Below are 128,558 nucleotides of genomic sequence, written 5' to 3'. Positions count from 1 at the left end.
TAACAAAAAGTGCATCAGGAAACGACTATACAGCACTATAAGGTACTGTAAACAGCTTAATAGGCGATTTTTGGGTGACAGGTTCCCTTTAAGCATTAAAGGGGTATTCCGGTTGTTACAAGTCCACAGGATAGGGGATAACTATTAGGTCGGTGGGGGGACATGAGAACAGGGGCCCCGGACCCCCTGCAGCCCTCCTGAAAAGAACTGAGCGGCCGGTTCCATTCATTTCTTGGGAGTTGGGGAGATAGCCGAGCAGTGTACTGTGGGTAGGGGATAACTTGTAACAACCGGAATACCCCTTTAATGTGAAGTGTAAAATAATGGTACAATCATGATAAGGGCTCATGCACACGAGTGTGTGTGCCACTTACCTGTATTGCGGACTGCAAACAGCGGGTCTGAAATACACGGGCACCAGCCATGTGCACTCCGTATCATTGATGCGGATCCATTCACTTAGGTTACATGCACACAAACGTATTTTGTTTCTGTGTCTGTTCCGTTTTTTTTGTGGATAGGATGTGGATCCATTTATTTCAATGGGTAAGCAAAAAACGCGGACAGCGTACCGTGTACTGTCCGCATCAGTATGTCCGTTCCGTTGCCCCGCAAAAAAAATTGTGCATGTCCTATTTTTTTCTAGTCTGCGGACAAGGATAGGCATTATTACAATGGATCCGCAAAAAAAAAAACATGCCATACGGAACGTCATCCGTGTTTTTTTGCAAATCACATACGGTCGTGTGCATGTAGCCTCACTTGGATACAGCCTGACAGTGAGGCTGGCTGAGCCTTGCCTACATATGGCAGCCAACGGCAACATGATTTAAACACAAAATAGTGTGGCCATAAACTGTTGTGGGTGGGCATGACTTGGTTTCATGTGGCAGGGCTCCAAAGGAACAGAGTGTAATCCCCACAGACTCCAATGCTAATGCACTGGAGTCTATGAGAAAAGCAATCTGATGATTGCTTGCTATAGTTCCCTAGGGGAACTATTAAGAAGTGAAAAAGAAAAAAAAAAGTAAAAAAATATATAAAAAAATAAAACACCCAGCTCTTTCCCCAAAATTAAAAATACATAAATAATTTAAAATATTAACATCATCAGTATTGCCGCATGCAAAAATGTCCATACCATAAAAATATTTATCCCATATGGCAAACAGCGAAATTGAAAAAAAAAAACTCAAAATGGCCGATTTTTTTTTGGTTGCTCCCCCCACACAAAAAAATGAATATAAAGTGATCAAAAAGTCATACACACCCCAGTATTGTATTAATAAAAAGTACAGATCGTCCCGCAAAAAATGCACCCTCACACAGTTCCGTACACATAAAAATAAAGAAGTTATGGGGGTCCGAGTATGACAATGCAAAGGAAACATTCGTTTTTTCCAATGTAAATTTTTTTTTAGTATTAAAACGCAAGAAAAACTATACATATGTGGTATCGTTGAAATCATACGGAGAATAAAAGTAACAGGCCAGTTTTACCGCATAGGAAACTGTAAAAAAAAAAAAAAACATAAAACTATTTTTTTTTTATAATTCCACCTCACTTGGAAAAAAAAATCCAACTTCCCCCTCATTGTATGCAACAGTAAATGGTGCCATTAGAAAGTGCATTTTTTCCCACAAAAAACAAGCCCTCATATGGCTATGTGAATAAAAAAGTTATGGCATTGGGAGAGCTGGGAGTAAAAAACAAAAATGAAAAAAAAATGGGAAATCATCCGGTCTTGAAAGGGTTAAGAAGCTCTTCTGTTACTTGATTGACAGGGCCAGACATCTTGCCCGGCCCTGATGAACTCAAGTGCAGAAACTCTGCTTCCACGTCCGGGTAGTGGTGCATGAGCATTTCCCTTACGTCCTAACCAGTGGCACAGATGGGGTATTCTGCCCCTGTGGACTGGTTAGGACAGGTGGAAGTTTAATGAACAAATAAAAAACACTGGCATGTACACGCCCTCCCTGCCCCCAATAAAGAGGGGTGTAGCCCTCATGCTGTTGTGTTTTTTTCTGTCCTGCGGACAGGACGGGACGGGTGGTGCACTCCCCCCCCCTCGGGTGGGGAGAGTGTATTATTTTCCCCTTTTTTGATATTTTGTTCCCTTTGGGAACTAAGCCGCTCCTTCTATGCGGCCGGAGGACGTGTCTCGGGCCTTGGCTAGTTTCCGCTCCTGCACTGAGCCCTATCACGCTTGGGCTTACTCTTTGCCAGGTGGTGTGGCCGGGGTAGGAGCGGGAGCAGCTGGAGCGGCGGTAGCGGCGTCCGCATGTTCTGCTGGGCGCCGCCATCTTGTGGAAGTGACGTCGGGTGACGTCACTTCCGGGTCTGTCTCCGGAGCGCTGCTGCGCTGCCGGGATTGTTCTTTTTTGATTATTTAGGGCCGTGGGGGGCCTTTTGAATGTTTAGGTTCCCTCTCTGGGGCACATAGTTATATTTTGGTCATTGTAGACCAAGTTATAAACCCTTAAGATTACCCCGCCCCCTTTGTGGGCAGGACTTTCTTTTTGGCACCAAAACTACCTATTTAAACTTGGTGAAGCTCCAAGTTCAGTCTCCTGGAGCGCAGCTTGCTGTTAACCTTGAGTGTGGTTTGGTGTTTGGTGCTAGAGAGTCTTGCTACCTCTGTGCTGAAAATCGTTGTTTCTATAAAAGAGCTTGTTAGGATCTTCTGGGTAAAGATCCTGAAACTTGCGATTAAGCTTTGTTTCCTTGAATTTTGCTAAATTCATGTTTCTTTAATTTTCAGCCATGTCGTCGACCGGTGACGGAGAGCGAGACCCCGGCAGGAAATCCGCGGGCAAGAGGCGCCATCTGCAGTGCCATGACTGCCAGATTGTCCTGGAGGACTCTTACGACTTCTCCCGCTGCCCACCCTGTAGGGCCAAGTCAATCCCCCAGTTGGAGCCATCTGTCCACGACGTGGTTGATTGGGTGAAGGGGTACATGGAGTCCAACATGACCCAGGTCAACGCCTCCATCCAGGAACTGAAGAATGCCCTGGTCGCCAAGCGTCATCGTCCCTCCTCCCCCCATCGGGCGATGGAGGTCTCGGGGGGTCAGGAGGCGAGGGAAGGTTCCGCCTCCTCCTCGGATGAGGAGGATGGATTTTCCTATTTTTTCCCGCTGGAGAAGGCCCAGCGGCTACTAAAGTCCGTCCGGTCGGGGGACCAGGACGTTGACCCGGGGGAAGCCTCATCCTCTGCCTCTAGGGGGCCTAGGGCCTTTAAAGCGGATGATTCTCTCCTATCTCTGATGAAAACAGAGTGGAGAAAGCCAGAGAAGGGTCCAGTGTTGACCAAAAGGTTCAAGGCCGTGTTCCCGGTCAGGGAGGATCAGGTATCTTCCTGGGGGCCTGTCCCGTGGACATGGCAATTGCAAAATTATCCAGGAGGACCCTGATCCCTTAAGACGACGGGTCAAGTTTGTTGGATCCGATGGACCGGAGGGCGGACTGCGCCCTTAGGCGCGCCTATTCCTCGGCCTCCGCCTCCGTCGCAATTGCGTCGTCCGAAGTGGCGAATTTTCTGAAAACAAGGTTCTCCCAAATTGAGTCTGACCTGGACCATGGGGTCTCTAGGGACGACATTCTGGCCTCATGCAAGACGGCCAGCCTTGCCATTGATTACTTGTGCGACGCAGCTCCACAACAACTGAAGCTGGCATCTAAGTCTATGGCCCTTTCAACCGCGGGCAGGCGTCCGCTGTGGTTGAAACCCCGGAAAGCCGATACGACCTCAAAGCACAATCTGTGTGCCATGGCGTACGAACCCGGCAAACTTTTTGGTGCAGAGCTGGACCAAATAATGGAGGGGCTGTCGGACAAGAAGGGCAAGTCCCTTCCCCAGCAGTCCTTTCGTGGTCGGGGCAGGGGGTATGGTTCCAGAGCGGAACCGCAACCCAGACCACAGAGGAATTGGGGTTCCCGTAGAGGAGGGAAATCCTCTCGGGGTTCTAGACCCCCCAAGAAGTCCTCGGCGCTCTGATTGCGGGCCTCCTCGAGGCTCTTGGTATTTAGCCGGTCTGACTGGAAATCTCGGGCTCCCTTCTCCCCACATTCCCGTAGGCGGTCGCCTACAACATTTTCTACCTTGTTGGCAGGATCATATCCAGGACAGTTGGGTCCTGCGTGTAATTTCTCAGGGCTACCTGGTAGACTTGAGCAGTCGGCCTCTGGACAAATTTGTCCAGACAAGGCTTCTTCCCAGCAACAAGCAGAAGATTCTAGAAAGTTACGTACTAGAATACTTCCAGAAGGGGGCCTTAGAGGAGGTTCCTCTCCAAGAGAGGGGAACAGGTATCTACTCCCCAGTTTTCCTGGTACCCAAGAGTACCGGAGGGTGGAGAATGATTATAGATCTGAGGTTCTTCAACCGTTTCATAAGACAAAAGAAGTTCCGTATGGAAACTATCCAGTCAGTGACCAATCTTCTTATGCCGGGAGATTTCCTGGCAAACTTGGACCTCAAGGATGCTTATCTCCATATTCCCATCCATCCTGGGTCCAGAAGATTCTTAAGGATCGCGGTAAACATCGGGGGGGTCCTAAAGCATTTTCAGTTTGTGGCCCTCCCGTTTGGGATTTCTTCAGCCCCACACACTTTCACCAAAGTGGTGGTCTCTGTGGTGGCCGCACTAAGACTTCAAGGCTTGAGCATAGTTCCATACCTGGACGACTGGCTCCTCAGAGCTCCTTCCCAAGCGATCCTGTCCCAACACATCCAACAGGCTGTTACATTCCTACATCAGTTAGGATGGATAATCAATTGGGACAAATCCCAACTCCAACCAGCCACCTCAGTAAGGTTCCTGGGGTTCATGGTGGATTCAGTCAGGATGACGATTCATCTCACTCCCGAAAGAAGGCAAACCGTACAACAGACAGCCCATTCCCTCTCTGTACCAAAACAGGTAACAATCCGAACGTGGATGAGGATGTTGGGACTAATGTCTTCAACCGCAGAGGCGGTACCTTGGGCATTATGGCATCTACGTCCGCTCCAGTCGGAAGTATTAGCCAAGTGGAATCACAGTCCGGTAGGACTCAATTCCGTGCTCTCCCTGCCTTACAAAGTCCGATCCTCTCTGAGGTGGTGGTCCCACCTCATGGACGGCAAGTCCCTGATCCAGCCCTCTTGGATCATACTTACTTCAGACGCATCCCTAGTAGGCTGGGGTGCGCATCTTCAGGACAAAACAGTCCAGGGAACTTGGACACCTCAGGAGAGGTTATTGTCATCGAATCTCCTGGAGATCAGAGCAATCAGACTAGCTCTTCTTCATTTTGCTCCCATCATTCGAGGGAAGGCAGTGAAGGTACAGTCAGACAGCATGACCGCTGTGTTGTATATCAACAAGCAGGGAGGCACGAGGTCACAAAGTCTCCTGAGAGAGATGGGGGTGATTTTGGATTGGGCAGAACTGAACCTCACCCACTTATCAGCCGTTCAGATTCGCGGAGTTCACAATGTGATTGCGGATCGCCTGAGCCGAGGTCTTCCAACCGGAGAATGGTCACTTCATCCAGAGGTCTTCAAGGAGATAACACTCAGGTGGGGCATGCTAGAGATCGATCTCATGGCAACGAGGTTCAACACCAAGGTGGAGAGGTATTGCTCCCTTTACAGGGAGGACAACCCGGTGGCAATAGATGCACTGTCAATCCCATGGAGGTTCAGGCTGGCCTACATCTTCCCTCCAATTTCCTTGATACCAAGGGTCTTGATGAAAATCAGGCAGGACCAAGCGTCAGTTATCGCCATTATCCCATACTGGCCGAAAAGAGCTTGGTTTACCCAACTCCTACAGATGAGTCGGGGTCAATTTCTGAGGCTTCCCCCAGAGAGAGTACTGGTGTCGGGGGGCACCCAGGTCTCCTCAAATCTTCAAATGTTCAACCTGACAGCCTGGATAAGGGATAGAAGGGCTATCGGGGCCTGTCTTGAGAACCCTGGAGCACTCCAGATCGGAAGCGACCAACAAGGCCTACTCCAGAATCTGGAAGATTTTTTCGTCCTGGTGTTCTAGGCATCAGCAAACATCCGCTGAAGCTTCCATCCCGATGATCCTACAGTTTCTACAGGACGGTCTGGACAGGGGGCTATCACCCGCTACCCTTAAAGTGCAGATCTCAGCAATCTCTGCTTGTCTCAACAGAGCTGTTTCTCAAGACCCCCTTATCAAGAGATTCCTGAAGGGAGCCTCAAGATTAAAGCCTACAGTAATCAGACTTATCCCGGTTTGGGATTTATCGGTCGTGCTCAGGGGGTTATCATCTCCCCCCTTTGAGCCCCTAGAGGAGGCGGGATTCAGGTTTCTAACCTGGAAGATCACCTTCTTGTTGGCTGTTACCTCTGCAAAGCGAGTTGGGGAACTCCAGGCTTTTTCTGCCTTTGAGCCTTATACAAAGTTCCTGCAGGATCGGGTACTCCTCAAATTTTTACCTACCTTCATCCCAAAGGTTCCCTCCTTTGACAATATTAACCAGGTGATCTCCCTACCAACATTGGCTCCATCCCCCTCCTCTGAGGAAAGAGGGCTCCATACCCTCGACATTGCGAGATGTCTTAGGATTTACCTGGAACGCTCCAAGGTATTTAGGAAGGATGAAAACCTCCTTATCCTTTTTTCCGGTACCCATAAGGGGAGGAAAGCCTCTAAGCCCTCCATCAGTCGCTGGATTAAAGAGGCAATTCGGGAGTCCTATATGTCTCAGGGCTCGGAGCCCCCTGAATTTGTAAGGGCCCACTCTACTCGAGCAGTGGCCACTTCTTTTGCAGAGAGAAGCTCGATCCCATTGGATGTGATCTGTAAGTCAGCTTCTTGGAGTTCTCACTCCACTTTTATCTCACACTATAGAGTGGATACTAGAATACATGGTTATTCCTCATTTGGCCGGACAGTGTTATCTTCCGCCAGGCATGAGGACCCTCCCATGGGGGTTTCTACTTGCTAAATCCCCATCTGTGCCACTGGTTAGGACGTAAGGGAATCGTTAATTTCTAACGATAATTTGTTTTCCCTTAGTCCTAACAGTGGCACACAAATTTCCCCCCCTTGTTTATTATTATTATTAGTATTTTTTGTCTACTTGTTATTACACAACAGCATGAGGGCTACACCCCTCTTTATTGGGGGCAGGGAGGGCGTGTACATGCCAGTGTTTTTTATTTGTTCATTAAACTTCCACCTGTCCTAACCAGTCCACAGGGGCAGAATACCCCATCTGTGCCACTGTTAGGACTAAGGGAAAACAAATTATCGTTAGAAATTAACGATTACTGCTGTGGAATTAGAGTCCAAGACCATCCAGCCCTTTTTAACCAAAGGCATTTGTAAACCTCAGCCTTCCATTAAAAACAATAGGAGCCAATTTTTTTGGAGCACAATTTGCGCCAAATTCCCCTCTCAAAAAATGCCTTGTGAATGGCTTCATACCAAAACCACACATATTTTTGGTAAAACCAAATCCATCCTTGTGAGGAGATGCAGGAGAAAGAATTTGAATCCTGATGCTGCTTCCCGCTACTGGGCACAGCAGGGAATTACCATTTAAAAATCCGAAAAACTATTTGAAGGTTGTAAGCACTATTCGTTCTAAGATGTATGCTTTAGAAATGAGATTTAAAGAGGTTGTCCAGCCTTTTTCTATTGATGACTTATGCTCAGGATAGGTCATCAATCTCGGATCAGCGGGGATCCGACATTCGGCACCCCCGCTGATCAGCTGTACGAGGAGATGGCGCGCGCAGTGTGCGCATGCCGTCTTCCGTCTCTCTTCCTGTCCGTTGCTGCATGTCTCTGGGACAGCTGCAGCGAACAGGCAGAGAGACGGGAGACGGCATGTGCACACTGTGCATACCGTCTCCTCGTACAGCTGATTGGCGGGGGTGCCTGGTGTCGGACCCCCCGCCGATCTGATATTGATGACCTATCCTGAGGATAGATCATTAATAGAAAAAGCCCGGACAACCCTTTTACACACTTCAAACTCTGTTAAAGGGGTGATCCCACAAATTTAAATCTGCATCTCCCATCATTGCAAAACAGTTCCTTATATCTAGCAAGGAAGCTAGGGAGGTTAGTCCATCACTGTGTGCAGGACAAGGTGGACAGAAGCATATATAGCGGGGCGCTACCAGAGTGGGAATGTACTGTACGTACAAAACGAAACAATATTTTTATTGCATGTATATTGCAATGATACTTCATTTGCAGTGCCCTATTCATTGAATACTAATACTTTTCGTGGGATAACGTTATAATTTTGTTTTAACCCCTTCCACTTTGCATTACATTTATCTCTCTGTTGACAAATCTGCCAGTGTCCTAAAAAGACACAGTTTATCCTTGGTAAATGACTCGCATTGATTGGAAAAAGTGGTGCAGGGACTGGCTTAGCTGCCCATAGCAACCAATCAGATTCCACCTTTCATTTTTCAGAGCTCCTGTTAAAAATGAAAGGTGGAATCTGATTGGTTGCTGTGGGCAACTAAGCCAGATATCCTATACACCAGAGTTAATAAATCTCCCCCATATTTTTTTCATTGTTCCAGAAACTGTTGTAAGTACATTGTTAATTTTTCCCCACTAATCCTGTACATCTATAATGTGATGGGCATGATATTCACACCGTAGGGCATACATACTAGGACTGGTGTTTCAAACACCACACTCTGTAAGGGCTCGTTCACATGACCATGTGGAGCCCGTTCTGTGGACCGCAAATTGAGGTCCGCAATGCACGGGCACCGTCCGTGGGGCAGCTGCATGGGGATAATATATGGAATCACTTGAATGGGTCCGCGATCCCTCCGTTTCGCAAAAAGATAGAGCATGTTCTATCTTTTTGCGGGGCGGAGGTACGGAACAGAACCCCAGGAAGCACTCCGTAGTGCTTCTGTAGTGTTCCGTTCCGCATCTCTGGATTTGTGGACCCATTGAAGTCCTCATCCGTGATGCGGAATGCACACTGAACGGTGGCCGTGTATTGCAAATGCGGTCCACAATACGGCAACGAGCAGCACACGTTCGTGTGAACGAGTCCTAACTCTGGTGGAGTAAAGCCTAATTTATTAAGATGCGCATGCCTCATAAATGTGTCGCACCTTAAACTGTCCATGCACCGCAAACTGAAGTCTAGGCCAACTTTCTGGGGTAAATGTGTCGATCTGAGGAGGCCCTGTTCGCTTCTGCTAAGTCCCACCATGAATAGTCTGAAATACTAAGAGTCACAGGGTTTTATGCAAAAAATAGTACTTGTAGTATAAAAACTAAAAAAAACTGTCAGTATGGAAAAATGCTCATTTTGCAAAACATCAAAATGTTGGGAGATTTCTGCAGTTTTCCTGTACAGAATGCAAGGATTAGATTTACTTGGTGTGTTCAACGGTTGCCTACAGATGTCTTATCAATCCCAGAAGTCAATACTAAAGTATCTCATTGTGCACAGGCAGCTTAATGGGAACACATTTCCCAGACATGTCATAGCCACTTGGGTTAGTATACAAACTTGTAAGCAGCTATTTCACACATCCGAAAAGTTTACCAGAACAAGATTTTATTAAACATGCTAAAAAAACATGTTACACAAAGTACGCTGCCAAGGCAGCCATTTTGTCCTTTGGTTTCTTGAGATTACCTCTTCGTCCTCTGCCCCTTCCTCTCCCTTGTTTTCTTCCTTGTCCACCCCTGTGCATTGGATGTCTCATAGTGGCATGTTTGAGCTCTACCAGATCTTGGAAGACATTGTCACAAAATACACATCCTGTATGCTGAGTTTGGTCTCCGGGAAGGGGGCTCTTTGCTTTATTAAAGTCGACAAGCATAAGGGCAGCATCGCACACTTCACAGGTCTCCGCTGAGACTCGCACCCTGTGAGCGTTTTCAAAGAAGTGCACAATGACGTTACACTTATTACAGGACATCTTCCATTTAGGACCAGAGGTGGAGTCCAAGACCATCACCCCATTCTCACATTCCACACACTGGGCAATTCCAAGCATACTCAGTGAATGCTGGCAAGTTGGGTGTGTACACTCATTGCACCCCATCCCTAAAAAAGATGAAATTAAGATAAGTATCAACAGGCAAAAGGATGCTCATATAAAACAAAACATGTTCAAGGTGGGTAAACCAGGACTGGACAAATCCCCACTTATCATGGTGACTACAAATCTGTAACTGAGGCACATAGCCTTTAAAATGATAACATTCAGTTAACCTTTTTGGGGGACTTTAACTACCGTATTTTTTATCCTATAAGACACATTTTTTTCCACCAAAAGTGTGTCTTGTGGGGCAAATACTCATAAGCTCTTTTGCAGGACTGGGAGGCAGTGAGTACAACACTCCCTGTGCTCGCTCAGTACACACTGCTCCCTGGTCTTCTGCCGCAGGCGCTGCACGTTGTGCCGTGACCTGCTCCCAGCGTGAGGACATAGGCTCGCTCTGTGACCTCACGCTGTGCAATGTCCGGTCACAGCACAGCATAGCAGGAAGAGCACTGAATCTCAGGAGCGGCAGCAGCATCCAGAACAGGAGAGGCGAATTGATATTTTTCTGTCTGATCTGAGGTCTGATTAACATTGGGAGTCTGATCTGAGGTCTTTTGGAGGGTCAAAGCTGTGGTCTATTTAACACTAGGGGTCTGATCTGAGATCTGTTTGGGTGTCTGATTAACACTGGGGTCTGAGCTGAGGTATGATTGAAGTCTAAGCCGAGGTCTAATTAACATTGGGTATCGGATATGAGGTCTGTGTGGGTGTCTGAGCTGAGGCCTGATTAACATTGGGGGCCTGAGCTGAGGTCTGATGAAAAACATTGCGTCTTATGGGCAGGTGCTTCTTATAATGCGAAAAAAGGAGATTTTTTGTGAAACTCACCTGTAAAATCTTTTTCAATTGGGGGACACAAACCATGGGTATAGCTTAGGCTACCACTAGGAGGAGACACTATGCAAATAAGAAAAAACAGCTCCTCCTCCACTGGCTATATCCCCATGCTCCAACAGGAGGACCTCAGTGCGTGCAAAAGCAGTAGGAGAAGGAGACCAAAACCAAATATTAATAAAGAAAACAGAACCAAGGAACACCGCCATCAGGCCGTTAACCATAAGGTCCCAATAGATAGAACCAACCCCTCCTGTAACAGACAAGAATGGGTGGGAACTGTGTCCCCTAATGGAAAAGATGAGAAAAAGATTTTACAGGTGAGTTTCACAAAAAATCTCCTTTTATCGCCCATTCCATTGGGGGACACAGACGATGGGACGTCCTAGAGCAGTCCATGGGGTGGGAGACCAACACCTCGAGAGGGAAACGTCCAACGGTTAAACAGGTACCACAGCCTGCAATACCTTGCGCCCTAGGGCAGCATCAGCCAACGCCAGAGAGTCCAGCTGGTAGAACTTGGTAAAGGTATGTAAGGACGACCAGGTGGCCGCCTTACAAAGTTATGATGTAGAGGCTCGATTGCGCTTAGCCCAGGAGGCCCCCCCCCCCCCCCCCACTGGGGGAACCCTACCCTGGGACCGATAGGCCATGGCAATAGTCGACCGAATCCACAGTGACCTTGGAGGCCGCCAGACCCTTACGAGGCCCCTCGGGAATCACAAAAAGGGAGTCAGAGTGGCGAAATGGGGCAGTAACCGACAGGTACACCCGCAAACCACGGACAACATCCAGAGAATGGAGAGCGCGCTCCTTGGGGTTCGCCGGAGCGGGGCAAAAAGAGGGCAGAATTATGTCCTCATTAAAATGGAAGGTGGAGACCACCTTGGGCAAAAAAGAAGGGACTGGGCGCAGTACCACTTTATCCTTGGAGGAAAGGGCGGCCAGCTCCGATACCCTCCTGATAGAGGTGATGGCCACCAAAAAGACCACCTTCCAGGTGAGAAGACTCAGGGAAATGTCCCTCAGGGTCTCAGAAGGAGCCGTCTGGAGAGAAAACAGAACCAGGTTCAGATCCCAGGGGGGCAGGGGAGGGACATACGGAGGGACCGAATGTGCCACCCCCTGTAGGAAGGTCCTCACCGGACCGAGCAGAGCTAGAGACCGCTGAAAGAAAATGGCCAGAGCAGAGACCTGACCCTTCAGAGAGCTCAGGGACATTCCCATCTCAAGAACCGACTGGAGAAAGGAGAGGACCACCGGAACGTAGAAGCGAAGGGGAAAAACACCTAACTTCTCGTCGCAAAAGGCAAGCAAGGCCTTCCAGGTACGATAGTATATCCGGGAGGAAGCTGGTTTCCTGGCTCTTATCATGGTCCTCACGACAGAGTCTGAGAAGCCCCTCTTCTTCAAGGTGGAGGTCTCAACAGCCACGCCGTTAAACAAAGCGGCTGTAAATTCTGGTGGAAGAGCGGTTCTTGAGACAGCAGGTCCTCGCTGAGAGGAAGAGGCCACGGAACGTCTGCCAGCATCCGAGTGACCTGCGAGAACCAGGCGCGGCGAGGCCAATCGGGGGCGATGAGTATGGTCGGGATTCCTTCAGCCGCGACCCTGCGAAGAACCTTTGGGAGTAGAGGCAGTGGTGGGAAGACTAAGCCCTAAAGAGCCGTGTCACAGTGTGAGCACAGGGGGAGAAGGAGTTTGCAGGAGAGCGCTGTACTTATCTGAGTCCTGCAGTCTTCACCCTCTGTTCTGGACCAGCAGGGCTTCACCTCTTCAGTCATCTGGCACAAGGAGTGGCAGAGCACTGGAAAGAGGGCAGGACTAGGTGACCCCGGATCTGGTAGGCCAACGGAGCTGCAGGTCGAGCCCGGTTTCACTTATCTTCTGGGGGGAAAGGGAGGTAGCCTGGGACGGTCATTCGACCCCGGCGCTTGCTCCGCTGAGAGACCAGAGACGCAACAAACAGGAGAAGAAAAAACTACAGGGACAACCCTGCAGGAGCAGGAGTGTCACCTCCTTATCCGACACCAAGCTAAAACTGAGGTCCTCCTGTTGGAGCATGGGGGTATAGCCAGTGGAGGAGGAGCTGTTTTTTCTTATTTGCATAGTGTCTCCTCCTAGTGGTAGCCTAAGCTATACCCCTGGTCTGTGTCCCCCAATGGAATGGGCGGGAAATACAGAAGTTATTCCTTTCATATTGACTTCAATGGGAACTGTAGAAACATCTAAGCAGTGGAATTCCCCTGCTGGCTGCTGCAGGTAGCCACAATTTTAGCACTTATTTCTATAACAGTGTGAAGAGACGTTTTAGAGATGGAGGTATATATTGTTAATATGTTCTATAGTTCTGACAATACCACAGGTTTGTATTTAAATGACTAGAAATGCAGGTAAAATCCTTTCTGCCCCATTTATTTCCAGGATACAATTATGTCAAGTTAACCCAGATATCTGAGTGGGAACTGTACAGTCCTAACATAAACTAAGCTTAAGGCCTCTTGCACACGGCCATTGTGCATTCAACTTGAATGGGTCCGTGATCCGTCCACACCATAAAATAATAGAACAAGTTCTATTTTTTTGCAGTGCGGAGGCACGACCAGAAACATCATGGAAGAACTCCGTAGTGCTTCCGTGGGGTTCTGTGAAGTGAATGGGTCGCAATACGGGCCACGGCAGGCAACAGCCATGTGCATGAGGCCTACGGTATATAATAATAAAATGAAAGTGGCACCAGATCTGTAAACATACCTTTTTTCATGTCCCTGAATGGTGCATTATTGTAACAATATGGGCACAGTGGATAGCTCTTCCCCCGTGAACCTGATGACCACAGCACAAGTTCAAAGTCATCCAGAGGACAGCGCAACTCCTTGTACAACTTTATGGTTCCATTCTGGGGTAAGCTATACGTCTCATCGCAGTGGGAGCAATGCAGACGGCTGGGCTTAGCCTGGTGACAAACATAAAACAGGGTGCTAAATTTAACAGATACAAGATTCAGAATTACCTGGATTTCGGCATTGATTCCTAATGAAATGTGGTCTGATTGTTATCCAAGTCATAACACAATGCAAGGAGAAAAAGTAAGTGAATGTGTTAATGACTTCACTAAGATAATTGGCAAATGGTGTTTAAACTCTTCCTGACCAAGCAATTTATTGTTTTTGCGCTTAAATTTTTTACATCCTGCTTTCCTGGAGCCATAACTGTTTTATTTTCCATCCACAAAGCCATATGAGGGTTTTTAGTTTTTTTCCCCCGGGAAAAAATGTACTGGAAATCCATTTAAATATATGATATCTTTTTTTTTTTTCAATTCTCTTTTTATTAGTTTTTATAATAAAATAAGAGACTGTTTACATTGTGTCGATGTAGAAGAAATCAAGAACAATTATGACAAGTTGATATGCAACAGCGCTCGTTCTATAACATAATGATGTTATGGAGTAATGAGTAGATGGGAAAGGGGAGGGAGGGAGGGAGAGGAGTGAGGGAGGGGGGAGAGTTGAGGGTTGGGTACGAGTGGTGTGTTGTATCCAGGATCAAGGACGAACAGATTTTGTGAAGATCAGTTCGGTGTTTCAGATATGTTAGAAAGCATCTTAAGTGCTGGTGTAGTATTTCGGAGGGATAACCAAATCTTCCCATATTTTTTTTTATGTTGTGTGGGATCTTTAAATATCTGATATCTGCCGTACATGTACAACAGATGTTGGGAAGAGGTTAAATGAAGAAGATGGAATTGGAAATGTGGGTTTCACAGATGATCTGTCCATTAAATAAAGGCACACAAAGCCAGGTTACTTACAAATCACTTAATGTTAACGAAAATTGGTTAGTGTGAACTAATCGTTTTGCTTCCTCGAGGAAACAAACTTTCAGAAGACGTGTTAAAAGCTACAAAGGCATTGCTAAATACCTAGGTGTGCATCCATCCACAGTTGGAGAATTTACCTACTAATGAAGAAAAGTCAGGACTGTTGCTATTCTCTCTAGGGGTTGAATATGTTTTCCAGCTAAACCAATACTGTATAGTTTGGTTCAGGGTTTAGAGTTTCTTAAAATCATAAAACACTGCACTGCTGCTATGTACTTCTGGCTCATGTCTCAACAGGCAAAAAATGTCTCGAAAAGCTCGCTCAGCCTATCACTCTCACTGTTTTTCACACATATTCTGCCGTAACTATACAGAATGCTAATTATAATTGCATAGATACCTGGATATACTTCATAAAGCGATGACATTTTCCACAGCGAGACAGCGGTTTGCCAGTTGCAGCCAGGGGGGAGAAGGACACTTCCATTAATTCATCCATACCTAATGAGAAATAGTAACAACCACATAGTTAAAATGATGTTCCAACCAAACAATTTTATGCCATTAATGTTAGCTGGCGGACCAATTTCTTTTTGCAGCTCCAGACTGCTATTGATGGAGCTTTGTTCACCAGATTTGGTGGGGGTCCAAGAGGTGTCACCCTAATCTTCCAAGCACAGATACAGGGAGTGCAGAATTATTAGGCAAATGAGTATTTTGACCACATCATCCTCTTTATGCATGTTGTCTTACTCCAAGCTGTATAGGCTCGAAAGCCTACTACCAATTAAGCATATTAGGTGATGTGCATCTCTGTAATGAGAAGGGGTGTGGTCTAATGACATCAACACCCTATATCAGGTGTGCATAATTATTAGGCAACTTCCTTTCCTTTGGCAAAATGGGTCAAAAGAAGGACTTGACAGGCTCAGAAAAGTCAAAAATAGTGAGATATCTTGCAGAGGGGTGAAGCACTCTTAAAATTGCAAAGCTTCTGAAGCGTGATCATCGAACAATCAAGCGTTTCATTTTAAAATAGTCAACAGGGTCGCAAGAAGCGTGTGGAAAAACCAAGGCGCAAAATAACTGCCCATGAACTGAGAAAAGTCAAGCGTGCAGCTGCCAAGATGCCACTTGCCACCAGTTTGGCCATATTTCAGAGCTGCAACATCACTGGAGTGCCCAAAAGCACAAGGTGTGCAATACTCAGAGACATGGCCAAGGTAAGAAAGGCTGAAAGACGACCACCACTGAACAAGACACACAAGCTGAAACGTCAAGACTGGGCCAAGAAATATCTCAAGACTGATTTTTCAAAGGTTTTATGGACTGATGAAATGAGAGTGAGTCTTGATGGGCCAGATGGATGGGCCCGTGGCTGGATTGGTAAAGGGCAGAGAGCTCCAGTCCGACTCAGACGCCAGCAAGGTGGAGGTGGAGTACTGGTTTGGGCTGGTATCATCAAAGATGAGCTTGTGGGGCCTTTTCGGGTTGAGGATGGAGTCAAGCTCAACTCCCAGTCCTACTGCCAGTTTCTGGAAGACACCTTCTTCAAGCAGTGGTACAGGAAGAAGTCTGCATCCTTCAAGAAAAACATGATTTTCATGCAGGACAATGCTCCATCACACGCGTCCAAGTACTCCACAGCGTGGCTGGCAAGAAAGGGTATAAAAGAAGAAAATTTAATGACATGGCCTCCTTGTTCACCTGATCTGAACCCCATTGAGAACCTGTGGTCCATCATCAAATGTGAGATTTACAAGGAGGGAAAATAGTACACCTCTCTGAACAGTGTCTGGGAGGCTCTGGTTGCTGCTGCACGCAATGTTGATGGTGAACAGATGAAAACACTGACAGAATCCATGGATGGCAGGCTTTTGAGTGTCCTTGCAAAGAAAGGTGGCTATATTGGTCACTGATTTGTTTTTGAATGTCAGAAATGTATATTTGTGAATGTTGAGATGTTATATTGGTTTCACTGGTAAAAATAAATTATTGAAATGGGTATATATTTGTTTTTTTTTAAGTTGCCTAATAATTATGCACAGTATTAGTCACCTGCACACACAGATATCCCCCTAAAATAGCTAAAACTAAAAACAAACTAAAAACTACTTCCAAAAATATTCAGCTTTGATATTAATGAGTTTTTTGGGTTCATTGAGAACATGGTTGTTGTTCAATAATAAAATTAATCCTCAAAAATACAACTTGCCTAATAATTCTGCACTCCCTGTATATCCCACTGATAAACACTATTGGTCACAATTTCCAATCAAAACGTAAAAAAGTGTTATACACTATTAAATCAGAAGTTGGCATGACCGTGGTTATTTAGCTGCTGCCATATTGGTTGTCACATTGAATTAACTTCTGAGAAACATTCAATTTTCATTCTGTCAGCATACTCAACTAAGGTAGTTGTGTCCGATTTTCAGTCCACAAAACAACGGATCCATTAAGAACAGATAGCTTCTGTGTGCACTCTGTTTTCAACCCCACTATCTATAGATATCTATAGAAAGGGCTTGGGTTTTGTGGATCACAAAAAAAACACAAATGCCCCATTGTATGGGTCAATGTGCCATCCATTTTAAAGGAAGGGTCTGGCCATTTTCTGGTTACTGTTGACTAATGTGTTTGTAAGATGACTATATGGCACTTATTAATATAGCCTTTCTTGCCATTCTGCACCATTTTCTATATTTCATAAGGTATGTCCCCTTGTTTGCTAAGTCTTTTGTGCTGTCCACAAAATGGCTTCTGAAGGAGGGTATGTGACCAGGCTAATCACATCCATGTGATGTCTCCTTCATTCAAATACATTGCACCTGCCATTATCCAATACATTTCAGACATCCAAGGGTTACATAGCATCATAAATCAATATAATGCTATGTGACCACGACAGTGCTGAAAGATCAGGTCTTTCAGCACTCGTCTCGTCTGAAAGGGGCCTAAGTATTATCAGGAATAAAAACTCATCTGAGGCATTGAAATCTCACCTGCAATAGAATCCACAAAATAGTGAAACTTCCTCTTGAAGATATCCAGAGTATGTTCCAGGACCTGATGGAAATTTACTTTCCCCAGAGCAATCAGATTAAGCTGTTTTTCAACTGCACTCCGTATAGTGGGTAAAACCAGCTCAGGATCTAACAGGAGGAAACAGTGAAGCATTTTCAGAATTAGATACTGAAAAAAAAAAAGCTGTAAAATACAGAAGCCAGTTTCATTAGCTACAGTTATATTTTCATGTATCCCAAATCGTTAAAGGCATGTTCACATGTGGCAAATTTGTTGTAGAAATGCTGGCAACTGTTCCATACATCTGAATGGAGTTTGTAAAAACAAGATTTTTGTAAAACTTACCAGTAAAATCTCTTGCTCGCTCTTCATTGGGGGACACAAAAACCGTGGGTATAGCTATGTCCTCTAGGAGGCGTTGACACTAGGTAGAAGCTGTTAGCTCCTCCCCTGGCAGGAAGATACAAAAATTCAGGGCAGCACACCTGATGAAACAACCAGTAGCAAGGGGTGCCAGCGGTATTGCACCTTACCATGGTGAAAATAGTGGGATCCTTTTAGTGGGATCCTTTTATTCACCCGTGCAACGTTTCGGTCCACTTGCTGGGACCCCCCCTTTGTGCACAAGCAGTAGGAGAAGCAAGCTAGTCAAGGAAAGAAACGTGGAAAACCAACAATGCCAAAGGACCCAACGGGATGCGTCTCTGCAGGCATCTAAGGAACTGCCGCCTGCAAGACCATGCGGCCCAAGGCAGCATCCGCTGATGCATAAGTATGCACCTGGGTAAAATGTTGTGAATGTGTATAAGGAGGACCAAGATGCGCCCACCGCTCTGGTGGAGTGAGCCGTGATACCTAAGGGCGGAACCCTGCCCCGAGCGTGTTATGCTTCAGCAATTGCCACCCAAATCCAACGTGCGATTGCCACCTTGGAGGCCCCCAATCCCTTGCAAGGACCCTCCAGGATGACAAAAAGGGAGTATGTACTCAGGAAGGAACTGGAGGCTGCTAAATAAATCTTCAGAGCCCTCACAACATCCAAATGGTGTAACTCCCTTTCCTTAGGGTGTGAAGGAGAGGGACACAGTGAGGGAAGGATAATTTCTTCGTTGATATGGAAGTCAGAGATCACCTTCGGGTGAAAGAAAAGAACGGGCCGGAGAACACTTTATCCTTATGAAGAACCAGGAAGGGTTCTCTACAAGAGAGCGCCGCCAACTCGGATGCCCATCTGATGGATGTGATAGCCACAAGAAAAACTACCTTCCAGGACAGGATTCGGAGTGAAATCTCCCGCAAGGGCTCAAAGGGAAAAGCCTGGAGCGCTGAAAAGACTAAATTCAGATCCCAAGGCAGTAAAGGAGGACGGTACGGAGGAACCGTATGTGCCACTCCCTGAAGGAAGGTTTTTATGGGCCCCAGGGGGGCCAGAGGGGGCTGGAAAAAGATACAAAGTGCCGACACCTGACCCTTTAAAGAACTAAGGGCTAGACCAAGGTCCAACCCTGATTGTAGAAAGGATAGGACCGTGGGGAGAGAAAAACGAAGTGGGGGGATGTTCCGGCTTTCACAGAAGCCCAGGAAGGACCTCCAGTCCTGTAATAGATCCTGGACGATGCAGGCTTCCTAGCCTGAATCATAGTGAGTCAGAATGGTGGTTTCAATAGCCACGCCGTCAAACGAAGGGACCTTAAATGCTGATGGAAGACCGGACCCTGCGAAAGAAGGTCGTCTCTGAGTGACAGTGACCAAGGGACGTCTCCTAGAAGGAGAACGAGGTCGGCGTACCACGAGCGAGGGGGCCAATCCGGGGCGACTAGGATTGTTGGAATGTCCTCCATCCTGATCTTCGGTAGAACCCTGGGTAGCAGGGGGAAGGGGGAGACACGTAAAGAAGGGAGAACCCCTGCCAAGGGGAGATCAGGGCGTCCACACCGCAAGCTTCCGGATCTCTTGCTCGGGAGAGAAAGGTGGGAAGCTTCCGATTGAGTCTCGAGGCCATCAAGTCCACGTCCGGGCGACCCCAACGCAGACAGATCGCCTAAAACACCTTCCTCAGCAGGACGATCAATTGTCGTCCTGCTGAGAAAGTCCGCAGTCCAGTTCTCCACACCCGGGATGTAGATTGCTGAAATTGCTGATACGTGGGCCTCCGCCCACCACAAGATCTTGGCAGATTCCTGCATCACCGCGAAGCTGTGCCTTCCCCTCTGGTGGTGGATGTACGCCACCGCCGTGGCGTTGTCCGACTGAACTCTGACCGGGCGACCTCTTAGGAGATGGGTCCAGTGCCGGACGGATAGAAGAATCGCCCTGAGCTCCAGAACATTGATCGGAAGCTTGGACTCCGACTGAGACCATGTGCCTTGGACTGTCCTGGGAGGGAAAACTCCTCCCCAACCTTGCAGACTGGCGTCTGTAGTAACAACCATCCAGGACATTGGAAGGAAGGACCTTCCCAGAACTGGAACCGACAGCCACCAACAGAGGGACGACCTCACCTGAGGAGAGAGGTGGATGGGACAGTCCAGACTCTCGGACGATTTGTCCCAGGAGGACAGGATTGCTCTCTGGAACATGCGAGAGTGGAACTGGGCAAAGGGAATCGCCGCGACCATCTTCCCTAACGTCTTTATGCAGAGGCGAATGGATGGGAGCCTGCAGTTGAGAAGAAATCTCACGGAGTGGTGTAAAGCCGCTTCCGTGTCCAGAAGCATGCCCAGAAACACATGTTGTCTGGAGGGAGTCAGAGATGATTTCTGAAGATGACCAGCCACCCGAAGCGTGCAAGGGCTTCCAGTGTGATCTTCACACTGCTCGATGCTTGGGCGAAGGGTTCACCAGAGTGAAGTGACCCAGGGGGGGTCACCGGAGCAGGGAGCTCTGGAGGGTGTATCCGAGGGAGGTGCAGTCTGCGCTGGTGGCGGATTTTCAACCGAGCGACCCACTATAGATAGGATGGATTGGGAGATTTTAGAGAAGTCTTCCACCGCCCGAGAGAGGGTTCTGGCCCAATCCGGGAACTCAGATACCAGAGAGGAAGGATTGCTCTCTGGAACATGCGAGAGTGGAACTGGGCAAAGGGAATCGCCGCGACCATCTTCCCTAACGTCTTTATGCAGAGGCGAATGGATGGGAGCCTGCAGTTGAGAAGAAATCTCACGGAGTGGTGTAAAGCCGCTTCCGTTTCCAGAAGCATGCCCAGAAACACATGTTGTCTGGAGGGAGTCAGAGATGATTTCTGAAGATGACCAGCCACCCGAAGCGTGCAAGGGCTTCCAGTGTGATCTTCACACTGCTCGATGCTTGGGCGAAGGGTTCACCAGAGTGAAGTGACCCAGGGGGGGTCACCGGAGCAGGGAGCTCTGGAGGGTGTATCCGAGGGAGGTGCAGTCTGCGCTGGTGGCGGATTTTCAACCGAGCGACCCACTATAGATAGGATGGATTGGGAGATTTTAGAGAAGTCTTCCACCGCCCGAGAGAGGGTTCTGGCCCAATCCGGGAACTCAGATACCAGAGAGGAAGGCAGAAGTACGGGCTGAAGGGAGGGCCCCTGCCTGGGTGCCTGACAAGCAGTGTAGACAGAATCTGGGTTGCCCGCAAGGGAATTTTGCCTGACACATGGAGCAGGCATAATGGACAGCTATTGACAGCTTTGGATGAGCACCCGTGGGATCAGACATGATGGTTAACCCAGGGAAAAAACACACCTCGAGGCTGGAGAGGGTACGGTGACCTGAGGAGAGAGGGGATAAGAGTTCCTACCAGAGCCAAGAAAACGAGAGCCGCCGGAGGAGGATGCCCGCCTAAGAAGAGCTTCCTGTAGCGCTGTGGCGGGAAGAAAAGGTCCCACCCCCTCAGGTCCCGCGATAATCCGCTCCACCTCAGGTCTACTCACTGCTGCCTGAGCGCGCGTGCCCGTCCTGTAGCCCCCGCAGCACCACCTGTCATCGTTCTCCACCGGAGACTGCAATGACACCCCGCCAGCTGGCTGCCCTCTGGAGGGCCAATGTGGTAAATGGGGGGACCGGAAGGACCGGGGCGCCCAGAGACCCGACCAGAATGCCTCTCATAAAAATCACCCCCAGCCGGCCCAGTCACGCAGGAGACCGGAGTATAGGTGGGAGGGGTTGGAAGGCTGGGAGCAGGCATTACTTATCTGTCCTGCCGCCATGTTCACCCTTCTTCTGCTCCAGCAGGGTCACCTCTTTAGTTACTAGCACCGTAGTGGCAGGACACTGGAAGAGGGACTTGGATAGGTGACCCTTCCGCTGGCGGGATGCAGGGGAGCGAAGTTGCCCTGGTCCACCTTGTTTTCTTGTGGGGGAGGAGGCAGCGTGGCGGACCAACACTGACATGCTCCCCCGGGAGAACAAGGAGGCTAGGCGACCACTGTTTCCCACCTGAAAAAGAAAAAAACAATAAAATAAAATAAAAAATCTTCAAGGAGCCACCCTGCGGAGCAGGGAGGTCTTGCCGCCTATTGACACTAGAAAAAACTGAAGCTGGAGGGGGTATAGTTTCAGTAGGAGGGGCTAACAGCTTCTGCCTAGTGTCAACGCCTCCTAGAGGACATATACCCATGGTTTCTGTGTCCCCCAATGAATATGGGCGAGAAATTCAAGATACATGCTGCACAGACAACCCCATTCAAATGTATGGAGCAAACTGTTGTAGAAATGTATGAAACAAATTCACCATATGTGAGCATATCCTTAGATGTCAGTCTAAGAGTTTTAGGTTCAGTTAAAAGGGTTGCGCCACAATATCAAGTTATAAGCATCTGATGGGTGGGAGTCCGACCGCTGGAAGGGCTGTACTACTATCTCTGGCAGTCCTATAGAGAATGAATGGGGCAACAGCGAACATGCCCGACCTGCTGTTCCATTCATATGGCTTTGCTGTCATTTTTGCCATTGGTGCGTGGGTCCAGCTGTCAGACTGCTAGCAGTGAGATGTGGGTACTGGTTAAGCTGATATTGCTGTTGAGAAAATTAGTTTTGGCCTTGGATTTTGTTTTCTGGAATATCAGCTTTATATTGTTTCCTGAATATGCATAGTAACAAAATGTGCCAGATTACCTACTTGTTTCATAATCTTGGATAGATAATGAATTAAAAAAGCTATTACCTTAAGGAGTGAGCATCCTCCCGCAATAACCGTAGTGTATTTATAGCAGCATTGTGGTCACTGCAGTAATGTTCTTTTGTACTTACCTATCTTGTAATAGCCGTGTACTAACACAATTCCCAGACTGGTAGGCTTCAGTCTGCGGCCACTCTCTACTGTAACATAATTACGCTGGCAGACATTATTGATGTGCACTGGGATACTTGCATCCGTACCTAATGGGTAAAACACAATATATGCTTACCATTATACTTCTTACATACTAATAAAGCTTCACAAATCACTTCTCGTTACATGCTTGATCAGGAGTTTTGCCCTTCATCCCTTACTAAGCTCAATCTTACCAGCAGGTGATGCCATCAGGTAACTTTAGGTGTCCCATTTGCAAAGGCCATAGCTATAATAACAAAGTATCTCCCAGTGTATGGACCGTTGCCAATCATGCACCATACATTAGACTTGATTACTAAAAATTACTAAATTGAGCTACTGAACCTGCACAGTTTAACCACGACGCTTGCCCAGTGAACTCTCCACTGAAATGCTTCCACTACACATGCACCGAAGCTGGTGCCACTGACGTTGTGTCATGGAGCATTATGGGATATGTAGTTTTCAACTTTCGCTGATGCTACTAACGTGCTTCTGTCCTTGAAGACTGCAAGCAACACAGCAGAGGGACCAGGGAAAACAGTAAAAAGTACAATCAGAAAAAACAATAGCATGTTCTCCACCTTCTGACTATACAGCAAGTGTTAAGTGACCTTTTAGCAAAAAAAACCCCATTATACAGAAAGCACTGTAAAACAATAACCATACCGCATAAACCGGCATATAGTCAAATGTAATTTGCTAGCATACCTTTGAAATTAGAAATAGAACGTGTCTGACCTATTTTACCGATATACCGGGTTTACATGGAGATTCTGTTACCTACTTTTCTTTTTGTTGTTCCCCAAGTGACAATCACAAATAGCTGCCATTATTGCTCCTATAGAGTTTGTCACCTAAGTACCGAATGAAAAATATGCTTCGGTATGCAGCAAAAGGAGTAGGAGCGATGTATTGCTGCAGATATGTTGATGAGGCGTATGTAGCTGTAGCCAGTAACCATGTGAGCAATTAAACAGGTGATCCAAGATTTTTTTTATGGTGATTTATGTATTTTGAGGGAAACACTCTATATCGTATGGTTTTTATTGATGTATCTGTGCATACCGGTATAAAGGATTACTAACCAATCCCATGTTTCTCCATCAGGGTGATGAGCTCGGCTTCTGTAAGATAATCTGGAGGGCACGTCTGCTTTTCCTGAAGCTTTATCTCATCCACAGTGAACTTGTCCCCTCTTTCACATGGCTGAAAACTTTCCTCTAGTGGGATACCCAGCCAAGGCATTATTTCCGTAAACCCTGAAATTCAATAGTGAAGAAATCAACCCATCTTTTAAGAAAAGCTTGTAAAATGAAAGTACACCAAGTCGCAACCTTTAGATGGAATAGCATCCAACAGCAATTCTCCATTTTATATACTGTATATACGCATAATCAGCGGAAATGGACACATAATAAGCTTTGCAGGGCTGGGGACCCAGTTTGCAAGTCAGTCAGAAGACTATCCTAAAACAGTGTGTGTCTGCTGAAGCCATTGCAATCTACACCATAAACCTCTTTGCAGAAATGAAAATGTTCAAACACAACCAATACATTTTGTAAATGATCTGTCAGATTTTTAATGGCTTGAAGAAATGGATTCCATCAAATATACATGGCAATAATCACCAGAAAAGGTCTGTCCGATTGGCTGAAAAATGCATATGTCTTGAGCTGCCGCGGTTATCCGATTGCCAAATACTGGTAAATCAGATGTTAGTGCGACAAACATTTAGTATTCAGTTGCAGCAGCCATTTTTACAAAAATGCCGCTTTCATTGAGGTCACCTTTAAATTAATTTCTCAGAAACTGACAACAAACCACACTATGCTCCGCAAAGCAAATGTGCTGTTGCTGTTGTCACTTTTGCAAAAATGGCCGCACTAACTAAATACCATAGTTTCATGTAAAAATGACCAGACTTTGAGTATCACTTATACGTTTGGTTACACTATATGGTGAATTTTACATTTTAAGTGGAAATCACATTTAAAGGGCAATAAAAGATCCAGGGCCCCTAGCCTGGGTTTGGTACTTCTTTTCTTGATGCAACCACACCTCTCTCCACCAAGGATTCTTTCAAAGTCCAGCTTTCTATTACCAGGTGGAGGGAACAGCCATAAGATGATTGCCCCAACACCCAATCTTGCGATTATTAAAATGACTGTATCTGAATCTAGATACATCAGGATGGTTTTACAGAAAAGCTAGATTGCGTTCATTTTGGCAAACATGGACACTAAACTGGCTGTCTATAAAGAAGAAGAAAAAAAGTAAAAAAGTACTACACTCTTCAATTCCCCATTAATCCAGCGCTCCGCTCTGTGACTGTTGCAGCCAGTTGCTGGGCTCAAAGTACTGTTCTTAATGAAGATTAAAGAGGTGAGTACTGCCTCCATCTTGGTCCTGCACTCTAGTCACCCATAATTTTTTAATGAGTGCCATATACAGTGCCTTGGAAAAGTATTCACCCCCTTAACCTTTTTTCGTATTTTGTTACATTACAGCCTTAAGTTCAATGTTTTGTTAATCTGAATTGTATGTGATGGATCAGAACACAATAGTCTAAGTTGGTGAAGTGAAATAAGAAAAATATATAAATAAAACTATTGTTTAGAAATAGAAAACAGAAAATTGGCATGTGCTTAGGTATTCACCCCCTTTGTTAGGAAGCCCATAACAAGCTCCGATGAAACCAATTACCTTCAGAAGTCACATAATTAGTGAAATGATGTCCACCTGTGTGCAATCTAAGTGTCACATGATCTGTCATTACATATACACACACCTTTTTTTTTTTAAAGGCCCCAGAGGCTGCAACACCTAAGACAAGAGGCATCACTAACCAAACACTGCCATGAAGACCAAGGAACTCTCCAAACAAGTAAGGGACAATATTGTTGAGAAGTACAAGTCAGGGTTAGGTTATAAAAATAAATATCCAAATCTTTGATGATCCCCAGGAGCACCATCAAATCTATCATAACCAAAGGGAAAGAACATGGCACAGCAGCAAACCTGCCAAGAGACGGCCGCCCACCAAAACTCACGGACCGGGCAAGAAGGGCATTAATCAGAGAGGCAGCACAGAGACCTAAGGTAACCCTGGAGGAGCTGCAGAGTTCTACAGCAGAGACTGGAGTTTCTGTACATGGGACGACAATAAGCTGTACACTCCAAAGAGTTGGAGTTGATGCAAATCCTCAAACAATCCATGTTAATTCCAGGTTGTGAGGCACCAAAATATGAAAAAAGTCAAAGGGGTGAATACATTTTGCAATGCACTGTAGAGCTGGTCCTATTTTCCCTGAACTTATTTAGGCTGCTTTCACACTAGCGTTCGGGTTTCCGTTCGTGAGCTCCGTTTGAAGGAGCTCACGAGCGGACCCGAACGCAGCCGTCCAGCCCTGATGCAGTCTGAATGGAGGCGGATCCGCTCAGACTGCATCAGTCTGGCGGCGTTCAGCCTCCGCTCCGCTCGCCTCCGCACGGACAGGCGGACAGCTGAACGCTGCTTGCAGCGTTCGGGTGTCCGCCTGGCCGTGCGGAGGCGTGCGGATCCGTCCAGACTTACAATGTAAGTCAATGGGGACGGATCCGTTTGAAGATGCCACAATGTGGCTCAATCTTCAAGCGGATCCGTCCCCCATTGACTTTACATTGAAAGTCTGGACGGATCCGTCCCAGGCTATTTTCACACTTAGCTTTTTTTAGCTAATATAATGCAGACGGATCCGTTCTGAACGGAGCCTCCGTCTGCATTATTATGGGCAAATCCGTTCAGAACGGATCCGCCCGAACGCTAGTGTGAAAGTAGCCTTATTTCCTACTGGCACAAAAAGAGGAGAGTCATTGTAGAGTAGTGTCCCATCTAAAAGAGGTCACCTTGTTTTGGTGGATGAGCACAAATCATTTAGATCAAAATATACTTGCAAAGTACTTCATTAATTTATATAGTGAAAATACCATCAGCAATATGTATAATCCATATATTTAGTTTACAGTGTTCAGTTGCATTGTGCCTTTGCTAAAGAAGTACTGTTTTTATTTTTTTAGGCAATTTGCTGCCTTTTCTTTTTTTTTTTTACAAAACCAGACAATTTAGGGTACCTGCACATGGGTGCGGATAAACATGCAGAAGATACACACAAATTTTCTTGCAGATTTCTCTGCGTTTCCACACAAAAAGCCACATGTATTACTTGTGGCTTGATGTGGCTTTGCCGCAGATCTCACCCTTCCATTGAAAAGGTTGAAATCCATACAAAAAATTGTAAACATAATTGACATGCACCGGATTTCCAAATCCGCACAGCAGGTCAATTTCCACAAGGAACGAGAAAGCAAAGTGTACATGAGATTTGTCTCAGACACTTTGCTAGTAGTGTATTACGCTGCGGTTTTTCTGCAAAGGAATTTGTATGGAAAAAACTATGCATAATCTGCAACAGGTGCAGGTAGCCTTATTCTGCATTTCAACTGGAAGGTTAAGTTGCAAAAACAGATACTAGTATGCTAGGTTTACCCACTTACTGTTGGCCCCTAAAAATAATTTCCAATTTAACCCAGGAGGACCAACTAGTTTACAAAAGTTGCACAATTTGAATTTGGTTCTAAAATCACTTGGAAGTAAAACTATATTTTTTTGGCTGGGCTTATATGTAGCAGTCACAATGTGGCCAAAAACCTGCCTGCCCAAGGTGACGAATGGCTGCATAATTTTGAAGATAATTTGGGTGCTCATTGGGTTTTAGGAATATTACAGCCACTGCACTGAGTCTTATGGAATCATTTATCAAACTGGTGTAAAGTAGAACTGGCTTAGTTGCCCATAGCAACCAATTAGATTCCTCCTTTCATTTTTTACAGCACATTTGGAAAATGAAAGGTGGAATCTGATTGGTTTCTATGGGCAACTAAGCCAGTACTTTACACCAGTTTGATAAATGACCCCATTAATCTCTAATACTGAAGTAATATTCCTCGACCATGAATAAGTTAATTGGTGCATGACTTATTAAAAGCAACAGCTTAGATAACTGTACTGTAACTAACAAACCAAGAATCTGTGTGTCCATTAAGTGACCTTTTACGTGAGCTTGTACCTAATGTATTTAAATAAGGTACGTTCCCTACTAAATGGCAGCAAGCAGAGATCTCAATTCCCATGAGGAATTGCTACAGAAAGCACCATATTTTTCGCACTATAAGACACTTTTTCCCACAAAAGTGAAGAAAAAGTGGCAGTGCATCTTATAGTCCGAATGCTAGTGACCGCTTCCACTATGCAGGAGGCGCAGGGAGCCGTGAGGGAAGCGCTGTGCTGGCCCTAATCGCCTAATAACCTCCCTGGTTTTCTTCCCTGGCCCCACTCTGCACTGTGTCCTGATGCACGTAGGCGTGCACTATGACCTGGCGCTGTGTAACGTCAGGTCACAGTGCAGTGGTGACTGAAAAAAGACCAGGGAGCGCCACCCAGTGCAAGCAAGGTAAGTTTATTTATTTAGTTTTTTAACTGATCTGAGGTTTGATGGGGGGCTGATCTTGGGCTACTTTCACACTGGTGTTTTGGCTTTCCGTTTGTGAGATCCGTTCAGGGCTCTCACAAGCGGTCCAAAACGGATCAGTTTGCATTCTAATGCATTCTGAATAAAAAAGGATCAACTCAAAAAGCATCAGTTTGCATCAGTTCAGTCTCCATTCCGCTCTGGAGATGGACACCAAAACGCTGCTTGCTGCTTTCGTATGATGAAACTGAGCCAAACAGATCCGTCCTGGCACACAATGTAAGTCAATGGGGACGGATCCGTTTTCACTGATACAATCTGGCACAACAGAAAACGGATCTGTCCTCCAGTGACTTTAAATGGTGTTCATGACGGATCCGTCTTGGCTATGTTAAAGATAATACAAACGGATCCATTCATGATGGATGCAGACAGTTGTATTATCTGAACAGGTCCGTCCATGACCGATCCGCACAAAACGCAAGTGTGAAAGTAGAGGCTGATTGAGGTTGGGGGGGGAGGGGGAGGGGGTCTAATTTGAGGCTGATGGAGCTTGGGGGGTCTGAGGATCTGATCTGAGAATGATGGAGCTTGGGTATCTGATTTTGGGGTCTGATCTGAAGTCTGATGAACAATGGGGATCTGATATGGGGGTCTAATGAAACCTTTTTTTTTCTTATTTTCTTCCTCCAAATCCTCCAGGTGTATAGTCGTACAAATACAGTATATTGGAAAAAATTTATAACTTTTGATTAGACAAAGAATACCAATTGTCTACTGAAACCTTGATAACCCTTTATAGACAGTTATTAGACTTTTCACACTTTGTGGGTCAAACTCCTCATGCGACGGGAATTACATCTTTTGGGGTTCTGATGCGAGAAGCTATGATGCTAGATTTTTGGAGGTTGAAACACCCGGCAGTGGGACAATTCTCTTGCTGCTCTAGCACATATAATTCTTTATCCAGAATTGATCTCATTCTTGGTAATGCCCATATAGGGCAATATGTGAGGGACGTACAGTATTTGCCACGTAGGATCTCTGATCACTCTCCGGTGATGGCGGTGTTGGACCTCCGTACAACAAAAAAATCGAAGGTGTGGGGGTTGGAAGTTTAATCCATACTGGCTACCTCTCCTACCAGACGCTGGCGGAATTGGTGAAAACTTTTTGAATTTTTTCAGATTAATTTACCGTCTGCAACCAAATCAATAGTGTGGGAGACTATGAAAGCGTTTTTGCGGGGATTGCTTATAGCGGAAATTAACAAGAAAAAAAATTAAACTAGGGCGCACACGAAAAAGTTGATTATGGAGGTGGAGGCAGCAGAGGCGGAGTATGTTTTGCATCCACAAGATGGTGCTAGAGATAAATGGAAGGAGTCCCAACAAAAGCTGAATGATCGGTTATTGGTTCAAGTGAAAAACAAACGATTATTTCAAAAACAAACCTTCTATGAGGATGGGGAGAGGGCGGGTAGACTTTTGGCATTAATATCTAAAGCCCAGTTACAACCTACATACATTGCAGCCCTGAGGGATCAGTATGGTGTGGTTCAAACTGAGCCAATGCATTTGCTTTAGGTCATGTATTCTTTCTTCTCCACACTATATCATCTAAACTGAAAGTTATGGATGGGGAAATTATTTGCTTTTTACAGCCGTTAAAATTGCGTACCCTATCAAGTGAGCACAGGGTGTTGTTAGATAGTCCGATTACTGTGCAGGAGCTAGAGGTAGCATTAGGCACGATGTCCAATAATAAAGCCCCAGGCAGAGATGGCTTGCCCGCTAAGGTATATAAACAGTATTCCAGCATTCTCCTGCCTCAATTAGTAGAGGTATGTAATGATGCCAAGCGGCAGGGTCGGCTCCCTGACTCCATGAATGAAGCGGTCATTGTGCTTCTACCTAAACCAGGTAAAGATGTACTTGAACCTGAATCATATCGCCCCATTTCTTTGCTTCCAGTTGATGTTAGCGAATCGTCTAAACTCAGTAATTACCACCATAATATGTCAGGATCAAGCAGGTTTTATGCCCAATATGTCGACTGCAGTGAATGTTAGACGTCTTTTTCTGAACATTCAAGCGACCCAGGTCCACGCCTCGACCGCGGCGGTCGCATCTCTTGATGCGGCCAAAGCGTTTGATAGCGTGGAATGGCGTTATCTATGGTTGGTGCTTAAGAAAATGGGTTTTGGAGCTGAATTTATTTAATGGGTTCAATTGCTATATGCATGTCCTAGAGCGGCGGTGAGGGTTAATGGCGATTTGTCTGACCCGTTCTTGCTGTTTAGGGGTACTAGACAGGGGTGTCCACTGTCACCGCTTATTTTCGCGGTGGCGGTGGAGCCCTTGGCGGAAGCTCTGAGAATGGCTGATACAGTTAAAGGTCTTAACTATGGACCTAGAATAGAAAAAGTGGCTCTGTATGCCGATTACTTGCTTTTATTCTTGGACGATTGGGAACATTCTCTTCCTGCTGCAATGGCGATCATAAACCAATTTGGGAATATGTCTGGGTTGGCAATTAACTGGTCAAAGTCTGCCCTATTGCCCTTAGGTAGTAGTTATATTAGGCCGCCTCTAGATACGGGAGGGTTACAGATGGTGGCGTCTCTAAAATATTTGGGGGTGTGGGTAACTGCAAATTTAGGTGAATATGAACGTCTGACTCTGGTTCCAATGCTCAATGAATTTAGGAGGAAAGTACAGGCCTGGAGCAAATTACCTTTATCTTTGATTGGTCGAGTTAATCTTGTGAAAATGATATTAATGCCAAAACTTCTATACCTCCTCCATAACGCACCAATCTGGATTCCGCTTAGATTTTTTAACACTGTCAACGCAATATTCAGGGATTTAATATGGAGGGGAGGTGTCCCTAGGATTAAACTTTCAACCCTTCAACGGCCCAAAACGCAAGGGGGATTGGCAGTGCCAGATCCTTGGTCTTATTATATTGCAGCCCAGTTACAGCATTTCAGAGGATGGGGAGACGAGCCACAATTGAATAGTGCGGGGCGCATTATCCAGCACTTATTGCACTGTTCGTGTTTATTGTCAGCCTTGGAGGATGGTTTGTTTCATTCTCATGGTACCCAATATCCATTGATAAGCATGATGCATAAAATATGGTGGAAAGCTAAAGAAAGGGCGAATATTACCGGGTATAATACCCATACACCTATATGGCCTAATCACTTATATTCTGAACTAGACAAAATTAGTGGAGTGCAACAATGGGAGCAATATGGGCTGGGTAAGATGGTACAATTATTCTCGGACAAGGCATTGAAGAGTTTCGAAGTATTAAGACAGGAATTTGACATTCCACATAGGTATTTTTATGTTTATCTGCAGTTGAGGCATGCTATTCAGACTCAAGAAAAGAAGGGGAAGATCCAGCAGGCATCCAGATGTCCTATCATTGATTACACAGCGAGGGCAGGGTCCACTAGCGGGGTGATATCCCTCTATTACAATACACTCAGGGAGGAAGTTGATAAGGCCAACCCTCTGAAACTGTATGAGAAATGGAAGGCAGATATCTAGGATCTAACGGAAGAGCAGTGGAGGGAAATCCTCAATGACTTGCCAACGTTGTCCTTAAGTGAGTCCTATAGACTATCCCAGATGTATCTCCTGCATAGGGTTTATAGAACACCTGTACTACTATTCAAAATGGGTTGAATTGTTGTACTTGTATAACAAATTTTCTTGAAAAAGCAATAAAAATTATCTGATTAAAAAAAAAGACTTTTCACACTTTCAGTTTCTGTGCTACATAACTATATTGTTGGTGACTACTCACCAGGAGAGATGACTTCCTTGCAGGTGGCTGTAAATCTCTCACAGCCTACGCTGAAATTAATACTTGTCTGGAGATATTTGCAGTCATAACTGATGGTAGCAATAAAATGTCGAGTTATATACTCGTATAGTCTCCAAGCATCACTACCTTAACAGAAGAGAAAAAAAAAAAGATGGTAAGTTACATTAAATATACTTTGTCACACAGGTTACCGACACAGAACAATTCTCAACCTTAGTTCCTTGACTGTATATAAAATATTAGTGTAGGTCAAGAAAACCTGCATGTTGGATAAGTGCATACGTATCACTAATTCGTAGTTCTTGGAGCAAAATCTGATAATAGATGATTTAGTGCCCTGAGACTCTGCTCTAGGTTCTGTTGGATGGTTTGGTAGTTCGGTTCTTTGCTGATTCCGCAAAAGTATGTAATAAAAGTTATTTTCATGGCGGTGTTTGTAATACAGAGAATGGTTTGGACTGGAAAATGGTCCTAACTGAAGAAATTATTTTTATATTTCCAAATATGTTTCTGGAGATAGAGCTGTAGGCACAGTGGCAAATAAATAAAATGGTTAACATATGAAAACTGGCTGGTGGGCGCAGTCAAAATGTGCAGGCCAACAAAAACCCAAATATCTATGGCCAGTTGAAGACTTTGGGGGGCTAATTTCAAACAAGTTTAAAATGAATAAAATAAACACAGGTTAAATAGGGTGCATGTGTTTCCATCCAATGACATAGAAACCTTTTTAAATTGTTGGCTTGGCTGAGACTCCACCACATCAACATGCATACTTTAAGGACAGAATATAAAGTCTTTTTCTGGAATGACTATTCTATTTTTCTAAATAGTGCTGTATATTAAGAGGGGATAAGTGGGATGCAAATGAGCTCTTAACAAGCTCTGCCTCTAATGCCATGAGCATCCTTCACTCACTGCGCCTGCGCAGAATATTGAACGGAACGGCGCAGGCGCGAAGTACATGGCAGACAGGGCCAGCAGGAGGAGACCAAGGCTGCCTCGCCCTGTCAATCAAGTGCAGCGGGGCGCGTCCAGAGGTGGGAGAACGGAGCTTCTAGGAGCAGGGGCAATGCCCCCCTGCTCCTAGAGTCTAATTAGCATATTATAAAAGTTAGATTTCTGGCGTAACGGGGGCATAGATACAAATAGGAATAGACTAGTTAGGTTCAGCTGACATTAGCACATCGCTAATGTCAGCTAGTTTAATAGGGTTAATTCTGATGACAGAAACCCTTTAAAGGGGTTATCCCATGACTAATGTAAAAAATGAAAATCAGACATCATATAGAACATGACAATCTCTTTCTAACAAAGCTAGAATCAGCCCTGTACCACACATGGGTCCAGAGATCTCCTCATTCATTGCTCTGCTAGATTTATATCAAGCTGACGGCTCAAGGGGAGTGTCTTTTCAGCTGCAGGTCAGGGGGCGTGTCCATGTTCTCCCTATCACAGCTCAGGAGGCAGTTGAAGGATAAAACTGAGCATGTGCGGCCATCTCAGTGAGCAAGACAAAGAAATAAGAAAAAAATAAACAGCAGGTGGCGCTATACAGATCCATTTTATTGAATAACTCAGTAGCTATGCAAAATTTTTATTGTATGAAATTCAAAAGTGTTCAGATCCAGGTGCTGGTTTAAAAACCGTAGAATATTTTTCATGGGACAACCCCTTAAACTTCCTTTACATAATAAATGCTATTTGCTGAAGTGAGACAACCCCTTTTAAGAATGCATCCATGTACTCCATGGTCTGGATGCATTCTTAAGGATGAGTGGAGCTATACGTAACACAAAAGTGTGCCATCTGCAGATCTCCCCCATAACAGTGCATCATCCTCAGATCCCCATAATAGTGGGTCATCTGCAGATCTCCCCATAACAGTGCCTAATCTGCAGATCCCCCCCCCCCCCCCCCCAATAATAGTGGGTCATCTGCAGATCCCTCCCCAATAATAGTGGGTCATCTGCAGATCCCCCCCAATAATAGTGGGTCATCTGCAGATCCCCCCCCCAATAATAGTGGGTCATCTGCAGATCCCCCCCCCAATAATAGTGGGTCATCTGCAGATCCCCCCCCCCCAATAATAGTGGGTCATCTGCAGATCCCCCCCCCCCAATAATAGTGGGTCATCTGCAGATCCTCCCCCCCCCCCCCCCAATAATAGTGGGTCATCTGCAGATCCCCCCCCCCCCCCCCCCAATAATAGTGGGTCATCTGCAGATCCCCCCCCCAATAATAGTGGGTCATCTGCAGATCCCCCTCAATAATAGTGGGTCATCTGCAGATCCCCCCCAATAATAGTGGGTCCCCCCATAAGGGTCCATTCACACGTCCGCAACTGTTTTGCGGTCCACAAATTGCGGATCTGCAAATCACAGACACCGGCCACGTGCGTTCCGCATTTTGCGGACCGCACTTTAATAGAAATGCCGTGTCTGTGGACATGAATAGGACATGTTCTATTTTTTTGCGGAACGGAAGTGCGGATGCGGACAGCTCACTGTGTGCTGTCCTCATCTTTTCCGGCCCCATTGAAAATGAATGGGTCCGTATCCGTTCCACAACGTTGCGGAACGGATCCGGATCCATTTTGCAGACGTGTGAATGGACCCTAATAGTGGGTCATCTGCAGATCCCCCCCATAACAGTATGAAATACTATTCTATTTTATGACACCTTTTGGTTTATTTTCTTTCTCTAAAACCAAGGTGCATCTTATAAAGTGCAAATATGGAATATAAATATATATATATATATATATATATATACACACACACACACACATACATACATGTCGCCATTTTCTTTTATTTTTCTGATGTTGATCTTGTGTGAGGTAAATTTTTTGCTGGATGAGGTGGCATTTTCATTGGTACCATTTTGGGGTACATAAGATTTTTTTAATCACTTGCTATAATGTTTTTTTGGGAGGCAATGTTTTGGCATATTTTATTTTTTTTTTTATATACTTTTGCTGGTGAAAAGGTTTAATGGGGTTGTCCCAAGTTTTAAAGTTAGGCTTGTTTTACACTGTAAAATAAAATGTCACAGCCTTCTCTATGCTGAGCCCTGCTGTCACTGACAGTGGCCCTCCGCTCCACAGCTGAACGATTAGCCTGAAGCTGCAACCTCTGATCAGCCATTTTGAAACGTCCGATCAGAGATAAGTCCCGACTTCCCAGTTATTTATAGTCTATGATCGGTTTGGAACTGGTTGATTATTGTGTTCCATGTATAAATCGTTTAGAGTTAGTAGCCCCCAGACAGATTTTTATCTGTGAAGAGGACTCAGAGCTCTGTAGAACAAAAAACTGAGCTCCAACACAAAGATATTAATCATCACAGAATTTTGGGCCAAATTTGATTTTAAAAAAGATAGAAAGAGAAAATTATATTTTTTCAAGGATGGAGATATTCCAAAACCACAAAGTAATGTTTATACAGGTCAGGAAAGAAAAACATGTTTATTAGGCCTCATGCACACAAACGTTGTTTTGGTCAGCATCAGAGCCGCAGTTTTTGCGGCTTGGATGCGGACACATTCACTTCAATGGGACAGCAAAAGATGCGGATGCGTTGCTCCGTTCCATGGTCCGCAAAAAATATATAATCTGCTCTGTTCTTGTCCGTTTTGCGGACAAGAATAGGCAGTTATATTAATGGCTGTCTGTGCCGTCCCACAAACTGCGGAACGCACACGGACGCCATCAGTGTTTTGCGGATCCGCAATTTGCAGACCGCAAAACACACAACTGTCGCATGCATGAGGCCTTAGTCTCAAGTATTTTACCAAGTTCTGCCTCTGTTGCTGAACGCATTGGTGTAATAGGAGGGTGATCTCCAGCATCTGTTCCTTTTCTGGGACGATTGATATTTTCAGCAAGTAAAACTTTCACCTGAAAAGTAAAAGCAATTAATAGTAAATACAAAATCTACCAAGTTGACATTAATTTGGACATGTGTGGCCATGAAGTGTAGGTTTCAGTTTGGTGAACCCACACATATATAGCAGGGACTTGATTAACTACTGAACATCATATACATACTGACATTTTCATCAGTGATTGTGAGGCAAAACCTGTTACAGCTCAAAAAAACAGAACAGGTGTAAATCTTTTCATTATGCCTTGTCTGTGTGTAGGCTCCACTTCTGGTTTTAACTCAGTCACTGATGGAAATCGCTGATCAAACGCTGACTGTGCAAAATTTGCCTAAAAGGTCGCTTTAGGGCTGTTTCACACGAGTGAGTCCATTGCGGGATTCACGCTCCATGTGTGAGCGTGATCCTCCGTTCTGGACTTGCAGGAGCGCACTGCATTATACTGATTTATAATGCTATATGCCTCTGCTTGACCCTATTTTTACAGAATCATAGTGATATAAAACTGTGAGTATGATTCTGAAGAAGTAAGGTCATGCAGAGACACATAGCATTAAATCACGATAATGCGGTGCACTCCTGCAAGTCCAGAGCGGAGGATCACGCTCACACACGGAGCGTAAATCCCACAATGGACTCGCTCGTGTGAACAAACCCTTACACTGGCCAATTCAGCAGGCGATTGTCGGGAAGGAAGTGCTCCTTCCCAGCAAATTGCCTGCTTGCCAGTGAAGAAGACTGCTGCATTTACATGTAGCAAAATCCTCCAGAGTATGGGGAGAAGCGATCGCTAATTCCATCGCTTGTCCCCATACAAACTGGTTGTTTGCACTCAGCAGAATGTGTTTAGACAACACTAACGGTATCAACCGTTGGCGACGTCCCTCTCCCCTGGTCAGCGTGGCGCTGTAGAGCTGCTCCCGAGACTTCCAAACCGAGTTGCGATTTCCAGTAGCTGTGCAGCTCTTACAAGAGCTAGTAGTGATATAGCTGTTCCCTACAACACGAGGGCCACCAGGGGGGAGGGAGCATGTTACAGAGGGAGAGCTGGAGGCGTCACAGAAGATTATGAGGCGGAGCTGGGCATGAACGGCAGCAGGTGAGGGCTGCAGCTTGGAGCTATTGACATCCTCTTGGGCACTTTATTTTTATGACTGACAGGTTAGTAATGGCGTATTTTTAGCAAAATGAGCCTACAGATTACATTTATAAGACCACATTAGGAATGGTTAAAGCTCCCTGAACATAACCATATTTTTATCTGGAGGGGGTGAAACCTGGTGACAGAATCCCTTTAAGGTGGATTTAGACGGGATGATGAGCAGTAGATTGTTGGGAAGGAAGTGCTCCTTCCTGATAGTAGGCTGCTTGTTAAGTGGAGGTGAAGCACTGCATTTACATGCTTGACAAAGGCTGAGTGCAGCCGAACCGTTTCACTGTTTGTTTGTACATATGCGTTAAAGTACCAGAAATAAAGAAGATTATTGGAGATGCTGCTGCAACCTTTGTTTTAATTATGCATTTACATGCAGTGATCACCTCCACAGTATGAGAACATGTGATTGCTATTGTGATCAGTGCTCATCCTCATACATCTGCATTGCTTCTGGGCAGCAGATCGCACAATCTGCTGTCCAGAAAAGATGATTTAGGTGTCTGCATGAACAACAGTTTCACCTGATGAATGAGCGTTTCGCTTGTTCATCGGGTGATTGGCTGCACTTTCAGACAGGCAGACTGTTAGGAACGAGTGTTCGCAGGAACGTTCATTCCCGAATATCTGCCTGATCATCTGCCCATCTTAATCCACCTTTACACAACTTCAGCTGACACCTAGTATTGTGCATGGTGATGACATGACTTCATGTAGTTCACTGGCAATAGAAACCTAATACAATTCTCCAGATTGTACAGATAATAACTGGCTTTAATCACAATAAAATACTAGGCAGGGCTCCAGATGGCGACCAAAATGGTCACCAATGCGACTTAAAATTGCTAAATGGCGACAAGACTTTGTAGTCTTGTCACCATTTGCGCCTAGACCCGCCGCTGCTCTGCCTCTCACACACAAATAACTGACATGGGACGCTCTGCTGTCAGCACGTGCCATGTTCTTCTCAACAGCACAGGGGAGAAGGAGGCAGTCCCTCCCCCCTTTACTGCTGCTGCCACCAATGGGATGATAGAAGCGAGGAGGTGGGGAGGGCCTGTGGCCACTGCGCCATCAATGAATATAGTTTATGCTTAATACAAACGCAGGCTGCGGGTGCCGGCCATATCCCATACCCGGCACCCAGCCTCTATGACTGCGTGCTGTGATCTGCCGCTATTAACCCCTCAAGTGCAGCATCTGAGGGGTTAAAGGGAGTCTGTCACCACATTTGACCATATTAGACAGATCCTATAGCGTTATATGTGCCACCCAGCAGTTAAAAACGGTACCTTTGTTGCATATACCGGAGTCTTCTTTCTGCCAAAAATGAACTTTGAAGATTATGTAAATGAGCCCTCTCAAGTGCCCAGGGCGGTGTCTCAATCTCCGAGCCCAAGACCGGACCTCCCCAACGGCTCATAACCCTGCCCTCCGTGTGCCTGTGCCCACCCGTTTACTCCCCTCCCCTCGCCTTTTCCATTGCGGCTGCGCGGACAAATTCGTAGCCGGCGCATGCGCAGTAGGTATTGCGATGCCCTGCCAGGACCGGGCATCGCATTGCGCATGCGCCAGCTACGAGCCAATGGCTCCTTGATATATTTTTTTGTCTGGAGCCCTGCTAGGTGAACAATTAAGAAAAGCCAATATATTTTGTTCTGCTCACCGAGTCACCCCAGAATGGATTGTTGGCCTGCTGCCTCAGGGTCCCTTTCAGATCAAAGTTCTCAGGATAGTGTGTGGTCTCTGTGCGAGGATAGCTGATGTAGCCTTGAGTGTATAATCGCTCTGCAATTTGCATTGTATGTTGAGGGCCCATTCCTGAAATGAAACGACAGACAATGATACATACCACATAGATTAGACAATTAACATACAAATGTTGAATGTGACAAAATCTCACATCTCTATTCTATCTTTTAAAGGGTTCACAGCTTTACCTGGACATACCCACATTTTCACCCAGGCACATTTTCCGATGCTCTCCTTTGCAGGGCAAAGGCATTTTATGGAGTTTTGGTGATGTATCAGGCTCTCCATAAGGACTGCTAGGCAGAAGCTTTCACCCAACAGTGAGCCAGCCCAGTGACGTCTCCGGCTCTGATGGGTGGGCTTTAGCGTTGCCCTAGCCGGTAAAACGGCTAGGCCGGCGCTAAAGCTCACCCATCACAGTTGGTAATGTCACCGAATACACTGTTGGGCGGAAGCCTCCACCCAGCAGTGTGTTATTATAAACAAAAAAAGCCCTGCGATCCAGCTCAGGGCAAGGGAGAGCATCGGAGCACGAAATGTTCTGATGCTCATATTATGGTGGCTGCCTGGGTGAAATTGTGAGCTGAACCCAGACAACCCCTTTAATTCATGTGCAAAGAATTGGTTCAGTCATCTAAGGGATGAATAACTTTACTTTGTACTAGGAAATGACTTTATGGGAATGTGTCATCAGAAAATGACCTTTTGTTTAAATCACGGTTTTAGGATAAAAAAAAAAAAATCTCGAATTACTGGTGATTTTTTTTTTTATTCAGTTTTTTAATTGTCATAATCTCGCATATCTCGAGTATGACTAGAAAACTATCCCATAAAAGTCAAAAAGGTCCCCTCCAGTCTATTGTGTCTATGGTCCATGTGGCTGCTGTAAAGTATCTCTTTAAATTGGAAGTCTTGATATATTATTAGGCCTAGAGGTTAATGTGAAAACTGCAAGATTTTTGTTTTTTAAATAAAATAAATAAATAAATACATTTAATATAAAAACTGCAGTATAGAAAAGCACAAGGCAGCACTCTGGACTTAGGCCTCTTGCACACGAAAGTGTACGCCCCGTGGCCGTGCTGCGGGCCGCAATGCACGAACGCCAACCGTGGGGCAGCCGCAGCGGATCGTGGACCCATTCACTTTAATGGGTCAGGGATCCGCCCGTTCCGCAAAAAGGACATGTTCTTTCTTTTTGCGGAACGGAAGTATGGGACGAAACCTCACGGAAGCACTCTGTACCATTCTGCATCTCCGGATTTGCGGACCCATTCAAGTGAATAAGTCCGCATCCGTAATGCGGAATGCCCATGTAATGGCGCCCGTGTATTACGGATACGCAAATGCGGTCCCCAATACGGCCACGGAGCGCACACATTCGTGTGAAAGAGGCCTTAGATGAAGAAAAGTGGATCCTTTATTACACCAAGAACAACGTTTCAGCTCACCTCAATGGAGCCTTTGTCAAGCAGTGATAACAGTGCTTCAACCAGATATATAAAATTTGATTTTTGTACTCACCGTAAAATCCTTTTCTCGTAGTATGCATTGGGGGACACAGCACCATGGGTATATGCCCAGCTGCCACTAGGAGGCTGCCACTAGAAGTAAAAAGTGTTGGCTCCTCCTATCTGGGCTATACCCACTGCAGATGCAGGAGCAAACCAGTAGGTAGAAAAGCAGAAGGAGCACAAGAAAAAACTGTAAGCCAACAAGTCCTAAACCAGAAAGGACCAACAGAAAACTTAGCCAAAAAGGGTCGGATCTGTTTCCCCCAATGCATCCTACGAGAAAAGGATTTTACGGTGAGTACAAAAATCAAATTTTCTCTTGAATCCACTGGGGGACACAGCACCTTGGGACGTCCCAAAGCAGTCCACAAGGGAGGGCAGCAATAAAACAGCCATGCAACGCAACTAACTCACGGCTGCTTGCAGAACCCTGCGACCCAAACTGGCATCAGCAGAGGCTAAGGAGTGGATGTGGTAAAATTTTGAAAACATATGGACAGAGGCCCAGGTGGCGGCCTTGCAGACCTGGGAAACTGAGGCCTGATGTCTACCGCCCAAGAAGCCCCAACCGCCCTAGTGGAATGAGAGGTCAATCGAAAGGGAGGACCACGACCCTTGGCAACATAGGCCTCCTTAACTGCCGACCTAATCCAACGGGAACTGGTGGCCTTGGAAGCCTGCAGGCCCTTGCGAGGACCCTCAAGGATCACAAAGAGGGAGTCCGACCGGCGAAAGGGCTCAGTCAACCGAAGATAGAGGTGAAGCGCCCTAACAACATCCAAACGGTGAAGAGAACGCTCCCTCGGATGAGAGGGGTTAGGACAGAAGGACGGAAGGACAATCTCCTCATTAATGTGGAATGAGGACACCACCTTAGGGAGGAAGGAAGGCACCAGGCGGAAAACGACCTTATCCTCATGAAACACCAAGAAAGGGGATCTGCAAGAGAGCGCAGCAAGTTCAGAAACTATGCGAATAGAGGTAATTGCCACAAGAAAGGCGACCTTAAACAAAACAAAGAGATATATCCTGTAACGGCTCAAAGGGGGAGGCCTGAAGAGCGTCCCACCGTTCCACAGGAGGACGAAAAGGCGGAACACTGTGAGCGACCCCCTGCAGAAAAGTTCTCACTTGACGGCGAGAAGCCAGGGGTTTCTGGAAAAGAACAGATAGAGACGAAATCTGACCCTTGAGAGAGGCCAAATGAAGACCCTTGTCAAAGCCCGACTGGAGGAAGGATAAGACCCTGGAAATGGACAGGTAGAGAGGGTGAAACTGAGCAGCCTCACACCAGGAAAAATAAGTCTTCCAAGTACGATTATAAATTCTGGAAGACTGTGGTTTGCGTGCGTGGAGTAAAGTCTGAATAACAGACTCCGAGAGACCGCGGAACCTCAGAACCGCGGCCTCAACAGCCACGCCGTTAAACGCAGCTGATGTAAATTCGGGTGGAGTAGCGGACCTTGGGAAAGGAAGTCAGGACGCAGAGGGATGCGCCACAGAGCATCTGTGAGTAGGAACAGAAGATCCGCGTACCATGCTCGGCGAGGCCAGTCCGGGGCCACCAGAATCGCCGGAACCCGAGCCAACTTCAGGCGCTTGAGAACCCTGGGAAGGAGCGGAATGGGAGTAAAGAGGTAAACAAGACCGAACTGGGACCAAGGAAGGACCAGCATCCGAGGCCAGCGCCAGGGGGTCCCGAGACCTCACGAAGTAACGCGGGACCTTGTGGTTGAGATGAGAGGTGAAAAGGTCTATGTCCGGCGTGCCCCTACGCTGACACAGACAAAGAAACACCTCTGGGTGAAGAGACCACTCGCCCGGGTCGGGGCTTTGGCGACAGAGAGTCCGCCGCCCAACTGTCGACCCCGGGAATGTGGACGGCGGAGAGAACCGGAAAGAAGGACTCCGCCCACTGAAGTATGCGGGATGCCTCTTCCATGAGCCTCCTGCCCCTGGTGCCCCCCTGACGATTCAGGTCCACCGCAGTGGAGTTGTCCGTCCGGACACGGACTGGAAGACCGGCGAGAAGATGTGTCCAATGAGATAGAGCCAGAAAGATCGCCCTGAGCTCCAGAATGTTGATGTGCAGGGAGGATTCCACTGCTGACCACAGGCCCTGAGCAGATAGGGACCCGAAGACAGCTCCCCAACCCGTCAGGCTGGCATCCGTGGAGATCACCTGCCAACCAGGGGGAAGAAAGGACTTGCCCAGAGATAGGGTGCGAGGTAGAAGCCACCAGCACAACTCCTTGTGGACAAGATGGGGAAGACTAACCAGGCGGTCGAAACCCGGCTGGGACTTGACATGAAGAACCGACTTGCAGGAAGAGTAGAAAACTCTATTCTGTAACCGGAGGAAATGATCTCCAGGACCCATGTGTCGTCCACGCTTGCGCACCATGACTCCTGGAAGTCGAGCAAGCGCCCCCCGCATGTGGTAAAGCGCACTCATGCAGAAGAGGTTTTCGCAGACTGAGGCTTTAAAGGCTTGGGGCGAGAATGCGAGGCAGGTCTGGCCTTGAAGGAAGCCCCCCCCCCCCCCCCCCGATTTCTTATCCGAGCGGGAGGAAGAGTCGCGAAAGGAGCGAACATTTTTGGACCTTGAAGTCGCCAATGGAGGGCGACAGCGGCGAGGGCGGTTCTGGGGGAGGAGGGAGCTTTTTTCCTCTCGTGGCCTCAGAAATAAGCTCCACCAGGCGCTTCCCAAACAGATTTTGAAAGGGGAGAGAGATAAGCGCCTTTTTGGAAGCTACATCTGCCGCCGATGAACGAAGCCAAACCGTACGGCGGATGGCCACAGAGTTAGCGGCTGCTCTGCTAGATCGGCGAGCCGATTCCAGGGAGACATCACACAGGTACCGGGAAGTCTGGAGAAGCTGAGAGGCAAGAATGGAAACCTCGCCTGAAGTAGAATCCGACAGCAAACGAATGAGCTGCTTGGCCCTGACCACGCAGGCTTTGGCAACCCAGGAGGCGGAAAAAGCAGGCTGAACAGCGGAGACTGCTGCTACAAAAACGGCCTTAGCGAAGGAATCAATCTTCTTGTCAGCGGGATCTGACAAGGAAGCCGCATCAGCCAAGGGAAGGATGGTAGCCTTGGCCAAACGGGCCAACCTGAGGATCAGCCAGAGGTGGGACTGACCAGAGGTTCACGGATTCTGCACTGAAAGGAAACAGAGCGTCCGAACCTTTAGACGTCTGCAGGCGCTTATCAGGCTGACTCCATTCCTTGACCAGGAGTGCGTCAAGGTCCAGGTGGTTAGGAAAAACCAACACGGAATGCCTGGAACGGCGGAAGGACACAGGGTCAGGCCCCCCAGAAGAGGAGGGAGTACCCTCCTGCACATTGAGGTTGTCTCTAACCGCCTTAATGAGGTCCTGTATGGCCGCAGATAAAGTAGAACTCTGCTCTGATACAGAATCCCAGGAGCGGCAGAAGACGAGACTTCACATGTCTCAATCAAATTATTTACAGTTAGTCAAAGATCAATTGTCTCTGGATTGACACGTGTTATTGAGTATTAAAATTTAGCATTTATTACTTGTCCTTAAAATTCCTAGAACTGACGGAATTAAAATTATCAGCTGTGCTTGCCATATAGTTTGAATGGGTCTAGATCAGTGATGGCGAACCTATGGCACGGGTGCCAGAGGAGGCGCTCAGAGCCCTCGCTGTGGGCACCCGCACCCTGGAAAAAGTCTATGGCATACCAATATGCCTTAGACTTTTACTACCATTAATTAGCGCAAGGGGTACTATGAACAGCACAGGCAGCGCACTGAATTAGGCGGCTATTATAGTGATGAAGTACATGGGAGATATAATTCATTCATATAGTTACATTGCCGTGTTGGCACTTTGCGATAAAAAAGTGGGTTTTGGGTTGCAGTTTGGGCACTCGGTCTCTAAAAGGTTCACCATCACTGGTCTAGATATTGAGTGAATCCACTAGAGGTCAGTCTTTGCTTCACTTTTAACTGCCTAGCTATCTATACTATTTCCACATGACATCATCTGTGCTCTGTTTGGTGCACACTGTTAATTTCACAATGCGCTACCTGCTGGCAGCAGATGCCCTCGTGGAGTTCACTTTTACTCCTTATAAATCTACCAGACCTCCTATCTTGGCGATGCACTTGCTGTCTAAAACACACTTCTATCACTCTCTCCCCCCCCCGACATGTTTCGCCAAACACTTGGCGTCTTCAGGGGTATTGGCCCGCTATATCATGTTACATATCAGCTACCCATGTTTGTTGTTATTTGGACGCTATGGCCACGGATCAGGTGAATTCCTTGCATGCGCAATGAATATTTGCGGCATGCAAACTCCAAATTTGTTTTGCGCATTTAAATGCGCAAGCATGAGTGCGCGAACACTATCGAATTCTCGAATGAACTTGAGTTAGCCAGTGCGTGCGCACTGGCAATCAATACACGCCACCGGGTAACCACATAAAGTTTCATTATGTAGGGTGAGCAACTCACGTATCTGTAATTATTGATTTATTATTTTGCACATGGGTACAATTATCAATTTGGAAGTTAACTCTACTATATTTATCACTTAATCATGTTTATACATGCATTCCACAAATTATCTATTTATGAATGTTGTACACTTCATTGTATCATGTATTCTCACCATAATATATCATGTATTTACACATTATTTTGATTATATATATTACTAATCATGATGATAATTTGATTGATGTTATTGATTAATGATCATGCACAACACTTGTAATTTGCTCTTTATATATCTGGTTGAAGCACTGTTATCACTGCTTGACAAAGGCTCCATTGAGTTGAGCTGAAACATTGTACTTGGTGTAATAAAGGATCCACTTTTCTTCATCTATGTCCGGAGTGCTGCCTTGTGCTTTTCTATACTACTATTGGCAGATTTGTTCATCCAGAATCTTACAAGGATTTATTGCACCTTAAAGTGCTGCTGAACTTTTTGTGTTTGCTTTTAATATAAAAACTGGATTTAAAGGGTTTATCCAGGATTAAAGAAACATGGCTGCTTTCTCCCAAAGACAGCTCCACAGCTGTCCATTGGTTTTGCCTGGTACCCCAGCTCCATCAAATGAATGGGGATGAGCTGTAATACCACACACAACCGGTGGACAGGTGTGGTGGGTTTTTTGGAAGAAAGCAGGCGACCTTTTCTGGTCCTGAAAAACCCCTTTAAACAGCAGGTAATTTTATGATGCCACACTCCCTTTAATATATTCAACATACCTAAAGCTGAACTGGCCACTCTCAACATTTCCACTGTGTTTAATGCCTGAGGTCTTTGCTTGGCCTTCTCCTTTTTGCTGACAGATTCTACCTGCAATTATAAAAACATCTGATTAAAAAAATAAGCCTCAGAAGAATTAAATAAATTAGCTTAGTATTTTGCACTGAAGATTGGTTTAGCTAAATGCAGCTGAAAGCATACTACATACCTAATAAACATTCTTAACTATTAGGCCTCATGCACACGACCGTTGTTTAGGTCCGCATCCGAGCCGCTGTTTTTTGCGGACAAGAATAGGCATTTATATTGCCGGCACCTGTTCCGTTCCGCAAATTGCGGAAGGCAACACAGGCGGCTTCCGTTTTTTTGCGGATCCGTGGTTTGCGGACCGCAAAAAACGGCACGGCCGTGTGCATGAGGCCTTAGAAGAAGGCAATCCCCCCCCACTCCTGTGTGCAGACGTGTATATGTCATAGAAAAGATCCTTGCTTGCGTGGATGAGACATTCAGGATGTTCATATCTATATTTATACCTGCTTTTCCCCAACAACTAGCATGACTGGAATAGAGTATACTGTATATTTGAAATTTGTACCCTGGTATTCTAGTTTCAGCAAATAAACTTTGAAGGATCCACTTTTGGCCCCAATTACTTATAATGGGATTATCATGTTTCTGTTTTTTTACTGGACGCTATACTGCAATGTGCTACACTATTCTGACTGTGAAAATGCCATGGAAAGATGAAGGAAGAGAACCAACGCAAGCCAAAAGCATCGTCACTGAATGCAGTCTACACTAGACAAAGAAATATATTATGACATTTGCAGGTTTCTATCCAGGTATTTTTATTCCTAAAAAATGCACAAAATCAAAATCCCCAGCTTTAAAGGGTTTTTGTCACTTATCCATAAGATAGGTAATAAATATGCTGACTACTAGAACATTCCCTGTTCCTCCTTACTACACTGCAGATGTGCTGGACTGTAGCAGTGGATCGGATGCACGTGGTTGCTCTATTCAAGTCTATGGGAATGATGAAGTCAGCAGTCTGACCAGTGTTCATGTCCCAACAGAAGTAATGCATTGTTACCTTTGCCTCCCTGCTTGTCTTTGTAAGGTTTAAGAACATCTGAGCTATTTCTCTGTCAAAGACCCGAACTCGATCCCAGTCCAGAGTAAGAGGATGCTCTTGGCCATGACTCACCTGAAAAGATTAAAAAAATATATATATATATAGGTAATTCACACTTGAACACATTGATAAGATGGCCTATTCTGCTCCAAACAATATATTAGCTACTCAATCACAATATCTGTACGCAAACAAATTACTTAAAAGTGACATCAGACACCAGTATAACTAGTCCAATACATATAAATTTCATGAACAGCTCACCTTGACTTGAAGGACCCAATACAGTTCAGGTTTGAATGACTGGATCTTATCATGCCTCTCCACACAGAATCCTAATGTGGGGGTTTGGCAGGGGCCGAAAGATATTAGGGAACTATCCAGGTTACCATATTTACCTTGAAAGTACTTTGTCTGAAACCTAGGTGAAGACAAAGTAAATCAATAAAACAACAAATTTAAGACAAGTATATGTAATACATACAAAATTAAAGGCGCTTTCCACTCCTATAAAAACTTTTCATATTAGCAGATGGCACAATTAAAAAGCTTACTAAAACAGAGTGCTTTCCTCGGTTCCATTGCAGGACATTGTCAGACCAATCCTCGCTGCAGGTTACTTTACAACTGTCTGGCAGTAGGAGCCCCAGAATGTGGCACCTGAACCCATTCTGGTTAAAAGTAATAGATCTTAATGATGTCAGGAAACAACTGAGTTTTATCAGCTTAATGAGGGAACTGCTTCTGTGGGTATAGTATGGGACTCAATGAAGGCATTTATGAGAGGTATATTGAGCAAAAGGATAAATGTTGTTAAGACGCGCACGCACGAGCTGGGAGAGGAGATGTGGAACCAACTGACTAGCAAGGAGGCAGCATATGTTGGGGATCGCCCTGGGGTCACACTGGGAGCTTGGAAAGCTGCACAGGAGACTCTCAATGCCCACATCCTGGAACAGGCTGCTAATAATAATAGCAATACTAGGAGAGAGGGAAGGCAGGGCATATGCTGGTGATGATAGCTAAGGCTCAACAGGGGTCTACATACAAGTTGTGCTTACAAAATAAAGAGGGCAGGATTATAGATAATACTCAGGGAATATTGGAGATTTTTAAGGGGTTTTATGAAGCTCTATATAAAAGTAAGGTTACATACATGGAACAGGATCTGGAATTTTTCCTGGATGGGGTGGGACTGCCGGCTTTATCGGCGGAGGAGAGGGACAGGCTAGATGCTCCTCTTACATTAGAATTACAACAGGCGGTGAGCTCAATGCCAAACAAGAAAGCTCCCTGTCCTGACGGTTGCCTATGGAAATGTACAAGGAATTTGGGGAAGATATTGGAGGTATATGAACAAGCTTATGAAGTGGGTAGGTTGTCCCATTCCATGTATGAAGCCACGATTGTGGTTTTACTTAAACCGGAGAAGGATCATAAACTGCCTCTGTCATAACGGCCTGTCTCTCTCCTCACGTCAGATGTCAAGAAATTGGCGAAAGTATTGGCAACGCGGCTGTCCCAAGTTGTCAAGTTGGTGGTGCACCCAGATCAATCTGGAGTTATGCCAGCGAAGTCCACCGCTAACAATCTGAGGAGACTCTTTTTAAATCTCCAGGCGGCCCCAGGTGATCTAGCTGATAAGGCGGTGCTATCAATGGACGCCGTCAAAACGCTTAATAGCGTAGAATGGAGATACTTATGGGCTGTCCTTAAAAAAATGGGATTTGGGTTGTCTTTCATAGCCTGGGTCCTACTTTTGTATGCTGCTCCCACTGCTAGGATTAAAGTTAATAATGAAATGTTGAATAGCTTTAAATTAGAGAGGGGTACTAGGCAGGGGTGCCCATTGTCCCCATTGCTTTATGCAGTGGCAATAGAACCTTTGGCGGACATTTTAAGGGGATCCCAAGAGATTCAGGGGTTCAAGTATGGACAGGGAGAGGAATGAGTGGTTTTATATGCTGATGACCTTTTACTATTTGTTAATAAGGTAATGGAGCATTTGTCCCCAATAATGAGAATTATAGATAATTTTGGAACTTTCTCTGGGTTGTCCATTAACTGGTCTAAGTCTGCACTGCTTCCTATGATTCCTCGTGAGGCCCCATCTAGCTTGGTGAATATCCCCATTTTATGGGTGGCCAAATGTAAGTATTTCGGAGTGTGGGTCACGAGAGATGTTAAGGACTATATTGAGCTCAATTTCTATACCCCTTTTGGATAGGATAAAACATAAAATTAAGGCATGGTGTAAGCTACCGATTTCTATTATAGGTAGAGTGAACCTGATCAAGATGATAATAATGCCCCAACTGCTGTATATTCTGCACAATGCTCCAGTTTGGGTTCCCCGACACTTCTTAATTCATATGATAGGGTCCTGTAGAGAATTTGGTACCTACTGGTCGGTAGTGTTTAGTATGGTAGATGCCGTGTACAATATTGCAGTTTCTAGGAACCCAGTGGTTGGTGTTCTGGGCCACACTTCTCAGGATCTATCAGTAACAAAGGGGTGTAGGTTGGCAATAGCTAAAACTCTGTATTGTTTAAGGAAACTGATTGCGAAACATTGGATACAATCAATTGGTCCAAACAAGCAAGAATTAATAGGGGCTGTAAATCATCTGGTTCAGTTGGAAAGGGGAATCTATCTGAAAGAGGTGCACTTAAAAAATTCCAGCAACAATGAGAGAATTGGATAGTAAAATCTGGTTTAGCCTTTGAGGACTTGACGAGATCATGGTTGGTAGATCCCATGAGAGTAGTCAGCCTACATCAGAGAAGTAGGACTGCCCTTAGATGATCATTGAATGATGCAGCTGGGTATGGGAGGTTAACTGTTGATAGGAATCAAGTATAGAACTGATTTAGGGTACGGAGGACACTGCACGGTGGAGGCAGGGGTTTTTGAGGGGTTTATTGCTGTATATGTTTTTTTACTTGTGTACGGTGTGTTAAAAGAAAAATGATCTGATTTAAAAAAATGTGTAAACAACATGGCAATAGGTAAAGGTGTCACCATGAAATGGTCATGTACTATGACAAAAACATGTGATCCCCATGTAGGAGCAGCTGCACAAGACCCTTTTACATGGTCTGAGGATCTGGGCAATCATTGCGAGATGAGTATTCGTCATACAAGCAAACTCGATCACCAGATGACTGTATCTTTTATGTGGAACATAAACTTTTTTTCTGGACAGCTGATCGGCCTGTGTAAACAGGGATGAGCTGCCGGCAACCAGAAATCTGTGAGGGGATGAGCGACTGCAGTAGTGATCGTGTATAAGGAGATGAATGCTGCATGAAAATGCAGCTCTCACCTCCGCTCACAATCATGCAATTATTAAGAAAGCTGGGCTCATTCTTGACAAATGCCTGTGTATTAGCAGATGTGAAAGAGCCTGGGGCCATGTAAAATGGTTGTCTCACTTCAGCAAATAACATTTATTATATAGAGGAAGGTAATACAAGCCACTTACTAATTGTATTGTGATTGTCCACATTGCTTACTTTGCTGGCTGGATTAATTTTTCCATCACATTATACACGGCTCGTTTCCATGGTTACAACCACCCTGCAATCCATCAGTGGTGGTCGACACATTAGAAAAAAAGCACTGGCTTCTCTGGTGGCCAGGACAATGGGAGTGCACATAGGCTAGTGCTTTTCACTATATTGTGCAAGCACGGCCACCACTGATGTATTGCAGGGTGGTCGTAACCATGGAAACGGGCGTCTATAATGTGATGGAAAAATGAATCCAGCCAGCAAAGGAAGCAAAATGGACAATCACAATACATTAGTAAGTGCCTTGAATTAATGTCCTCTACGTAATAAATGTTATTTTCTGAAGTAAGACAACCCCTTTAACGTTTGTATATACTGTGGAAGTATGAGCAGTAGGAAAGCAACAATCACACAATGAGAGAACATGAAGGAACCTTGTGAAGGCACAGCCAATCCTGAGGTCCAACTCCTGTCTAGCATCGACAGAAAGGGCTTCATTCTTGTTGGGCTCCCCAAGCCTGTTCATAGCATTGATGATATCTGTATCTGTGATGGAGCTGAACTTTGCACGATGCACAGTACGCTCCCCTGCGTTAGTTCTATTCATCATTGGTAGCACTGCATCCAGCACCTGACAAATAGTAAAGGCCAAAATAATATAGCATTTGATGAATAGAACACAACATGGCGTGATGATATGTCATTGATTACCTCAAAACAGATGTTTTCTCCCTCCTTGTCGCAATCCAGCCACAAGACTACATAGTCACATCCACGTCCTTCCACCTGAGTGAAATGCGAGAAAACTATAGATTATATATCTAGGGCATCTCTCATTCTTTCAGATCCACTGCACCAGCTGCTTATACAGGTTTTGGCTCTCACTACTTGAGCTTATTGTGGTCTGCTTTTATTCATCAGTGGCCTCATCTTATTCAACATTGTCTTAATGCAGTTTATAGGTTGATATTATGCATAGCTGGTATATTTTGTATGTCCTGATCTGTGGACGTTCAGTGGATTCTGTATGTGTCGGTTTTATCCTGTTACCGACACGTTGTTCACATTGTATACAATTTTTTTATGTGTCTGTCTGTTGTAGTTGTCTAATAAACTTTATATAAACTTTTATCCATGGATATTGTTGGATGTGCATTTATAGGGTGGTTCTTTTGACTCTTCTTTGGGTCTGTCTTGTTTTGCATAGATTATATATCTATTATTATATTTTTTTAAATGAACTGTTTAAGGCTACTTTCACACTGGCGTTTTGGTTTCCGTTTGTGAGATCCATTTCAGGGCTCTCACAAGCGGTCCAAAACGGATCAGTTTTGCCCTAATGCAGGGGTGAGGAAATTAAAAACTAAACTACTTGTCGAAGGACTAAAGCGGGGGCTCGATCTACTTGTCCCTCATGACAATCTACATGTCCTGATACAATTTTTTTTAAATCAAAATCATATTTAAATAAGGTCTTTATTGATATGCTGGCTGGCTTCTTGCGTTTGGAGGTGTGGCAGTGCTTTGAAGTCAATGGCACCACAGCCACACACCCCCGCTCGCAGTGTGATTGCCACCACCCAAGCGCGTGGCACATTAGTGCCTGCATCCCGGTCTAGTGCAATCTGCAAAAATGTTGCAAGCACTATTTTAGCAGATTGCACTGGACTGGAACACAGGAACTAATGTGCCACCACTGCGGGCGAGGAGGAGGCTGTGGTGCCATTGACTTCAATGCACCACCACGCTTCCTTATGCAGGGAGGTGGCAGGCTTGCGTTCCAGTCTTTATGGTGTGAAATGACTCTAAGTTTAGTCCTCGTTCACACCAGATGATTCTGTCCAGAATGCACTACATCGCAGCCGGCTCACTATGTTGTGGGGCAGGAGGGGGCGTGACGATCCATTGAAGTGAATGGCACCGTAGCCACAGCCGCAGGCGATCGGATGCACGGGATCACAAGGCACTATTATGCCTGAGATCCGGTCAAAATGCTGCTTGCAGCATTTTGTTTGGACTGGACCGCAGGCATAATGTGCAGCCAATCGCATTGCAGCCTTTGGGAATGGTTATGGTGCCAATCACTTCAACAGACCCCTACGCCCCCTCCTGCCCCACAATATAGTTAGCCAGCCGCAATGCGGTGCAGTGCATTCTGGACATAATCAGGCCGGAACGCAATGCCTGGTGTGAACGAGGCCTTAATGTGATCACAGCAATTAGTTTAGTGCACACTCTTGCTCTTAGCACATTACTACCCGTACCTCTAGGTGGTTTAGACAAATTAGCTGCTGATGTGGCATGGAAAGGACCCCCCTCACATTCCCAGTTTGACAACACCTGCAGAAAGGGGGTCCTCTGAGGGATGCTGGCAGAGTTGAGAGTTCTATCAATGCCCCTGGCTCTGTAACAGCTCTGTCACTGCTCCTCCCACCGAGCCGGAGACGTGACAGAACCTTTCATTGCTCCACCCCTCCAGCTCTGTCATTTCTTCTTCCCCACGCTGTCACTACACCACGCCCCCCCCCCCCGGCTCTGTCACCACGGCTGCGTCACTGCTCTACGCCCACTGCTCGGTCACCGACGCTCCACGCCCCCAGCTCGTCGCCGATCCACTGCGTCCACTGCTCCGGTAAACAAAGCCATCTCAGCCCTGCTACTTGCCCGCAGCAGGGCTCAGCTACTGAACAAACTACCTGCCCGGCGCCTGGAACTGCATGTCCCGGGAGTCGGGCGAAACGATTTCCACACCCCTGTAATGCATTCTGAATGGATAAGGATCCGCTCAGAATGCATCAGTTTGCCTCCGTTCTGCTCTGGAGGTGGACACCAAAATGCTACTTGCAGGGTTTTGGTGTTCGCCTGACGATGCAGAGGCAAACTGATCCGTCCTGACACACAATGTAAGTCAATGGGGACGGATCCGTTTTCACTGACACAATATGGCACAATAGAAAACGGATCCGTCCCCCAATGAATTTCAATGGTTTTCAAGATGGATCCATTTTGGCTATGTTACAGATAATACAAATGGATCCGTTCTGAATGGATGCATGCGGTTGTATTATCTGAATGGAAGCGTTTGTGCAGAATAGATCCATGACAGCTCCGCACCAAACGCGAGTGTGAAAGTAGCCTAAATTATTGGCACACATACAGCCTTTATATGTGTAAAAGATGCCTTATAAAAAGGTACTATCTGCCTATGTATATGTCACGGACTTTCTCGTGGCAGGTACCAGGAGATAGGAGAGACTGGAAACTCATGGGTTAAATTGACAAGTTCATTGTGGATCTTATTGGATCTGTGTTTTGGTGAATGCCACACCCCTTGCTTTAGGTGTTGCTTGTTGGTAAACTACCTTTCCCATAAGTAGCAGCTTCTCACTCTTGGAGGTGCGGTTTATAGATTTTCTTCCTGCCTTCTAACTAGCTAGTCGGTTGTACTCTGTGGTGTTTCTGGAGTTGCCAGTTTTCTACTTTCAGATAAGTCTTGTCTGTTCTTATTGTTTTGTGTTTGTTATATTCCCTGTTGTTTGTATCTGGGTCTGAGACAGAGACTTCCATTCATCCATCTGGAGAGGAATTGGTTGTCTCTGGTCCTAACCTCATTCCAGGGCCTTTATAGGGATATAAGGACCTAGGTATCCAGCATATGAATATTCCTACCTTCAAGATCTATTTATATTGATAGGTAGTTAGTGCCTGGATTAGGGTTGTTTAGGAGGTGACCTGTTTCTTCCCTAGTTTCCAGGCCCAGTTACTGTTCCCCCTTCCCTCCTGCGTTTAGTGTGGAGTTTATCCCCGACACTGATCGTGACATTATAAACTGCGGAATAACCGTGATTTTGTTGTCTGTATCAGTTCAGACAGGGGCTGTCTCTGCAGGTGGATGACCTCCGCACGACCGTCTCACAGATGCAGAGACCACTTTTGGCTAATCCTAGTAGTGGTTACCTGACCTGTCCTAAACCTAAAGTTGCTCTCCCAGATAGATTCTCCGGAAGGAGTGATAATTTTATTCAGTTCAGGGAAGCATGCAAATGGTACTTTAAGTTGCGTTCACACTCATCTGGGGACGAGAGCCAGAGAGCGGGTGATTATCTTTTTGCTTAAAGGGGATGCCCAGTCTTGGGATTTTTCTCTGCCGACCGGATCACAGTCTCTCCGATGAGTAGATACATTTTTAGAGCTTTAGGTCTCATCTATGATGACCCGGACCGAACCTCCCTGGCCGAGACTAAATTACGCAGCCTGCGTCAGGGAGAGGGTTCGGCGGAGATCTATTGTTCCGAATTTAGGAGATGGGCTATAGATACTGAGAGGAACAATCCAGCTCTCCATAGCCAGTTTTGTCAGGGATTATCTGAGAGGCCGAAGGATGCTTTGGCCTTTCATGATCCTGAGTCTTTGGAAGCTGCTATGTCTTTGGCTGTACGTATTGATAGATGCCTGAGAGAGATCTAAGTGCCCACTCTCTCAGGACATTCTATTACATAACGTACTGTATTCCTTTGACTCTTTGGGTGAAGAGACTCCTGAGCTTATACTTGAGGATGAACCCATGCAATTAGGGGAAGCGACTCCGGGATCTGCTTGCAAAAGTAGGAGTCGCAAGCAGGGAGTATGGTGTGTTTTTTTTTTCTTCTGCGGTCAAAGGGGACATTTTGTCAATATATGTCCAAGCATTCAGCAGCAAAAAGAGAAACAAAAAGGGGCGTCTAAATCCCATCTGACTATCAGAGGTGTGAGTGGGGAGTCAGAGAATGTGCATTTGTCCTTTGCTGGTAGTACCCGATTTCTCCTGACTGCCGAGGTGGCGCTAGAGTAAAAAACTGTGGGAATTGAAGTATTTATCAACAGCGGGGCTGGGGTGAACCTGATTGATGCTCAGTTTGTCCGCATGCACAGGTTATCACCAAGTACATTAAAAAGACATTCCTGTATTTGCTAATGATTCTGCACCTCTTACTAAGAGGTGCTTGTTGCAAGTTTTGCATGATATCCGATTAAGAGTGGGTGACTTTCATCAAGAAGTTCTCTCGTGTTTTGTCTTGGAAGGTCTCCCTGCACCTATGGTTCTGGGTTTACCATGGCTTGCCAAGCATAATCCTACTATCGATTGGCAAGCTAGGCAGATTCTGGATTGGGGGGACTATTGCATTGATAATTGTCTCAATACATCCTTTTCTGTGGTTACTATTAAGGCTGTACCCTCTTTTATATCCGAGTTTGCCGATGTGTTTTCTGAGAGTGGATGTCAGAATTTACCTGAAAGGCAGGCCAGTGAGCGAATATATTGCCGAGAGTTTGAAGAAAGGGCACATAAGACCTTCCAAGTCTCCAGTGGCTGCAGGGTTCTTTTTTTTTTTTTTTTTAAATGGAGGTCTTCGGCCATGTCTGGATTTTCGTGAACTCAGATTACTAGCCGGGATCCTTACCCTCTTCCTTTTGATTCCCGATTTGTTTAACCAGATAACTGGTGCCAAGGTGTTTTCCAATTTGGACTTAAGGGGGGGGGCATATAATCTGGATCAAGGAAGGGGATGAATGAAGACGGCTTTTAATACTCCTGAGGGGCACTTTGAGAACCTGGTCATGCCTTTCTGGTTGGACCAATGCCCCGGAGGTCTTCAACATTTTGTGAATGACATCTTTCATCACCTGGTGGGGAGGTTTGTGATTGTGTATTTGGATGACATTTTTATTTATTCTCCTGACATGGAAACACATCAGAATCAAGGTGTTAGAGGAACATCATTGTACGGTTCTTACAGGACATCCTGGGAGTAGGTCCACTGCCAACCTTATATCTTGTAGATTCTGGTGGCTGGGGTGGCGTAAGTGTGTGAAGGTCTGTGTCAGCCTGTACTACCTGTGCACGGGCCAAGGTGACACATACCCTACCTTCTGGATCTTTACTTCCGTTACCCATTTCGTCCAGACCATGGACTCATGTATCCATGGACTTTATCACTGATCTACCTAATTCTTCAGGATAGACAGTTATTCTGGTGGTAGCTGATCGCTTTAGTAAAATGGTACATTTTATTGCATTACCAGGCCTACCTAATGGTAAAACCCTTGCACAGGTATTTGTTGACAACATTGTGAAACTTCATGCCATTCCCTCTGACGTGGTCTCAGATCGTGGGACTCAGTTTGTTTCCAGATTATGGAAGGCATTCTGTACTCGTCTGGGAATTCAACTGTCCTTTTCTTCGGCTTTTTATCCTCAGTCGAACGGACACATGAAGCGCACTAATCAGCTTCCTGGAAGTTGGGTCCAAGGTTTATCAGCCCATATAAGATCATGGTCATTATTATTCCTGTAGCTTTTCGTCTTGAGCTTCCTCAGGCCCTGAAAATTCACAATGTGTTCCATAGGTCTTTGTTAAAAAAATATGTGGAACCTTTACAGCCATCTTCCTTGCCACCCGCTCCGGTCATAGTGGGCGGTAATTTGGAATTCGAGATTGTGAAAATAGTTGACTCTCGAGTTCTCCGTGGATCCCTTCAATATCTTGTCCACTGGAGAGGTTATGGACCGGAGGAGAGGATGTGGGTGCCGGCATCCGACATTAATGCCAATCGTTTAGTGAATGCTTTTCATAGATCTCACCCGGATAAGGTTGGTCCTGGGTGCCAGGAGTTCACCCGTATAAGCGGGGGGTACTGTCACGGACGTTCCTGTGGCGGGTACCAAGAGATCAGAGAGAGACTGGAAACTCGTGGGTTAAATTGACAAGTTCACTGTGGATCTTATTGTCTGTGTTTTGGTGAATGCCACACCCCTTGCTTCAGGTGTTGCTTGTTGGTAAACTACCTTTCCCATAAGTAGCAGCTTCTCACTCTTGGAGGTGCGGTTTATAGATTTTCTTCCTGCCTTCTAACTAGCTAGTTGGTTGTACTCTGTGGTGCTTCTGGTGTTGCCAGTTTTCTACTTTCAGATAAGTCTTGTCTGTTCTTATTGTTTTGTGTTTGTTATATTCCCTGTTTGTATCTGGGCCTGAGACAGAGACTTCCATTTGTCCATCTGGGGAGGAATGGGTTGTCTCTGGTCCTAACCTCATTCCAGGGCCTTATAAAGATATAAGGGCCTAGGTATCTAGCATATGAATATTTCTACCTTCAAGGTCTATTCATATCGATAGGTAGTTAGGGCCTGGATTAGGGTTGTTTAGGAGGTAACATGTTTCTTCCCTAGTTTCCAGGCCCAGTTACTGTTCCCTTTCCCTCCTGTGTTTACTGTGAAGTTTTTCCCCCACACTGATCGTGACAGTAAAGGAGTAATTTTCTTCTTTACAAAATAGTTCAACCACTTGGTGGCATTATTCATGGAAGAAGCCAAAAAGTGCCTGATGTGGCCATGATCGTCTAGGCATACGATGACAACATCTGCAATAAAACATTATTAATTTTAAATATTACCATCAAATAAAAAAAAATTATGTATTACTTTTAGGCCAGACACAGACCAGCAAGTTCAATACAAGAAACACAGTGTGTATGTAAGTGTGATTTCCCATTCTGACCTCTGCTTCTGTGACTGCATTATAATGATTTATAATGCTGTGACCCTGCGAGACCTTGAGTCTACTGAATTGTTCGGACATAATGCTGTCAGTGTAATTTATTAGATACAGGTCTGGCAGGGACACACAGCATTTATAAATCATAAGATCAGAACCAGTTTGTTTCCCCGCATTGAACTCACTCATCTGTTTCTGGCCTTAAAGGGGTTAGGGTACTTTCGCACTAGCGTTAAAGTTTTCCGGTATTGAGTTCCGTCCCAGGTTTTGTCCTAATGCATCATGAACGGAAAGCAATCCGTTCAGTATGCATCAGGATGTCTTCCGTTCCATCCCTTTTACAGCATGTGGCCGGAGAAAATACCACAGCATGCTGCAGTATTTTCTCCAGCCAAAATTCCGGAACACTTGCTGGATTGCCGGATTTGGAATTAATTTCCATTGAAATGTATTAATGCCGGATCCGGTACTAAGTGTTCAGGAAATTGCCGCATTGACGGATCCGGTTTTCCGGTCTGTGCATGCGCAGACCTTTAAAAATGTGAAAAAAATAAATACCGGATTAGTTTTCCCGGATGACACCGGAGAGACGGTTCCGGTATTTCAATGCATTTGTCAGACGAATCCGGAAACAAATGATATCCGTTTGCATACGGATTTCCAGATCCGGCAGTTTCGGAACTGCCTGCCGGGATCCAACAACGCTAGTGTGGAACTAGCCTTATCCGCGCACAGCCGCCGCTGCATCTCCCCGTCGCGCGGATCAAAACATATCCGGTGACGGAGAGTTGGATAAGCCCTTTAAACTTCACGAAAACAATCATGTCCGTATTTTAATCAGCAAACAATGGATCCACAAAATATGGATACTTAAAATTTGTGCATTCTGCATTTTACTCACTCCCATAAATAGGAAGGACTATTCTTGTCTGCAATATGGACCAGAATAGGACATGTTCTATAATTTGCGGATCCTCAAAAAATACGGATATTTCCATGGCCTCATGGAAATGAACAGGTCATTGTGTTATCCACAGAAAATGCAGATAGCACACGGATTAAAAATATGATCATTCTGTGTTCAGAAATTTTGGTATTTCATTATAAGCAGACTGTTTAAAGTCAGGACCTTAACACAATGGTGTACATACTTGGTATCGACACATGCAAAAATGTCTGAACTATTAAAATATAAAAGCATTTATCCTGCATAGTGACTGCTATGACAGAAAAAAAAATGCTTAAATTGCTGTTTTTTGGTCACCTCACCTTCGAGTGGCCTTTTGCCGACCTCCCCCTTCACACTCCCAGACCTGCGGAGGGAAACCTACTTACCACTGCCTTGCCCTAGTCACCACATGTCAACATCCTGTTTATCAAGGGTCCCATGGTCGCTGCAGCCAATGTGTCCCCCATGTGTCACTCACTGGGTCACGTGATGCATGGATGACACATCACAACTGTGGCTAGTCATTGGTTGCAGTGGCCACATGACCCGCATCAAACAGGATGTTGAAAAGCAGGGGAATGAGACAGGTATCAGTGGTGAGGGACTAAAGGAGCCAGGACCCAGCAGCATGAAGCAACTATGTTTCCCTCTGCAGGTCCAGCAATGAGGTTGTATTGGGGGTCGGGGGGTTCTGGCAGGAAAGATCTCAAAGTTGAACAACCTCTTTAAAGAGTTAAATACGTGCATGCTACTGCTATTCAGTATCCGCCTGTATTCATGTATACTTTTAAATAAAGTTATAAGACGGAGGGGCTTAAATCACATTTACACACAACATAAAAATGACATGGTGCAGGCATAATTTGGATTTCGCTCACTACACTGTAATGAATTAAACCACAGTGAAAACCATGCAATTTCCACAAGAATTAGGACGTACTTAATGATTTTCCAATCCGTAACATATCTAGAACTCTCTGCAAATCTTTTACGCTGTGCTTGAATGGGGTCTGTGAGTCCCCAATTGCTACTAACATTATAGTGTACTTTGTCATAGAATTCCGGTGTGGTTACCACAACCGAAATACTGCAACTGTGTGATATGTCAATCCACAAATAGATGTCCAAAAGGAGTCAAAACAGCAGATGAAGTCCCAGAACTATGTGCCTGTTATAATCACTCCTTACAGCATCTTGTAAGTATGTTAGTCTCATGTCCCTGGCACTATGAACTGCCCATGCATATGAAATAAATGTTGGCAGAATCGTCCGTTTGTGAGATCACCCTAAGGCTCCATTCACACGTCCACAACGTGTTTTGCGGATCCACAAAACACGGACAGCGGCAATGTGCGTTCCGCATTTTGCCGGCACTAATAGAATATGCCTGTTCTTGTCCGCAATTGCGGACAAGAATGGGACATGTTCTATTTTTTTACGGAACGGAAGTGCGGGTCCACAATTCTGTGTCCTAGAAATGAATGGGTCCGCAATTCTGTTCCGCAGAATGCGGAACGAAATTGCGGACATGTGAATGGAGCCTTAATTACATCACATAACATTTACCCACCTGTAAGAACTTCACCATGCTGAGCTTGGGGTTGGCCTCCTTCTTTTCTGTAGGTGCCTTGCTGAACAACTCTGCTGGGTCCACTTTATCCCAGTTGTTATATTTCCCTGAAACAAGCATTTCACATAGATATACAATGCTGGATCGGCAAGACATGTGAAGCCTTTTAGTGTACATGCCCACGACAAAACAAAAAACGTCTGTTAAAGGATAAAAGGTGTTTTTTTTTTTTTTTTTTTTTTTTACTGGTGCCTTTCTGTGAAACTGACCCTTTCAATTTTATGGGGCAGTCGGTCAGTGAAAAATGGACAAGATAGAACATTCTCTATTTTTTTACGTCCATTATTCACTGGCCATGAAAAACTTCAGTGTGAATAACCCCATAGACTACCACTGGTCTTGAAACGGCTGTAAAAAAAAAAGGGTCCATCACATTTGTGCCCAATAACCACTCTCTATCATGGGGCCCCACAGAGTAATACCTATATTGATCTGAATATTTACGTGGCCTATTTACTGGTCCCTTGCAAGCCCTCAACAAGCACATAACCCCTCTATTTGGATAGCAAAATATACATGTAATTTTGGCTACATGCACACGACCGTTGTGTGTTTTGTGGTCTGTGTGTGCATTCTGCAATTTGCAGAACGGCACGGACAGCCTTTTATATAACTGCCTATTCTTGTTCGCAAAGTACGGACAAGAATAGGACAGGTTATATATTATTTTTTTTGCGGACCACGGAACAGAGCAATAGATGCGGACAGCACACGGAGTGCTGTCTGCATTTTTGCGGCCCCATTGAAGTGAATTGGTCCGCATCTGAGCCGCCAAAACTGCGGCTCGGATGTGGACCAAAACAACGGCCGTGTGCATGAGGCCTTTGGGAACAGTTTTCCCTCTGTTTCTTCAGAGTACATGACGATGCCACGATTGTGCCAGCAGAGGGTGCTCCCACCCATTAGATCTCTACACGTTGCAGATTGGGAGTTGCTGCCTCTTCCTCTCCGCAGACATGCAACACGTGGCTACGAAAGCTGCCCTTCCTTTTTTATTAAGACCTCATGTAGTGCCTTGCTCCATGCTGAGCTACCTCATTAAACCTCTTCCTGTGCTTCCTGCACTTAGACTACACAGAGATGCATGGGAAGCAAGGCAGTGAAGTAATTGCCTCAGAACCGTGCTTACTGCTCGACTAGAAAAATAGCTGTGGTCACACTACAATTAATGCAGGAAAGTGCTTAGATTAGACTTTTATTTTATAATGTGAGATGCATGGACGCATGCTAATGGCTTCATGGTTTGTTTTGTCTAAACCATTATGTCAACCAGGATAATAGGTGAAGGAAATTCTGTTCTACTCGTTTCCAACCATGGTAAAAAAAAATTGACTGTAGGCGCTCCAGCTTCTACTGTGAGCAGGCAACCCATAGGAGCTCCAGACCTTTTTCAAAGCAAATGAGTTATACACCAATTTAAGGGGTCAGTCAACGCCATGCGAGGTAAGGTTTGGAAGTTAGACGCCCCTGCTTCTGATGTATGTAAAGATTAGGGTCAGAGATATAAAGTCCCAGCAGGACATACTTTATTAATAAATTAAGTGGGTCATTTCCGAAACAAAATGAAGTATATGTGCTGAAAATGCCATTCACTGCATACATCTAGTTCTTTACTTATACAGGAAGCCTCCGCAATTATGCAATTATGCTATAGCACAGCGGAATATGTCAGCCATTGAACCCCCCCCGAACTATAAAAAATAAAGTGCACTGCACAGTAAACATTTTTTTTATGTTTCCCTCTGTATAGGAAAGCGCAGCCTGCTGGACCATACTAGCCCAGCGCAAGCTAAAAATGACATGCCCATGGCCTGTGCTTGGAGCATGGGGGCCTACAGACAATTTTGTCATGCACGCATACACTGAATGTGCAGTAAACATGGGATAACTCTCTGTTCACACTTTTGTTGGCTCCTTCCGAACAGAATTACATTGCTGTCTGTTGATAAGAATATAATAAGCAACCGCAAAAACAAAAAAAAATATTATGGGATCCTCATGGACCAGTTATGTTTTTTTTTTAAAAGATTAAAGCAGTTATCCAGGACTAGAAAAGATGGCTGCTTTCTTACAGAAAGAGCACCACCCCTGTCGACAGGCTGTGTGTGGTATTACAGCGCAGTCCCATTCAATGGTGCTGAGCAGCAAAGCCATAGACAGGTGTGAGGCTGTTTTTGGAAGAAAGCAGCCATGTTTTTATAAGGACTCATGCACACGGTTTGCAAATTGCAGATGTGCAAAACACGGATACTGGCCTTGTGCATGCCATACAGCGGTGCAGACCAACTGACTTCAATGGGTTCACATATTGCAATGTATAGGATATGTCCTATCTTTTGTGGCAGGGCTGCATGGATACTAAAGCATATGGAAGACCTTCTGCCGCGCCACAAAAAATAGGACATGTCTTATACTTCACCACAATATGCAGACCATGGACCTATTGAAGTGAACAGGTTTGCACCATGATGCAAAGTGCACACGGCTGATAGTCGTGTTTGGTGCATCCATGGCTTGCAGACTGCAAATTACTTCTAGTCCTAATCCTGTCCTGGAAAACCCCTTCAAGAAGAAGCGCAGCGACAAGGATCTTGGATACTTTTTTTTTTTTATCATGTGCCAAATAAATGTATGATGTAAGTCTATTCAGCATATGCTTAAAGGGAACCTGTCATCAACTTTATGCTGCCCGTACTAACGGCAGTATAAAGTAAGGCAAGTTGATTTCAGCGGTCTGTGTTTTAAAAGTTAAAAGTAAGTGGTTGCTGAGAACCAACATCACAATCATTGCAGACTGGGCCTGGAAAAGAGTCACAGCCTCCTGAGAAGAGTCCTGGTTATTCATAAATTCCTGCTCTCCCTGCCCACCTGCTGATGACTGACAGGCTTCTACCTAGTTTTCTCCTTTTCTCTCTAGCAGAGAACTGTCAATCATCAGCAGATGGGCGGGAGAGCAGGAGATTAGGAATAACCAGGACTTGATGATTATGATGCTGTTTCTCAGCAACCACTTACTATTAGCTCATGAGTGACACACCGCTGAAATCAGTATTTCTGTCACTATTTTATACTTCCCTCAGTGAGGTCACCATAAAGTTGCCGACAGGTTCCCTTTAACTGAAATATTCAACTATTGCTGACACACCCTGATGGCGTTTTCACTGCCGCGCTTCACTGCACTATTTTATGTTCTAAAAGTCAATAAACATTTCATATGCTGAAGCCACATTTGTCTGTGCACCATTTCTACAAATATGAAGCAGGTATGATCAAATCCGAGCTTTTATCAGCATGCCGTCTGACTTACCTATAAAGTCCAGGCTCATGACATGGCCACAGACAGATGTCATCTTGAATCGCACACTCTGACCCATGAAAGATCCTGTGTACTCATGCACAGAGCATGCTCCATTCAAGCCTTTCCGAGAGGTGGCACTACCTAGGCAGAAAAAAAACACTAATAAGAGCCGCACACTTGTTTAATGAATCTGGATATTTACCTATTGCTGTCAGGCAGGGGCGAACTGGGAACTAAAAGTGGCCCTGGAAATAAAGGTAAAAGTGGCCCCAGAAGGTGGGGTAACCTAATTAGGCAGGCTCTACCATAGTGCAGAGCAATATATTGCCACCTGCGCCACAGTATTCAACTGTATCGCTGTCCTGAGAACATTGATACAGATTAATTCGGGATGGCACCTGCGACTGCTGGCCAGGTATGCAAGAGAGATTTAGATCATGTATGTACCTGGCTGGCAGCCGTGAGGAGGGCTTGGGAGGCCCTCCTAGGCATCGGCACACCGGGAAATTTTCCTGTACTGTCTATGGCCAATCTGCCCCTGCTGTTAGGCCTCTTTCACACGAGCGTACTTGCAATCCGTACATATTTTGTGTATGGGAATCCGCTGTTAATGAATAGATTCACATGGGCGTTTAATTTCCATCAGTATTTGAAACCCGCAGCATCCCCTAAATTTGTGTGTATTTACTTCCATATATGCTCATTATAGTCTATTGCAGCGCATAAAAAAATGCAGGAAGAGAAGAATATACATGTAAACATACTGCGGATTTAATCCTTTCTAAGGCTACTTTCACACTGGAGTTTCTGGGTCTGCTTGTGAGATCTGTTTCAGGGATCTCACGAGCGGCCCAAAATGGATCAGTTCAGCCCCAATGCATTCTGAATGGATAAGGATCCATTCAGAATGCATCAGTTTGGCTGCGTTCGGTCTCCGTTCTGCTTTTGAGGCGGACACCAAAACACTGCTTGCAGAAACGCACATAAATCCACATGGAAATTTTTGCAGATCTTGTGCAGGTAGCCTTAGGGTGGCGGCATACAATGCGGATTACGCCCAATTTTTCTGTGTGGATTTGATGTAGAAAAACAAACGTAATACAGTGCCAGCGAAGTGTATTGGATTTGACAAATCTCATGTACACTTTGCTTTTTTCTAAGGCTATCACGGGTGCGGGTGACCACACAAGATCCGCACAAATTTCCATGGGGATTTATGTGCATTTCGGCAGCAGTGGATGTTTGATGCGGACATGCTGCAGAAACACGCATAAATCCACATGGAAACTTGTGTGGATCTTATGTGCGCTCGCCTGCACCCGTGTGCAGGTAGCCTCATAAAAAAGTAAAGTGTACATAAGATTGCTGGTACTGTATAACGCTACGGTTTTTCTGCACAAAATATGTGCAGAAAAATTGTGCGTAATATGCATCGTATGCAGCCACTCTAAGGCTGAGTTCACATCAGCGTTTCAGTTCTCGGAATAAAAAAAAAAAAAAGTTTTTCCCTCAATTGACAGATGTAGACATCAGTTTTTATCGGTTATTGTCCAACCTGTTCCAAATCTGCATTTTTGGATGGAAAAAAGTCCTGCAGACAGGACTTCGTACAGCATTACAATGTATAGGCTCCAGTGAGTTGAAATTAGTTATCACTGAAGTCCTATGAGACATCTTGATTTTTAAACATTAAAACCATTTAAAAACAGGAATCCGAAGTCTACCTCGGTACCAGCTGGTACCTCAGTACCAAAGCAGACTTTGGATCAAAGTTTTAAAATGGTTTTCAAGTAAAAAAAATGCTGGACAAATCTCCATACAGCATTCAAATGAAGTATTGAGCAAATCTACTTCGGATCTATGATCCGAAGCTCTATTTGCTCAACACTAGTCACCAGCCATATCTTCCGTTAGAAACTGTGGCAGTTACAGGGATCATGCCCCCCTGAGCTGCCAGCCTGAAGAGAATCTGACAGAGCAATTGGAGCAATGTGAGGTACAGGGCTGGTTCTAGCTTTGTTAGAAAGAGATTGTCAGGTATTATATGATGGTACAGAGAAACAGTGAGGAACCTTAATACCGGGACAACCATTTAATATCGAAATTATCCACCAAGAAGAACTACACTAAGCAAAAAAATAAAATCGCAGTGTCCTGCAAACTTCGTAATAAAGAAAAGAACCTATCAAGAATCCCGGATTGAGTGACGCACCGCCCCGCCAGAATCACGTGGGACGCAACAAGATAAAGCAAGAGACCACGTGCAGGACAAAGCAACACAAAAACCGTAGAGGAGTGGTAAGGTACTCAAATCTCTCATAGGAGCTAAATATAGACTACTAAGTTATATTATAATATATAGATATATATACCTGCAATCTAGCTGTTTCCTCCCCACAAAGTGGGAACATTTATGACTGGAATCCTACTGAACATCAAGTCATAATTAAGTTGACGTCAACATTAAACGTCTTGTTCAAGTGACATTCTTGATTCATACACGTCCACATGATATTTTACTTTTTTTGTTCTGGACAATATTTCAGTGCACTGAATTTTTATACCCATTGGTCTTTTTTGAATTTTAAACACTTTTATGCACATTGATGTATTTACAATCTCTTGTATATTTAGATAATATTGTTTATCTTTATATTCAGCTATCACTGAACACTCTATACATTCTACTTGCTTACAGCACTTATTATATCCAGCCTTCTTGTACCACTTAAGTGTAGTCAACACTACATGTACCCAGTTTTAGTAGTATATACACTCAGCCTGTACATTATACCTTGATATCAACCACGCAACCATTTCATCAGTCTATCAAATTGTTTTTATACCAAGAATATAATTAAATACGTTTTTAAACCTAATAACCTATTCCAATATATACCAGATGAGAGTGTGCCATCACAACTATATTTTTCCAATTTACTGTCCACACGGTTTCTAGGTGTACCGGTGTATGTCTATCCACATTGCACAGTCAGTGAGCCACTAAATTGCCTCATTTTTTAACAGGTATTATATGATGTCTGATCAGTCATGGCATAACCCCTTTAATTCAACACTGCTCCCTCTGAACTGAATGGGAGCAGCACTGCAGTAACCAGTTCTGTACACTACATAATACATGGAAATGTGTATTTATGGTGTCAACTTCGACGCTGCTTTGGAACAGCTGATTATTTGGGGTGTACAGTGCTGGACCACTGCCAATTAGATACTGACAGTGCCTGTGCATTGGGGACTGCAAATTGTGGTCCCAATGCACGGCGCAGGCAGCACAAGTTCATGTGCATGAACCCTTATGGAGTCGCAGGCCAAGCATGTGCCCTGATGCTCCATTCATTCTCTATTGGGACTGCCAGAGACAGCCAAGTACAGAACTTGCCTATTTCCCGTGTCCCATAGAGAAAAGGAATGGGGGGCAGCAAGGAGCATGGTCACCATCAGGTGGGGGGGACTGGACCCTGTTCTCAGGATCGGTGGGAACTGTGGATAGGGGATAATTAAACTCCAGCAATACACAGCTTGAAGTGAATGGGAGCAGCTCCATCCACTACACAATAAACTAAGCCTTGTACTTATAGCACCAACTTCCAGCGCTACTTTGCAACAGCTGATCGGTGGAGATGCAGGGTGTCAAGCTCTGGAGGATAAGATATTGATAGCCTATCCAGAGGGCCAAACCCTTTAAAGTTAATAATCACATTTTTTGGAAGACTAGAAAATCCCCTTTAAGAACCAGAATAGAAGCTTCAGACACATCCCTCTCATATGAATAAGGACTCATTCAGACGGCCGTATGCTGTCCGCAAAAATGCGGATCCGTTTTTTTGCAGACAGTTTAGCATGTCCGTAAAAAAACGGATAGCATTCAGTATTTTTGTGGACCCATAGACTTCAATGGGGCCATGTCCTGATTTTCACGGACAAGTATAGGACATGTTTAATTTGTTTTGCGGAACCGTGGAATAGAAAAGGGCCCCATAGAAGTGAATGGGTCAGCATCTAATCCACAAAAAAAGGATACGCATTTTTGCAGATAGCATACGGTTGTCTGAATGAGGCCGAATGCACACGGCCGTGTTCCGCGGTATGCCGGGCGGGATTCCTGTTCAGAGCAGGAGCGCACGGCGTCATTGGTTGCTATGACGCCGTGCGCTTCATGCCGCCCCTGCACTACAGTAATACACTATACGAGTGTATTACTGTACAGCAGCGGCTGCATGAAGCGCACGGCGTCATAGCAACCAATGACTCCGTGCGCTCCTGCTCTGAACAGGAATCCCGCCCGGCATACCACGATGTGCATTCGGCCTAAGGCAGTATTCATACAGTGTAGTATCAGTTCCAATCCACTACGGCAGAAAATTTTTCTTTAGTGCATTTTTTTTATACATTCTTATAGAACAGAAAACGACAATGATTCACTTCTTTGAGAAATGTAAGGCCATAACATCACAATCATGACTACTAGTTTAGGATCCTTTATAATCAAGCATTCTCTCTTTTCATCGATATGTACACGACGGCCAAGGTACACAGGCAGGTTAGATTCATGGACCATAGTAACCAAGCTAGATCTGCTGGGTAAAACCATACATCCTCACTGTATAAAGCTGATTTATGGTTCCTTACCTTTGGAAAGGATTTTGGCAATCGACTGAGCCAATGAAGGCTTTTCTGCTACCATAAGCACAGTCTTCATTCTCAAGGGCAAGTCGCTTCCCCGCCTTTTATTGGTTAGTTTGGTTTAATAGATATCTAAAGATCCTTAGGAACAAAAACAGATTAAAATTACAAACCTAGTACATACAAATAAGGGAATGTCAGCTCATTAATAGACCGTCCACAGCTAACAGCAGTCGCTCTTTCTTTTAGATTCTGTAATGAAAATCAAAGCTACTGTACTTTACAAAGAATAAGCTAGATGGCCAGGATAAGACAGCAGTTTTAGTCCATCCGATTCTCTGCAGATTTGCCGGGTTGCGGCTGGATCTCTACCGGTTCCTGTTATAGTAAATGGGGTCAGCGGACATTCAGGCAGTGTCCAGCAATGCCGTATCATACAGAGAGAACCAACAGACCGTTCCCTGCCTGACCTCTCAATTGCTAGTGTCAAACTAGCCTTAGGCTACTTTCACACTTGTGGCAGAGTGATCCGGCAAGCAGTTCCATCGCCGGAACTGCCTGCCGGATCCGGCAAAACGTACGCCAACTGATGGCATTTGTAAGACTGATCATTGCCTGATTATTGAAATGCCGGATCCGTCTTTCCGGTGTCATCCGGAAAAACTGATCTGGTGTGTGTGTGTATATATATATATATATATATATATATATATATAATTATTTTTTTTTCCACCTTTTTTTTCGGTCTGTGTGACTGATCCGGCATTGCAGTATTTTTAATGCCGGATCCGGCACTAATACATTCCTACGGAAAAAAATTGGCATTCAGGCAAGTGTTCCGTTTTTTTGTCCGGAGATAAAACTGTAGCATGTTGCGGTTTTTTCTCTGTCCTGATCAGTCAAAAAGACTGAACGGAAGACATCCTGATGCATCCTGAATGGATTGCTCTCCAGTCAGAATACATGAGGATAAAACTGTTCAGTTATTTTCCGGTATAGAGCCACTAGGATGGAACTCTATGCCGGAAAAGAAAAATGCAAGTGTGAAAGTGCCCTTAGAAAGTTATTATCATGTACTATATGTCTGATTTTAATTTTAACATCAATCATGGAATAACCCCTTTAAGGCAGGGCAAGTTGAATACATTTTGCCTACAATTACGCACTCTAAGAAACTATTAGAACAGGAAACTACTATCTGCTATTAATTTTTTTTTTAGCTCACAGAGGATTGTCTAGACTTAGAATCCTACAATTGACACAACGGTACCGAACCGCTGCTGAGCAGGAACTAGTCAGTATAGGCGTTCAGCCTCTCAGTGCAAACAAAGATGTTTTCATTCACTGGCAGCATGCAGAGAAACTGAAACGCAGTGAAGGACACTCTAAAAATGTGTAAAATTAGAACGTGTACAAGGTGTGAAAACTGGCTTGCACTTTTCATCAGATTCAGGAAGCAGCTAAAGAAAGGTTTGTGAGGCTGGTGTGAAAAGCTACATCTTGAAATATACCACTTTTCATACTGAAAGTTTCCCAACTGTTTCATAAATGTGTTGTTAGTTTTCAATTCTGTCAGCCACCCGTTTTCCAACTTTAAAAAGAATAAAAAATTCTGAATAGCAGGACGCACAGCGGACTCTTAAAAGGCACAATGCCTTGCATCTCTTTATTTAGCCATTACAGCAGAAATAATACATAGCTTTCTGTCCATCTCAAATGGCTTGATCAAGGGCCACTAAGGCTAACTCACTGATATATAATATGTACTTCTGCTGCACTGATGGATCAAGTCACAATTTTTCATCCAGAATGCAGAGGACACCATAGCTGCAGGGTGCCTGCTGGTTCACACAGCAGACACCCGGGTTTAATGTCTGCCATTGGCGATAATGCCGATTACGGACATTTATCCCCTCAGATGCCATGGTCAAATGTGACCACAGCATCTGAGAGCTGAAAAACCTGGAAGCATGTGCTCCCGGAGCTCGACCACCTTCTCGTCATTGAGATCGGGGAAGGTTTTCCTTAGCAGGAATAGGCCAAATATATAAAAGGCTTCCAGGCCTATTAATGGTAGGGTTGTTTCAATACCAAAATTTAGATTCTGTTTTGATACCATAAAAAAGTTTTGCGATACTCGATACCACGCAGAAAAAAAAATGCGCCAAAAAAAGCAGCGTGCATTCCGTATTTTATGGAACGTCTGGACCATAATCGAACAGTCCTATCATATTTTTTGGGGGGACAAGGCGACAAAAAAAAAAAGGCGAATCACGCATTTTTTTTTTCTTTTACGGCGTTCACCACATAGGAGATACTTTTTTATATTTTAATAGTTTATTTAAAGGGGTTGTCCGGGTTCAGAGCTGAACCCAGACATACCTTTATTTTCACCCCGGCGGCATCCCTAAGCCTAGCATCGGAGCATCTCATGCTCCGATGCGCTCCCTTGCCCTGTGCTAAATCGCGCAGGGCACAGGCTCTTTTGTTTTCAATAACACACTGCCGGGCGGTAACTTCCGCCCGGCAGTGTGTTCTGTGACGTCACCGGCTCTGAGGGGCGGGCTTTAGCTCTGCCCTAGCCATTTTACTGGCTAGGGCAGAGCTAAATCCCGCCCTTCAGTGCCGGTGACGTCACCGGGGTTCCTGTCAGCCCCATGGAGAGCCCCGGTACGTCACCGGATCTCCTAAAAATGCCTTTGCCCTGCGCGATTTAGCGCAGGGCAAAGGAGAACATCGGAGCATGAACTGCTCCGATGCTCATGTCAGGGGGGCTGCCGGGGTGAAAATGGAGGGATGTCCGGGTTCAGCTCTGAACCCGGACAACCCCTTTAATAACTATTTCCCCCCTTAGGGGCTAGAACCTGGGATTGTCTATTCACCCTGATAGAGCTCTATTAGGGTGAATAGGACTTCCCACTCTCCCTGCTGCCCTGTCCATAGTACACACAGCATCAGGGAGATTACCATGGCAGCTAGGGCTTCAGTAGCGTCATGGCTGCCATGGTAACCGATCGGAGCCCCAGGATTACACCGCTGGGGTTCCGATCAGAAGCTGCCACTTCCACCAACACTGCCACCAATGATTTTAATACTGGGGGGGGGGTGCACTGCACTGCGCTAATGATTTTAATACGGGGGGGGGGGGGGGCCCCACTGCGCCACCAATGATATTTAACGTTTAATATACAAAAACAGCCGGTGGCAGAAACACATTGCCGGCATCCGACCACTGACAGGGCGCTGCAATCAGCGGCACCTGAGGGATTAATTGCCGCAGATCGCAGCGCCCTGTCAGAGGCAGGGTGCCGGCAATGTGTTTCTGCCGCCGCCTGCATTTGTAATGTATTAAACGTTATCATTGGTGGCGCAGTGGCCACAGCCCCTCCCCTCCTCCGCCCTCTGCGCTCTCATTGGAGGCAGTAGCACAGGGGGAGGGAGAGACTGCTTCCTCCTTCCCTGCGCTGCTGAGAGCAGTGCAAAACATTCTCTGATACTAGGCTGTACAGTAGCACAGCCTAGTATCGATAAAAGACAAATCCCAGCATCATATCGATACCGAGCTAAAAGTATTGATTGGGTATCGAACGTTCGATACCTGAAACAATCCTAATTATTGGTATATTAAAATGTTGGCCTGCAGGTGGAAGCACTAAATTGGAATATACAGAATTTTCTATTCAGTATATTTAATGGAATAAATTCCATTACTGAACAGAAATGGCAATCTGATAATTGCATGTTAGGTCCTTGGGGGCTTTAAAAAAAAAAAAAAAAAATCCCCAACAAAAAAATTATAAATAAATATAGGCATTGCTGCGTCTAAACACACTTGTAATACTAAAATCTAAATGGTCGATTTATTGTTTTTTCCACTCTCCAAAATGGTATAAATGAAAAGTACAGATCACCACGCAAAAAAATAAATAAAAATAAAATGATCCCTCACACAGCTCTGCAGACATAACTATATTCTTAAGTATTAAAACACAAGAAAAACAATATACCAGTATATGTTGTATCGCTGTAATCTGACCTGGAGAATGAAGGTAACAGGTCAGTTTTATCACATAGGAAAGGCCATTAAAAACAAAACCTATAAAACTATTGTGGAATTGCATTTTCTTTCCAATGCCACCCCATTTGGAATTTTATATCGGGTCCCAACTACATGGTATGTAATACTACATGGTGCCAGTACAGAGGATAACTTATTCCACCAAAAAACAAGCCCTCATGCAGCTATGTAAATGGCAAAATAAAAAAGTTATGGCCCAGGAAAGGCAGGGAGTGAAAAAAAACTCAAACTGAAAATCCGCCAGGTAATGAAGTGATTACATTTACTATTTGTTATATTCTATTATACACATTTAGGTACAAAATATATTATCTTGTTCAGGCCGCTTTCACACTTGCGTTGTCCGGAACCGGCGTGTACTCCACTTGCCGGAATTACACGCCGGATCTGGAAAAACGCAAGTGAACTGAAAGCATTTGAAGACGGATCCGTCTTCAAAATGCGTTCAGTGTTACTATGGCAGCCAGGACGCTATTAAAGTCCTGGTTGCCATAGTTGTAGCGGGGAGCGGGGGAGCAGTATACTTACCGTCCGTGCGGCTCCCGGGGCGCTCCAGAATGACGTCAGAGCGCCCCATGCGCATGGATGACGTGCCATGCGATCACGTGATCCAAGCGCTTGGGGCGCCCTGACGTCACTCTGGAGCGCCCGGGGAGCCGCACGGACGGCAAGTATACTGCTCCCCGCTCCCCGCTCCCCACTACACTTTACTATGGCTGCCAGGACTTTAGCGTCCCGGCAGCCATGGTAACCATTGAGAAAAAGCTAAACATCAAATACAGCAATGCGCCGAAACGACGTTTAGCTTAAGGCCGGATCCGGATCAACACCTTTCAATGGGCATTAATTCCGGATCCGGCCTTGCAGCAAGTCTTCAGAATTTTTGGCCGGAGCAAAAAGCGCAGCATGCTGCGGTATTTTCTCCGGCCAAAAAAACGTTCCGGTCCGGAACTGAAGACATCCTGATGCATCCTGAATGGATTTCATTCCATTCAGAATGTATTAGGATAAAACTGATCAGGATTCTTCCGGCATAGAGTCCCGACGACGGAACTCTATGCCGGAAGAAAAGAACGCAGGTGTGAAAGAGCCCTCAGATTGAATGCTTTTAAAGGGGTTTTCCAAAACTTTTATAATAATGACCTGTCTTCTGGATTGGTAGGGGTCCCCCACCGATCAGATGTTTTCTGGCACCGGTGCTTTCACACTAGCGTTTTTCTTTTCCGACATAGAGTTCCGTAACAGGGGCTCTATACCGGAGAAGAACTGATCAGGCACATCCCCATGCATTCTGAATGGAGAGTAATCTGTTCAGGATGCATCAGGATTTCTTTAGTTCAGTCGTTTTGACTGATCAAGCAAAAGATAAAACCGTAGCATGCTACGGTTTTATCTCTGGCAAAAAAAAAACTGAAGACTTGCCTGAATGCCGGATCCGGCATTTTTCCCAATAGGAATGTATTAGTGCCGGGTACGGCATTCAAAATACCGGAATGCCGGATCCGTCCTTCCGGCCTGCGCATGCGTAGACCGGTAAAAATGTGAAAAAAAATACAAGACTGATCCGTCTGTCTGCATGACAAGCGGAGAGACAGATCCGTTCTTGCAATGCATTTGTGAGACGGATCCGCATCCGGATCCGTCTCTCAAATGCCTTCAGTCACATCCAAATCGGCTGATCCGGCGGGCAGTTCCGACGACTGAACTGCCCACCGGATCACACTGCCGCAAGTGTGAAAGTAGCCTAAGTCTTCTCCAGCTTTCCCTAGGCCGTGTGATGTCACTTTCATCGGTCACATGGCAAAAGCACAGCTCAGTCTCACTGAAGTGAACAGCCGCTATCCAATGCACGGCACGGTGCTAGGTGGAGCTGAGAAAAGGCAGCGACACTACTGTGAGCGCCAGTACTTTCTCAAACAGCTGATCAGCAGGGGTCCCGGGTTTCGGATCCCCCTGATCAGATACTGATGACCTACCCAGAGTATAAAAATCTCGGAAAACAGCTTTGATGCTTTATTGAAGGGGTTGGCCACTATTATTTTAAGGTTATATTAATAACTGCATATACTTCTTTTTTAATACCTGCCTTTCAAGAAGCATAACTTTTCTTTTATCTTTTTATTCAAACAGCCACATGATGTACCACTGAAGTCTATGCTAAAATTGCTGTGTTCCTATTAAGCCCTGCCTGGACTTTACTATGGGAAGTATGACAGCCTTCCCAGGCCCCAGGTTGTCATAGCCACCAAACGGCTTCAACGTTGTTGTTGCAGGGGTTAATGTAGCAGAAAGCAGCTCGCTCCAGGTTAATGGCCACTCAGATGCCTTGATGGAAAAAAAGGATAGGCCATCAATATTAAAATCCTTGAACACCCATTTTTATATTGATGACCTATCCTCGGGATAGATTATCATTATCAGATCGGCGGGGGCTGACTGCCGGTACTCTTGCCGATCAGCTGATGGAAGAGACAGCAGCGCTTGTATGCGCTCTGTTGACCCGCTCGCTGTCGCAACTGCCGAGGCAAGCACGTGTCATTACAGCTCCTCGTCCCATTCACTTTGATGGAATGGTTCCTTATTCAGGCGAATAGGACGGAGCCACCCCATTGAAGTGAACCGATAATGATGACCTACAAGATTCATGTGCGTTTCTGCAGCATATCCGCACCAAAATCAAAAATTTCTAACAACGGTTTTTGGTTTGGATTTTATGCGGTTTTTCCACAGATCTCACCCGTCACTGGAAAATGGTGAAATCCGCAGCTAAAACCGCAAACATAATTCACATGCTGCGGATTTGGAAATCCTCACGGCAGGTCAATTCCCCACACGGAAACTTTATAAATTAGAAATCATGTCCTATTCTTGTCCATTTTGCGGACAAGAATAGGCATTTCTAAAAGGGCCGCCCGTTCCGTAAATTGCAATTTGCGGACCGCAAAACATGGCACGTTCATGTGGCCTAATACGGCACCAGCAAAGTATATGAGATTACACAAAACTCATGTACACGTTGCTTTTTTTCTTCAGTGCGGAAATGGACCTTCTGTGTGGATTCTGAACTCCTCAGCAGTGATGGCCAGTTCGCAGTGTTCGCCAAACACATGCGATCTGCCATCTTTATTCCCAAGTCCGGCGATGCAGAGGTAATGTGCCTGCGCGGCTCTGAAACACATGCGGTCACCGGGAGCAGGCAGTTCCGAGAACAACCCGATGAAGGCTGGTCTCGGCATGTGTTTCAGAGCCGCGCAGGCACAGGTAAGGACTTACCTCTGCATCGCCGGACTTGGGAATAAAGATGGCAGATCGCATGTGTTCGGCGAACACTGCGAACTGGCCATCACTGCTCCTCAGCATGTCTGTTCTCTGTGCAGTTCTTTTGTGCAGATTTCACCCTTCCGTCCTAGGGGCTCAATACTGAAAAAAAACTGATCAGTTTTATCCCCATTGCATTCCGTTCAGGATGTCTTCAGTTCAGTCCCTCTTACGTTTTTTGGACGGAGAAAATACCACAGCATGCTGTAGTTTTATCTCCGGCTGGAATGCCGGATCCGGCATTAATTTACATTGAAGTGTATTAGTGCCGGCATTAAGTGTTCCGGCAAAATTGATCCGGCTTTTTGTCTTTAAAAACCCTTTAAAGACATTTAAAAATGCAAAAAATAAATATCAGATCATTTTTTCCGGATGACACAGGAGACACGGATCCAGTATTAAACTGCCTGCCAGAATCCTCTGCGGCAGGTGTGAAAGTACCCTAACACACGCAGGTTTTTATGTGATTTGGTGCCGATTCTGTTTTTAAACCTGCACCCGTGTGGTGGTGGTCACAGGCTGCATTCACACACGTTTTTTCTCCCAGGCTGTGAGCTCTGCGCTGCGATTGGCCGGCGCTACAGCCGGTGAGAAGGAGACGCCTAAGAGAACAAGGGCAGTCTCCTCCTACTACAACCAAGTGACCAAACATAGCGGAGGGCATAGCGGGAGAACGGAGCGGCGCCCGGGGATAATAGTAAGTGCAGTGAGATCCCCGGGCGCCGCTGTATATGTCATGATACTTAGTTCACAATGTTTGGACCGATGAAAGGTCCTCTTTAACATCACCTTTTCTCCAGGAAAAAAAATCTCATGAAAACTGTTTGTTTGCAGATAATGTGAGAAAACTGTAAAAAAATAAAGTATTCTGGTGCTTTTGTTTATTAGGTGGAGTTATTTAGAGCGCAAGAAATCCAGCCGCAGCAATCCCATTCATTTCTAGGGGATCGCCGCTACCCGTGACCAGTGTTGTTGGGAGTTGTAGTCTCGTCTTATACCTCTTCCTCCCTGAAATATCCTGATATCCCATAATACCTGCCCGGACATGCTGGGAGCTGTAGTCGTCTCCTCTATAACCACCTTCCTGAAATATCCTGATATCCCAAAATACCTGCCGGGATATGCTGGGAGCTGTAGTCGTCTCCTCTATAACCACCTTCCTGAAATATCCTGATATCCTAAAATACCTTCCGGGATATGCTGGGAGCTGTAGTCGTCTCCTCTATTACCTCCTCCCTGAAATATCCTGATATCCCATAATACCTGCCGGGATATGCTGGGAGCTGTAGTCGTCTCCTCTATTACCTCCTCCCTGAAATATCCTGATATCCCATAATACCTGCCTGGACATGCTGGGAGCTGTAGTCGTCTCCTCTATTACCTCCTCCCTGAAATATCCTGCTATCCCATAATACCTGCCGGGATATGCTGGGAGTGACAGTCCTCTCCCTTTTACCTCCTCCCTGTAATGCACTCTATCACATTACATGCTGGGAGTTGTAGTCCTCTTTGTCCCCTGATACTGGTATACATTCTGTGTGGTCACCCACTGTCTCAGGTATGTGTGGTGTCCTCCTTTTTGGGGATTATGGAAGTGTTATGTTTTTTGTCTGGAGCGCTTGGCATTTTGCAAAAACACCCAAAACATCATAAAAAATCCAGGTGCTTTAAAAAAAAAAAAAAACAGGCGCACTTATTCTGTAGGCAAAATTCATGTTACATGCAGCATCCCAGAAATGTGTTCTGTCCGCGAAAGGGTTACGGCCGTTTATTGTGGGTGCTGGGTGCGTGTACTTAGCCAGCCTCATCCCTCCACATTGCCCAGACCAGAACCCGAGAAGACAATGGCAGAAGCTTCTATCACCGGGAGATGATTTACCGGAACATGTATATATGATAGCACTGCTGTCAGCCCCTATGTACTATGAGGAGTCAGGAGGCCCCGGCAGCTGTCTTACTTATGTGGCGGCTGGTCCTCACTTTGTGTCTTCCCCTCACATACTTCTCACAGAGCGCAGGGAAGCCGGGACTTTCTTCACAGACAAGGGCGCCGCCATGTTGGACGACATCACTTCCTGGGCCGGCCGTCCATCCGGCGGCTGGCTCCTCACAGGGGAGTGTGTGGGCAGCGGGCGGACAGTGCTGTGTACCCGTACTGTGGGGCTCTGACTGGTGGCCTCCATGGAGACGACCACAAGACATGGTGGGACATGAAGCCCATGGTGACAGCTGCATCTTATGTAGTGATGTTCTGTGAGGTCAATTAATCTTACTTTTGGCAAGGTTTGACTACGCTCATAAGCTAAGCCATTTGTATCCCAAATATGACCCCATTCTTCATACCCCCCAAAAAAAAAAAAAACACTGGACTTCCTAAACAGATACCATACACCCCACCTTAACCCCTTCAGGACCCTGTCATTTTTAGCAAATCTGACGTGTCACTTTATGTGGCAATGACTTTAAAGCGATTTTACTTATCCAGGCCATTCTGAGATTTTTCGTCACATTGTACTTCATGACACTGGTAAAATGAAGTAAAAAAAAAAAAAAACTTTTATTAAAAAAAAAAAAAAAAAAAACACGTAGCAAAAAATTTGTAAAAAAAATTGCAGATTTCCAAGTTTCTATGTCTCTACTTCTATAATACATAGTAATACCTCCAAAAATAGTTGTTACTTTGCATTCCCCATATGTCTACTTCATGTTTGGATCATTTTGGGAATGATATTTTATTTTTTGGGGGATGTTACAAGGCTGAGAAGTTTAGAAGCAAATCTTGAAATTTTCAAAAACCCAATTTTTAGGGACCAGTTCAGGTCTGAAGTCACTTTGTGAGGCTTGCATAATAAAAACCACTGAAAAATGACCCCATTCTAGAAACTACACCCCTCAAGGTATTCAAAACTGATTTTACAAACTTTGTTAACCCTTTAGGTATTCCACAAGAATTAATGGAAAATAGAGATATCATTTCAAAATTTGTTTTTCGAGTTACAAAGCAAGGGTTAACAGCCAAACCTAACTTAATATTTATGGCCCTGATTCTGTAGTTTACAGAAACACCCCATATGTGGTTGTAAACTACAGATAGGGCACACGGCATTGCGCAGAAGGAAAGGATCACCATACAGATTTTGGAATCAGATTTTGCTGGACTGGTTTTTTGATACCATGTCCCATTTGAAGCCTCCCTGATGCAACCCTAGAGAAGAAACTCCATAAAAGTGACCCCATCTAAGAAACTACACCCCTCAGGGTATTCAAAACTGATTTTACAAACGTTGTTAACCCTTTAGGTGTTCCACAAGAATTAATGTAAAATAGAGATACAATTTCAGAATTTCACTTTTTTGGCAGATTTTCCATTTTAATATATTTTTTTACTTTTACAAAGCAAGGGTTAACAGCCAAACAAAACAATATTTATGGCCCTGATTCTGTAGTTTACAGAAACACCCCATATGTGGTTGTAAACTGCTGTACGGGCACACGGCAGGGGGCAGAAGGAAAGGAATGCCATACGGTTTTTGGAAGGCAGTTTTTGCTGGACAGTTTTTTTTTTTTTAGTTTTTTTTTATACCATGTCCCATTTGAAGCCCCCCTGATGCACCCCTAGAGTAGAAACTCCCAAAAAGTGACCCCATTTTAGAAACTACGGGATAGGGTGGAAGTTTTTTTGGTACTAGTTTAGGGTACATATGATTTTTGGTTGCTCTATATTACACTTTTTGTGAGGCAAGATAAGAAGAAATAGCTGTTTTGGCACCGTTTTTATTTTTTGTTATTTACAACATTCATCTGACAGGTTAGATCATGTGATATTTTTATAGACCAGGTTGTCACGGACGCGGCGATACCTAATATGTATACTTTTTTTTTTATTTGTCAGTTTTACACAATGATTTCATTTTTGAAGCAAAAAAAATCATGTTTTAGTGTTTCCATAGTCCGAGAGCCATACTTTTTTCAGTTTTTGGGCGATTACCTTGGTTAGGGTATGATTTTCGCGGGATGAGATGACGGTTTTATTGGCACTATTTTGGGGTGCGTGTGACTCTTTGATCGCCTGCTATTACACTTTTTGTGATGTAAGGTGACAAAAAAATGGTTTATTTAGCACAGTATTTATTAAAAAAAAATTACGGTGTTCATCTGAGGGGTTAGGTCATGTGATATTTTTATGGAGCCGGTCGATACGGACGCAGCGATACCTAATATGTATACTTTTTTATTTATTTATGTCATTTTTACACAATAACAGCTTTTTTTAACCACCTCCCGTCACACTAACGCCGATAGGCGTTAGGACGGCGGCGCTCTCAGGTCTCAGCGACGCCTATTGGCGTCATCTCGTGAGACCCGAGATTTCACGTGAACGCGCGCAGCACTGAAGTTAACTCCTTAACCACCTCAGCTCCCCTAGCTTAAACCCCCTTAATGACCAGACCACTTTTTGCAATTCTGCACTACACTACTTTCACGGTTTATTGCTCGGTCATGCAACTTACCACCCAAATAAATTTTACCTCCTTTTCTTCTCATTAATAGAGCTTTCATTTGGTTCTATTTCATTGCTGCTCACATTTTTACTTTTTTTGTTATTAATCGAAATTTAACGAAATTTTTGCAAAAAAATGACTTTTCACTTTCAGTTGTAAATTAAAAAATAAATAAAAATGTCCTGATATCCCGTAATACCTGCCCGGATATGCTGGGAGCTGTAGTCGTCTCCTCTATAACCACCTTCCTGAAATATCCTGATATCCCATAATACCTGCCCGGACATGCTGGGAGCTGTAGTCGTCTCCTCTATAACCACCTTCCTGAAATATCCTGATATCCCATAATACCTGCCTGGATATGCTGGGAGCTGTAGTCGTCTCCTCTATAACCACCTTCCTGAAATATCCTGATATCCCATACCTGCCTGGATATGCTGGGAGCTGTAGTCGTCTCCTCTATTACCTCCTCCCTGAAATATCCTGATATCCCATAATACCTGCCTGGACATGTTTGCATCATTTTGGGAATGATATTTTATATTTTGGGGATGTTACAAAGTTTAGAAGCAAATCTTGAAATTTTTCAGAAACCAATTTTTAGGGACCAGTTCAGGTCTGAAGTCACTTTGTGAGGCTTATATAATAGAAATCACCCAAAAATCACCCCATTCTAGAAACTATGCCCCTCAAGGTATTCAAAACTGATTTTACAAACTTTGTTAACCCTTTAGGTGTTGCACAAGAGTTATTGGCAAATGGGGATGAATTTTTTTTTTTGCCACATTTTCCATTTTAACCCATTTTTTCCACTAACAAAGCGAGGGTTAACAGCCAAACAAGACTGTATCTTTATTGCCCTGACTCTGCCGTTTACAGAAACATCCCATATGTAGCCGTACACTACTGTACGGCCACACAGCGGGGCGTAGAGGGAAAGGTGCGCCGTTTGGTTTTTGGAGGGCTGATTTTTATGGACCGGTTTATTTACACAGTGTCCTTTTTCAACCCCCCTGATGCACCCCTGGAGTAGAAACTCCCTAAAAGTGACCCCATTTTGGAAACTACGGGATAAGGTCGCGGTTTTGTTGGGATTATTTTTAGGGTTCATATGATTTTTGGTTGCTCTATATTACATTTTTGTGAGGCAAGGTTACCAAAAATTTAAATTCTGAAATTTCATCTCCATTTGCCATTAACTGTTGAGGAACACCTAAAGGGTGTAAAATCAGTTTTGAATACCTTAAGGGGTGTAGTTTCTTAGATGGGATCACTTTTGTGGAGTTTTTACTCTAGGGGGGCATCAGGGGGGCTTCAAAAGGTACATGGTGTCAATAAAAAAGGCCATCAAAATCAGCCTTCCAGAAACCATGTCGGTCCTTTCCTTTTGCGCCCTGCCTTTTAGTGATACAGCAGTTTACGACCACAAATGTGGCGTTTCTGTAAACTGCAGTATCGGGGTAATAAATAAGTTTTGTTTGGTTGTTAACCCTTGCTTTGTTACCGGAAAAAACGTATTGAAATGGAAAAGTGCCAAAAATAGCTGTTTTGGCACTTTTTTTTTTTTTTTTTTACCGTGTTAATCTGGGGGGTTAGGTCATGGGGTATTTTTATAGAGGAGATTCTTACGGACGCGGCGATACCTAATTAGTCTTGTAATGTACAATTATTTAGGTTTTAGACTATATTATCCTTTTTGATACAAAAAATGTTTTTGTATCTCTAAAGTCTAAGAGTCATTTGTATACTTTTTTTTAAATTATTTTAGTTTTTTTTGGGTGTCAAGTCTGAGAACCAGTGTGTTTTTTATCCGATGTCAGTGGCTAAATTGGGATATAAATTTAGTACTCCATGGAAGTGTGATACTCCCTGAAGCAACCGTCAATGCAGAGGCCCGAATGATCGGGGCACGTGTCGCACTGAGTAGTGGTGTCCTTCCGTATCCACCTCCTGCGACACACTGTGCACTTTTTTGGGGTTCGTCCCTTCTTTCCAGGATGGGATACCACACCTGGAAAGTGTTGGCCAGGGACGATCCGGGCGCCTCCAGTTCCCGAGGTACTCCAGCCTGCTCTTTCCCGGTCCGAAAAGATCAGGGCCTTGAGGACTGCCTCATAAAACTGAAGGAATGTCCCTGTGTTGCCAGCGCTTCGGGATAGTACAAAAGAGTTGTACAAGGCAACCTGCACCAAGTAGACCTCAACTTTTTTGTACCATGCCTGGGTTTTGCACATGGCGTTTTTTGGCTTGAGGACTTGATCAGAGAGATCAACTCCTCCCATATACCGATTTGTAGTCGACGATACAATCGGGCTTGAGGACCGTTGCCGCGGTACCTCGCACAGGGACAGGGGTGATGCCGTTACCATGAATTGTGAACAGTACAAGGACATCCCTCTTGTCCTTATATCTGACCAGCAACAGTTTTACACTGGTAAGGGCACGGGTCGCACCCCTTGGGATAGGTACCTGGAGGGGGTGAGCAGGGAGGCCGCGTTGATTTTTCCGCACGGTCCCACAAGCGGACGTGGATCTGGGGGCAAGGGACTGGAACAATGGGATACTAGTATAAAAGTTATCCACGTAAAGGGGGTAACCCTTATCTAGCAGTGGGTACATAAGGTCCCACACAAGTTTCCCTCTAACACCCAGAGTGGGGGGACATTCTGGGGGTTCAATACGGGAATCTCGCCCCTCGTATACACAAAACTTGTAAGTGTACCCTGAGGTACACTCACAAAGTTTGTATAGCTTCACACCATACCTTGCCCGCTTGGAGGGAACATACTGGCGGAAAATGAGTCTCCCCTTGAACGCAATGAGAGACTCATCGACCGCGACCTCCCTTCTAGGTACATAGACCTGTACAAATTTGTCCCCAAAATGATCGATGACCGGCCATTTATACAGACGGTCATAGGCAGGATCACCTTGGGGGGGACATGCTGCATTATCTGAATAATGCAGACATTTCCGGATGGCCTCAAACCGGGAGCGTGTCATGGCCGTACTGTAAAGTGGGGCCTGGTAGAGGACGTCCCCACTCCAGTAATGCCTGACACTAGGTTTCTTGACCAGGCCCATATGCAGCACGAGGCCCCAAAATGTCCTCATCTCGGCTGCACTGACCGGCGTCCAGCCACCGGGCCTGGCCCAAAAGGAGCCCGGGTGTTGAGCAATGAACTGTTGGGCGTACAGGTTCGTCTGCTCCACCATCAGATTTACCAGTGGGACACTGAAAAAATGACTAAAACAGTCATATTCAGTGTAGCCCACAGTGGAAATCTGGATTCCTGATTGGCCTACAAAATCAGGAATCACGGGCTCATATCGCTCTGGGGTACACCAGACAGGTTAACCGTCAGGGTGCTCTGGTGGATTTAACTGGTGGGCCGGAAAACTAGTACGAGCCCCAGAGCTGCTCGTACTAGTGTGGGACACAGGGTCCCTAGCATGGCGGTCCCCTTGCTCCGCCTGGCGGTGTCTCCGCCGCCTTGGGGGCTCGTCATCACCGCTAGATGATGAGGAGGACGCGGATGACAACAGGAAAGTGGGGTCATCCTCGTCCTCACTGGGACTCTCAGACTCAGAGGCAAGCTGGGCGTATGACTCCTCGGCCGAGAACGTCCGGCGGGCCATAGGGGAGTGCGTGTCTGCGTGTGTATGTGGGGGCACTGGTGTTCGCAGACTTATCCCTAAAACTAACAGAAAAAAAAAGACTAACTAAAAAATGGGGGAACAATGTGATAAAGTTTTAAATAAATTCTAAACCGCTGATCAACCGTCCAAAGTGTGCAATGTGCTAAGAGTGCCGGCCACAGTCAGCGTATGCACAAAAAAAAATGCCTGTGCCCCAAAAAAGTTGGAGGGAGGGGGGCAAGCAGCAGCACCCCTGGGGGGTCTAGGGTCACACAGCTGTGCTGTGGACCCCAGACACCCTACTTAGGGTGATGCAACCAAACATTTTTTTACCACTAACTTTCCCTTTTATATCCCTGCTTAGCCCAACCTTTCCCTATACTTTCCCTAATTACCTGATGATAAAGATGGGGGTGCTGGGGCACAGATCGGTCCTGGGGGCAAGGATGGGTTCTGGGGCACAGATCAGACACGTGCAGGCAGAGCTCCTCTCTCCTCGGGCTCCGGACACAAAAGGAGGAGGAGAGGAGCGCTGCTATCATTTGAAACTGGCGCCGGCCCGCCCTCCTACCAATCAGAAGCGATCCTGAGAAGTGATGTCACCATCACCACTCAGGATCGCAGGATGGTGATTGGTGGGGAAAAATCACAGCACCAAAATCACCATCCTGTTCCGGATTATCGGGTCCTCGGAGACCCGAATAACCCGGAAAAGCAGAAAACCGCTGTTTTGTTAACAGCTTCTGATATACCTGGTCCTCTTGTGGTCCCTTTTGCTTGGATCCAAGACCAGAGGACACAGGTAGCTCTGTAAGTAGCACCAAGCACCACACTACATACCCCCCCCCCCCCCGTTACTTATTAACCCCTGATCACCCCCCTGTAAGGCTCCATCCAGACGTCCGTATGTGTTTTGCGGATTTGCAAAACACGGACACCAGCAATGTGCTTTCCGCATTTTGCGGATCCGCACATTGCCAGAACTATATAGAAAATGCCTTTTCTTGTCCGCAATTGCGGACAAGAATAGGACATGTTCTATATTTTTGCGGAACGGAAGTGCGGACCCGGAAGTGCAGATCCGCAATTCCAGATCCGAGCGGGACAAAGTCTGTCCCGATAGAAATGAATGGGTCCGCAATTCCGTTCCACAAAATGCGGAACAGAATTGCGGACTCGTGAATGGGGCCTAAGGGTCACTTATCACCGCCAGTTACTTAGCTACTTGTTAGGTAGTTAGTGCCCACCGCACCGCAGTCGCTGATTAGCGTCATCGCTGTCGATAATCAGCACTAGTACTATATTGTATCTCTAAGTGATCAAGACTGATCTCAATCAGATCTATATCAGTACATTAGGGTCACCTTAGACTCTACAAAAAACGCAGTGTTCGCCCGATCAGGCCTGATCTTGTGCGCACACTTGCGTTCAGTCCGCCCCACCGTAGTGACAGAATTTTCTGATCACTGCAAAAACACAGTAAAATCGCTGCGGCACTATAAAGATCACTTTTGAGCTTTTTGGATCTTTATTAGCGATCGCTTTACTTCGCAAGCACTCCTATGTCCTTTCCCCTCTTTTTTCTTTTTTCTTTTTTTGCACATTTTTTGGCAGAGATTTTTTCATCCACATTGATCGATGCGAATGAAGAAATGTGCCGTTAATTTTTTCTTTCAGCCCAGAAAAAAAAAATCTCATTACCCGTATGCTCAATATAAGGAGAATAGCAGAAACTCCTAATGCTGGCCATACATTTAATGATTGCGGAGACCCTCAAATGCCAGGGCAGTACAAACACCCCACAAATGACCCCATTTTGGAAAGAAGACATCCCAAGGTATTCGCTGAGGGGCATATTGAGTCCATGAAAGATTGAACTTTCAAGTTAGCGGAAAGAGAGACTTTGTGAGAAAAAATAAAATCAATTTCTGCTAACTTGTGCCCAAAAAAAAAATCTTCTATGAACTTGCCATGCCCCTCACGTAATACCTTGGGGTGTCTTCTTTCCAAAATGGGGTCACATGTGGGGTATTTATACTGCCCTGGCATTTTAGGGGCCCTAAAGCGTGAGAAGAAGTCTGGAATCCAAATGCCTAAAAATGCCCTCCTAAAAGGTACTCATTGGCCCCTTTGCGCATCTTGGCTGCAAAAAAGTGTCACTCATGTGGTATCGCCGTACTCAGGAGAAGTAGGGCAATGTGGTTTGGGGTGTATTTTTACATATACCCATGCTGGGTATAACTTTGTATAAAATTTTTTGAAAAAGTTGTAATTTACAGAGATATTTCTCACACACAGTATGGGTATATGTAAAAATACACCCCAAAACACACTTCTTCTGAGTACGGCGATACCACATGTGTGACGCTTTTTTGCAGCCTAGGTGCGCAAAGTGGCAGAAATCCCTATAAGTGCCTTTAGGATTTCACAGGGCATTTTTATGCATTTGAATTCCAAACTACTTCTCACGCTTTAGGGCCCCTAAAATGCCAGGGCAGTATAAATACCCCACAAGTGACCCCATTTTGGAAAGAAGACACCCCAAGGTATTCCGTGAGGGGCATGGCGAGTTCATGTTAAAAAAAATAATTTGGGCACAAGTTAGTGGAATATGAGACTTTGCAAGAAAAAAAAAAGGAAAAAAATCATTTTCTGCTAACTTGTGCCAAAAAAAATCTATGAACTCGCCATGCCCCTTACGGAATACCTTGGGGTGTCTTCTTTCCAAAATGGGGTCACTTGTGGGGTATTTATACTGCCCTGGCATTTTAGGGGCCCTAAAGCGTGAGAAGTAGTTTGGAATCCAAATGCGTAAAAATGCCATGTTAAATCCTAAAGGTACTCATTGGAATTTGGGCCACTTTGTGCACCTAGGCTGCAAAAAAATGTATTGAGAAATATCTCTGTAAATGACAAAAAATGTATACAAAGTTGTCAATTTACAGAGATATTTCTCTCACCCAGCATGGGTATATGTAAAAATACACCCCAAAACATATTGCCCTACTTCTTCTGAGTACGGCGTTACCACATGTGTGACACTTTTTTGCAGCCTAGGTGCGTAAAGGGGCCGAAAGTCCAACGAGTACCTTTAGGCTTTACAGGGTTGCTCATAATTTAGCCTCGCCCAAAATTCCAGAACAGTAAACACACCCCACAAATGACCCTATTTCGGAAAGTAGACACCCCAAGGTATTCACTGAGGGGCATAGTGAGTCCGTGGGAGATTATCTTTTTTTTAGCAGAAATGGATACTTTATTATTATAATTTCTTTCCTCAGAAAGTGTCATTTTCCGCTAACTTGTGAAAAAAAATTAAATCATACATGAACTCACCATGCCCCTCCGCCGAATACTTTGGGGTGTATTCTTTCTAAAATTGGGTCATTTGGGGGGTATTTATACTATCCTGGCATTCTAGCACCTCAGGAAACATGACAGGTGCTCAGAAAGTCAGAGCTGCTTCAAAACGCGGAAATTCACATTTTTGTACCATAGTTTGTAAACGCTATAACTTTTGCGCAAACCAATAAATATACACTTATTGGATATTTTTTTTTATCAAAGACATGTAGCACAATAAATTCTGACACAAACTTGTATAGAAATGTAATTATATTTCAACAATTTTACCAGAAAAAGTAAAAAATACACTTTTTTTGAGAAAATTGCGGTCTATTTTGATTAATATCAGAAAAACTAAAAATCTCACCAGCAATCAAATACCACCAAAAGAAAGCTGTATTTGTGAGAAGAAAAGCAGGTAAAATTAATTTAGGTGCCAAGTTGCATGACCGAGCAATAAACCGTTAAAGTTGTGAAGTGCCGATTTGTAAAAAAGGGCTTGGTCACTAGGGGGTATAAACCTGTGGTCCTTAAGTGGTTAAAACAAAAAAAAATGATGTTTTAGTGTCTCCATATTCTGAGCCATAGTTTTTTTTATTTTTTGGGCGATTGTCTCAGGTAGGGGCTCATTTTTTGCGGGATGAGGTGACGGTTAGGTTGGTACTATTTTGGCGGGCAAACGCCTTTTTGATCGCTTGCTGTTGTACTTTTTGTGATGTAAGGTGACAAAAAAATGGTTTATTTAGCACAGTTTTTATTTTTTATGGTGTTCATCTGAGGGGTTAGGTCATGTGACATGTTTATAGAGCCGGTCGATACGGACGCGGCGATACCTAATATGTATACTTTTTTCCCCCCTACTTTTTACCAATTTTTTTTTTTACTTTATTTGGGGAAAATGACTTTTTGGTATATCTTTACTTGAAACTTTTAATTTTTTAGGGGGAAACCTTTTTTTTTCACTTAATTTTTGGTCCCACTTTGTGACTTTAACTTTTGGGGGTCTAATCCTTTATAATGCCTTCCAATACTTCTGTATTGGAATGCATTGGCTGTATGAGTAATACTGTGTGTATTACTCATACAGCTTCCAGGGCCTGTGAGATCCAGGGTGCTGGATCTCACAGGCACGTCACAGGAAGGCAGCGCGATGCCTTCTTTAGACATCGCGCTGCCTTCCATGCTATCGGGTCCCCCCTACAGCCGCATGGGGACCCGATGGCACCGCCCGCCGCCACAATAGGTAAAAGCCGCAAACCGCAGGTCTGAATTGACCTGCGGTTTGCGGCGATTTCCGACATGGGGGTGGTCACAGGACCCTCCCCGGGCATTTAGCCGAGGTGCCTGCTCAATGATTTGAGCAGGCACCGGCTTCCAATCACCGCCCACTGCGCCCTGTGTCCTGAAGAGGCTAAACCCCTTTTAGGCTACTTTCACACTCCTGTTTGGTGCGGATCCATCATGGATCTGCACAGACGGATCCGTTCAGATAATACAACCGTCTGCAAGTTTGTATTATCTTTAACATAGCCGAGATGGATCTGTCTTGATTTTGAACACCATTGAAAGTCAATGGAGGACGGATCCGTTTTCTGTTGTGTCAGTAAAAACGGATCCGTACCCATTGACTTACATTGTGTGCCAGGACGGATCCGTTTGGCTCAGTTTCGTCAGACGGACACCAAAACACTGCAAGCAGTGTTCAGATAATACAACCGTCTGCAAGTTTGTATTATCTTTAACATAGCCGAGATGGATCTGTCTTGATTTGAACACCATTGAAAGTCAATGGAGGACGGATCCGTTTTCTGTTGTGTCAGTAAAAACTGATCCGTACCCATTGACTTACATTGTGTGCCAGGACGGATCCGTTTGGCTCAGTTTCGTCAGACGGACACCAAAACACTGCAAGCAGCGTTTTGGTGTCCGCCTCCAAAGCGGAATGGAGGCGGAACGGAGGCAAACTGCTGCATTCTGAGCGGATCCTTATCCATTCAGAATGCATTAGAATGCAAACTGATCCATTTTGGACCGCTTGTGGGAGCCCTGAACGGATCTCACAAACGGAAAACCAAAACGCGAGTGTGAAAGTAGCCTTACTTATCAAGGCCATTCGAGATTGTTTTCTCGTCACATATTGTACTTCATGACCGTGGTAAATTTGAGTCAAAATATTTCATTTTTATTTTTTAAATACCAAATTTTCAAATTTCTATTTTTCTACATTCCTCATATGTCTACTTCATGTTTGGATCATTTTTAAAATGGCATTTTATTTTTTAGGGACTTTAGAAGGCTTAGTTGAGAAGTAAATGTTAAAATTTTAAAGAATTTTCAAAACCCAATTTTTTAACCCTTTCATGACCAAGGGTCATTGATGCCCCCGTGACCACGTCTAATTTGTCACTTTATGTGGTAATATCTTTGGAACGCTTTTACTTATCCAGGCCGTTCTGTTGTGACACATTGTACTTCATGTTGGTCATAAATTTGAGTCAATATATTTTACCTGTATTTATAAAAAAAAAAAAATTTACCCCAAAATTTAAAAAATTCGCAATTTTCTCTGCTTTTTAACCACTTAAGCCCCGCTAGCTGAAACCCCCTTAATGACCAGGCCACTTTTTACACTTCGGCACTACACTCCTTTCACCGTTTATCGCTCGGTCATGCAACTTACCACCCAAATGAATTTTACCTCCTTTTCTTCTCACTAATAGAGCTTTCATTTGGTGGTATTTTATTGCTGCTGACATTTTTACTTTTTTTGTTATTAATCGAAATGTAACGATTTTTTTGCAAAAAAATGAAATTTTTCACTTTCAGCTGTAAAATTTTGCAAAAAAAACGGCATCCATATATAAATTTTTCGCTAAATTTATAGTTCTACATGTCTTTGATAAAAAAAAAATGTTTGGGCAAAAAAAAAAAATGGTTTGGGTAAAAGTTATAGCGTTTACAAACTATGGTACAAAAATGTAAATTTCCGCTTTTTGAAGCAGCTCTGACTTTCTGAGCACCTGTCATGTTTCCTGAGGTTCTACAATGCCCAAACAGTAGAAAAACCCCACAAATGACCCCATTTCGGAAAGTAGACACCCTAAGGTATTCACTGATGGGCATAGTGAGTTCATAGAACTTTTTATTTTTTGTCACAAGTTAGCGGAAAATGATGATGATTTTTTATTTTTATTTTTTTCTTACAAAGTCTCATATTCCACTAACTTGCGACAAAAAATAAAAAATTCTAGGAACTCGCCATGCCCCTCACGGAATACCTTGGGGTGTCTTCTTTCCAAAATGGGGTCACTTGTGGGGTAGTTATACTGCCCTGGCAATTTAGGGGCCCAAATGTGTGAGAAGAACTTTGCAATCGAAATGTGTAAAAAATGACCGGTGAAATCCGAAAGGTGCACTTTGGAATATGTGCCCCTTTGCCCACCTTGGCTGCAAAAAAGTGTCACACATCTGGTATCGCCGTACTCAGGAGAAGTTGGGGAATGTGTTTTGGGGTGTCATTTTACATATACCCATGCTGGGTGAGAAAAATATCTTGGTCAAATGCCAACTTTGTATAAAAAAAATGGGAAAAGTTGTCTTTTGCCAAGATATTTCTCTCACCCAGCATGGGTATATGTAAAATGACACCCCAAAACACATTCCCCAACTTCTCCTGAGTACGGCGATACCAGATGTGTGACACTTTTTTGATGCCAAGGTGGGCAAAGGGGCACATATTCCAAAGTGCACCTTTCGGATTTCACCGGTCATTTTTTACAGATTTTGATTGCAAAGTACTTCTCACACATATGGGCCCCTAAATTGCCAGGGCAGTATAACTACGCCACAAGTGACCCCATTTTGGAAAGAAGACACCCCAAGGTATTCTGTGAGGGGCATGGCGAGTTCCTAGAATTTTTTATTTTTTGTTGTAAGTTAGTGGAATATGAGACTTTGTAAGGAAAAAAGAAAAAAAAAGAAAAATCATCATTTTCCGCTAACTTGTGACAAAAAATAAAAAATTCTAGGAACTCGCCGTGCCCCTCACGGAATACCTTGGGGTGTCTTCTTTCCAAAATGGGGTCACTTGTGGCGTAGTTATACTGCCCTGGCAATTTAGGGGCCCAAATGTGTAAGAATTACCTTGCAATCAAAATGTGTAAAAAATGGCCTGCGAAATCCGAAAGGTGCACTTTGGAATATGTGCCCCTTTGCCCACCTTGGCTGCAAAAAAGTGTCACACATGTGGTATCGCCGTACTCAGGAGAAGTTGGGCAATGTGTTTTGGGGTGTCATTTTACATATACCCATGCTGGGTGAGAGAAATATCTTGGCAAAAGACAACTTTTCCCATTTTTTTATACAAAGTTGGCATTTGACCAAGATATTTTTCTCACCCAGCATGGATATATGTAAAATGACACCCCAAAACACATTCCCCAACTTCTCCTGAGTACGGCGATACCACATGTGTGACACTTTTTTGCAGCCTAGATGCACAAAGGGGCCCAAATTCCTTTTAGGAGGGCATTTTTAGACATTTGGATCCCAGACTTCTTCTCACACTTTCGGGCCCCTAAAAAGCCAGGGCAGTATAAATACCCCACATGTGACCCCACTTTGGAAAGAAGACACCCCAAGGTATTCAATGAGGGGCATGGCGAGTTCCTAGAATTATTTTTATTTTTTGCATAAGTTAGCGGATATTGATTTTTTTTTTGTTTTTTTCTCACAAAGTCTCACTTTCCGCTAACTTAGGACAAAAATTTCAATCTTTCATGGACTCAATATGCCCCTCACGGAATACCTTGGGGTGTCTTCTTTCCAAAATGGGGTCACATGTGGGGTATTTATACTGCCCTGGCTTTTTAGGGGCCCTAAAGCGTGAGAAGAAGTCTGGAATATAAATGTCTAAAAATGTTTACGCATTTGGATTCCGTGAGTGGTATGGCGAGTTCATGTGAGATTTTATTTTTTGACACAAGTTAGTGGAATATGAGACTTTGTAAGAAAAAACAAAAACAAACAAAAAATTTCCGCTAACTTGTGCCCAAAAAAATGTCTGAATGGAGCCTTACAGGGGGGTTATCAATGACAGGGGGTGATCAGGGTGATCACCCCCCTGTCACTGATCACCCCCCCTGTACGGCTCCATTCAGACGTCCGCATGATTTTTACGGATCCATGGATACATGGATCGGATCCACAAAACACATGCGGACGTCTGAATGGAGCCTTACAGGGGGGTTATTAATGACAGGGGGTGATCACCCCCCTGTCACTGATCACCCCCCCTGTAAGGCTCCATTCAGACGTCCGCATGATTTTTACGGATCCATGGATCGGATCCACAAAACACATGCGGACGTCTGAATGGAGCCTTACAGGGGGGTTATCAATGACAGGGGGTGATCAGGGTGATCACCCCCCTGTCACTGATCACCCCCCCTGTAAGGCTCCATTCAGACGTCTGCATGATTTTTACGGATCCATGGATACATGGATCGGATCCGCAAAACACATGCGGACGTCTGAATGGAGCCTTACAGGGGGGTGATCAATGACAGGGGGGTGATCAGGGAGTGTATATGGGTGATCACCCGCCTGTCATTGATCACCCCCTGTAAGGCTCCATTCAGACGTCCGCATGTGTTTTGCGGATCCTATCCATGGATCCGTAAAAATCATGCGGACGTCTGAATGGAGCCTTACAGGGGGGTTGTAACGGCACCGTTTCCGCAGACAAGGGGTTAAGATCCGTTTATGCGATATGCCCCTTTCCGAGAGAGAGGCACAGCTACTGCAGAACACCAACCTCCCGAACTGGATACAAAATAGCACTCCAAACTGGAACCTCGCAAATAGCTGTCAGCAGGCGAACAGGAAAAGCATTCAGTCGGCTTACACTCCTGGCAATCAGTCTCCAACAGCATACAGGGAATCCCCCCAATAACGAGACAAGGCTCCGTCTTGAGGGTCAGCAGTGCTCTGACTGTACTTCAAGTACAGCCTCTTTTATTGATAAAAAAACAAACATAGTACTGCCCACAGGGTTTTGAAATCCAACCAATCAGTAATTCACAACACACACAATGTAAATACAGCAACCAATCGTTCCCGCCCCCTAGAGGACCAGAAGGGAGACTGCGACACAGAACAGATACAACATATCCCCACAATGCATCATGGTTTCCTCCTCTCTGCCTGGGAGACGACCGAAGACAATCCAATTATCTCTCAGGACAAAGGGGAGATCGCCAATACACATGTGGAGACGACAGGACAGACATCACCATTTAAACACACAATGGCACACCCCCACAGCAAACACAGACATTTAACATATCCCCAGATAGCTCAAGTCTGAGTGCATATCATTAGGTGAATGGCACTCAGAATACACGAATACAATAATATTAGCTATCTGGGTGCCCTCACATAACATACAATTTAACCGAACGCATAATAACATAAAATACAATTCTACAGACAGATTTAAGCTGTGCGGCCGGTCTGTTTTCTCCTTTAAAGTTACTATGGGCCATAATCCTGAGGCAAGAGGCTTTTAAACAGCCCTCTCCAAAACCCAGTGGCGAGGTTGGTTTCGCCACACATCTCCCCCCCCAGGGAAGACTAACCAGATACCTGACCTCACGCCGGTCGGTACCTGAGTTAGTCTGGCAGCCCACCCACAACCAAATACTGGACCTGTTGGATTTAGTAGCCTGTCTCTGTCCAGTGAATCCACCAAGATTATATTGGTAGCTGGTACTCCCGGTCTCTGAGTTGCTCCCTGGCCTGGAGTGGAGGTTGCTTTGTGGGCAGGGATCAGCGGGACTCTGCCCTGGTACCAGCGCTACCATGGAAGAAGCCTGGTTGGAGTCTGGCTGTTGGAGGGGGAAACCGACTGTCTCCCCTTTGGCTAAACAGCCCTGTTGCTGGGGGACAGGACCGACTGTCCCTACCCCCTGTGCTGTAAGTGCAGAGACTACGGTCCCATCTGCACTGTTGTGGGGCTTACTGTCTCCCCCTGGTGTGTTAAGCTGCCGCTGGGGAGAGGGGGTAACGAGCTCCTCTCCCATACATACTTCCAGCCGCTGGGGAGTGCGACCGACCGCCTCCGCTCCCAATACAGTGTCCTGCTGCTGGGGAAAGGAGACTGGGCTCTCTATTCCCCGTAGGACACTCTGCCGCTGGGGGACAGGACCGACTGTCTCTGCCCCCTGTAACTCTGCCTGCCGCTGGGGAATGGAGACTCGGCTCCCAATTCCCAAAAAATCATGCTGCTGCTGGGGGGCAGGAACAACTACCTCTGCCCCCTGTAACTCAGCCTGCCGCTGGGGAGGGAGGCCGCTGCTCTCCCCTCCCTGCACTTCACACTGCCGCTGGGGAATGGAGACTATGCTCCCAATTCCCAAAAAATCATGCTGCTGCTGGGGGCAGGAACAACTACCTCTGCCCCCTGTAACTCAGCCTGCCGCTTGGGAATGGAGACTAGGCTCCCAATTCCCTGCAGGACCGGTGGAGAGACCTCGGTCCCATCTCCACCGGCCACCTGGGGTTCTTCCCAGTAAACATCAACAATATCCTCCCAGCTGAAGGGCTCTGGACCTGGGTCTGACTTCTTGCTGTCCTGCTGAGCCTTCCCAATGGAGTGGAAGAGATCTCGGTAGTCCTGCTCCAGTTCCCACTCCAGGGTTGCTAGGTGAGCCAGGTCTTGCTCTACCTCATGGGGGTCATCCCACTCATGCCTAGCGTCCCTCTCATAGAAAATGTCCTGAAGTCTGGACTGTGCAGGGCTCCCGAAGTCAGGCTCTGCAAAGGACTCCCATAACAAGCCAGGACCATCAAACTCCTCTCCCTCTGGCTTGTCATGCTCAGCTGTCCAGGGTATAAACTGTGCCACATACCACCAAAGCGCCTGGTAGGCATCCTCCAGCCATAGCTCCTGCCATACCCGGTGCTGTAGTTCTATCACCCATTCCTCCAGGGGCTGCTCTCCCAGGAAGGACATCCGCAGGGCCACTTGCTTCTGCAACCGCTGCTCTTCACTGGGGAGACTCTCACCTCGCTGGTATTGTACATTATCCAGGGCCTGGTACCAGATGCCTTTCCTTAATGCATCCCGGCCATCCAGGTCCTCCTCCTCGTATAACACTGCTGGTTCCATCCTGGTGCTTTTAGGGTCGCTGTACTGGGACATGCATTGCCTTTAAATTGTAGAATCCAAAGACATGGTGTCTCCTGTAGCTGTCCTTCTGGCTGTAGGAACGATCCCACTGCTGCCACCAATGTAACGGACCGTTTCAGCAGACAAGGGGTTAAGATCCGTTTATGCGATATGCCCCTTTCCGAGAGAGAGGCACAGCTACTGCAGAACACCAACCTCCCGAACTGGATACAAAATAGCACTCCAAACTGGAATCTCGCAAATAGCTGTCAGCAGGCGAACAGGAAAAGCATTCAGTCGGCTTACACTCCTGGCAATCAGTCTCCAACAGCATACAGGGAATCCCCCCAATAACGAGACAAGGCTCCGTCTTGAGGGTCAGCAGTGCTCTGACTGTACTTCAAGTACAGCCTCTTTTATTGATAAAAAAACAAACATAGTACTGCCCACAGGGTTTTGAAATCCAACCAATCAGTAATTCACAACACACACAATGTAAATACAGCAACCAATCGTTCCCGCCCCCTAGAGGACCAGAAGGGAGACTGCGACACAGAACAGATACAACATATCCCCACAATGCATCATGGTTTCCTCCTCTCTGCCTGGGAGACGACCGAAGACAATCCAATTATCTCTCAGGACAAAGGGGAGATCGCCAATACACATGTGGAGACGACAGGACAGACATCACCATTTAAACACACAATGGCACACCCCCACAGCAAACACAGACATTTAACATATCCCCAGATAGCTCAAGTCTGAGTGCATATCATTAGGTGAATGGCACTCAGAATACACGAATACAATAATATTAGCTATCTGGGTGCCCTCACATAACATACAATTTAACCGAACGCATAATAACATAAAATACAATTCTACAGACAGATTTAAGCTGTGCGGCCGGTCTGTTTTCTCCTTTAAAGTTACTATGGGCCATAATCCTGAGGCAAGAGGCTTTTAAACAGCCCTCTCCAAAACCCAGTGGCGAGGTTGGTTTCGCCACAGGGGTGATCAATGACAGGGGGGTGATCAGTGACAGGGGGGTGATCAATGACAGGGGGTGATCAGGGAGTGTATATGGGTGATCACCCGCCTGTCATTGATCACCCCCCTGTAAGGCTCCATTCAGACATCCGCATGATTTTTACGGATCCATGGATACATGGATCGGATCCACAAAACACATGCGGACGTCTGAATGGAGCCTGACAGGGGGGTGATCAGGGAGTGTATAGGGGTGATCACCCGCCTGTCATTGATCACCCCCTGTAAGGCTCCATTCAGACGTCCGCATGTGTTTTGCGGATCCGATCCATGTATCCATGGATCCGTAAAAATCATGCGGACGTCTGAATGGAGCCTTACAGGGGGGTGATCAATGACAGGGGGTGATCAGGGAGTGTATATGGGTGATCACCCGCCTGTCATTGATCACCCCCCTGTAAGGCTCCATTCAGACGTCCGTATGCTTTTTGCGGATCCGATCCATGTATCCGTGGATCCGTAAAAATCATACGGACGTCTGAACGGAGCCTGACAGGGGGGTGATCAATGACAGGGCGGTGATCATGGGTGATCAGGGGTTAATAAGTGACGGGGGGGGGGGGGGGTGTAGTGTAGTGTGGTGTTTGGTGCGACTGTACTGAGCTACCTGAGTCCTCTGGTGGTCGATCCTAACAAAAGGGACCACCAGAGGACCAGGTAGGAGGTATATTAGACGCTGTTATGAAAACAGCGTCTAATATACCTGTTAGGGGTTAAAAAATTCGGATCTCCAGCCTGCCAGCCAGCGATCGCCGCTGGCAGGCTGGAGATCCACTCGCTTACCTTCCGTTCCTGTGAGCGCGCGCGCCTGTGTGCATGCGTTCACAGGAAATCTCGGCTCTCGCGGGAGGACGCGTATATGCGTCCACCCAGAAGAGCAGGACCGCCGGCAGGACGCAATCCTGCGTACGGCGGTCCTGAGGTGGTTAAACAGAAAGTGATAACTCATAAAATATTTATTACTTAACATTCCCCATATGTCTACTTTATGTTGGCATCATTTTGTAAATGCCATTTTATTTTTTTAGGATGTTAGAAGGCTTAGAATTTTAGGCTACTTTCACACTTGCGGCAGAGTGATCCGGCAAGAAGTTCCTTTGCCGGAACTGCCTGCTGGATCCGGCAAAACATATGCCAATTGATGGCATTTGTAAGATTGATCAGGATCCTGATCAGTCAGAAAAATGCATTGCAATACCGAATACGTCTTTCCGGTGTCATTTGGAAAAACTGATCCAGCATTTATTTTTTTTCACCTTTTTTTCGTTCTGCGCATGGGCATACCGGAAGGACGGATTCGGCATTCCTGTATTTTGAATGCTGGATCTGGCACTAATACATTCCTATGGAAATAAATGCTGGATCCGGCATTCAGGCAAGTCTTCAGTTTTTTGGGCTGGAGATAAAACCATAGCATGCTGTAGTATTTTTTTTTTTTAAATCAACGTTTTATTCAGATCTGGCAATTGACAATATTGTACAGATAGCAATATGGTACATACAATGGTCTATACAGTACACAGAGATAGGTTTTGAATAATTCATAATATGATAATTTGATATCGAGCATCGCATGGTAAAGAAGATTCTGCCTAGATCCTTTTTTTTACTTTTTTATAAACAGCCTCCCCCCCCAATAAAAACAAAAAGAACAAGTCAAGATCAGAAGCACCTTGTATACACTGGAATCTCTTCAAGATATCTCTGAAAAATCTCAGGCATGAATAGAAGTAGTTCTGTTGCTCTCGACCCCCATTTTCCTATTCCCATTAACCAGCATTACCCTGTAAACTTGTACATTAGCACTACAGATAAAGTAAAGCACCCCAGATTAAACCATCAAGTCCCCCAGGCTACCTGCTACTCTGGCTTTCATATACCATGATGTGTCAACAAATGGTTTCATAACCTCTTTTTTCTCATATATGGTGAGTGACTTTTCAATAAATGGCCTCCACTTATTAATAAAAGATTGTATGGATGATTCCTTGTTGCGCTCCGCACTAACCTATCCATATACATGAGCACTTTTACTGTGCCAACGACTTCATCCACAGTGGGCAGCTGGGGCTGTAACCAATTTCTCAGTATACATTTTTTTGCCGCGAGCAATAGGACGTGTGGCCCCTTGGTGCCCACTATGGGTGAGTCAGCGTCATCCTGGTCCCTAGGGATGTATTGAAACACGCATTGTTGGGGTATATCTTTAACTTCGACCTTCCAAGTATCCTTGACATATGCACATACTTGTTCCCAATACAGTCTCAGCTTACTACATCCCCAGATCCCATGTAGAAGATCAGCCTTAGGCCTCCTGCACACGACCGTTGTGTGCACCCGTGGCCGTTGTCCCGTTTAACGTGTTTTTCTGCGGTCCCATTGACTTTCAATGGGTCCGTGGAAAAATCGGAAAATGCACCGTTTGGCAGCCGCGTCCGTGATCCGTGTTTCCTGGCCGTGAAAAAAATAAGACCTGTCCTATTTTTTTCACGGCCAACGGTTCACGGACCCATTCAAGTCAATGGGTCCGTGAAAATCACGGATGCACACAAGATTGTCATCCGCGTCCGTGATCCGTGTCCGTTTTTTCCTATCATTTCTATGGCAAACTTGACTTCGATTTTTTTTTCATTTTTCATGTCCGTGGATCCTCCAAAAATCACGGCAGACCAACGGAAGAAAAAACGGGCACGGATCACGGTACAACGGAACCATGTTTTGTGGGACGTTAAAAAATACTGTCGTGTGCAGGAGGCCTTAGGCCTCATGCACACGACCGTTGTGTGCATCCGTGGCCGTTGTGCCGTTTTCCGTTTTTTTTCGCGGACCCATTGACTTTCAATGGGTCCGTGGAAAAATCGGAAAATGCACCGTTTTGCAGCCGAGGCCGTGATCCGTATATCCTGTCCGTCAAAAAAATATGACCTGTCCTATTTTTTTGACGGACAACGGTTCACGGACCCATTCAAGTCAATGGGTCCGTGAAAGAACACGGATGCACACAAGATTGGCATCCGTGTCCGTGATCCGTGGCCGTAGGTTGCTTTCATACAGACGGATCCGAAGATCCGTCTGCATAAAAGCTTTTTCTGATCTAAGTTTTTACTTCGTGAAAACTCATTTCCGACAGTATATTCTAACACAGAAGCGTTCCCATGGTGATGGGGACGCTTCTAGTTAGAATACACTGCAAACTTTGTACAAGACTGCCCCCTGCTGCCTGGCAGCACCCGATCTCTTACAGGGGGATATGATAGCACAATTAACCCCTTCAGGTGCGGCACCTAAAGGGGTTAATTGTACGATCAGGGCTGCCAGGCAGCAGGGGGCAGCCCCCCCCCTCCCCAGTTTGAATATCGTTGGTGGCACAGTGTGCCCCCACCATCGCCCCCCCTCCCTCCCTCTATTGTATTAAATCGTTGGTGGCACAGTGTGCCAACCACCATCGGCCCCCCTCCCTCCCTCTATTGTATTAAATCGTTGGTGGCACAGTGTGCCAACCACCATCGGCCCCCCTCCCTCCCTCTATTGTATTAAATCGTTGGTGGCACAGTGTGCCAACCACCATCGCCCCCCCCCCCCTCCCTCTATAGCAGTAACATTGGTGGCAGTGTGCGGTCTCAACAGTAGAAGATTCATACTTACCTGCTTGCTGCTGCGATGTCTGTGAACGGCCGGGAGCTCCTCCTACTGGTAAGTGACAGTTCTTTAGCAATGCGCCGCACAGACCTTTCACTTACCAGTAGGAGGAGCTCCCGGCCGGACACAGACATCGCAGCAGCAAGCAGGTAAGTATGAATCTTCTACTGTTGAGACCGCACACTGCCACCAATGTTACTGCTATAGAGGGAGGGGGGGGGGCGATGGTGGTTGGCACACTGTGCCACCAACGATTTAATACAATAGAGGGAGGGAGGGGGGCCGATGGTGGTTGGCACACTGTGCCACCAACGATTTAATACAATAGAGGGAGGGAGGGGGGCCGATGGTGGTTGGCACACTGTGCCACCAACGATTTAATACAATAGAGGGAGGGAGGGGGGCCGATGGTGGTTGGCACACTGTGCCACCAACGATTTAATACAATAGAGGGAGGGAGGGGGGGGCGATGGTGGGGGCACACTGTGCCACCAACGATATTCAAACTGGGGAGAAGGGGGGGCTGCCCCCTGCTGCCTGGCAGCCCTGATCTCTTACAGGGGAATATGATAGTACAATTAACCCCTTTAGGTGCCGCACCTAAAGGGGTTAATTGTGCTATCATATCCCCCAGTAAGAGATCGGGTGCTGCCAGGCAGCAGGGGGCAGTCTTGTACAAAGTTTGTAGTGTATTCTAACCTGAAGCGTCCCCATCACCATGGGAACGCTTCTGTGTTAGAATATATTGTCGGATCTGAGGTTCACGAAGTAGCTCATATCCGACAGTATATTCTAACATAGAGGCGTTCCCATGGTGATGGGGACGCTTCAAGTTAAAATATTCCATCGGATTGGAGAAAACTCCAATCCGATGGTATAAAAGAACTCCAGACTTTACATTGAAAGTCAATGGGGACGGATCCGTTTGAAATGGCACCATATTGTGTCAACATCAAACGGATCCGTCCCCATTGACTTGCATTGTAATTCAGGACGGATCCGTTTGGATCCGCACGGCCAGGCGGACACCAAAACGACTTTTTTTTCATGTCCGTGGATCCTCCAAAAATCAAGGAAGACCCACAGACGAAAAAACGGTCACGGATCACGGACCCACGGACCCCGTTTTTGCGGACCGTGAAAAAAAACTGTCGTGTGCATGAGGCCTTATGCATATCACATTTGGGGCAGTTTCTCAAATAATGTGCTGGCGCATTGTCATAGGACAAGTTATAGGCATAGGTTGCCCTGTGTATTATTCTGAACTGTGTTTCTCTCCAATGTTCGCTGCTGATGGCACTTCTTATTTTATCCATCCCCTCACGTATTTTAAAGGTAAGTTTGTCATCGGTCACCTGTTTCTCCCATTCTTTAAAGACCGTCTGCGCAGCCCCTTCCAATTTAACATTCATTAGTTTTCTATACAGTATGGAAATAGAGTCCACGCTGCTCGCCTGGTTCATCAAACTAGCAAATCTAGTTATAACTGCTTCAGTGCCCAGTGTATTTGATTGGGCTGCACAGAAAGCCCTTATCTGCAAAAACTGTAGGTACTGGTTTGGGGGTATGGAGTACTTGGACTGTACTTCGTCCCAGGATAGTAACTTTTGTCCATTAACAGACAATAAATCTCCCAGGGTCCTCACATTTTTCCTTCGCCAATTTTGAAATAGGCTATTAGATCTCCCTTGAGGGAAAGATGGGGGGACCACAGCGGCATGTAGGTTGAGATATAGATAGGTAGTCTATATAATTTTCTGACATGTTTCCACGTCGCTATTGTGTCCCGGAGTATCAGAGCCTGTTTGGCATTCTCTGGAAGTAGCGAGATTTTGGTGTGTAACAGAGCATGAAGGTCGAAAGGCGCCACTAGTTCTTGCTCCTGCGCCCTATCGGCATAATGTGAGGTTCCCCAAACCCAATCTCATATATACCGCCATAGTGTTGCCAAGTTGTAACCCCAGATATCAGGTAATTGAAGGCCCCCCTCCCATTTTAGAAGGCAAAGTTTCCTATAGGCAATACGTAGTCTCTTCTTCTTCCACAGGAAAGCTACAAACGCGGACTGTAGCTTATTAATGTCTGTGTGTTTCAATAAAAGCGGTATCGTTTGCAGCGGATATAAGAGCCTAGGAAAACTCGTCATTTTAATGAGACTTGCCCTCCCTAATAGGGTCAGCGGGAGTTCCTGCCATCTCTGCAACTCTTGAATAATTTTAGCTATCAGTGGGTCATAGTTCAACTTGTACATCATAGCCGGGGATTTGCCTATTTTAATTCCTAGATATTTAATATAGTCCCGCGCTACCGTGATCAGACCTTCTTCATACCTCTCACCTGATCCCCTCCCTACATGTAGCAGCTGACATTTCGCTACATTAATCTTATACCCCATAAAAGTTCGCACTTTATTTAGGGTATCCAGGATTCTTGGCAAATCCTCAGTGGGGTTACTTAGAAACAACAGCATGTCGTCCGCAAAGCATGTCAGCTTAATTTCCTTATTCCCCACCTTTATTCCTTCATAAACATCCGAACTTAGCAGGTGCCTAGCAAGTGGTTCAAGAGCTATGTTGAATAAAAGTGGGGAAAGTGGGCATCCCTGTCTCGTGCCTTTCTGGAGATGGAACTTGTCTGACAGAAAACCTGGGAGACAAATCCTTGCTTGCGGGGCGGTATAAATGGCCTGGACAAACGCCCTAAAGGGGCCTAGAATTCCTATCTTATCTAGGACTAGGTCTAACCATTGCCAGTTAACATTATCGAAGGCTTTTTCAGCATCTAAAGCCAAAAGAGCCTCTCTTCCCATCTCATCCGTCTGCCGTCTCCTGAGGAGCCAATCCTGGACTGCCAAAACCGTTCGTCTGTTAATTGTGGCTGAGCGGCCTTTCACAAATCCCACTTGGTGGGAGCCAATGAGTTTGGGGAGGATGTTAGCAAGTCTGTTAGCCATTATCTTCGCTAGAATTTTTAGATCCTGATTTATCAAGGAGATTGGTCTATAAGACCCCGGAAGAGTAGGATCCTTATCCTGTTTGGGTTTCACCTTTATATGTGCCAAGTTACCTGAGGGCATTACCGTATGTGTTTGAATAATGGACTGAAATAGCAGTAGTAAACTAGGAACTATCTCTGGGCCCAGGGATTTATAAAACTCCGCTGGGAAACCATCAGGTCCCGGGGTCTTCCCATTTTGCAGAGACTTTATCACCAGGTGAATTTCTTGCTCCGTGATAGGGGCATTAACCCCTTAAGGACACATGACGTACCGGTACGGCATGTTTCCCGAGTCCTTAAGGACACATGACGTACCGGTACGTCATGGCTTTAAATAGCGATGCCGGCGCCGCGGGGGTTAATCGGAACGGGATGCCGGCTGAAATCATTAAGCCGGCATCCTGTAACAATGCAGGGGGGGGTCATTTGACCCCCCCGCATCGACGATCGCAGAAAACCGCAGGTCAATTCAGACCTGCGGTTTTCTGCGTTTCCGGTCCATTCGGGTGTCCTGTGACCCGATGAACCAGAAAAAGACTGCGATCGGTGGCGTAATTATACACCACCTATCGCAGTCCGAGGATTTGGAGAGGCGGTGCTGGCTCTGGTGCTGAATGCCGCTGTCCAGGGTGCTGATTGGTGCAGGGGAGAGAGGCGTGAGATTCAAACTTCCTGCGCTCCTCTCTCCCCTCCTCTTCCTGTCCAGCACCCTGACCGTGCAGCATCGTCCAGCACCAGCTCCTGTGTCCCCCTAATCGGCATCCATCACCCTCCTGCACCCATCGCCACCCAGGTAGGTTAGGGTCAGTGAGGGAGAGGCACCTTTAGGCAGGGATAGAAGGGAAAAGTTAGAAGAAAAAAAAAAAAGCACATTTATTCTAAACTTTTTTGTTTCAGCTTTCAGACCCCAATGGGTTAAAATGGAAAATTTTCCAAAAAATAGAAATTTCTAAATTGTTTCTCCATCTGCCATTAACTCTTGTGGAACACCTAAAGGGTTAACAAAGTTTGTAAACCCAGTTTTGAATACCTTGAGGGGTGTACTTTCTTAGATGGAGTCACTTTTTTGGAATTTCTATTCTAGGGGTGCAAGGGGGGGCTTCAAATGGGACATGGTATAAACAAAACCAGTCCTGCAAAATCTGCCTTCTAAAACCTATATGGCGTTCCCCTCCTTCTATGTCCTCCCGTTTGGCCAAACAGTAGTTTACGACCACATATGGGGTGTTTCTGCAAACTACAGAATCAGGGCAACCCATTTTGAGTTTTGTTTGGCAGTTAACCCTTGTTTTTTTCCTGGAAAAAATTGATTATATTGGAAAATTTTCCAAAAAATCTAAATTCTAAAAATTTATGTCCATTTGCCATGAAGTGTTGTGGAAGACCTAAAGGGTTAACAAAGTTTGTAAAAACTGTTTTGAATACCTTGAGGGGTGTAGTTTCTAGAATGGGGTCATTTTTGGGTGGTTTCTATTATGTAAGCCTCACAAAGTGACTTCAAACCTGAACTGGTCCATAAAAACTGGGATTTTGAAGATTTCTGAAAATTTCAAAATTTGCTTCTAAACTTCTAAGCCTTGTAACATCCCCAAAAAATAAAATATCATTCCCAAAATGCTACAAACATGAAGTAGACATATGGGGAATGTAAAGTCATCACAATTTTTGGGGGTATTACTATGTATTACAGAAGTAGAGAAAACAATCTCAGAACGGCCTGGGTAAGTCAAAGCGTTTTAAAGTTATCAGCACTTAAAGTGACAGTGGTCAGATTTGCAAAAAATGGCCTGGTCCTTAAGGTGAAATAGGGCTGTGTCCTTAAGGGGTTAAGCATTGACAAGTCAGGCTCCTCAATAGACGGCAGAGAGACTGAGTCCAGGAAGGCACGGCCCTCTTTAATGTCACAAGGGTCCTGAGCATATAGCTGTTCGTAATAGCTTTTAAATATCTCTAGTGTGATTTTTGGATCAGTAGACAGATCCCCCTCGCCTGTTTGAAGCCTGGGAGGTGGCAACTGTGTTCTTTTCCCTTGTGCAAGCCTAGCCAGCAACCTGCCCGACTTGTTCCCAAATTTAAAAAAATATGCGGAAGAGTGATCTGCATGGATCCTTTCCAATTTTTCTGAATAGTGGTCATAGTTATGTTTAGCCGTGACCCATTTAGTTTTATGGGCTTCTTTGGGATTCTGTTGGAACTCTTTATAGAGCGCTCTAAGATTATTCGTAGCTTCTAAAAATTTGGAACGTGTGTCCTTTTTTTGAGCTATCGTGTAAGAAATGATCTTTCCTCTTAGTACCGCTTTTGCTGTGTCCCAAAAAAGGGAAGGGTTATCCTGATATTGCCCATTTGTATCTTTGTATTCCCACCACCATCCTAACAACCTAGATTTAAAGGTTTCATCCATGGCTAAGTATCCCGATAGTCGCCATAGAATATCTTGACCCTTTGGAGTGACTTCTCTCAATCTCAATGATACCGGCAAATGATCGGAAATCACCATCTCCTCTATCTTCACCCTACTAACTTTAGTGGTCAATAAGCTAGACCCTAGGAAGTAGTCTATCCGGGACCAAGCACATTGAGAGTGAGAGAAGTGTGCATATTCCCGTTCCATGGGGTTGCAATGTCGCCAGATATCCGTTAACTTGGTAGCGTCCAACACACTGGGAAGTATGGACGTAGTCTTTTGCTTATCAGCTTTGCTGGGCCTAGTTCGTTTTCTATCCTCAAGGACCGAGTGTACCAAGTTAAAATCTCCCCCAAGTAACACTAGATCATTGGAATCCTGCAAGATTCGCCTTTCTAGATTCCCAATGAAGGGACCCGCTTGCACATTGGGGGCATAGACATTATAAATTGACAATGTCCCTGCAGGGGTTTCAATGGTTAGGATGACTAACCTCCCACTGTCATCCACTTCCGTTTTCAGTATCTTATAATTTAGTTTTTTATGCAGCAACACTAGCACTCCTGCCCTTTTCCCGTCAGATGGGGACCCTATCACTTCTCCCACCCATAACTTCTGCATTCTTTTAAAATCTGCTGTTCCTAGATGCGTTTCTTGTAATAAGGCAATATCCACATGTAATTTTTTCAAGTGGCGTAGAACCATCTTTCTTTTATGAGGAGAGCGTAGCCCCTTGATATTCCAGGTCACTATATTGACCATCTTGATGCTATGTTAATTCCTATCACCAAGTACGGATAGAATATCTGTAGTGCTAAAAAACCCTGTCTCCCTCCCTTCCCAACTTGTAAACAAAATATCCCCTTTATCACCTAGGGTGATTGCGAACGTATAACTTCCTGACTTCACTTTTTTCTCGTCTATTTAGAGACTTCGCTATCTCTCTCCCTCCTGTGCTCAATTCCAACAATGCTTATACTAACACTATCCGCTATCCGGAAGAACCTTTGTTCAGTACCCCTAAAGAGGGGACAAAAACTCTTTGGGATTATGTTATTGCTCGACTTAGTACCTAGACAGGTGATCAATGTGCGGTTCCATGTCAATCATCTGGTGGCGAATTAGCTGGGTAGCTAACTAAAATCCATCAATAAGAGAAATGGAAGTCATCAGTAACATAGGTAAACAACCGATAGAACAGCTGCCATAAATGGAATAACTCACTAACACAGCTACCATTTACAGGTAAGTTCGGTTATTCCCAGAACAGGCGCACCACGCTTTAGTCTCTCCTGGAACGACGATCCTCAAAGTTCCGATTCCCTCTTCGGCGTGGTGATCGTGGCCTCTGTGAGGTTGGCCTGTCTCGCTGTGACGATGGTGGCCTTCCAGAAGGTGTAAGCGAGTCAGAAGACCGCTCTGCTGTGTCCTCTTGTGTTAGCACATTGACACTCTTCTCGGCCTCCTCTGGTGTTGTGAAAGTCTCTGCGGAGCCATCATCCTGGAACACTTTCAAAATTGCCGAGTATAGCAATGCGAACTTTCGCTTCTTCTTCACCAGAGTTGAGCAGATCACTGAGAATGCCCGTCTCCTTCTGGAGACCTCAGCGCTATAGTCACCAAATAGTAGAACTTTATAGCCTCTGACGTCAATCGGCTTCCCTCTCTTCTTGAAGTGTCCCAAAATGTCAGCTTTTTCTGCATAGTTCAGATACTTAACAATGGTGGGACGGGGCCTTGCACTGTGATCCCCGTTGTTGTGCTCGCCATTTTGGTCCGGACGCAATGGGCCCACGCGATGTGCCCTCTCCACAACACAGGGGCTGCGGATGTCGAGGGCTTTTGGTATGTCCACCGCACAAATCGATGCGAGCTAGCTGGAAGGTACCGATTCTGGTAAGCCAATGATTCTTATGTTGCTGCGCCGGGACCGATTTTCCAGGTCCTCTAGTTTGTCACGGAGACCCGAGGTGGACTGCAGCACTGCCTGTAGTTACATCTGGGTCTGGCCCAGGTCGTTTTCGAGCGAGTTGACCTTGTCCTCCAGCTCAGAAATCTGGGACGAGTGCCTGGATACGTCGGTCTGCAACTGCGATAGCGTGGTCTCCACCGCTGCCTCCAGCGCAGCTTTAATGTCCGAGGCTAAAAGTTTAGCCACTTCCACTGGCAAGGCTTTACATCCGACTCCTAGCCCTTGTAGTACCTCAGGCTCCTGGTCTGGGTTCTCCGCATCCACAGCCTGTTCGATGGCCTTCGAGGTGATTGGGGGGGTTGGGATGAGGATCTGGCTGAGCGCATGAGGCGATCTGCGGCGCCCGCCATCTTGTCTTCCCCTGCTTCACCCCTCGCGTGCCTGCGATATGCCGGGCTTCCCACGCTGGCACCACTCCTGGTCAAGTACTTCTCCATCCACTCCGGAGGAGATATGAGGTCAGTGAGCGGGGTTTGCACCCCTCTGAAAGACGCTCGTGGCTTTGTGATCGGTTCTCCGGCACGGAGCTCTCTTCTCCTGCTGCTTCACATACGAGCGCCGGAACCGGAAGTCCATGCTGTAGTATTATCTCCATCCTGATCATTTAAAAAGACTGAACTGAAGACATCCTGATGCATCCTGAACGGATTGCTCTTCATTCAGAATGCATTAGGATAAAACTGATCAGTTATTTTCCAGTATAGAGCCACTAGGATGGAACTCTATGCCGGAAAAGAAAAACGCTAGTGTGAATGTACCCTTAGAAGCAATTCTTAAAGTTTTAAGAAAATTTCCAAAATCCACTTTTTAAGGACCAGTTCAGGTCTGAAGCCACTTTGTGGGGCTTGCATAGTTGTAACCCCCCCATAAATGACCCCATTGTAGAACCTACACCCCTCAAGTTACTCAAAACTGATTTTATAAACTTTGTTAACCCTTTAGGTGTTCCACAAGAATTAAAGGAAAATGGTGATGAAATTTCTAAATTTAACTTTTTTGGCAGATTTTCCATTTTAATCCATTTTTCCCTTTAACACATCGAGGGTTAATAGCGAAGCAAAACTCAATATTTATTACCCTGATTCTGATGCTTACAGAAACACTCCACATGTGGTCGTAAGCTGATATAAGGGCACACAGTAGGGCTTAGGCCTCCTGCACACAACCATTTTTTCCCCCTTTTACTGGCCGTTTTTTGCGTTCCGTATACAGAAAAACCGGAATGGAAAAACAGAACAGAAACGGAAACACAACGGAACAACAGAAAAACGGACTGCAAAACACTGAAAAAGCCATACGGTCGTGTGCAGGAGGCCTTTTACAGTGTCCCATATGAGGTAGCTTTCAGTGATACCATTTTGGGGTGTGTATGACTTTACCACTTTTTATTCAATTTTTTGGGCAGGTGATGCAACGAAAAAAATGTCAAATCAGTGTTTACCATACGGATACCGGTAAATATGTTTATACTTTAATAGTTTGATCTTTTTGGCCCATGGCAGTGTTTATTTTATTATGAAGAAAGGGGGGTTGTTTGAATTTTTAAAAACTTTAATTTATTTTTATTTTTTTTCAGTTCCCCTAGGGGACGTGAACATGTGATCATTAGATCACTTCTTCCCTATGCTACTGTAATTTAATACAGTAGTGTATGGGAAATTCTGTATATTGCTATGAGGTCCTGTGATAGGCCTCGTAGCCTTGCACAGGCTCCAGCCTATCATCACCAATGAACGGCTTTCCTGATCTCAGCACAGGGAATCCATTCAGGCCCGGGAGTGCAGAGCTCCTAGGAAAAGCTACCTCAGATGCATCCAAGGCGCTAAATATCTACAGAAACCCTGCGGCTATGGTGCATGCTCAGCTCTGGAACGGGTGTCATCTTTAAAGTGCCTTTTTGATTGCTTGGTGTTGCACTTTTTGTGATGCAAGGTGACAAAAATGGCTTTTTTTGACAGTTTTTATTTTTATTTTTTTATGGTGTTTATAGGACGGGGTGGATCATGTGATAGATTTATAGAGCCGGTCGTTACAGACGTGGTGATATCTAATATGTGTAGTTTATTCTTTTTTTTTTGCGCATGGCCGGCTAAAAGTTTTGGCGCACAGGTATTGATGCAGGGGGCACAGATCGGGGGGCACGGAGCACACGCTACCTTTCATCTGCAGATCAGAGCCTGAAACAGGCACTTTTACACTGCCGCGATCCGATTGGTTAGTCTGTGCAGACTAACCAATCAGATCAATCTCGGGCAAGGGACCAGAGAGGACTGTACACTGTCTGTGACAGCGGCAGTCATGGGGTAGAAGCTTTAATCCAAGCATTTTTGCAGCGCTTGGATTAAAAAGCTGCCATAATGTTTATATATGTGCTAGATGTGCAGATAGGACCTATATAGCCATATGGCAGTCGTGAAGGGGTTAAAGGGGTTCTGCAGTTAATTTAAACTGATGATCTATCCTCTGGATAGATCATCAGCATCTGATCAGCGAGGGTCCGACACCAAAATAGGGTCACTTTTGGGGGGTTTCCACTGTAGGGCCACCTCCGGGTGTCTTCATATGCGACAAAGCTCCCAATTACCATTCAAGCTAAATCCGATCAGCTGTTTGAGAAGGCAGCGGCGCTGGCAGTAGCGCCGCGGCCTTCTCGCTGTTTACCGCAGGCCCAGTAACGTCACGACTAGTATCGAATGGCTTGGGCGGAGCTAAGCTCCATTCAAGTGAACAGAGCTTAGCCCGGCCCAGGCCATTGATACTAGTCGTGACGTCACTGGTCCTGCGGTAAACAGCAAGAAGGCCGCGGCGCTACTGCCAGCGCCGCTGCCTTCTCAAACAGCTGATCGCATCCGTTGCTCCATTCCGTGGCCCCGCAAAAAATAAATAAAAAATAGAACATGTCCTAGCCTTTTCCATTTTGCGGACAAGAATAGGCATTTCTACAATGGGCAGCCCATTCCGTTCCGCAAATTGCAGAAGGCACACAGACAGCTTCTGTTTTTTGGCGGATCTGCGGTTTGCGGACTGCAAAAAACAGAACGGTCGTGTGCATGAGGCCTTAGGAAATGCTTGGCAGTGAAAATGAAAAATTGCATTTTTTTCTATAAAAAGTTGCTTTACACCCACATTTTTTACTTTCCCAAAGGGTAACAGGACAAAATGCACTCCACATTTTGTTCCGCATTTCCCCCCCGAATGCGCCAACACGGTCACCCCATATGTGCTCAAAAAATGATGTATGGGCTTACAGCAGGCTTCAGTCAAACAACAAAATATGGATTTTGCTGACCTGAATTGGCAGACATGTATTTTAGGTGCCATGTCGCATTTAAAAAAATTCCTGAGGTCCCCAGAAATAAAAAAAAATAAAAAAAACCAAGAAGTGACCCCATTTTGGAAAGAGCACCCCCGTACGAACATTTTAAATGGTGGAAAGGGTACTTTTCAGCAAACAGGTGTCTCACAGAAGGCAGAAACGCTTGTTAAAGGGTTTCAAAGCACATATTTGTGAAAATGAAAAATTACTAGCAGACCCTAATTTTTCACTTTCACAAGGGGTTAAAGGAGAAAATGCACCCCAGTATGCGTTCCCCAATTTCTCCCCCTTATTCAGGAAACACCCTATATGTGTTTGTAGCCTGCTGTATGGGTGCACAGCAGGGCTCTAGAGGCAAAGTGCAAAATATGGAATTTGCTGGCAGGCCTGAATCGGCAGACATGGATTTTAGATGCCATGTCACATTTAAAATATTTCCTGCGGTCCCCAGAAATTAAAAACCTAAAAAAGTGACCCCATTTTGGAAAGAGCATTTTAAGGGGTGGAAAGGGCACTTTTGACCTAACAGGTGTTTCATAGAAATGAATATGTAGTGGTTGGTGAAAAGTGGATATGTAAGCCATGCGGACTAAATCAGAGATATAAGGTCGTAAAACTATAGGGTACATCAAGGATGAAATTAAATTAAAGGGGTTCTACAGTTTTAACTGATCTATCCTCTGGATAGATCACCAGCATCTGATGGGTGGGGGTCTGACACCCCGGACCCCCGCCGATCAGCTGTTTGAGAAGGCAGCGGCGCTCCAGCAGCGCTGTGGCCTTTTCGCTGTTTATAGTATCAACTGGCCTGGGCGCGGCTAAGCTCTGTTCACTTGAATGGAGCTTAGCCCCGCCCACTGAGAAGGCCGCGGCACTGCTGGAGCACCGCTGCCTTCTTAAACAGCTGATCGGCGGGGGTCCTGGGTGTCAGACCCCCGCCAATCAGATGCTGATGATCTATCCAGAGGATAGATCATCAGTTAAAACAAACTGTAGAACCCCTTTAATACTCCATGGATGAGTGGTAGATTTAAAACACTCCTGCATGCACAGGCCAGGTTTTTCAGGGCAGGTTTCGCAGTGGTAAATGGTGTCTTTCCTTATCCCCCTTTTGAAACACACCCTGCATCTTATTTGGATCCTTCCCTTCCTTGCTGTCTGGGGGACTTGACCTGGAGAATGTTGCCCTGGTACAACTTGGGCACCATGACTTCCAGAAGTACTGGGACTAGAGATGGCCTTGCGGTTCGCCCGGCGATCGTTTGACAGCTAACTTTGCTCGTTCTCGATTCGCCGAACATATGGCGATATTCGCACATGCCATATTTTTTTGCATAGCGCCGAACTTTGACCCATGACACATTCATCAGGTGGGACAGGACAACCAATACCCCCTACCCTATAAATAAACCCAATCTGGCCGCCATTTTACATTCAGTCTTTTGCCAGTGTAGGGAGAGGTTGCTGTGTGGAGCAGGGACAGACTGTTAGAGAGTATAGAGACACCAAACGCAAGCTATTAGGGTGAAAAAATGTTATAGAGATCCGCTCACTCCTGCTCTCTCAGGGCAGGTGCACCAACCAAAATTGAGACACCCCTCAAAAGTGAAATAAATGTAGGAAAAAATATGGATGGGCACTCATATATGGAAAAATGGGACAGAATTTATTTAAACATATAATAAAACATCAATAAAACAAATAAATAGTAAAATGGAAATGTATGAGGATATTTTCTGGTTGGAGGTCACCTGCTCAGATAATCTCCACTAGTACGGATAACTTTCACCAGTACGGATAACTTTCACCAGAAAATATGCAGTCCTCTATACCATTAAGATTGTATTAAACATTAGCAATAAATCCTGTATCAAAAATGAAAATGTACACATAGGTGTCAAGCGCTGTTGATTTTCCTTAGTTGATATAATTTGTATCTTATTGTGAATATACAAGTAGCGATATGCAAGTAGCGATATGAATATCAACTATATGTCTTGTTATGGATGCACTAGAATAGTACCAAGTCCGAGTTATTTTTCTATCCAGGTAATGAGAAATGTCCAGTCTCTATTGTTTGCTTGTAAAAAAGCTGGAAGATATTCTTGGCAGATCACTAGATATATTTTATCTGGTCTAGTTTCAATCTTGCTAATATATGAGTTTACCGTCTCATAGTTCTTTACCCACTATGTGGGCTTACCTTTGCCTGGTATAGATTCACTGGGACAAGTGGATCGACTGCTGATCTGTGTTAGAAGCCGGCGTCCCGGCTGTAAAGTCCGTAGCGTTCCACGTGTATATCCCAGATACTTCCGGCAGCTGGTTTGGTTTGAGAAGCTGCGTACTCGTACCTTCAGGCGCAGGTAAATGACGTATTGGAGGTCTCGGGCTGGAGAAAGTTTATTTTTTTTTTCTTTTTTTTTTTTTTCTTTCTCTTTCTTTTCCTTTAGAGTGCACTTTTGTCCATGGAGACGGGGTATTATTCAATTGTTCACCAGTACTGTACTGGGACTAGAGATGGCCTTGCGGTTCGCCCGGCGATCGTTTGACAGCTAACTTTGCTCGTTCTCGATTCGCCGAACATATGGCGATATTCGCACATGCCATATTTTTTTGCATAGGGCCGAACTTTGACCCATGACACATTCATCAGGTGGGACAGGACAACCAATACCCCCTACCCTATAAATAAACCCAATCTGGCCGCCATTTTACATTCAGTCTTTTGCCAGTGTAGGGAGAGGTTGCTGTGTGGAGCAGGGACAGACTGTTAGAGAGTATAGAGACACCAAACGCAAGCTATTAGGGCCACTAAAGTTATTTTAAGGACTGGTATAGGTGTGCTATCGATAGGTGTGACATACTGAGGGGTGTGAAATACTTATAATATACTTTCTAACATAGAAAGTATATAATGGTGCATTTATATTGTCCACCAGTTGTGTGCGGTTCTGCTGCGATACTGCAGCTATACAGAGGGACAAACGCTATTGGAATAACTAATTGCAACTGGTGTGATATACCTGTTGCCCCCTAGAAAAACTTATTGAGGCTGGGGTGTGATGTAACTATAATATACTTCCCATATAGTGCATTTGTATTGTCCAGCAGTAGTATGCTGTTCTGCTGAGATACCCCAGCTATACAGAGGGACAAACGCTATTGGAACAAATAATTTCAACTGGTGTAATATACCGGTTGCCCCCCAAAAAAACTGATTAAGGGGTTTGATATACCTGCTTCCAGCAAATAATCATTAAGCAGTTCTATATACCTGCTTCCACAAATACTGCTCTTCTACAGGGACTTTGTCACAGGGTCATTTTGAAAATGACAGGCAAAGGAAGAGGCCGGCCATTCCGCAGGGGAGGTAGGTGTCGGGCAGGTGCACCAGGCTGGAGCCTAAGTGGGAAGTCGGAGAAGGCGCGTGCGATTACGTCAAAGGACGCACCAGAGTTGGTTGAGTGGCTCACTAAGCCTTCTGCTTCTGCACCCTCCTCATCCTCTGTATCAGCACCCTCCTCATCCTCTGTATCTGCACCCTCCCCACTTTCTGCTGTGTGCACCCCCAAAAACACAACGATAGCCCCTCCACTCGAGTCAGTGGAATTATCTTCCCATCAATTCCCAGACTTTACCGATGCGCAGCCATTCTTGGCATGGGATGAGGAAGAGGAGGTAGCAACGGCCCCCACTCAGCGGTCTGACGACAGTACCCAGATCATCCCAAGGAGGGTGGTCCCCGCTGTTGCTGCCTACTCCGAGATCTTTAATGTCAGTGGAGTTCAGAGAGAGAGAGAAACGGAGCAGCAGATAGGGAGGATAAACAGGCAGAACTCTCAGTGCACAGGAGGCAAAAAGCAGACTGCAAATGTATCTGGAGTGAGCCATCCACCATGCACTGTTATATCTTGCGTTCCCAGGACGCCGGCACATGGCTCCGCAGTGTGGGCTTTTTTTAAACTTGTCAGCTGCTGATAATAGTGTTGCCATCTGCAGCCTGTGCTGTCAATGCATACGTTGCGGTAAGCCCAACACTCACATAGGCACCTGGCCTTCCATCACTGAGCCCAGTGGGAGCAACGCCGTCAGAACCCACAAAGCCACACTCCTGCTGCTCCACGTCCTGCCTCTTCTCCTTCTCCTCTCTCCTCCCATTTGTCCTCCACTCCACCGTGCCATCGTCACATTCATCTGGCACAAGGCAGGCTTCCGTGGCTCAAATGTTCGAGCGTAAAAAAATTATGATGCTAGATGATCCTCTTGCCCAATGGCTATCCGCTGGCTTGTCTTAACTACTAGCCGCCAACTACTGCCATATAAATTGGTGGACTCGGAGGCCTTTCAGAAAGTTTGTGGCCATTGGCACATCACAATGGAAGGTCCCCGGAAGGAAATATTTCTCCCAGAAGGGCATCCCAGAGCTTTATGGCTACGTTCAACTGTAATTGAATGTATCTCAGGCAAGGAGGGTACATAACTTTTACTGCCCACTGGTTGAACCTTCTGACAGCCGTCAAGCATATAACCCATGGCACCCTTGTGGATTTGGTGTTACCGCCATGGATTGCATGCAGGCCTGCCTCTTCTCCTACTCCATCCTCCGTCTCCTCCTCAGCTGACTGCTACCGCCTCTTCCGCTGCACCCCCCATCTCCCCAGCACCTATTCGACGTACCAGGTGAAACGTTGCCATGCTGTGCTGCGGCTTTTGTGCCTGGAAGCCAAGAGCCACACCGGTCCTGCACTCCTTTCAGCTCTGCGGTCACAGGCCGATCAGTGGCTAACCCTGCTCAATTTGACAGTTGGTAAAGTGGTGTGCGACAACGGTGCCAATCTGCTGAGCGTGCTGAAACAGGGCAAAATGACACACGTGCCGTGCATGGCACACGTTGTGCACGTCTTGCGGCAGGCCAGGAAAATCTCTGGCCAGTTTAGAAGATATTACACGGCCATGGCTCGCCTTGCTGACATTCAGCGGCGACACCACTTGCCCATAAGACGTCTGATTTGTGACTGCCCGACGTGCTGGAACTCCACCTTGTATATGCTTGATAGGCTTCTCCAGCAGAAACGTGCCGTTAACGACTACCTGTACGAACTCTGCGGCAGGACAGGTTCTGGGGAGCTTTGGTTTTTTTTCACCGCGCCAGTGGCTGCTCATGCACGACACATGCAGACTTCTGCGGCCATTTGATGAGATCACCAAACTGGTCAGTCGCAGCCAGGGCGCCATCAGTGACATCGTACCTTACGCCTTCTTTCTGGAGAGTGCATTGCGTTGTGTCATTGATCAAGCCGTCGAGGAGCAAGAGCAGGAAGATGAGGTGTTTTGGTTATGATCAATGGTCAGTAAAGTTGATGTGCTGGTCCAAATTATAGAAGTAGGTTTACAGGCCTGGAGAGAAATGACACTGACCACTCAGGTGGGAGTCAAAGCATATCTCTGGTTTATTGCAGACAGTCTATATGTTAACAGGAAATGTAGAACAGGAAAATGCAGGGGAGGCAGTGTGGCGTATGTCTTTACTATGTGCTATAAGCTATGTATTTTCTGTCACATCTGTGTGCGAGAGGAGGTTCACCCTTCCCCCTTCCTTCAGGTGGGTGAAGCTGTTACTTTCTGTTTCTTTGAAGCTGCTTGCTTGAGCTGAACAGAAACCGTCTTGAGGCACATAATAAAGCAGGGAGCAAGCTTCTTGTTATAGGCGTTGGCTGGGTACCTGACCGCCATTTTAACTACAGTATAGTCCTCAACAAGCAAGTATCCATTTTGTATCAATATTCCATAACAGAGGAAGTCGCAATGCTTAATGAATTCCCAGAGGGGGCTACTCCATCTGAGACAAGTTAGCAGGAGTCAGAGGAGGATGGTGCCTGGGGGGAGGAGCATGAAGAGCAGGCTTTAAACTTTTCTGGGATCCCTGGTGTTGTCCGTGGATGGGGGAGGAGACCAAGGACGACATTCTCCTGGGCGATGAGCAGGAGCCAGGCCGCTCCACCGCTTCCAATTTAGTGCAAATGGGGGCCTTCATGCTCCAGTGTTTGAAGATGGACCCCCGTATAAAAAGCATAAAGGGAAAGGACCAGTACTGGGTGGCAACGTACTTAGATCCCCGGTGAAAACACAAAATGGCAGACATGTTACCAGCATCAAAGAGGGCTGTTAGAATGCAGCATTTTCAGGCCTTGCTGTGAGAGATGTTGCATTCTGCTGTTGCGGGCACTGGCAGAGGAATTTCCACCCACAGTGTAACAGTTACGAGTACCAACCCTACAGCGCATGCAAGAAGAGGGTTGTTTGTAGATGTGTTGGTCACTGCGGATATGAGATCATTCTTGCAGCCAACCCATCGACAGCCGCCCTCCGGATCCAGCCTCAGGGAGCGCCTAGGTCGACAGGTGTCCGACTACATCCGGTTAACGGACAATGTGGATGCTCTGAGAAGCGAGGAACCCCTGGACAACTGGGTGTGCAGGCTTGACCTGTGGCCAGAGGTGGCACAAATGGTCATAAAACTCTTGGCTTGCCCTTCGTCGAGTGTCCTGGCCGAAAGGACGTTCAGCGCAGCAGGGGGGATCGTGACCGATAAGCGCACTCGCCTAGCTCACAACAGTGTGGATGACCTCACATTTCTAAAAATGAATGAGGCATTGATCTCGGAGGAATTCAACACCTGTGATGACCACGTTTAATTGAATTTCCTCATGACAGCCCACAAATATCCGCCACCACCCAGAACAAATAATGGTCCCTGTCTTAGGTAAATATAGCGGTATAAAAGGCCTTTTCTGTCCAGTGAATGCCTAATGTTTGGGACCTCGGAGGAATTCAACACCTGTAATGACCACGTGTTATCGAATTTTAACTATTATCATTTGGTATTTTTTTCAAGAGGGGGGATTTCGTTAGCCATGTTTTTAATCCAATTTTATGTTCTTTTAAACATATGTATTTGACATCTATTTGTACTGGCCTGCAGTGAAATTGATATCTAATGACCGCCTAATATACCTCCAGCCACATAACTACTTGTTCTTTTCTGTCTGGTGAATGCCTAATGTTTGGGGCCTGTAATCTAACTGGCAAACGGTAAAATTGTTATACGGTGACCGCCTAATTTACCTCCAGCCACATTATCAATTGTGCTTTTCTGTACGGTGAATTAATAATTTTTGGGGCCTGTAGTCCACTTGCCGGCTGTAAAATTGATATCCATTTGACCGTCTAATATACCTCCGGCCACATATTCACTTGATCTTTTATGTACAGTGAATGCATAATTTTTTGCGCCTTTAATCTAACTGGCCAGTAAAATTGTTATACGATGACCGCCTAATGTACCTCCAGCCACATTATCAATTGTTCTTTTGTGTATTTATTTTAGTTAGCCATTAAAAGATATTAAACTACAATATTTTATATTGTTTCTCTATTTGAGAGCATCAAGATTTTTTACTACTGGCTAAAGGTCCAATCACACGAACATAAGTGCTCTGTGCCCATGTTGCAGAGCGCAAATTGCGGTCCACAATGCATGCTTCCAATCCATGCCTCCGTTCCGGAAAAAATATGGGACATGTCCTATCTGTTTTCATATCTTGTGGATTGCAAGTACAAGAGGTCAGCTATCTCCTGTAGCCTCATAGAGTTAAATGGAGAATCAGCATGCATGTGTGTCTGCTCTTCCACCCTAATGGGGAACTGAGGCCCCTGCTCTAGTGATTGGCAGGGGCCCTAGCAGTCAAAAACAAATCAGTGACCAATATAGCCACCTTTCTTTGCAAGGACACTCAAAAGCCTGCCATCCATGGATTCTGTCGGTGTTTTGATCTGTTCACCATCAACATTGCGTGCAGCAGCAACCACAGCCTCCCAGACACTGTTCAGAGAGGTGTACTGTTTTCCCTCCTTGTAAATCTCACATTTGATGGACCACAGGTTCTCAATGGGGTTCAGATCAGGTGAACAAGGAGGCCATGTCATTATATTTTCTTCTTTTATACCCTTTCTTGCCAGCCACGCTGTGGAGTACTTGGACGCGTGTGATGGAGCATTGTCCTGCATGAAAATCATGTTTTTCTTGAAGGATGCAGACTTCTTCCTGTGCCACTGCTTGAAGAAGGTGTCTTCCAGAAACTGGCAGTAGGACTGGGAGTTGAGCTTGACTCCATCCTCAACCCGAAAAGGCCCCACAAGCTCATCTTTGATGATACCAGCCCAAACCAGTACTCCACCTCCACCTTGCTGGCGTCTGAGTCGAACTGGAGCTCCCTGCCCGTTACCAATCCAGCCACGGGCCCATCCATCTGGCCCATCAAGACTCACTCTCATTTCATCAGTCCATAAAACCTTAGAAAAATCAGTCTTGAGATATTTCTTGGCCCAGTCTTGACGTTTCAGCTTGTGTGTCTTGTTCAGTGGTGGTCGTCTTTCAGCCTTTCTTACCTTGGCCATGTCTCTGAGTATTGCACACCTTGTGCTTTTGGGCACTCCAGTGATGTTGCAGCTCTGAAATATGGCCAAACTGGTGGCAAGTGGCATCTTGGCAGCTGCACGCTTGACTTTTCTCAGTTCATGGGCAGTTATTTTGCGCCTTGGTTTTTCCACACGCTTCTTGCGACCCTGTTGACTATTTTGAATGAAACGCTTGATTGTTCGATGATCACGCTTCAGAAGCTTTGCAATTTTAAGAGTGCTGCATCCCTCTGCAAGATATCTCACTATTTTTGACTTTTCTGAGCCTGTCAGGTCCTTCTTTTGACCCATTTTGCCAAAGGAAAGGAAGTTGCCTAATAATTATGCACACCTGATATAGGGTGTTGATGTCATTAGACCACACCCCTTCTCATTACAGAGATGCACATCACCTAATATGCTTAATTGGTAGTAGGCTTTCGAGCCTATACAGCTTGGAGTAAGACAACATGCATAAAGAGGATGATGTGGTCAAAATACTCATTTGCCTATTAATTCTGCACTCCCTGTATATATATATATATATACAGTATATATGTATATTTAATTTACTCATATAGCGCTGCTTTACAGACATTATCATCATGCTGTCCCCATTGGGCTCACAATCTAAGTTCCCTATCAGTATGTCTTTGGAGTGTTGGAGTAAACCGGAGTATCTCTATGCAAACATGGGGAGAACATACAAACTCCAGATTTTGCACTTGGTTGCATTTGAACCTATGACTCCAGCGCTATAAGGCACCAGTGCTAACCACTGAACCACTGTGCTGCTTAATCCCTATCCACAGGATAGTCATGGGACAACCCCTTTAAATTCTAGTAAAATAAGCTTTACTCCATCTCCATGTTTATCTCAGTGAAAATTAGAGTTGCGGGCTGTCTGCCGCATCATCCATCCTGATGAATGACTGGGCGCTGCAGATGAAGCAGAGCCCCGGCTATCAGCGGCAGCCGCAGCTCTTCTGCATTCAGTTATATCCAGGGCCGTCTTTACCAAGGGGCAAAAGGGGCAGCTGCCCCGGGCCCAGTTGCTCCTGGGGGGCCCAAGGCAGCTGCCTCTTGAGCCCTGCTAGCCACTGCCCCGGGTGTCAAGCTGTGTGCTACATAGGGGTGCTGCCATGCCATGCCTGCCGGCACTGAGTCCAGGCTTCGTACTGTTAGAGCTGTGAATGTGATCTAGGACCTTAGATGACATCATCACCATGTGACCAGTAACCTAGCAATATTACTGACCACATGGCTATGAGGTCATCACAGGTCCTAACAGGAGTGTTGCAGGAGAAGTTTGGGGGTGTAGCACCCGACGCGTTTCAGGGTCCAACGTTCTTGCCCCTTCCTCAGTGGTATCGTGATACCACTTAGGAAGGGGCAAGAACGTTTGACCCTGAAACGCGTCTGGTGCTACACCCCCATCTTTGTACCGAGAGACCCAATTACCTATAATCGACTATCTCAACAGACTGTCACGGAAGGTGTGCAGGAAACTAGAAAACACAAAATGAATATACGACTGACTGGATCCAAAACTAAGGAACAAAAAGGGAGAGCCCTGCATCAGACCTGGCTCTCTCCTTGACTGCTCAGCCTATGCGAAAATCCCAATGGTAGACGATCGCATATCCTCGTACCTCGACTGTATAACACCTGAACACCCTATAATAGTGAGTGGACACGACCACCGGCTCCCTACACTAGATACGGAGGGAGTCAGGGTCACCTGGGATCCAGCAAACAGAAAAACACAAATAAATGAACAAAACTTATGTTGTAGAAGACTGAGAAGTAGGAACAGCATGCACACACTCCAGGAAGTTGTATAAACCGCAAAGTGATGCACTATGGGAAAAGGATTTAAAGGGATGCAATCAGTGCAACTACATGACAGCTGAGAGAGGCTAACGAGATGAGAAAATGAAAGCAAAACAAAGGAACCTCAAGGAGGAGGTTCTAGATGTCTGTCAGAGCTTCTCAGATGTCTGGTGGTGACACAGACTAGAGGTGGACCATATATCGACGAAGGTCTCTGCTATAATACCATTGCGAAACCTTTACTCAAAGGCCGAGATTTACCGGCCCAAGCAGTGACGAAAAATCGATCCGTAGAGCAGTCTTCAATCTCCCGATCAAATAAGTGCCGTACGAATTATAGGCACATCCGGTGGAGTGAGGGATTCTTAAGGTCTGGATGAAACACCTCAATCGATTATAAGGTAACAAATTATCACTTGCAAGTACCTTTGTAGCGGGACGCCGCTATCCACTCTGTTCCGGCGGGACGCCTTCGAAATTAATTGTGGGACATTTATTCTTGGTCTTAAATTCATCGACACTCAGGTACTTTCACTATATAGCTGTTCACAAACATCGGATGGAACAACTCGATTATTTGCTTCCTAAAATATCGAATATGTAGTCGATTTTTTATACAAAGCCAGAACACTGCTACCGCTTTTATAAGTATTATCGATTTCATAAGTATTATCGATTTTCCAATCAATGTTTTTTGATCTTTCACTGTATAGATTTATATATGTAATGTACATGGTTGTTGCATTTTATAGTAATTTTATTTGTTCAAGCAATTAAAGCATGTATTTGTTCCAACCACATGGTCACGGTTTCTTGAGTGCCCTGTTATATATATAATTACTATCGTAACCGATCGGAGTCCCAGCATTACACTGCTGGGACTCCGATCGGAACTGCCCACTGCCACCAATGATGGGGGGACGACCCTGTGGCCTCCAATGATTAATACTGGGGAGGGAGGGAGTGGGGGCCCACTGCCACCAATGATGGGAGGGGGACCCTGTGGCCACTGCCACCAATGATTAATACTCGGGGGGCACTGCCACCAAAGATGGGGGGACCCTGTGGCCACTGCCACCAATGATTAATACTGGGGGGGCGCACTGCCACTAATGATGGGGAGGGGGACCCTGTGGCCACTGCCACCAACGATTAATACTAGGTGGGGGGGTTGAGGTACCAGAGGGGGCTGATAAGAGGGAGAGGCTGGGAGGCACATGAGGGGCTGATCAGAGGCTGGGGGGGGGGGCTGATCAGAGGCTGGGGGGCTGATCGGAGGCTGGGGGCTGTTTTTTGGACTTTTGGTTGGTCAGTGGTCACAAAATGTGTTATTTATTTAATTGTTATAATTGGTATCGGTGAGTACTTAAATAAGAGTATCGATACTCGGTCTAAAAAAAATGGTATTGGGACATCCCTACTATAAACCACTCGTTCTGGTACAGAATTAACCCTGTAATGTTTTTGTTGTTACTAGAAGTCAATCGACTAGTTACAGATACCCGAAATGGTGAAAAATGACATATAAAAGTATAACAATTAACGTCTCCTTGTGGCTGCCTGGCTGTCCCCATGCAGTATAACGTTTCCTTGTGGCCCCCATACAATATAGTGTCTCCTTCTGGCCCCAAGTGTTTTTTTTTCTCCTAAATGGGCATTTATCGCGATATATATCGTTATCGCAATAAATTTCTTAATATCGTCATTGTGGGAATATTTTTGATATCGTCCAACCCTAGTTCACACAAGTATTCTTATATCCTTCCTTTATGCTTAAATGGTCACTAACGTTTCCATAAATCAATAGTACAGGTGAGTATAAGAAACACTGTAAACTATCAGAGAAAAATACCTTGTTATCAAGTTATCAGCTGCCCCCACCATCCTTTACTAAACTAACATTCTCACAAATTCTGTGATAAATCCATCTACAGGGACCAATAATGGCTGCCTGTTCACTGATCTAGCAGATTACTCCATCCCATAGAAGTCTAGGGAGGGAGAGAAGAAGTGATGAGATAGACATACACACACAGACTCACAAGCAGATGCTGGAGCTTATAGCAAGTGTTATATCTCACCCCAAGTGCTTTATTCAAATCTATACTGCTCAGTACGTCTCTATAATGTCTTATATGGTGCTTCTGAGTGAGTGAGGGTTAGGGAGCAGAATCTCCTGTCTCTATGTGTAGTCTATGGGCAGACATCGTTCCAAGGTTATGTGCATCTAAGGTAAGTAACATAGTTGGTAAGGCTGAAAAAAAAAAAAAGACCTCTGTCCATCCAATTCAGCCTGTTATCCTGCAAAGTTGAAGGCAAAAAAAAAAGACTTGCGGTAGAAGCCAATTTTCCTTCCCCAGTCCAACCAGGCAATCAGAATAACTCTCTGGTTCAACGACCCTTCTCCAGAATTCTGGTAATTATGCAGGAGGTATATGGCAGAAGATGAGATGGGCCCATGAGCAGAGACACCCCCCATCCCCCCCCCCCCCCCACACACACACACTCTAATCTAGAACAAAGGGGCTGCTTACTATACAACCTCAGCAGTAAGCTCAACATGAGTTTGTCTATTTTCTTACATGTTACCAGATATTAGTCTGACAGATAACTGAAAGTATTATACATCTTCAGAGCTTCTTGACATGAGAACATGAGTAGATGTATGATTACTGGTGCCTGTCTCTTCCCCAGGGCAGCAAATGTCCTGTTTCTGTATCTGTTGCTTAATCTGCCAGGTTGGATTTTCGTAGTAAAGGGCACTTCTCTACTACCGGTGCTTCATAAATATGGCGTATGACCATTATGCCGTATTTGTCAGTGTATTTTCTCCAGAAACCTGGCATCAATAGATTGATAAATCTGCCTGCTGTGTTCTTGATTACGTAAATCATGCATTATTTCAAATGATGGATATTTTTGTGAATCCAGAAGAAAGTCAGTTGAATAGCTAGGTCCAAATTGTAAATTTTGTGTTCAGCCTGGGCTAGTATTGTGGTATTGGTAATTCATTACCCAGAATATTATGGGAAGATGCAGTCAACTGTGCTGCCCTGTGGTGGGCCAACAAAAACCTCTTGTCAATGGAACTATTATGGCATTCAGTGCTGTGTACTATGACATGACAGAAGGTACTGTGTAGCCAGACAATCATTTTCATGGTGGCATTGACATATAGTGTAGTTGTTTCTCTACAATACAATGCATCTGATTGATCACAGCAGTGAAATGTTACTCTGCTCCACATTCAGTGAAATGATTAGATGATGTTATTCCTAGCAGTATCTTTCTTACATTCCTTGTCTAGCAGAGAAGATAATGGAAATATACCGTAGTACTATGGGTGACTTTTTCTAAGACCGCATATTGCACACCAGCCTTAGGCTAGTTTCACACTACCCTTCGGGAGATCTGATGGACTGTTCCAGCAAGGAACAGCCTACCCTGCCTCTCTGGATCCGGCGTTGCCGAAAGCTACATGAATGCCCTCCGGCCTCATTAACTATACCAGCAGAGATCCGGCTGCAACCCGATAGATATGCTGAGAATCAGATGGACAATTACCGCTGCGCATAAAACTAGCAGTGTGAAACTACCCTTAAGCTGTTCCCCCCCTGGCGTCAGATGTCTCACAATTAATAAATGGTGCATGCCTCTTAAAGGGGTTGTCTAATGATGAGCGGCATAGGCAATATTGGAATTCACAATATTTTGCCAATTTTTGGCCGAATATTCGCCATAAAATCGAGAATTCGTCATCTCCAGTCTGTCTACTTGATTGCAAAAATCAGCAATGTAATATATTCGCGATAAATTCGCGATTAGAATATTCAACACTATTCGCGAATACAAATATATAGCACTATATTCTAAATATTAGTGAATTCTCGAAGTGGCGATATTCGCGATTAGAATTCGCAATTGTAATATTCAAGCTCAACACTACTTGCTGTTACTAAGGTGAGATGAGACACAGTCCTGACCACCTTCCGGGCCGGGAAACAGCAGAGCGCTCCAGCACTCTGCTGTTTCAGTAGCTCCCATTGCTGTGCATTAAAAGCTACTGAAACAACGTAGCACAGCAAGCTATGGTGTTTCCCTAACTCGCTTGTTGTGCTATGCTGTTTCAGTAGCTCTTATGCACATCAATGAAAGCTACTGAGACAGCAGAGTGCCCCCGAGAGCTCTGCTGTTTCCCGGCAGGGAAGTGGTCAGAACTGTGTCTCATCTCGCCTTAGTAACGGCGATATGAGACAAACCCCTTTAATAATTATGGCGCATGTCTGCAGGTTCGTGCACCAAAACGCGAACCACACCAGCAAGGGAGCTATCGTAGATTTCTGCAGTAATTTATAACAGTTTACTGCCATTAATTATAGCAAATGTGAAAACCCTGCATCACCTGCTCCAACCAGGGCTCTAAACCCCCCAAAAGTTTGCACAAGTATGCTGTGCACCAAACTTTGCAACTTTTTAGCACCAGTTTTCTGGCCTACATGGGGATAATAAATGTCCTTCTATATGTTTTTCATTAGTCTTAACCTTGTAACCCATATATTCTGATTCTTTATGCATTTATCTGGCTACATAAATTATTCCTTGGCTTGCACATTTGCTTTTATTTGCATAGGCATCTACACTTTAAGTATAAAATGTGATGCCTGTTATTTCTAGCAGAATGTTTGTTTTTTTAATAGCTGACAGCTCATAATTTTAACCGTGTTTGCTTCTATCCTAACATATTTTGTCAGATACAACTATGTGTTAACTTTTACATTATGTGTTCCCTAAGCTGCAAGACCGCATGATTAGTTGCTCTCTCCATAGGTGGATCCTGGAGTTCTGTGGATTGGCCCCACCTACTAGCAGTGATAGTGAATCTACCAGCATCTCCTTCATAGGAAAGTGGTAAGACATTATCAGATACTAATCTGCAGGATCATTTGCAATCCATAAAGACATCTTCTTACCCTTGGGGGTCATCTACAAAGCATACTCAAATGCAAGTACTAAGAGAACACGTTTCCAGGCAAAGCTGCAAGAGCAGTACTTGAGAGGTCAGTGTCTGTGCCACATATGGTGTGCAGTTGTGGGTGTATATGCTATGTACTGAAAAGATATATGTGTTTTGTAAGTTGCATATGCTTTATAGAAGTACAGTTTGTGCTGTAATTGCTATTTTCTTTTTTAGAGTTATTCATGTAGCTTGTGGATATAGTAAACACAGGGGGGTACACAGATCTCATAGGGCACCATTGTAAAACTTACTATGGGCCCCTTGCACCTTCCAGTTTTCCAGAATGCATGTGTCCAGAACTCCAAGGCAATGTGGAACACAAATTGTGGGGCCCCTGATTTCTGATGAATTTCTTTTTTTTTTTTTTATTAAGCAAAAGAAATACATTTATAAATCTCCCCATACAGCTCCATGTCTGCAGCTTTATAGAGTATTATACAAATGTCTGTCTGAAGCCACCACTAGGGGGAGCTCAGTGTGTAGAAATAAATACAGTTGCCATTGACTTAAATGGAAGCTGCAAAAATATTTGCATTGAGCTCCCCCTAGTGGCGGCTAATTGAAAATGCTATGTTTTCATGTTGGTACAAAAGGAGGACTTCAGTGCCAGGCCTCCACCCTGCCCCACGAGCTGCATAGCAGTCACATGGTCTGCCTCTGTGTAAGGTACTGTACGCAACTGAGTAGACACACAGTGCCTTGAAAAAGTATTCATACCCCTTAAACTTTTCCACATTTTTTCATGTTAGTTTGTTAGTAAACATTAGTGATCAAACAGCATCATGAAAACCAAGGAACACGCCTGACATGTCAGGGATAAAGTTCTGGAGAAGTATAAAGCAAGGTTAGGTTATAAAAAAAAAAATATATATATATATATATATCCCAAGAAGCTCCGAACATCTCATGGAGTACGGTTCAAACCATCTGAAAATGGAAGGAGTATGGCACAACTGCAAACCTACCAAAACATGGCCGTCCATCCCATTGAGAATCTGTGGAACGACTTGAAAATTGCTGTTCACAAGATGGTCCCCATCAAATCTGACTGGCCCAGATTTACTTATCCTATAGATTGTGAGAGCCTATCTAGACATCCATCAGATTAATCACAGGGGCTCAGGCTGGATGAAAAATCTGTTGCAGGGATAGACACTTTTCTATGACTCTATACCAACTTTGAGAGGGAATTTTAAGTCTGAATTGTGGCGCAATTTTGATGCAAAACAGCACATCTTACTGCACAACCCCTTACCCATGAAGCCCCATCCCTGTTTAGGACAAAAGTATAAAAACCCTAGTTGCCCCAAACTTTTCCAAAGTTGAGCCAATTTGCCCAACTTTTTTTTTTTTTTTTTTTTTTTTTTTTTTTACATATTTTAGGTGTATACACATTAGTAGATTTGAGGCATTGTGTTTTCACTGTGAAGTATCCAGAACAGCTGACGGTGGTTATAATGCAATAACCGCTTCTCAAGGTGACAAATGTTCTCATTCAAAAATTAATCTATGCAAAAGCCAATTTTTGTGGTTGTGGTGAAAGAAAGCAAATACACTGATGGGAAGGGTTCTCATCATCCAATCACAGAAGCAAACTCAAACTGTCACATCATAGCATGTATTAACTTTCTCTACATCAGGCATCCTCAAACTGCGGCCCTCCAGCTGTTGCAAAACTACAACTCCCAGCATGTCCAAACAGCCTACAGGTATCAGCCTACAGCAGGGCATTGTGGGAGTTGTAGTTTTACAACAGCTGGAGGGCCGCAGTTTGAGGATGCCTGCTCTACATAATAAATTCTATTTGCTGAAGTGAGGCAACCCCTTTTGAAAATCTAGACTGTACTCTTTAGGCTACCTGCAGAAAATCCACACTGATTTCCGTGTGAATTTATGTGCATTTTTGCACCAAATTTGCACCAAAATTCTCATGTGTTACTTGCTGTTTTTGGTGCAGATGATACCAATGAAAACTAAGAAACAATGAAAGTTGTCCCATAAAAATAAAGCCCTTACACAGCTCTAGAGAACGAACAATAAAAAAGTTATGGGTCTTGGGATAAGGCGATACAAAAACATTTTCTGATTTAAGGGGTTTTATTGTGCAAAAATAGTAAAACATAAAGAAACTAAGTATTTGGTATCACTGTTATTGTACAGACCCAGAGA

General features: G+C 45.2%; 1 protein-coding gene across 1 annotated transcript; it reads right to left on the bottom strand.

Annotated features, from left to right (window-relative positions):
- Window positions 1-9,552: 9,552 nt before the first annotated feature.
- TOP3B (DNA topoisomerase III beta) lies at window positions 9,553-78,117 on the bottom strand. Its single transcript, XM_044275552.1, has 18 exons — window positions 77,998-78,117; window positions 68,650-68,784; window positions 64,009-64,140; window positions 60,642-60,748; window positions 51,302-51,376; window positions 51,025-51,221; window positions 47,342-47,498; window positions 47,036-47,149; window positions 45,942-46,032; window positions 39,088-39,242; window positions 36,179-36,284; window positions 32,362-32,508; window positions 24,121-24,294; window positions 22,969-23,097; window positions 17,731-17,880; window positions 15,126-15,226; window positions 13,657-13,858; window positions 9,553-10,067 (listed from the first exon to the last, which is right to left on the bottom strand). Exons 2-18 carry the CDS (start codon window positions 68,717-68,719, stop codon window positions 9,598-9,600), a joined length of 2,577 nt encoding a protein of 858 aa, XP_044131487.1. The 5' UTR covers window positions 68,720-68,784; window positions 77,998-78,117; the 3' UTR covers window positions 9,553-9,597.
- Window positions 78,118-128,558: the final 50,441 nt, after the last annotated feature.

Source organism: Bufo gargarizans, chromosome 1, assembly GCF_014858855.1.
Source record: "Bufo gargarizans isolate SCDJY-AF-19 chromosome 1, ASM1485885v1, whole genome shotgun sequence".
In the NCBI taxonomy this organism is placed as follows: Eukaryota; Metazoa; Chordata; class Amphibia; order Anura; family Bufonidae; genus Bufo; species Bufo gargarizans.
The sequence above is the reverse complement of the archived record's forward strand: the minus strand, read 5'-3'. Positions and strand labels throughout refer to the sequence as shown.

What these genes read in the sequence shown, in the direction of transcription:
- TOP3B (XM_044275552.1), bottom strand. Translation starts at nt 68,719, where the DNA reads ATGAAGACTGTGCTTATGGTAGCAGAAAAGCCTTCATTGGCTCAGTCG. An exon ending in CATGAGCCTGGACTTTATAG is followed by an intron (nt 60,749 to 64,008) that starts GTAAGTCAGACG and finishes TGCTTGTTTCAG; the next exon opens with GGAAATATAACAACTGGGAT. An exon ending in GAGAAAACATCTGTTTTGAG is followed by an intron (nt 51,222 to 51,301) that starts GTAATCAATGAC and finishes ACTATTTGTCAG; the next exon opens with GTGCTGGATGCAGTGCTACC.